This window comes from Colossoma macropomum, unplaced genomic scaffold, assembly GCF_904425465.1.
Source record: "Colossoma macropomum unplaced genomic scaffold, Colossoma_macropomum, whole genome shotgun sequence".
In the NCBI taxonomy this organism is placed as follows: domain Eukaryota; kingdom Metazoa; phylum Chordata; class Actinopteri; order Characiformes; family Serrasalmidae; genus Colossoma; species Colossoma macropomum.
The window spans coordinates 16,639,888-16,757,596 of NW_023494791.1; the positions used below are offsets into that span (position 1 = coordinate 16,639,888).

Here is a 117,709-nt window from a genome sequence, read left to right on the forward strand (position 1 = left end):
TCTCCTATTGAAAATATATGGCGTATCATGAAAGGGAGAATCAGACAATGACAACCACAGACTGTTGAGCAGCTGAAGTCTTGTATTAAGCAAGAATGGGCAAAAATTCCACTTGAAAAACTGTAACAATTATTATCCTCAATTCCCAAATGATTAAAAAGTGTAATTAAAAGGAAAAGTGATATAACACAGTGGAAAACATGCTTCTGTGCCAATTTTGTTTTAAACAAACAAACAAACAAACATTTCCTTGTATTTGGCATGTTCTAGGATTCCTTAGCGTACCAAAAGCAGTAAGGCAAGTTGAAGGCACACGTTTATTTTGACAGTCCCGATTCCATAGTCTTGGGTTCTGCATGTCTGGATCTGATCTGGAACTGTGTTGTGTAAAATCTGATCTGGCTCTGACCAGTACGGTCATGCAATAGAATCCAAAAACATTGATTTGTGTTTTGATGCTAAGCGCTTGAAGTTTGGATATATATGTATATACAGTTTGTTTTTATTGTCACAATCAATGTAATTTTACACTGTTTGCTAATTGTTTTACACTAGCACTATTGCTACACATCTACACATTGCTGAAAAAGGGCTGAGTGTAGTTCTTTTCTTAATGCTGACTAATGCGTAATACTTCAGCTGTTCATGTGAAAGTTTTATGCTCACAGGAGGCAGTAAATACATAAGAGGGGCACTAATTATTACACAATCATTACTTTTGTAAGATATTTTGTTAGTCTAATTAACCTCTAATGGGGTTCACCAGCCTGGTGGAATGAGCAACTCTGCCCCAAGGCATGTCACAGCTCTTAAAGACTTCAAGTAAGAGCATTTAAGGGTTCTTTGGCTTGTCTCTTATGGGAAATCTTTTCTTTTTTTCCATAGGCTTTGTTAAAGGGGCACTCCGGCCAAAATGAAACATATAACCATTGCTACGTCTCCTATATTGTTGTAAAAATAGTCCCAAGAGTGAGATTTTCCAGTTTAAAGACTAGGAAAACCCTCTTAATCTGATGTACCTTGAAGGTGGGAGGAACGTCTGAAAAACTACAAGCTTTTTGTAGCAGATACATGAGGGCGGGCTGACAATGTTTTGCAGAAGGAAGCTAGATAGCTGATGTCACTGCTATAAAGGCAAATATCACTGCTAAATTTAATACCATTTCCATTAATTGATTTATTTATCACTGTGGATGCATGATGGGTATTGTAGTCAAAATCTTGAATTGTGTCAAAACGATGAGAAATGCAGTGCTACACTACAAAATACTGCACAACACAACAATCAACCTATTAAATGCTAGTTTTGGCCTGAAATGCCCCTTTAACCCCTTTAAGAGCACCTTGTTCAATAACAAGAACACTAGAATCTCCACTGGAAAGGTATGAATGTTTGAATCTGTAGGTCACAATGTAATTGGTTCTATTTAATTTGGTGCATTTAAGCAAGGTTATTTTCTACTGTTCCACTATCTTTGCTGTGGTGTTTCTCATACCATTATTTAATAGACTGTTGTTCCAAACCAGCCTTATCTGTTCAACAAATCAGTTTTTAGCCCACAGGTAGTAGGCTGAAACCAAAACACATAAGCAACCAGTAGAATTTCTTTGTGTATTCATAGACAGGCTTTTGGAAAGGAAGCATTACAAAACAAAAACATGGACAGCCATGCTACAGAGGACCTGCCAGCAAGCCTTTCTGTTTTTTGTAGCTGTATCCAAGCACTGATACCAACACATTTCTGCTACAAGACCAGTCATTATGCCCTCAGGACTGGAGGACATTAGCAATGTCACAGCACTATAAACAGCTAAATTTATTAGGGGAAGCTCTCTTTACAGAGCAAGTCTTGCATGAGTTTCTTTTATTTGATGACAAATGTGGGGTATCCTATTACACACAGAGCAGTAAAGCACACAAAGTTTAGAGTAGAAGGCAGAGCCACAGAGATAATTCCTTTATTTCTTTATTCATTTATGTATACTTTTTCATGACAGCTTGATAATGCAGCTTTCGTTAATATTTTTTATGCAAGTGTAATATTCGTTTTTGGCAATAGACTTTGCTTTAAAATGAGAAAATGTATTATGTATATTAGGTATAAATAATGAAATATTAAATAATGTATTACAGATGGCAAACTGTAATCTGTAATGCAGCTTATGATAAAAGCATCCTCCCAGCTACACTCTCGTGCCACATTCTGGAATACAAATAAACCAGCTGTATCTCATCTCTCTGCAGTTCCGTCCCATGGGAGCTGGTCTGCGTGTGAACATCATCTTTCCCCTGAGCTGGGAGAAATTCCATAAGCCCCCTATCCTGCAGGCCCACGATCCTACCTAACCAAAGACTCCTCAAACATCCTAACAGCGATGACGTGCGCACTCTCCCCAGTGGATCCCAGCTCTCTTAGACACAAAATCCACATTTATCTGACTTGACTACACAGAGCGATATCTGAGCAGTGAGCAGTGGCTCAGATTGAGATATCTCATGCTACATTTAAGTCCAAGCACCAGGCAGTGTGAAATCGAGAGGAAAAAAAATGTGATTCATCATCTTTTGCTGAGAACAGCAGCAGAGCATGACACTGTCTCTTTCATCGTAAAATGATAAACTTATTTCCAATGAACGTTTGCAGCCAGGTGCAGTTCCAGCATGAGTGAGATTAATGACTTTGCTATTCAAGGACTAGAAAGAGCAAGAAAGCAAGAGGTTTTGACTCAGGGTTTATATAGGGCTTCACTGTTCATTCAAAAAAAAGAAAGAAAGAAAAAAGAAAAAGAGAGAGGGGGAGAGAGAGCAACTGGTTCAGAATGTTCCTAAACTGGTTAAACCAAAAAAAAAAAATAAATAAACAAAAAAAAAAGATTATTTCATTTCCTTTCCTATAGCTCACCTACAGGCCTAAGATAAAACAACATTAGGTTTCAAAGCTGATGTGTTTGTGTTGACAATAGCATGATCATACACATACTGTGAATCCGTAAACGGCCCTAAGATACAATACATGAGACGGCCCTATTTAACTTAGCTTGTTATGATCAGAATAAGCCCAAATGTTAAACTGAGGCACAATTCCTAACATGTGCCTGCCTGTTAATTTAATATCTCAAATAATTAACTACTTTTTGTGCTTACTACAGAATTAGCCAGTTAGTCAAAATGGCGATACCTAGTGTGGGTTAGCTAGCTAAACTTGTGCTCATGAGTGCAGTTCAACAAGAAACTGGCTCAGTTATCTGTCTAATGTATAATGCATACTTAACGAGGCGTTTTATAGTTGATATAGTTTACCTTGGTTCTTCATCCATGAACAGAGTAAACAGGTCCAAACATGACAATCTGAAGATGGAGAAGCTATGCACAGGCTATGCTGCACAGCACGCAAGATTGTGATGTGGATCCAAAGACATTTGTAGATAATGGTGCATACGAGTGCTCACTGGAAGGTCATACATACCAAATGGTTAACTAGTTCATACCACTTTGTTCAGGTGCTTGTTTAAAGATACGCCTACCACACGGACAAAGAAAGTGGAGATCCAGAGAAAACAGCCTGCTTTTTCTTTGCATACAGATTGCTTAAAATATTTTTTCACATTCAAGGCCAAATTTAGTGTAAACTTGTGTATCATCTAGAAGTTTGAGTTTCCTACTTGTAAATACGACTTCGTCAGATTTTTGAGTGCAATTTCTAAATGGGAAAATTGGTAGGCCTATGTCGCAGTTTCCGTCACCACTCGAATGTTGTTCGTTATGTGTTTGAGCAACACCAGATGAACTTTATTAACTGTTATCACTAATTTTAAATTAACTGATCAAGGTGCAGTGTGTAAGATGTTGTGCCATCTAGCGGTGAGGTTGCAGATTGCAGCTTCCTTTCCAAGCATGTAGCGGTATGACGGCTGTCAGGTGTGCATAAATGTAAAATTACAATCCTGGTAGCAATTAGAAATTTTTCAACATTGACATGGGGGAAAATATTACACGTGTTGGTATCTATGCCCATGGCCATGTTCTAGCTAAAGCTATAAAGCAACAAATTGCTTTGAGATATAGGCTGCACCAATGTTTATCCTTGTTTTCTGCCATCACCTGTCCCAATTTCATTCTGCTTCTTCATGTTTTTGCATCTTGCTTTTTTGTGCTAAATAGTTAGTATGATCCTGCATTTGTTCTTGAACTCCTCACAGCACAAAATAGTTAGTCAGTACCAGCAGCAACCACTGATTCTTCTTCTTTCTACATCTTCTAACTGGTGCTATAGCGCTGGTAGCTGCCACTTTAATGTAAAACGCGAAAGGCACTCTCTAGAGCCAGTGTTTGGTTTGTCTGTTATGGGCTACTGTAGAAACATGGCAGTGCAACATGACGGCCTCTGCTGGAAGAGGACCGCCCCCCTGTCTAGATATGAAGGGCTCATTCTAAGCTAATGAAAACACAGTGACTTGTAGTTACAGGTGATTATACACATGGTTTTGCATACTATATTCCAATTCTGCTAATAGAGCCCCCTAATCCTTTCACATTGCACCTTTAAGGATGATCATGTTTTTGTCCTAATAATCAGCATAATCTAATACATTTTTTTTTTAACAGTATTTGAGCAATATGAGTTACTTCATATGCAAGCAACCTAAACATCTCTGCAACAAATGAAAACAAATGAAAAAGTTTGAGAACAATTCAGCTGAAAGCAGCATGAGTGCAAAGACAGACTTGACAATAACAGACTGAGGGGCTAGTTGTCACATTTGCTAGGATGAACCAGGTGATGTTTGCAACCATAAAAATAAATGCGTCAAAATAAATGTGAAAAAGGCTGAATCAAACACTGGTAAACTCATTTTTGACTACATAATAGAACATCAAATAGCGTGAAAAAATTAGATTTGATTAACATGACATCTATAGCATGGTTTTTCATTAACATTAACTGTTTTAAATTACATAAGGGGGTGAAGCTATGGACTTCTTTCATTATTTATTTTAGGAGGCCTAGTTGTAACATAGCGTTACAATGAACCCCACTGTGTGAAAATTCACAGATTATGATATTATGGGAATATGAGATGATCAAACGCATGATCTACCTGAACCTTTTTAGCTATATTAAATATTCATATTATATTTTACCCTGTGTTAGTTTGTGCCCTGCTCTCCCCTACCGTTCATTTCTAGTTTTCATTTTCGCTGAACCAGTTGGAGCCCTGTGCATAACAAAGTTACCCTCAAAAATGTGGGTAAATTCTCCCCCTGGTGACTATGCACATTGCAGCTAAACAGAGCGTCACAAATGAAGCAAAATTGAATAGGTTGTCCCTGTCGATTGCACATTGCTGGGCATTATACTGTCTAAATGACTTTTGTGGTCACTAATGGATGCCATGTAAGATCCATAGGCAGATTTAACAGCATGTCCAGACTCACATTTGATATTAGAGTTCTGTAATGAATTGATGCCAGAGTTACCTATGTGTAATTTGAGCTCTATACACTATGAGTATTTCAGTAATACACAACTCCTGGATTTTTTGACCCCTCTCTAATTATTTTATACAATAAATTTGATAAATCAGTTACACAATGGACAGAGTAATTTTGTTTCATGGTAGAACTTTGTAAAAAGTGGAAAAGGGATCAAACCTCAATAAGTCAAGGTAGTACAGTCAGTAAGTCTATTAGAAAAACATGAGAAATGTTTAATGGGATAAGCTGAATCCCCACATTTCACTCCCACAACACTTTCCCTGCCCAGCCCCTCTTACAATGACTGAGAGAGTGTTAACTAAGTCAAGGGCAAAGTGTTCCATCATGTAGAGGTTGAGCCAAAAAAGCCAACCAGAGTGGAGAACAGCCAGTGACAGCCATGCAGACAGGGCTGTTTTTCCCAGGCAGACAACAGGGCAGGTGGGTTACACGCAGCTACTCCATCCACACACATTCCGCTCAGAGAGCGTGGGATCAGCGCAGTGAGAAAAAGCATTGGTTTCACCTTGAGGCTTTACATGCTCACTGCCTTCCTTCACTGCACAGTTAATCTAATATTAGCCAAAAGGCCTTCAGCCCTCGAGTGTTCTACAAATGGAGCTTGGTTATTTTCACTTCTGCCAGGGCACATCAGTCTGTCAGTTCTTTAATCGTGTTTGGACCTCGATGCTGCTGACCGATAAGGACTGCGATTCCATTTCATATTCAGTCCTTTATGAGTGAGTCAGTGTTGATTAAGGTGGTTTACCTACAACCTTACCCCTTATCCACTATCAACCCAGCATCCAAGATATGCTTGGTGTCTGAAACTTGCTTCTTTAGCTTTGCACTGGAGCAACCAGGCTAATGTAGCTAACAAGTAATAGAAGCTTACAACCACCAGGTTAGCACATGCACACTGCAGGCCTAAATAATCACAAACTTGCCTTAAACTGATCCAAGTTGGTAAATAATCTGAAATAGACTTGTGGTGGATGTGACATGTGGACATGTGGTTTCTGAATAGAGACAGATAGAGAGCACAGATACAGCAAATCATCTGAAAGACAGTACCTAGGGAAGAAGAAGATTAGAACAAGCAGCCACGTCCCCATAGCAGAGTATGTGGGTTATAAAGCAAGTCCACCATTTCTTTTAAAATTTAGTCATAATTCAATAGATGAGGTGTACACAAAGTCAAAACCACAGAATTGGCTTGATGTGAAATGGAGCATTGTTGAGAACCTTACCAATTCAGATGTCTTTACAGTGGTGGTGATAGGAACCAGACGTCACAATCACAATGCAAATGTTGCCATTTTATTTACTATCTAAATGACCAGTAAACATACATGTGTCTTTTCAGTTTTTACATATAAAGTTGATTATTGTACTTCTGAAAAACATGTTTTCTTTAGGGAATATTTTGCCTTACAACACTCTGCATGTACTTCTGCACCAAGAATGGATTAAAAAAGATCAGAAAATAATGTCTCAGGCATTAAGCAACACATTCATATTGTAATATGTAATAACTTCCTATGACATGGCTTTTAGAGGCATTAAATGCTTCAGAGGTCTGGTTCTGATTCACCACTACTGTGAACAATTCTGATTATAAGCTTCTCTAGAACGGAGCATTTCATATCAGCTCCCCTTTCAGTGTAGTGCTGTTGCTGGAGGCTGGAGTTTTCTTAAACATGAGCCTATGAGCACATCACAACACAGGGACAGACAATATGCCTGTGTGAGTGTGTAACTGTGTTTGTAGATGAATGGGTGGTTTCATTACTTTCTGGGGAGTTTTCAACTTGCTACTAAAAGTTTGGTCAGTGATGTGTGGATTTGCATTAGGGTTTAACATAATGCACTCTATAACCTAGATTAACCCACAATCTGTCCAAACACAGATAATTGTAGTGCATACAGAGAGTACTTTACAAGATATCTATAAAAGAGAGTGATGGGGAGGGTGCAACAAGGGCAGTTGGGTTTGCACTTGAAGCTAATTTCTCTTGTGCTGTATTCTCAGATGTCAGGACCTCTGCTGCAAATCCATTTTGTGATTATCACACTATTTAGCAAAGTGATGGCAGGCCTGAAGGGAGTCCTGGTGTTTCTACATGCTTTTGACGTTGGAAGTTAGGCGACGTTTTGGCCCCTGTTTTGTGTTGAGGTTGAGTCTGCAGTAGATAAGTGAGGCCGGGCGCCTAATGCAGTAGGGAGCCCACTCTGTCATTGCTTATTTAGACAAGACGGTCCTGGGAGCTCCTCTGCACTCAGTAGAAAACCAGACAATGGGATTCCTCAGGCCAGCAGCGCGGAGAACAGGGCATTCAGATCCGCCAAAAACGCCCCGGCCGGCACGGGCCTCCTCCTGGAGTGGAGCTACAGCGTCTGCTCTTAATGTACACACAGGGAGCAGGGCGCCATGCTGTCTCCCCTAAGCTGGCTCTCTGAGAGGGGCAGCAAGACGTGATCGAAAGCTTTGTCAAAGGGCAGACAGTTTTGCACCCATCAAATTCAGCAGAACCTTAGCATTCCTTACAGTTACTGTACAGCGCTGAAGTGGATGAGTTAAGAGGCTCATTGACAGTGATGTGTGGTGTTGAGTAGACATTTATAGAGACAGACCACTCCTTCACCTGCACACTGTAAACTCTGAGATATAGATTGTTATTAGTGAGTACTCTTGACAAATAGATTCACCTATAAATTAAATGGCGTATACAAACTTTACAAGCTCTAAGAGGGAGGATTCTCCATCTTGCCAGAAGTGGCCAAAATACATATACATACACACATGCATACACAAAAACAATACTCTAACTGAGTGCTGAAAATCCTCCTGCATGTCTCTCTATGGTTTTGGTCTGTTTCTGAATGACTATGTGAAGGAAACAGTACTGTATCTTCAAGGCCACTCAGACAGCTTTATTCGGAAAATAGGAACCAACAATGCATGCTCACCCGCACATGCATACACATTATACATGCACACAAATACACCACAAGTTACATTTCATTATTCATGTGAGAAAGACATTAAAGGGCCCATAACATGAAAAACTGAATTTTCCTCAATTTGCAAATTGCAAACCATAAAATGCAATTTTGGCTCATTTTTAAAGTCCCTCAGTTAAACTTTGCATTTTTTCCCTTCAGTAATGACGGTGGAATATTTTTGATAGAAATGTCTATGATTTACAAAACTGGAAGTGAAGTGGATTTTTGACTTTGTGGGTGAGGTCAACGTTTAATTGTGTTTTATTTTGCTTAATTTATAAATTTTTTATTGTAGCAGTTATATACAATTGTTTGATATGACGAAAGCTGCAGTTGGGCTGTTTGTTTGTTCTTGGCACAGCTGTCTTTGTCGAGAGGTGCCAACTAACGGCTCAACTGACAGCCAACTAGCAGCATACTATTGCCAACTCACTGCAAAAATGGTATCTTGATCTTAAATCTAGTCGATATATCATAATATTTTTCAATTTGAGTTGACTGTAAGCTTATTACTAATTGAAGCGGCAGAAGGAGCCTCCTATTAGCTCTGGCATAATAGGGAGGACGCTAGCTGGAAGCCTGGGAAAGAGGGGCAGTGACCTGGCCAACACTGCTGACCGGCCAAGTGGAGAGTTTTATGGTTAAGGTTGAAGGTCTCTGAGGAGGTTGTGCATCACCTGATGACCTCTCCTCCTGGTCAAGGCCACATCTATTAGAAATCGGTGCATAAAGGCATCTTTAATGTAAAGCCTGAATTACAAGACTATTTAGCCTATTTCTATACCTTTTTTTACTTGTAAGTGATTTTATTATGTCAAAGTATCTCACTATGGCAACTATTGGCAAACAATTTTGCTTGAAACAAGCCAAATTAGTAGCAATATATAAGTAGAAGACTGTTCTAGTTGATCTAATAACTGATTTATGGGGAAAGAATATTTTATTTGATTATATTCATCAAACATATCAAAGTCAAGAAAGAGGTAGTATGTAGTAGTATGTAAACACTGTTAATGTTGAAACATACCGTTCACTCCTTATACATTTCGTATAAACCATATATGGAAATGAAGCTACAAAAACAGCTCATTTTAAATTTGTTTTTGTGATTTCACAGAAAACAACATATTTACATTTATCCACAGACTACAGTAGTTTAACCCTGTTAAATTGAAGTTATAAGGAGTGTTTCAGCCAGACTGCTTATAGCAGCCCAATCTCTCACAACAGAGCTCATTTACACAAATCACTCTTAAAGGGACAGTAACAAAAGCAGCATGTTTATTAATAACAGAAGATAAATGCACACAATATTATAAGTTGGTCTCCAGGAAAAAATAAAGTGCAAGAAAAATGTAGGATATAAACCCTTTGATTTTGAACTATTTATTATATAAATAGGATAATACTAATTTAAAAAATTCTGCATTGTGGGGATAGATTACTTTAAGGCATCCATCTCAGAGAAAATGAAAGAAAAGAGTTTGTGAGAGGTGTTCTTCAGAACAGAGAGGTGTATTTAGGAGAAGAGATAAGCTAGGAGAGGTGTCAGCTGCTGGGAATGAAAACAAACGGAGGCGTGTGTGTCAAAGCAGATCCGCACTAGAGTCCTGGGTAAACACAAGGCCTTCCTTCCAGCCTGCAGGCCTGCCTGTCAAAAACAACGGCCAGCTCCTCTGATTATTCGACACTCTCACGAGACGCCGTTATTAAAAAAAATAATAATTATCATTTTTGCTACTAAATCAAACACAATTAAATATAAGAAATGCAAAACATAACAAATCCAAATCAGTAGTCTTTTTAATATCCAGCATTTCCCATAATTCTGCTAACCATGATACAGTTATCCTTTCTGCACAAGAAGCCTCCTGTAGAGTGCCTGCAATTTCTGATTGCACTGGTTCAGACTCATAATGCATTACGCTGCTTAGAAAGGCTCCAGTCCACCAAGCTCAGCCAGCTCTTTGCTACAGCAATGGGGCTGAGAGGATTCCCCAACTAGACTAAATAGTTTAGATTAGCAGAGGCTGTGTGCATTTACTAAGAGAGCGAGAGTGGCTCACCATAGCCCCCTACCTCAAAGTTCACAGTCAAGTGGTCTCCATGTCACAACTAGGGACATTAGGAGGTCAGAGATCAGCACAGGAACAAACACAAGCATTAGCAGCACAGAATCAGAGTGGAGAGCCCATCTCTAAAGACCTTCGGACCAGAAGAATGGAGCTAAGCTCTCGGCGAAAAAGTGAGCCGAAGACTTCCGTTCTAGAACTCACCAGAAATGTCAGTAGGGTATTGTGTTCACTACTAGAGTTGTAACAGTACATTGTGACACAATATACTGCAATGCAAAAATGTGGCAAGGTACATTGAGGAGATGGCCGATGTCTTCTATTAATTATGGCATCTAATGCAAGTGCATTGTTCAAACACCGAAAACCATTTGCCTCAAATTAGTATTTTGTTTAATGACATGGATACAGTCATCATTTTGTACCAATAGAATATCAAATCATGGACTGAATTTATACATAATATATATATATATATATATATATACATATATATATATATATATGACTGTTATAGCGAAAAGAGTGAATAAACAATTTCATACACTATGTTTATTTAGATTTGTTAATCACTCAAGAGCAGTCATACTGAGATGTATATGGAGTACTGTGCCTCTGCTGTGAGACATTTTTCAACACCCCGAAAGTTCAGCCTTTCTGCTTTTTTTCTGCTTCTCACAAAAAATCTCAAACACACTCAATGATGTTGAGGTCTGGACTCTGGGGTGGTCAGTTCATTGTTCTGAGAACACCAGCAGCTTCTTTGTTTGATTTGTTCCTTTTTCAGTAGGGGCATATTGACAGCTACACAGTCGTCTTCTCACAGTGGAAGGATGGACAGAAACACCTTGATTTTTTTTACATCTAGAAGAGTGAAGCTTGAGTGGAGATTTCATCTCTGAAAGATGAAGGCTTTAAGTACTGTTTATCTCTTGCTGACAGTTTTGGTGGTCTATTAGGTCTTTTTCTCTTTTAATGTTTTAATAATTTTTGAACTCCAGTTTTGGGAACTCCATTCTAATGCAAGTGGATTACCATATATCCAATCTCCTCAGGAGAATCTCCTGTAAAATATACTTAATGGCCATTTTGACTGGAAATTAAATAAATCAAGGGTGGTCTCTGACTTTTGCACAGTACTGTATAAAACAGGGCATTATGGGAATTTCATGTCTGTTATACCATGTCCTGTACGACCTGTTGTGGTGCACTGGAGGATTGTAAGAGTGCACTGGATATTCAGTGTGGTCTGTCCTAAAGTTCACACTTGCAGTTTTGTGTACTAGTGTGCATGTTCATGTGCTTTCTGCTAAGTGTCCAAGCATATTTCTCAAATATGCACACTAAAAGCATGATGTCAAAACATTATTGGAACAAATGTATATCTGACAGTCTAACTCGTTGATGACATTCTAGCATGCTGTTTCAAAAATATCAGGGAAGAACGTTAACATTGTGAGAATGTTGGCAGCTGCCTGTCCCTCAAAGATATCCGCACACTCACGGTCTTAAAGATTGCTTACCTTCTTTTATAAAATTGGTAAAATGTCACATCGGAGTGGGGAATTCCACCAATTTTTCAAACTTCCTGAGTAATTTAACCCTCGAGATTGAATGGAAAAAAGTTTGAGGTGCACTGTAGAAAACTATACCGACTCAGATATCGTTACAGTGGTGGTGATAGGAACCAGTGGTCACAATGTCTATCATGCAAATATAGCCATTTTATTTACCATCCAAAACAACCAGAGAACCTACACGTCCTTCAGGTTTAATATGTAATGTTGATAAAATATTGGTAAATCATAAAAAAAAAACAAAAAAAAAACACCTTCTTTGAGGACTATTTGCCATATAACACCCTGCCATTAATGCAGAAGATGTATTAGGCTAAGACCACCACTACCATAAAACAGTCTTAGACTTGTCAGATTTTGTCAGCTTTTAGAGTTCAGTCATCTGGTTCCTATCTCCACCACTGTGAACCATTCTAAATCAGAACAGCGCATTCCACATTAAATCACTCTGCATTACTTCATTTACATTTTAACAACTGAATTATGCATTCATTTTGAAAAATCAGTGGAACTCTCTTTTAAAGAAAACCAAAAACCACAATTGTGGAACTTGGGACTGTATGTTTTCACACACCACTAGAAAAAGGAAACACTAGTTCCCAAAACAGCACACTACAAAGTGAATAGGGCATAGTTTTGGACAGTTTGTGTTTTGGACTGTAGGCCAAAGCAAGCAGCTGTCAGTTCAGGTCGGTATGTCAGTTGTTATCTACAGTAGTAGATTTGGCGCTGGCGGGCACTATCTGGCAGATTCAGCCTAGATGACAATCCACTTTCAGCCTTCAAATCTTAAAATGTCAAATATTTGGATAAGTCAAATGTTCTCATAATCAAGAACAATCTATATCTATATTCACTGAGACAGTGATAGGGAACCAAACGAGCAGGCTCACTGAGAGACTCATCCTCTTAAACAATAAGGGCCCTTTCTTAAAGTGCGAAGAAAAAGCAAACAGTAGGCCGTCTGTCAGCAGCTCTGTGATTAAAGCAACACGCACATACAAACACACACTTACACTTTCCATCCCTCTTACGGAACTTCACCAAATCTCTACGTGACTCAGTTGATCAAACATCAACCCAGACACAACTTCTGGAGAAAAAACAACATCGCCTAATTCTCCACTAATATCTTACTTTCCCCTCACTGGCTCCTCGTAAAGCCCTGCGAGAGGCCAGACACTCTAGCTCAGGAACTATAAACACCTCTACATAATCCTCTGCAGCCTCTTGTAAGGAAGCTCATCAGCGTGCATTGTGGGCAAGCTCGTGCTGGCCACCCGTGCCACGGATGGGAGGTCGGAGATAAACGAACAGCGGGGCGGGGCGAAACACACCGTCACACACTCAGACACACAAAGACTGCTCATTAACACTCCCTGTTTGAACAGGTGTCTGGCTGACATGCATATGTGTGTGTGTGTGTGTGTGTGTGTGAATGTTGGATGGGTGGCAAAATATCATCTTGTGCCTAAAGGAGAGTTTGAAAAGACACTAGCTGCAAAGCCTGCTAGACATTTAGTCCTGGATGACCACACTGTCTGCTCTATGTTTACATTGTTCATGGGAAAAAAAGTGGCTACTATATTCAAACAATATTATACAGATGTGATTTACAGTTAAAAAGCAAGTGTTAAGCAGTGCTCGTTCACAACAGAAAACAAGAGTGAAAAGAAAGGAAGAACAAACATAACACTTTCTGGGTGAGCAGTCCTAGGGCCCCTGAGCTGATCTTATTTGTTTAGAGGAACCTCAGGTGACAGACAAAAAACACACTGCAGAGCTTGTGCTGGACTTGTGTGTCTAATGTAGCATTAAAGGATCTGAAGGGTAAAGCCCTGTCCTGATTTCCATGTTAAAATAGTATTCAAATCATCTAAGTGTTTGGAAATGAGCGTCTGATAACCAACACCTTGTCATTCAGTCTACTCAGGTTATGGCTTGTTTCTCAGACCTAAGAAAATCACACGACTGAATGAAAAGGTGAAGCAAAATCTCCAGATAAATGGTCTGTGGACCAAAACTACTCAAGGTTGATGTTTGATATGCAGATGCACTCTATTATTACTTAAGTTTCTTCATCACTGACGAGGACAACCACCTTGTAGAATATTGCTTCAGTGTAAGAAAAGTCCTTAATCTCCTCTGTCAGCATGTTTCTTCTCCCACCTGGGCAGATCAGCAGGCCCCCCAGACGTGGCAGTCAAGTTCACGTTCGGCTGGGCTGAGCCTCGGGCTCAAGGGAGCAACCATTCCTCATCTGTCGTCTCCTTTCTCTCCTAGCTTTAACCTTCACCTTCCGTGGGCGACTCTCCAACAAGATTGAGGAAGCAGGTAAAGCGAAAGCGCCGATCTGCACACACCCTTGCCTCCAGTTAGGACACATACGGTCAAAGGCCATGCGTGCACCTGTGATTTAGACCAAACATTGGACATACCACCAACAGAGCTCCCTTTCAACTCTAACAACTCAGAGCTGTCGCTGCCACAGCTGAGCTACACATACCGGGAACATGAGAGGAGCAGCAGCAAGCACTGCAGAGGAAATGAAACCATTAAGCACTCCAATCTGAAATGGACAGTAATTACATATTTGTTTTTTAGATAGTTAGAAACTACTGAAAAGTGTTGGGGTTATATATAAAATCAATAATAGGTTTTTAGGACAAAAAAAAAGCCAGAACAACTCCAGCTGATGCAGGCAGTGGTCACTGCACTGCTATTTTATTTAAAGCTGAGAAATATGGGTACAAGGTAGATAGATGCCAGTAGGACTGATTCCATAAATTACCAAAATTCAGGTGTAGTCAAGCCAAGCAACAGGGGGGCCATTTTGACATATTTGAGCCAAGAACCAACTCTGATATTTGAGAGACTATTAAATATTTCTTCCCATTACCATCCTGACTCCAGTAACGGTACGTCAGCTGCACTTACATCTCTTGAATGGCCACCAGTGTGAACAGTGCAAAGAGGAAAAGTTTGAGAAATAATATTTAGAACAGTAATCTGATTGCTAAAACATTGTAATTGGTTTGAACCTGGCTTACTCGCAGATGTTGTAGTAATGAAGATCAGAAAGGAAAGGGGTTTCTTTTAGCTGCTTTTGTCCTCATCTTTGAACTCTACAGTGCCTAGGGGATTTCAGTACTGATGACAGCTATTAGTAGATCCTGAAACTCTGACAGAGCAGCCTTTGGATCAAAAACAGTGACTTAACTCATCTGAAGTAAAGAAAACATCTCCAACAAATTCTACAAAAATATATCTAACATATATCCTTTCTATCTTTGATCGTTCATTCAAAGCTTACTTTCAAAAATGCTTTAATTTTGGTTAAAACCTCAGCTTCAGTTATTCTGAATTCTCAAAAATATATATGGCAATAGAAGAAAACATCTTTTCTGTGTGGTTTAGTGTAGCTTTTGAAATGCCAGGCTGTGAAGGCTAAATTCCCCAGCTTAGGAGTTCTATACTACAGCCAGAATTAAAAAGACCTCCCTCTCATTAGCATCTTTCTACTTAAAGAAGAGGCTTCTGATGCCCTCTGGTGGCACCAGAAGTAATCACATTTGGGTTGCTTGATGAGTAAGTACACCTTCCAGACTACACTGCTCTTGACCAGACTGCAGCATAGTGTATCACTTGTGTCTTCTTTCTGAATCAGACATGGAGCCCTAAGTTGTATTAAATTGCTCTTATAGGAGGTAAACACAAACGAGTGAGAGGATTCTCTATGTGCGTATCATTATTTCATCTTTTGTCCAGCCGGTCAGTCCCTCTGCAGCGTGAATCTGGTTGGTGGTGCAGTGAGCTGGAGAATGTAGGAGAGAGAGAGCGCAAGAGAGAGAGAGAGAGACAGACAGACAGAGTGAGTGAGTGAGGCAAGGCCAGGGCAGCTGCTGAGAGAGAGAAGGCTGAGTGGACTGGCGTGCAAGCGGCTACTTCTCTCCATCCTTCTGGCTCCTCCGCCGCTCATGCTGGTGCTTGGTGATGACATACTTGAAGAACTCGTAGACGGACCAGCTGATGGCGGTGGAGGGCATCTGGTAGATGACCCGCGCTTGCACGCCTTTGAAATAAGCTGGCAGGCCGCCCAGCCTGTACACTGTCCTGAAGGCATGGGCCAAGCCTGAGATGTGTCCTCCGCTCTGGCTGACTGAGTGTAGGGCCAGAGACTCCTGGGTGTTCAGCAGTGTCTTGCAAACGTCCAGTGGGGTGGTGGCAGCAGCAGCGATGGCGCCGGCCAGGGCTCCGGACACCATGTGCGAGGAGGGGTTGTAGTGTCTGTGGGGGTTGAGCAGCTCTTGCAGGTATTCGTAGGTGATGAAATGCAGTGCTTGAAACGGCACATTCATGGTGAGCTGCGTGGTGTAGCTGCGATAGAATGCCCCTGCACCCTCCCGCTGCCAAACACAGCGCACACAGTCCAACACGCCGCGGTAGGGCGAGTTATACATCTGCATCCTCTGCTTCACCACTGGAGGGGGCCAGACACACAAGCATGCCAAGGGTCAGCCACAGCCAGCACAACGGAAATATGGAGAGAGAGAGAGAGAGAGAGAAAGAGGGGAGGGTCATTAAGCAAGTGATAGAAACATCCAGTCAAAACAGAGGTCACAGCTGAAATACAGTAAGGCCATCAAAGGAGAAATGTTTGGACTCATTAGGGACAGTGTAGCATGTTCCATCCGGACATGACCGGATAAACTAAAACGCCTTTTCAGCACAAAAGTCCAGGCAGTCTACGGGGAACTGAAGAGCCAAAGCTGCACACATGATTCAAGGCAGCCAAGCAGGTGTCTACAGTGGCCCTCAGACTGCCACCTGCACATGTAAGCCTGGACTGGAGCAATGCCAAAACACTATCTTAACAACAAACGATTGAGGCTGTTGCCAGCCTCAGGTCACTTCCAGGCTTTTTAAAGGGGAGCAGTATCTGAGCGCAGCGCAGCTGTTAGTTACAGCAAGGTTAATCTTCTCCCACAGGACTGTCTTTTATGAGTCTATACTTTAGACAGCTCTTTGTTGCCACCTATTGGTGTGGAGTGCAGACTAATCTCACCTTGAAATTAGACAAATGTTCTACAGACCAATTGTACTGCAAATGTCGATCATATGGTTAATCTGAGTGTTTGAGAATTTAGAGCAGTGAGTTATGTGTACCTTCAGCCGGGTTCATTACAGCGTCGTGAAGCAGAGTGGCCACACATCCTGCAGCTCCTGCAAAAATAAATCCTCAACAGTGAGTACCAAGAAATAGCTGGCAAACAGCGCAAAGACACAACACACAACCACATTAAGACTCGCTCAGATGGACGTGGACCAAGGCCCTTACAGTAATACACTCCGTGGTGACCACTGACAAAGCCAGCCACCAACAGCTTCAGCTGATCATGAGAGAGATTAAGGATTTGCTGAGTGTGTTGTATGGAATGTGAATGGAGCATTGGACAGAAAGAATCTTTTGTTTTCGTTCATTCTCATTTAGTCACCGGGTGACCACAACAGAGACTTCCCAGCAAGTTGCTTCATTTTCTCTATCAAATGACGCAAGCGACACCGCTTTATTCTAAATCACATGAAGAGTAAACTTTGAGTAACATTCTCCAAGTCAAAATACACTCAGAACCTACAAATCTAGAAGAGGTTTTACCAAAGAAATAGGGCAATAAGGGGGGAATAAAGGAAGGGGGAAGAAGCACTAAATAATGCTCTCTTTGAAATGATCAATGACGTCCCCTACAACGCTGCAAGAAAACTAGCTGAAGAGCATTCCAGAGGGTACTTACCCGCTCTCCGCCTTACCTAGGTAGAAAGAGAGAGAAGAGAGAATAGGCAAAGCAACACCAACCATCAGTTCCACTGTGTTAACCACATTATGCAGCTCCCAGAGTTTAATGTGCCACTTGTTGTTTTCAATAGGAATAAGCAGAGGCACTTAAGGGTGAGCACATATGTATGTTTGTATGTATATATATCTATATATCTATATATATCTATATATATATCTATATATATATATATATATCTATATATATATATATATATATATATATATATATATATATATATATATATATATATATATATATAATGAGCTTAATGCGATGTTAGTTTTTAACAGAAGCCAATTATATAATGCTATTATACACTACCATATGCATACACACACACACACACACACACACACAATTTAGACATACAGCCCAACTCCACTAGGCCCATATTCTAAATCATTATGGTTAAGACATAAAGAGCACAATTTAGAAAACTAAACTGGTGTAAGTTTCCCCAAAAGCACTATAGTCCAAAAACTGTGAGCAGACAGCAGACAGAGTACTCCTTTAAATATGTTCAAGTTTAAAACAATCAAACACTGATGCAGCCTTGATCCTCTTCAAAGTCAGTGAAACTGTTCAAATGCAGCAATTTAAACAGGACTGTTTGCCACAGGTCTGACACAAACAAACCTGGAGCATCGTGTGTGGTGGGGAAGGTTACTTGAATTTATGTATTCATGAAATTAGCCTTATCATAATGATGAAATTGGATAAACAGTGGCTTCTCTCAAAGTGAATGCTTTAGATCGTGGAAACGACCACAAGGAAAAGAGTGACGCTTTGCAGTAATGACACTAATGGTATGTGTATTTTTAACAAAATCAAAAGATTTTCTCTTTGGAATTTGTTGAAATGGGATGGAATTGAAAATTGGGATTTACCCTAGTGTGAGAAAACACTGTGAAGAAATGTAATTACAACATCCCCAAAAAAAGAGAAAGAATCAATAGTTTGTGTTGCATTTGATGGTAAATATGGATAACAGGTCTTCATTTTTGTGAACAAAGACAGCCTAAACCTTTTAAATAAAAGGAACCATGGTGGATTTTTTCTCAGCTTTACAGACAGTGTCACGATTTAGGAGAGCGGCACTCTGGGTTATTCTAGGCTTTGGCCCCATCAGCAGAATTCTATTTCTATTGAATCACACTAAAGAGGTCAGCTGAGCCGCTAGCCGTGCTGCTGCTCACAGAGCTGGCATTCAGCCTGGCCAACAATCCACACTCAAATCCACACTCAAATCAGCCTCTAGCTATTAACTACTCAGGAATCCAGAGCAGTCACAAGCCTGCTGCTGCTCCATTTTGCTGCCATTGGCATGGAGATTTCCTGAAATACATATTTGTGCATGGTTATGTCAAACTATGCTGTTTATGCTGGTCATGTCAAACCACCAAGCTAGGGCTCTATGCCTTTTGGTCCAAGGTGGGTGAGGGGAGAGAGGTGTACCATTCGCCAAATGACTGTTGGCTCCTGGGTGTATGACATCGCTGAGGGTCTTTTTTAGCTTCTCATAGCAGGCGAAGTAGAGTGCGTGAGCTGGCCCTGCCCCGAGAGCCGTAGCATTCAGGCCTCTGATTGGCCTCCAGATACCCTCGGTTCTCACGATGCGCCACAGAGCGTCCATCACATTGCGGTAGCGAGCAGCTGGCTCAGGCTGCAAGCTCTGCATGCGGGTCTGCAAGACAACAACAGATATAAAGATCAAAATAAGATGTGAAAAGAACAAAGAAAATAAGTAGCAATATTGGTAATCTAGAGTTGGCCTGCATTTATAGTGAAGAAACATAGAGGTGCCGCAATCTTGATTACTTGCGAAGACAGAGAACATCTGCATCTAAGCTTTAAAACGTATCAATGAAAGAATTTTTTCATCATTGAAATTAACAAAACATCATAATACAGCCCATATTTTTAAATGGGACCACAGGCTTCAGACAAATCATGCATGAACCTTAAACCTTTATAGACATGAACTCATAAGCTACTACACACAGGATGTGGCGGGCAGATAACACACATCATCCAAAAATTTTAAATCATTGTTTTTAATGAAGGTGCGCACATCAAAACCTCCACCACCAACATTCAGCAACTTCCAGCCCTGTTCAGTGTCTCTGCACCACTCAGCATTTTGCTGTTACTGCAGAAACTAAACACAACTATGCATCATCCTAAATGATATGCAATGTTGTGCGGTGCTGCTCGTCCACAGTGTGGTAGTGTTGAGATACATTGCAGTTGCTTCCTAAATGTTTACTAGTCATTGAAGAGTCTTCTACAACCAAACCGCATCACTCGGTGAAATTACACTAGATACACATATCTATAGGGACATTTTAAATACTGACAACTTTTAGTTTAAACTAATATTTTAAAAGATTGGATTTAAGCTTTTTGCCTAACAAAGTGTTTATCTGTAATGCTTACAGAGCAGACAAGTTTGCATAGCTGCCACTTTTCTTATCCCTTTGGATTTACAGGGACATCCAACATTTGTAAACAAAACAAGCTAATAAATCATGACAAACCAGACGAAAGCTTTACTCAGAGATGAGACAATGTCCCACCGAAGCACAGACAAAAACTCTGGATGTCCATAATTGCCACACCCTCAGGATGTGACTACAGAAGCTGAGGTCATACAAATCGCCACAAAAACTGAAATTGGTCTTGCATTATGCAGCCTAGACCCAGTAGAGGAAGTTCGCAGGAGTGCACTCAGGGGAATTACCTAAACTCTTCCTAAGCTTCTTTTCCCATGAGCATTACACACACCATCAACACACACCCACACAGAGCAAGCTGTACGCAACTACAACACATATAGTGCTATAAATAAAACTATAACTATGAATACTAAAAATCATTAAAATAATACTAAAACAGGGATAAAATCTGACACAATATGAGCTCAACTAATTACTAGGTGGTGCTAAGGGGGGGTTGATTATTGTGCATGTTAGAACAAGTTAGGGTTTTTGCATGGTACATAATATGGCTGAGACCGTGTTTCACATAAATAATACTAAAACTACAATATTCACAAAGTGTTTTTATTGGGAATAGTAGAGGCAAAATATTTAACTTGGCTAACAAGTAAATAGTAGCATAAAACAAAGCGTCTTACTGGCAATATAGCTTTATGTTACATCATGACTCTGGTCAAGGCATACCTTTCAGGCCCTAGGTTACTGTGGAGAGACATCTATCCTGAACAATCACTGCAGAGATCAGGTCGGCCCTGCAGAGAGCACTTGTGTTGTCAGCCAGGGTATCCATACAACGCAGTTTAGCTGTGGAATGCACTGCCTGTAAGGACACAACCTCACTCTTTATGGCCTAAAGCCCAGGCATGATGCAACAGAATGCACTGTAATGACTAAGTTTCTGAGGGAAGTTCCACAAGACAGAAAAACGAGGAAATCAAAGCTAAAACAGGAAGAGACTTTTACCAGATTTTACCAGAATCTTTATAAAACAAAGAAATCTGCTAAGTGTATCTGCAAATATACCACTTTCATACTGAGATCTCAGTTTTTCTTCTAACCAATATTCCTCAACTCAGGACCACATTTTCATGCTCTCCCAGTTCAAACACCCCTGATCTTGCCAATGAAGAGCTTTTTTTAGCTAATGATATGAGTCAAGTCTTGTAAGAGATGGGAAATTACAAAACTGTGCAAAAAAGTCAGACTTCCAGGACTGCAGATGCGAAACATTATCTCAAACCAAAGAACCCAACAGATTAATGAAGGTAAGGAGTTTTAATACCATAAAGATCTTCAGAAAAGTTGAAACACACAACGTGCCTTCTGAAATAAGTGAGAGATACTCTGAATCCACTTAACAGTTCTTTCTACTTGTTCAGTATGAATACGTGCATTCCTACAGTTCCCAGTAGGACAACATGCAAAACTAACAAGGAAATGAGTGCTACAGTGCCTGCCTGGAGAACGCAGAGCACAGAATGATAACCTCTGATTGGACTGCAAACAAAACCGCCTTCCACATATGTTTGTCTTGTCCTCTCTCTGTAACTGTGGTGTCCCAACCACTGCTGATTATTCAAGATTTGCTGAGCACAGAGATCAAGTCTTCCAAAAATGGACATACCAGGCAGTGTCGCTCACCATAACTTCAGGGCTGATAAAGAGTGAATCTCCACTTGCCGGAATTAATCAGCCCAGTTTCAATGTATGATGCACACAGAGAACAGAGAACAGTACTTCTTTATATGCAGTTTCAAAGAGGTACATAATTGTAGCAGAGATTATAAAGCTATAAGCACTTATAACTTGTATATGGAGAGGGAAAAACACCACCATACTGATCAAGACTTAATTTGACATGGTTAGTGCTTGTGCAACTGATGTATGCACATTTATTATTAGACCAAGGAATGCCTTACTAAAAAGAGCACGATTTGCATTTTAATATTTGCATTTATATCTACATATTTGATAGAATTAGTGGGATCAGAGCTTTTATTGCCCATTTCAGTTACATTCAGGGTTGGTTGTGCCACCTGACTGTTCAGACTAATTTCAAATTAAACAGGCATCTACACAGACGTACAAACCTTTGTCCTTAAACCTGAGTTTATACTTACATTTCCTTCAAAAAAAAAAACAAACAAACAAAAAAACAAACATTATTATAATAATTACACATTTTCATGATTTTCATATTACCTGCCATGGTAAACTGAACCATTCTAACCATGACTCAATAATGATATTTTTTCCTAATTTTGGCATTGCACCCTGACATCTTTATAATATGATACCCTGGCCCCTTTTTTGTAAAAACATGTCAAATAAAGTCATTTGTTTTTGTTTGTGCCGCCTGACATTTGAGCATATATATATATATATATATATATATATATTTTCCCCTTTCCACATTTACCCAGTCTTTAGATGTTGAGAGAGAAACAAATTTAATTCTATTTAAATAAGTAACCAGTACTGGCTCACAAATCTACATTAAAAAAGTCTAATGAGGACTCCTCTCAAAGCTACACCTTGTCAAAGATGTGAGATCCACAGCTGGGAATGACATTAAATAAAAAGTGCTTTGTCCTGAAGGAACTCTTTAAGTCATTCTGACAAGACCAGCTGAACTGCTCCTCTCAGTTGGCCTCTTCTGCCCCTTCAGGAATAAGTTCAGTCCTCCACTGCTTATAGAAAGGTAGTAACAGATCTCAACAGGAATAGAACAATACGTCTTTCTGCGCATGTAGAAGACTTTGCGAAATTTGAGTGTTCAGTAACACCATTTCACAAACAGACTAATTATAATACTGGAAAGCACAACTAAACTTATTGACGACACTGCCATGAGTTTTGCATTGCATCAGTGTGTGATTTCCGCAGCGTCTGTGATGTAGGCCTACATGTGAGTTAAGCACAGTCTCTCTCTCAACCACTGATTCTTTGGCTATCTAGAACAAAAAGAATGAATACTCAGCGTTGTGATCATCAGCACACTTGAAGATCCCGCCTGCAGAACAGGCTCATGTGATTAGCTACAGCAAAGCCTGGTGGGTTGGGAAAAGTCTCTCACGTGTGACCTTGCGTGTTAGCTCGTATGGCGCGTAGCGGGTTGCTAACACGACCATCAAACTAGCACATGCAATTATGGTAACAATAATAATAATAATAATAATAATAATAATACTTTCAAGAGGCCATAGTAACGCTGTATAACTACCTACACGAGAGCAGATGAAGCTCTCTGTAAAGTTGTTAACTAGCTAACAGCGGGAAGGCTAGCACCACAGAGGGACGGCGGGGGGAGGCGTAGTTAATTCGTCTCTCCAAATTTAATGTCCAATGTTAATTAGATCAGCGACAGTGAGCAAATCTGATCACCAGAGACAACAAATAAAGTTAACCCAAAAAGAGGTGACGAATAAGTCAGTCAGAAGCACAGCACTGGGTGCGCGTCCATCAGATGCAACTTTGCAACTTTAACTTAGCTGTAGTTTAGGTTAATTGAACCGAACTTGGTTTGGGTGTTGTGGTGATTACCAGGTCAAACTAAACTTTATTTTCAAGTAAAAAGCAAGAATATCTGGTAATAAGAGAAAAATATTAAACACAGTACCAACTCGAGAACAGTTTTGATTAGCAAAGCTAGCTTGCTAGCCAGCTAGCTCACAGAGCAGATTCGACCTTGTCAGCTTGTCAACTCATAACTTGCTAAACCAGAGTGAAGAACTTACAGTCTGCAGTTTGAGCCTGCTGGCCTACCTGTTGGAGACAGCTTGCTAGCTAAGCTAAGACATGGCCTGTCTGCTGAACCTGGCCGTGAGAAACGGCGAAATGGTTTGAATGATCAGTGCTAACTTGTTAGCTTACCTTGACGCAGTCGATGGGGTACATGAGGCAGTGCTCCATGATGCCAGCCACGGCCCCGGCTAACATGTACGTACTGGTTGAAGCGCCCTGTGGCAGTCCTTCATAGTCCGGCTCGGCTATCTCTGACACTTCTAGGGGACCGTAGAGCTGCGCTGTGGTGACCTCAGCCTCTCCTCCAATCCGCGGTGACAGAGTACCAACGATACCCTCCGAAACACCCCAGAACCTGCTGCCGAGCCACCGGATCTCTGCTCCCGCGGAAGCGCCGGCCACAGCGGCCTCTCCACCCGGCGTCTCCGCGCTCATCCGCCGCCTCCGTACAAAACCGTCCGCTTCCATTAGCAACCAGACACACAGTCCTCTGGTCAGCGGAGCGTTTACTGGGGTATTTCTAACAGCATCCGAGGCCTTTCATTAGCTACCGCCCAGATGTTTACACCACACACACGTTCAGCCCGTCCCGGATGGCGTGGAGAAGCGCGCAGGGAGGGATGACAGGACATCCAGGCCGCGGGAGGAAGAGAACACGCCCACCAGCGCTCCGGCTCTCCGATTCGACAAGCGAGCTGTCAATCAAAACGTCAAGGACTGTTTTATAACGCCAGACAAGAGACCCTCCTGCGCCACACACGGGCAAAGCAAATGTGCAGACTGGGACACTCCGGAAATGAAAACTAAAGGAAAAGAGGAATTAGTTTAATTGAGTTTTATTGCAAGTAGTGTACATGAAAGATCAATAGCAATAGTGAAGGAAGCCTGTCAAAGAAGCACACGGGCAAGTTATAGTGCAACAGGCCTAGGCCCATAAAACAGCTTTTGTGCTGTTTAAAATAAGAGAAGACTTTGTAATATCAGCAATTATGTAATGAAATGAAATACTGCCCAGGGTATTGTTCAGGCCTGTGAGTATTAGCCAGGGCTGTTTGTGACAATTTGGGAGCCCTGAGCAACATCCTACTCAGGAAGCCCCACACCCACCCCAGTCATGTTATTGTGTTAGAAAACCTTGTTTTGTTGTTGTTGTTTTATTGTTTTCAAAGAGAGAAAGAGAGATACTCATTTAGCTCTGTGGTGGCTCTGGTGCCCTTCTTATACTGCTTTTGGCAATAAATGGCCTGCTGCCTACAAAACATTAGAGTCAAAGTTTATTTATACAGCACTTTTTACACCAGGCATTGTCACAAAGCAGTTTTACAGAAAAATCTGGGTCTGAGCCTCCATGAGCAAGCCAATGGCAACAGTGGCAAGGAAAAGGTCCCCAAGACCAAGAAGAAACCTAAAGAGGAACCAAGACTCAAAAGGGGAACCCATCCCCCTCTGGCCAACACTGGATAGCAAAACAATAACCCAAGAGCAAAATGAACAGAAAATACCATTTTACTTTTAGTATAAAATATTAAAAATAGAGCAAAATGACAGCACCAACATTTTCATGTACATGAACCCCCAGATCCTTTTATCTAACAGGAGAAACAAATTATCAAAGGCTTGACAACAAGTAGGTTTTAGCCTAGACTTAAAGACTGAGACTGTGTCTGAGTCCCAAACACTGACTGGAAGGTTATTCCAAACCTTGGGGGCTTTGAATGAAAAGGCTGTACCCCCTGATGTACCTTTATTAATTCTTGGTACTAATAGTAAGCCAGCATCTTGTGACCTAAGTAGGCATGATGGTTCATAATAAGAGACGACTTCACTCAGGTCCTGAAGGGTGAGGCCCTTTAGAGCTTTATATGTAAGTAAAAGAATTTTATATTCAATGAGAAATTTAACTGGCAATCAGTGCAGGGTTAATAAACCTGGGCTGATATGGTCAAACTTTCTAGTTCTTGTGAGGACTCTGGCTGCAATATTGTGGATTAACTGAAGCTTGTTAAAGCTTTTGCTGGAATATCCAGACAGCAGGGAATTATATTAATCCAACCTCGAGGTAATAAAGGCATGAACTTGCTTTTCTGCATCTTGCAGAGACAGTGCATTTCCCAGTTTGACAATATTGCAAAGATGAAGGAAAGCTATGCTAGTAATATTGCTTATATATGCATCAAAGGACAGATCAGGATAGATTGTGACACCAAGGTCTTTTACAGATGTACCTGATGCAACTGACAAGCTACTAAGTTTAAGCTTTAAATTAGACACTTTGTTTCTAGCAGTTTCTAAACCCAAAAGAAGAACTTCTGTTTTGTCTGTGTATGAGGAAGTTGCTCGACATCCAGTCTTTTATGTAATTTACACAGTCCTTAATCTTATTAAATTGAAGTGTATCATCTGGTTTGGTCAATATGTAAAATTTTGTGTCATTGGTGTCGCAGTGGAAATCGATGTCGTGTTTACTGAAAATGGTACCCAGTAGTAGCAAATATAATGTGAATAACAGAGGTCCTAAAACAGAGCCTTGTGGAACATCATACTTTACTTTTGCAAGAACAGATGATTCGCTGTTTATATTAACAAATGATTGAGTCAGGTAAGATCTGAACCAGGAAAGAACTATTCCTGTTACTCCTACAAGATTTTCTAGCCTGTCTAAAAGGATAGAGTGGTCTGTCGTGTGAAATACCACACTAGGATCAACCAGAACCAGCAAAGATACATTTCCTTGGTCAGAAAATAATAAGAGATTTTCACTAATGCTGTTTCTGTGCTATGATAAGGATTAAATCCAGACTGAATATTTGTCATGTATGTGATTCCTATGCAAATAAGAACTTAGTTGTGGTGCCACAGCTTTTTCCTAAATCTTTGATATAAAGGGAAGATTTGAGATAGGTCTATAATTTAAAAGCTCACAGAGATCAGGTTCAGGTTTCTTAATCAGATTCCTAATCATTCCAACCTCTCAGCAGTAGTTACACTATACTCAAGATCTGGATTGGCTTTGTATGGCAGCAGGTTTGTAGAGGTTAACTGTGCATTTTTAATTTATTGCCTGATTGTTTTAATTTTATTACTGAAGAAATTCATGAAATCATTGCTGCTGTAGGCTGATGGTATCTGGAGTTCAGTCTCTGTTTGTTTCTTAGTTAATTTAGAAATTGTGCTAAATAATAATCTAGTATAATTCTTGTTATTTTCAATCTGAGAGGAGAGATATATTAGCATGCTGCAGTAAGTACCCTTTTGTAGTCTAAGGCTATCCTTTCAGGCAGACTGGAATACTTCTTGTTTAGCCAGGCACCAAATTTTTGCTCTAATTGTCTGACAGTCTGTATTAAAGCTTGAGTATGATTATTGTACCATGGGGCAAGCTTTTTCTTTTTTTTAGTAGAGCCACATTATCTAAAGTATCTAAAGTATCCTTTAAGCTTTTGGTCATCATTTCTAATTTGGTGGATTCACACAGACAGCTGATAGAAGCTGATAGATCTGGGAGGTTTCTGATAAAGCTACTAGCTGTGGAGGAAGTTACAGTGTGCTTAACACAATAGCATGGTGATGAACATATATGAAAACTGAAGTGAATTTCACATAAGATTAGATCATGATCTGAGACTGCTGTGCTCTTGGGGAGAATGACTAAACAATTTACATTTACACCAAAGGTCAAAAATTAAGTCAAGAGTGTGGTTGCAACAGACTGCAACGGAGTCTAAAATAGATACAATGCATTACTTTTTGGATCCTGTGGTTTGTCAAAGTGGGTTAAAATCTCTGACAATTACTGCTTTATTCGAGAGTGTTGTTAAACTTGATAGAAAGTCAGCAAAGTCCTGTAAGAACTCAGAACAGGGCCCTGGTGGCCTATAGATTGTGATTAGTGAAAATGAATTTTTATTTTTATTTTTATAAGAAAGAATGCATTATGATTTGTTGTGATGACTGTAATACAGATTAAGAACATACAAGAGCAAATAAAACAGCAAAAATAATATGCTCACTGAAAGCAATAGTACTTCGACTAGGCTGTTGGGATTAGGGCTAGGGGCAGGAACGGTAAATAGGTTTTGGTTTTGAACAGAAAACACACATTTTTCACCATACCCGCTATAGTCATTTGTCTAACAAGCAAGTGAATTTGAATACATAACACTGACTATCTACATTTATTTATTATTTATTATGATTTAATTAAAATATAATAATATTACAATAAAGGTGTAATAACACATTTTGTTGGTAAGATCATTGTCTAATTGCAGATGGCCAGTAGCCTTATAATCATACTAAAGCTCCCTGATATTTAAGATCTCTCTTTCAGGTGGAAATGATCACTATTGAGTTGCTCAGTAGTGAGCTGTAGTAATCTTATTTCATGCAGGGCCATTTTCAGATAATGTGAGTTTTGTTTTACCCTCACTATTACAGCTGGAGTGGTAGGCTGTGGTGTTGAATTTCTGCCGACCAAGGGAATGAAGTGTTAATTTTTGCTTACAAGAACAAAATTTTCCAGACCTGATCAAATTAATGTTGATTGTGTGTTGTCCAGATGCGTTCCTTCAAGGAAAGCCAGGCTGGGACGCATGTAGAGTAATCCCTCTTCCTCGTTCCTAATTCCCTTACTATGTACGCTGATAGAGGTGTCGGGAAACCCTAGATGGTTAATTGAGGTCTACTTCATTTCTCTCCCCAGGAGCATCTGAATCAATACAAAATTTTGGAATTGTTTTTCACAGCATAAGCAAAACAAGTAGAAGTTAAAGGATATTGTATTCTGTTTCACAGCAGTTTTACATGATGTAGATTGAAGCCAAGCTTAATTCATTTACCGCTCTCCATTCCCAGCCACTTTTATTATTTTCTGTTACTTGAGAAAAATGTATCAAACCACTAACCCCTGCTTTAAATCGCTCCTGGACTGTTCCTCTAAAGGTTGTCTACTGTCCCATCAGCATGACTGTGATGTATGACCTCTTATCTCATTTAACGCAGATGTAGAACCACTTATGAACTCTTAGGGCAGGCCCTTCAGTCAAGATGATTTCCACTGGCAGAGAGGACCATCTCAAAGTACTCCTCTCTATTGAAAATCATTATGATTGTATCTCACCTGCCTCTAATGCAAAAAAAAAAAAAGATCATCATCTCTGTGATTAATTACAGAATCACTCAAAACAAAAACGGTCCATACAGAGTTTTAAGGTTAGGTCAGAGATATAAGATCATGAAGACTTGAATTAGTAAAATATCAGTCAAATCACTATATGTAAAGAAGCATTTTCATGTTCAGTTAAGGAAAATAGCTGAAACTGTTGTGAGGTGAGCTGATCCCACTGTCCACGCTAAGTGATTGGCTGATGAGCATGTTAATGGCATTCACAGTCTTCTACACAAATTCAAGTACAAATACCAATAGCAGCATCCCACAAAGTCCAAAAAATGCTGGATACAACTCTGTGATTGGAACTTCTGGAACAGAAAAAAGGTGGATTTGATGTATTGATCAGACGCTGTGCCAGCTCCACTCCACACTGTCATAAAAACAAAAGAGGGGCAATGCAAAGAAATTCTGAAATTCTACTGTTCACTCAGATTGTTCTATTGATAATATAATTTATAATGAAAAACATTGTGCAAAGTAGAATAATAAAAGAATGCAAAATAGAAATATTTTCACTAGTGGTCTCTTTTGGTCCCTACTGATAAGTCATGTAATTTCCATATACACTTACCGAGCCCTTTATTAGGAACACTATACTAATACTGGGTAAGGCCTCCCTTTGCTCTCAAAACAGCCTCAGTTCTATATGGCATGGATTCCACAAGATGTTTGAAGCACTTCAATGACATTCTGGTCCATGTTGACATAATTGCATCATGCAATTCCTGTGGATTTTTCAGGTGCGCTTCCATGCTGCAAATTTCACGTTGTACCTCATCCCAGAGGTATTCTATTGGATTTAGATCCAAAGAAGGCCACTAAAGAACACCGAAACCTCATGTTCATAAAACCAGTTTGAGATGACTTTTACCTTGTCACATGATGCATTATCATGCTGGAAGTAGCCATTAGAAAATGAGTAAATTGTAGCAAGTAAGGGATGCACATGATCAGCAACAAAGCTCAAATAGGCTGTGGCATTCAAGCGATGCCTGATTGGTAATGGGCTCAAAGTGTGCCAAGAAAACATTCTCTACACCATTACACCACCTCCACCAGCCTGGACTTCAACTGTCCAGTTTAGGTTAGCCTGTGCCGACCGCAGTCTCAGCTTTCTGTTCTTGGCTGACAGAAGTGGTCTTCTGCTGCTGTAGCCCATCTGGCTCATGGTTCAATGTATTGTGCATTCTGTGGTGCTTTTCTGTTCACCACAACTGTACAGAGTGGTTATTTGAGTAACAGTAGCCTTTTTGTCAGCTTGAAACAGTCTGGCCATTCTCCGTTGACCTCTCTCATCAACAAGGTGTTACCATCCGCAGAACTGCTGCTCACTGAATGTTTTTCTTCATTGCACCATTCTGAGTAAACTCCACAGACTGTTGTGTCAGCAGATCTGGCACCAACAATCATGCCACTGTCAAAATCTCTGAGATCACATTTTTTCAGCTTTCTGATGGTTGATGTGAACATGCTGTAACTGCTGGCCATGATTTTATGCACTGTACTTTTGCCTCACGATTGGCTAATTACATAATTTCGTGAATTTGTAGGTGTACAGGTGTTCCTAATAAAGTGCTCGGTGAGTGTACATAGCAAAGAGAAAAGTGCAGAGCTGCCTGTTAATTCGACCTAATGTCATTTCCAAATAAATACAATGCTAGGTGTCAAATCATGAATGCTCCTCAGCTCTTTTTTTCTTGTGCGACGTTCATAGAAGATATGGTGTTTTTATGCCACCTTCTGGATGGACAATAATACAGTCTAAAACTCAGGTTACCGCCAAATTGTATTGGTTCCTTATCCTGCCCTGCCTCTTAGTGGACACAGGAGGAATGACTCAATCTTCAACCAAACACATTGTATAGGAGATCATACTGAACAGCATTTCACAGATACTGTTTAGTGTTTTGTTTCTGTACACATAGAGGATCACTTTTGGTTTCATTACGTAAATGAATGTCGCTTTAATGCCATTGTTGCAGGCTTTCATATGTGAACCTAGTCTTCTCTTTCTTTAGTAGCCCTACAGTGACCCCAGAAAGTATCTGGACGTTTATGCCATACTTCAATATCTATCAAGTTCACTGTGTTAGGAGACAAAATGTCAAACCAAGTGACACTTATTTTACCAGACATTCCAAGACATTTTTTGGCAAATGTGGCTAATGTGTTTCAGGATGTTATCGTTTGAGCAGTTCCTTTACACACTTCTGCAGGTTTGCACCCAAAATGCCTTTGTACTCTTCAGAGTTCACGATCCCATCAACAAACACAAGCCACAAGTTAAGATTTTAGTAAATAACTCAAAGAAGTTCATCAAAGTCCTCTCTATGGAGATGACGCCACAGCTGACGCCACAGGGTCCTTCAACAGAGGCTATTTAGTGAAAAAGCGGTCTCGCCCCGTGAAGAAGAAGCATTATGGCTGCAGCGATGCGGTTTGCGTACTTTCGGACAGCGCTGGTCAGAGTTGGAGTAGGGTCAAGGACCTATCACAGCAGTGCGCCCAAATCCCAATACGACGCCGTTATCATTGGAGGAGGTAGGTTGAGCGCTGAACTTTTACACGGCTGCGACTCTGAACTTGCATGTAGCGGTATTTGCCTTAGCTGTGGCCTGGAGGAGGCCCGTTCTCTCGTTTCTCAGGTCTGTGCAGCTACTTTAGAAAACGTTGCACCGCGTGTCTCTTTTGTATAGACGCAACTGCATTGCATACAAATAAGCGGAACATCTCCTAAATAAAATGAATATAGTTTATTAGTCCGATCACTGAGCAGAAGACCCTTCGGAAGAAACAGCAGACTTTGACCTAATCTTCCTGTCTTTCTGATGATTTGCAACAGGAGGTAATTATTAATAGAATCTTCTTCAAAGAAACATGACTAACTTTAAAACTCCTTGTTTTTTACTTAGGACACAATGGACTCATCGCAGTAAGTACATGTTGCATTAAATGCAACTTGTAACCTAGTGCTACATTTTAGTTTTGTCTGCACTCTTTAGAAACGCAGATCTAATTTCTCCAGTCAGCCTATCTGCAGAAGGGAGGCCTGAAAACAGCTGTCCTAGAACGCAGACATGTGCTTGGAGGAGCTGCTGTGTCTGAAGAGATCATTCCAGGTACATGCCTGCACAATATTTCAGTACCACAAGGTCCCTAAACTAGAGCACGTGTACCACGAAGGTGAGCCACCCGTCCAGGGTTTATTAATGAATGGATGAAGAGCTATAGTAACAGCCAAAGTTTAGGCACATTTTTATTTTTCCCCCAATATCTGACAGTTCTAACAAAGGCAGTTTCTCAAATACAGCCTGTTAACTTGTCCATTCTCAGCAGGAAGTTATCTTACAGTTTCAGATCATCCTGAAGTGTGAACGACTGTCAGACTAGTTATAGTCCTGATGGAAAGGCATGTCTCTGAAACATGCTGTATGAACCTGTATGTCAAGCTACTAGAACCACACCAGCTGCAAGAGTGCTCTCAGTCACACCTGCTACAGCTCCAATCAGCCCCACCTGCCCAGAACTCTGAACACATCTGTTTCCAAATGACACAATCATTTAAACTATACATACAAAACCCCATCCGTCATTTCCAAAGGCTACATTTATTAAAGAAGATCATTGAGGGTAATAGGGTAATAATAATACAATTAAATAGAAGAATATAATGTCATTTTATAATTATATATACAGAATTTCTTACTGTCTTTGTCATGGCATATTACAATGAAACAAAATCATTAATGCATAAATTAACTGACAACTCAAATACATTTAAAAATCTAACATCTTAGTGCTTTAATTTGACTAATAACACAATTTTTGAAAATTGCAAAGACTTACAGACCTATAATAACCATCTTCTATGCTGTCTTTTTTAAATGATTGAATGTGCAATAAAGTGCTGATCATAAAAAAAAAGTAATGCTAGGACTAGAAATTATTTGACATAGCTGATACATTCTGTAAAACCTAGATGACAAATTGATGCAAGATTCTCCAGGGGTGCTTCTAATCCACATGTATATATGCATAGGTTTATGCATCATCGTCTTCAGCATGCTACATTCATGCACAGAAATGAACACTGTTCTTAAGAGGTGTGTCCCCCATTTCCCCATACTACTTAATCAAGGCAACTGAACCTGTTGTATGCTGTTTAAAATATTTCTCACACTTCCTTAAAGCTTATGGCCTAACAGGTGTATGACTAAGCCTCAGAGGTGTATTGGTATATAAGAGGAAGCATGCCGTTGGGGGCAACAGTGTATGCATTTTGGATAGACAAAACAAATAGTTCAAAAAAGCTGCAGCAACCATCACTGCAAGAGAGACTATGATACCACATATCACTGCTTACAATGTCATCATAACATCTATTAACATAACATAACACCCTTGTAATTTCTAATGAATTCGCACCTCCAGGTGCCAACAGTTGTCATGTGACCTTAACGAGCTTCATAGATGTGAGTCATGCACATACGTTTAAATGCCAGAGAATTTTCCACCACTCAGCTGAGCTGATGAAACTCAAGGATTACTGGTGGTATGTCTTCAAGACATTTCCTGTCATCTTGATGTATGACTATTGACAATGCCATAATAACAGTTTGTGCAACTTTGTGAACTGTTTCTGGTTTATGTTTCTTTTCCTTGACTGGCTGACTACATTTGGATGACAGAAAAATTGCCAAGAAGAACAAAAGCTGGTCTGAAGGCAAACTGTGTCCCTGCCCCTTATTACACATTTGATATTAGCATATTGTAATAATAAGTGTTTCTGTTATTTTATCTTCTTGTTGTTTTGGGGGAATTCTGTTGTGTAGCACAGTCTTCTAAATTAGTGGTACTGTGTTTTAGTAATGTGAAGATGCATAGTGGGGATTATTTTATACTGGGAATTGCCAATATCTTAAGAACTAGAAAAAACTAATATCGTTCTTCATGCATGTTCTCAATGCACAGGCTTTTGTTTTTCCCGTGCCTCCTATCTCCTCAGTTTACTCCGTCCTCACATTTATCAGGATCTGGAGCTAAAGGTACTGTAGTTTTTAATTCCTGTGCTCTGGTAGTTTCAAAATACCTTTTCAAATAATGATGTTTATGTGGATATCAGCACCTCAAAACTGGCATAAATGATTTATGATGCATGAAGATTTAGATTTTCTGCGTAGCTGCAGTGTGTAATTGAAACAACAGCAACAAGTTGTTCTGTTTAGGGAATGAACCACATAGTCCTGAAAATGCAGAATTTGTGTTCATGGTGAATGAATAAAGTGGCTGGTGCCGAAGTGATAATTGTAAATATACATACAAACTATATGCAGGATACCCTATGTAAAATGACTTTGTTAAGTAAAAAAAAAAAAAATTGATAACATCCTCTGCAGCGCTGGTGCTCAATGCAGGACCTGGAGGTCTACCACTCTGCAGAGTTTAGCTCCACCCCTAATCTAATACACATGACCCAGATAATAAAAGCCTTGAGGGGCATCTAAAGATTAGAGTCAGGTGTGTTGGATCTGAACTCTCCAGGGTGGTAGATCCTGCAGGACCAGGATTGGGTGCCCCTGCTCTTTAGCAAACAAACTTAAATATGGCATTTTTCTGCATATGTTAGGACACAGTTTCAATTTACTTGCTGAGTTCAACATATTGGAAAAAAAAAGACAAACTACAAAATGTACCATAACGTTTGCACAGCCCACAGTTTAGATTTTATTTTTTTCATCCAACATGTTAAATTCAGCAAGCTTCTGAAAGCAATAGCTCTATGAAATGACCAACTATATAGCCAGGTCTTGCTCAAACCTATACACTGATCAGCCAGAATATGAAAACCACCTCCTTGTTTCTACTCTAATTGTCTATTTTATCAGCTCCACTTCCCTTATAAGTGCATTTAGTTGGTGGATCATTCTCAGCACTGCAGTGACACTGATGTGGTGGTGGCGTGTTAGTGTGTGTTGTGCTGGTATGAGTGGATCAGACACAGCAGTGCTGCTGGAGTGTCCACTCACTGTCCACTCTATTAGACACTCCTACCTTGTCAGTCCACCTTGTAGATGTAAAGTCAGAGACGATAGCTCATCTGCTGCTGCACAGTTTGTGTTGGTCATCCTCTAGTCCTTCATCAGTGGACACAGGACACTGCCCACAGGACGCTGTTGGCTGAATGTTTTTGGTTGGTGGACTATTCTCAGTCCAGCAGTGACAGTGAAGTGTATACAAACAACAGCACTGCTGTTTCTGATCCACTCGCACCAGTGCAACACACACTTACACGCCACCACATCAGTTTCACTGCAGTGCTGAGATTGATCCACCACCTAAATAATACCTGCTCTTAGAGGTCCTGTGGGGGTCCTCACCACTGAAGAACAAATAAAAGGGGGCTAACAAGATATGCAAAGCAACAGCAAAGTTACAGTCTGTAACTGCAGAACTACAAAGTGCAGCTATACGGTAGGAGGAGCGTGACAATGAGTGTAAAAACAAGGAAGTGGCTTTGATGTTATGATTGGTGTGTCATATTTAATCAAGGAGTGAAGTAGTTTTGGCAATTGAAAGTAAAATTTGGTATGTAGACAATTTGCAATTCCAGTGATTTTGCAAATAAAGAGCATTTAAGGGGGAAAATACTTTACAGTGCTGTGTTTAAGGAGGCAGCATGAAGCATATTTTACAAGCATAATAAGTTAATACAGACATCAGGTCAGTTATGCAGAAGGAAGGTTGATGAGAGTGATGATGACAGATCTTTTCTCTACCTCTATCTCTGCAGAAACATGGCCTGAAGGTATACATGAGGGATCCCAATGCCTTCACCCCCTTGCTGGAGGAGGGGGTCGGGGGGCGGCCTCCTCGCTCTCTTTTGCTAGGAACAGATCTGGCAAAGAATCAGAAAGAGATTGGAAAATTCTCAGAGAAAGATGCGAAGGTTATATCAAATGACCTTTAATTTATAACACGTGCTGTGTGTAGACCTTGTGCTATAATTCCACACCAATCATTGTATCGGTAATAATGACTGAGTGCAAGTGAAGGCACTCTAGACATGAATAATAAACATGTCTTTTGCCAAAAGGTTTTTCCTGATTATGTGGCCCATTTGGAGAAACTGGCCTGTGCAATCCACCCACTTCTAGATGCGCCCCCTGTTGACGTCTTAGGAATAACCCAGGGACCTCTGAGAAAGAGACTAGCAGCAATGAAGAGTTTGAAACCATTGGTGAAATCTGGTACCAGTCTCTGATCTTTGAATGAGTCAAATTATATTAGGCATTTATAAACTTTACTTACATACATATAAACCATACTTATAACCATTCATGTAATCCATGTTACAATTTATGCTCTGAAATACCACCATCAAAATGTTCTAGCTGAATAATTTTAATAAATTTTCAGTCTTGAATCAATCTGTTTAATTTTTAGGGTTGAAATTGGGAACGAACATACCAGACTTCTATGAGCTTATAACAGCTCCAATTACGAAGGTAGGCTGAATATGTGATTTATTCGTTAAAAAGAAAATTCTTATTATACTTGATTGCATCTTTTCTTTGATCATCTACAGGTATTAAACCGCTGGTTCGAGTCTGAGCCACTGCGTGCAACGTTAGCCACCGACGCTTTGATAGGAGCTAATATAAGTCCCAGCAGTCCAGGCAGTGGGTAAGAGTATTAAAGGACTGTTCATCAAATCTGTAACTCCCTCTTTGTTGGTCTCCCTGTAAAGTGTACACAAAAGCTACAGTACATTCAGAACTCTGCAGCGAGAGTTCTCACCCATACTAAGCGTTCAGCTCACATCACTCCAATTCTCTCTCAGCTACACTGGCTACCGGTCCTGTCCCGTATAAAGTTTAAAATTTTACTACTCACTTTCAAAGCCCTGCATAACCTTGCTCCCCCCACCTCAGAGAACTCCTTATCTTTTACACCCCCTCTCGCTTTCTCATGTCTTCTTGTAATAACTTACTTGCTGTCCCACACAACAGACTTTCTGCTTTGGGAGGGAGGTCCTTCAGTGCCATGGACCCCAAACTCTGGAACTCTCTTCCTACCCACTCTGTGACTGCTATTCTTTCTCTACCTTCAAATCTGACTTGAAGACTTTTCTCTTTCATGAGCATTTTTCTTCCTCCTTCACTGCTTAGTCTTAATTTTATTCCCCTTGTTATGTGAAGTGACCTTGGGATTGTGAAAGGTGCTTTATAAATGTTACTTATTATTATTATTCATTATCAAATCTAATTTCAATTATTTTTTCCCCTACCCCAAGTATAGTTGATCAGCCAATACGTGTTTGATTTCCAAAGTTTCCTTCTTCAGTTTTGCACTGGAGCTACAGAGCTAATATACATTGATGTGCCAAAATATTACGACCAGATGAAGTGAATAATGTTGATTATCTTGTAATAACGGCACTTGTGAAAGCCTGGGATACATTAGATGGTAAGCAAACGGTCGGTTCTCATAGTTGATGTTTCATGTGTTAGATGCAGGGGTAATAGGCAGGTGTGAAAACTTGCTCTGGGTCAGAGCATCTCCAAAATGGCAAGGCTTGTGTGGTGCTCCCTCAGCAGTGATGAGTACCTACTGGCAGTGGTACCTACCGGTGACAAGGTTTTGAGCGCCCAAGGCTCATCAGTGCGCAAGGGCAACGAACAACATTCTGTCTGGTCCGAAAAGCTGCCGTGGCACAAGTTACAAACATTTTTAATGATAGTTATGAGAGGAATGTGTCACAACACAAAGTGGTGCATTGCACCCTGCTGCATACGGGGCTGTGTAGGCCAGTCCTGTCAGAGTGTCCATGCTAACCCCTTTCCACTGTAGAAAATGCCTACAATAGGCACGCAAGCATCAGAACTGGACCTGGGAGTTGCCTGAAGTTTGCCTGTTTTCTTTTACATCACGTGGACAGCTAGGTATATGTACACTGTTTACCTGAGGAAGTGATGGCACTAGGATCCACTGTGGGAAGAAGACAAGCTGGTGGAGGGAATGTGATGCCCTGGGCAATGTTCTGCTGGGAAACTCTGGGTTCTGGCATTCATGTGGATGTCAGCTTGACATGTGCCACCTACTTGAGCATTATTGCGGACCAGGTACACCCCTTCAAGGCGATGTATTTCCCAGTGTATTCCCCTCTTTCAGCAGGATAATGCATCCTGACATCCTGACTCCACACTTTGTTCAGGAATGGTTTTAGGAACATGACGAAGAGTTCATGGTCTTGACCTGGCCTCCAAATTTCCCACATCTCAAGCCGATTGAGCATCTGTGGGATGTAATAAAACACCAAGTCTAATCCATGATGACTCCACCCTGCCACTTACAGGACTTAAGAGATCTGCTGCTCATGTCTTGTTGAGATACCAAAGGGCAACTTCAGAGGTCATGTAGTCTGTAGAGTCCATGCTTCGGTGGGTCGGAGCTGTTTTGGTGGCATGCAGAGGACCAACAGCACATAATGTTTTAGCTTATTGGTGTAGCTAAGAAGTAATGGAAACATATACCCCACCAGTTAACACTCTACACACTGCATGTCTAAATCATTACACACTTGTCTCAAATTGTGTTATTGAGTCATTACAATTAGTTGTGCCTATGTGGTTTCTAATGTATGACATTGATTAAAATGGATAAAAGTATAAATAAATTTAAAGTTTCAACATGGTGGCTGCTATGGTATTTAGTTATACAGTACACTTTTGTCAATGTTCATAAATGGATAAACAGTGAAGCGGACAACATGAGCAAATATGGCTGATTGATTACATTTTGGTAAGGGGAAAAAATGTTGAAAATTTTGTACATTTTTCAACAAACTGTTCGTTTTACTGTCTCTGGTCAGGATGTGTTTTGAAGTTTGATTGCTTGTGAAAGAACCTTATGTTCTGCCTTAGGTACGTCCTCCTCCATCACGTGATGGGTGAGTTGGAAATGGAAAAAGGAGCCTGGGGCTATGTGGAAGGAGGCATGGGTGGTGTCTCCAAGTCCATTGCTAGCTCTGCACGCTCTCTTGGAGCAGAAATCTTCACTGAGCAGGTTAGTATTTCAGGTTTTGAAGCTTGGCTGAGGGTTGATTTGATACCTGAGCTATTCTGTTTGATTTCTTTTTAGGAAGTTGGGCAAGTTCTGATTGGCCCAGATGGCAGTGCCAAGGGTGTTGTAATGAAAGATGGTACTGAAGTTCACAGCAAGTTGGTTTTATCCAACGCTACTCCTCATGTAACTTTCAGGCAACTTACCCCACAGGTAGTATAAAATTTTAAAAATAAAAATAAGACATGACTGGAATTTGATTTTAAGACTAGTTTCTGTCTGGTTGTAGGATGCTCTTCCTCAGGAGTTTATTACTGCTGTAAATCAGATCGACTACACCTCCCCTGTCACCAAGATTAATGGTTTGATCGTTCTAGTTCTGTCTTATGGCACTCAGAATTCAAGTATTCACATTTACATGCTGATATTACATTTTTTCTAGCAAACTAGTAAATGATGGCTATTTTTTTTTTTTTTGTAAATTTATAGTGGCTGTTGACAAACTGCCAAATTTCTTGGCTGCACCTAACACTGCTGATGGGAAGCCAGGTCCTCATCATCAATGTTCTATTCACCTGAACTGTGAGAGTGTGGAGGTATTGGAAGCAGCTTATAGAGAGGGTCAGCAAGGACGTCCATCTTCAAGGTTGGCAAGCCAGAGTACAGTGGCAAAATGAGATTAAATTAATTGAAATAGAATTCAGTTAATTTTTGGTACAAGCTAAATAAAAAAACTGCAAAGCAATAAATAAACATAGATCTTATATTTTGTAAATACAACTATTACACATGATTAACTACACATTTAAGATATGCAACTATAACTTTTTTAATAACTAAGACATGCTACCAGACACTAGGGCCAAACTAGCTTTCAGATATTATATGCTTATATCTTACAATCTCAAGTTCTCTCACAATCTCATGTATTTGTCAGGAACAGTGAAAATTGTAGAATATTTTGTGTATTCTCTGTAGAATCTTTCATCATAGGAATGTCTCAATTTATTGATTAAACATGATCACTAAACTCATTTTTTTAAGTCTACCTACTCAATGAAATGGTAGAAAATAGTTGGCAATTAGTATGATGACAATACATATTTGACCCTGCTGGTCTCTCTTACAGTAAGAAACAGAACCTAATTTACATGTTCATTTACATGATATGGCCAAATGTTTGTGGACACCTGTCCTATTTGTTGAGTTTGGGTGTATCAGCTATGCCCATTGTTAACAGGGGTACACTGATCAGGCATAACATTATGACCACCTCCTTGTTTCTATACTCATTGTCCATTTTATCAGCTCCACTTACTATATAGGTGCACTTTGTAGTTCTACAATTACAGACTGTAGTCCATCTGTTTCCCTGCATACTTTGTTAGCCCCCTTTTACCCTGTTCTTCAGTGGTCAGGACCCCCATGGACCGTCACAGAGTAGGTACTATTTGGATGGTGGATCATTCTCAGCACTGCAGTAACACTGACATGGTGGTGGTGTGTGAGTGTGTGTTGTGCTGGTATGAGTGGATCAGACACAGCAGTGCTGCTGGAGTTTTTAAACAGTGTCCACTCACTGTCCACTCTATTAGACACTCCTACCTTGTCAGTCCACCTTGTAGATGTAAAGTCAGAGACAATAGCTCCTCTGCTGCTGCACAGTTTGTGTTGGTCATCCTCTAGTCCTTCATCAGTGGTCACAGGACGCTGTTGGCTGGATATTTTTGGTTGGTGGACTATTCTCAGTCCAGCAGTGACACTGAGGTGTTTAAAAACTCCAGCAGCACTGCTGTGTCTGATCCACTCAGACCAGCGCAACACACACTAACACACCACCACCACATCAGTGTTACTGCTGTATGAGTTATGACTGTGAAATGGAAGTGTCTAGGAGTAACAACAGCTCAGTCGTTAAGCGTTAGACCACGCAAACTCAAAGTGGGGCCGTTGAGTACTAAAGCATTTAGCACATAAAAATCACCTATTCTCTGTTGCATCAATGTCTACACAGACACAGTTCCAAACTACCTCATGAAGCAAGACCAGCACAAGAACTGTGTGTAGGGACCTTCATGAAATGTGTTTCCTTGGCGAGCTGCAAGCCAAAGAACACTATATACAATGCCAAGCTTTGGATGGAGTGGTGTAAAGCATGCTGACACTGGACTCTGGAGCAGTGAAAACATGTTCTCTGGAATGACAAACCATGCTTCACTGTAAGGCAGGGAACACCTTTATTAAGAGTTGGAATGTTGATTGCGAGCCAGGCCTTCTTGTTCAACATCAGTGCCTGACTTCGCAAATGTTACTTTGACCGAATAAGCACAAATTCCCACAAATACACTACAAAATCATATGGAAAACCTTCCCAGTCATAGCTGCAAAGGGAGGGGAGGCAACCCTGTATTAATGCCAATGTTTTTGAAATGAAATGTCCAGCAAGTTCATATAGGTGTGATGGTCAGGTGTCCACATGCTTTTGGCCATATAGTGTATATAAAAGCATTACTTATCATATTAATGTTATTTATATTTGTTGTAATATTAGTATTTTTCTGCGCAAATAATGCTTACTGAGCAGATAAACAGCTTTGTAAATCAAATTTTCCTCTGTTGCCTGAAACAATTGGACAGTACTGTATATACATTTTAATTACTGAATCTTACATAACGAATTAGTGATAAAACAAGGCTAGGTAACTAAAGTTTGACCATGTTTGTACTTTGTGTTTTTTATTTTCATATATATATTTTCATTTTGTTCGTTGAGACATGCATGGGATCCCACTGAAAATTACATCTCAGTAGGCGATTCCTGTGTGAATCAGTAGCGTGATAGAAACAAATGTCATATGCAAATAGGTCTGGCTGGGACAGCGGTTTAACTCTGTCTTTTCCTGCTAGGAACAGTCCACTGAACCTTATCTCACAATTTCATTTCCAAATCTTGCTCCTTTATTAAGTGATGATAATATTCTCTATTTAATATCTTTCCTCAGACCCATGCTTGAGATGGTCATACCATCTGTGCTTGACCCAACTCTAGCCCCACCTGGATGTCACGTGGTCTCTTTCTTTATACAGTTTACCCCTTACTGGCTGGAAGGGGGTCGTGCATGGACAGATGAGGACAGGGAGAAATTTGCAAACACAGGTCAGATGAAAATCAGCTCTTTGGCTAAATCTGGCACATTGGTATTATGACATAATGATACTGATTAGTGTGTATTGTCCCTATTAAATAAACAAAGTATCATGGTTATGAAATATAGAGGTATTTTATGTTTACTGGCAGAAACTGTTCTGAAAACGTAAAGTGTATGTAGAATATCACTACATGATGCACATTTAAATTTACCTGTCTTTGAAGACATCATTGACTTCATTGGCCATTTTTTTTCGACTTTTGTCTTTACAGTGTTTGACAGGGTTGACTGTTACGCACCTGGATTTAAAGACTCAATAATTGGCAAGGAAATCCTCACCCCTCCTGATCTGGAGAGGGAATTTGGTCTCACTGGAGGGGTATTTCCTCTTTACTATCATTAAACAGGCATGATGAGTATTGTTCTTGCAGTGACGTCAGTCAAATAAATAGCTGATGTGTATCTTCCGGCTTTGCGTGACACACCCTTTCAGCAGTGAAATCATGTGCATCATTAGGAGCGCTTTCAATATTTTTGAATAATGTTGCAACATTATGCGATTTAGTTCTAACTTGTTGTGCTGTGTAATATAGCTGCTTTTCATTTCTTTTTTCAACTACAGAATATATTCCATGGTGCAATGTCACTGGATCAGCTCTACTTGGCTAGACCTGTGCCCTCCATTGCAAACTACCGTTCACCAATCAAAGGGCTCTACATATGTGGCAGTGGTAGCCATCCAGGTCCGTAAATGAGTAAACAATTCAAAAAAAGCTTCAGTTTTCCACTGAGTTTTGATAGATGCTGTCAGTCAATCTGTGTTATGTTATTCAACCTAAGTCAACAAGAACTTAAAGTCATGAATATGACATTGCTAAAAGAATATGTCACTCATTTCATTGATAAGTTACCCTGACTCCTATTTACATGATGTCCTGTCTGCTCACCATTATATGCCATCTGTCTTGCACAGGTGGGGGTGTTATGGGCTCCGCTGGTTGGAATGCTGCCATGGCTGTCCTGGCTGACCTTAAACGGCAATAAATGTCTAATACAGGGTCCAGCAGCTGTGAAGTTCTACACAACTAAGGAGTTCTGGCTAACTAAAATGATTCATTGGATTCCAAAATGATTCATTGGATTCCAAATTAGATTAAAATAAATAATAATGATAAATATTTTCAGTCCATCCTGGACATTTGAGAGAGCAATGACCAGCCTCTCAGTGATAATGATGACTCTGTTTTGTCAGAACTTTCGACTGTCTCTGCTGATGTTGACATTGTGTGAGCTCTGTTGACCTGACCTGTGTTGTAACTGACCAAAATGTTTTTTGGTCAAAAGATTTTTTAATATCTGGTCAAAATGGCCATTAAGTGAAGGTTATTCATTTTTCAGTGTCAGGAAAAAAGAGAAGAAACATATATTTAACAGACAGCTACACAGAAGACTCAACAACTTAAAGAAGCACTATATAATTCTGGAGAACGATATTTGAATTCAACAACAAAACAAAACACCCCTCACTTCAGGGCTCCTTCAGAAGCTCCAACCCCCCCAAATTCATGGATGCACATTGTCAAGACCAGAATGCTTTTTTACACAAATTAGATATATTTGATATTATACTCAGTGTCGGAAGTGTTTGTGTAATTTTCTGTTAAATGTTAACTTCTCTTTCCTGACATTTAAAAAGAATAACACATTTTGACTGGGAATAAAATAAGCATAAGGGTGGTCTCTGACTTTTGCGCAGTGCTATATAACTTCGCACATACACCTACTCCTAAAACAGTATTGCTTAATGCCTTAAACATTTCCTCTGAAATACTGTGAAATCAAATCAAAATATTTTAGGTGCTGTTTTTTGTACTTGTTTCTTTCTTTTACCCCAGTGCTATGGTTTCAGGATAAACTTTAAGATGCTTTCTTATAAAGGATTATGGAAGAATAAACGTATGCATTTAATTCCACTGTTTACAGTTATAGCATTAATAACACTAACCAAACAAAATCTTTAAAAATCCCTGAAAAATGCATTCACAACATAACCTTCTCAACCCACTGTTTTGATTCCCTAATGTGTCCTTGACATAATACGGGATCTTACTGAAGTGGGCTGGTCTTACTGCACAGCTCCTTCTACACAGATGCTGGAAATATGCTAAACTGGGAAAGTTGCCTCTGAAATGTACAATGGGGTCAAATATGTCTCATAAAAAATAAAACTGGAATCTGTTGTCAAACTAAGCATCAACAAGAAGTCACTCTTAGTTTGTTTATGTATTTCAGACCTCTTCACGTGCATTTAAAAGATTCTTACATTTTGATGTATTTTGCAGGATTAGCCTTATTGTTTGCGTATACATAATGTTTTTCTACAAGTCCTGCTCAGTATAGTCAAACATATGCTGAGCATTTTAATAGTGTGTCTGGTGTCGTGAAATAGTTTGGCAAAAACTCCTCATGTAGCTTTTTGATGACACGACTACATGAAATGAACTGTTTAAGATGTCACTGGCAAGCCAAGATGCACTGCATGTAATATCTTCAGAGCAAATAAAATAACAGAGAGAGCTGTTTGAATGATTTGGCTGTGTAGACATTGTTTGCATTTGAACTGTTTACAAAAGATCACTGCCTTTAGCTTGTGCTTATTATGTACTTCCTGTACATCCAGACTTTTTCGATGCATCATGTGTCAGCAGGTGTGCACTCTGTATGGGACATTAAGAGAGAATTCCACTAATTTTCAAAATATCTACAAAATAAAGTGGTTGAGATGTAAACAAACTCCTGTAGAGTGGTCTGATGTGAAATGGTGCATTGTAGGGAAACTTCTTCAGATTTCTTTACAGTGGTGCTGATGGGAACCAGGGGTCACAAAAAAGTCATAGGCATCAGGCAGCATATTCATAACTATTTCATATGATAACGTTCTATGTAGCTTTTAGAGGCTTTCAGATGTCTGCTTCCTATCATCACCACTGTGAACAATAGCGACTCTAGCATTCATAATAAACCACTCTGAATAACTGCACACACTTAACAATGTAATTATGTGTAAAATATGACAAATTGGTGGAATTCCCCTTACAACATTTGTGTGGTTTTATATACCAAAATCAGTCATAATTCATTTTTACATTACCATTTCCTAACGTTATGCCTTTGAATTAAACAGGCTGGTTTTGGTACTTTAAGACTAATAAATGTGAATGATGTTCTGATTGGCATCTCTGTATTGTGTATGTATGTTAGGGCTTGTCCCAAAAGGCACCCTAAGTCCCTACTATGGTCAACAATGTGCAGACAGAGAGAGACAGCTCCCAGGCGCTGGGTTTAAAAGAATGCATTTGGTACAGACTCATGTATCTCACAGGCTTTAAATGAGCCTATTTGCTTATCTAAAGTGGCTCAATGCAGTGGTTGGTGAGTGACCCCTTTCAAAGCCAAAATGAGAAATGAGCCCCCCTACCACCTTGCGGGCATGTGCAATTAGGGACCTCAGGACTGAAAGTGTGTAAAATCGACAGTCCAGACTAAAACACTCGTTTCAACTTAAGCGTGAAAGGGTGTGCTGAAGTGCTGTGGACTGAACAGGTAATATGTAAATATGGTGTCTTTCTGACATCTTAAAAACAATGAAATCAAAATGGGACTTTTCTGCAGTTTCCATATATTTACTGGTATGTTTAAGACTTAAACAGTGTTTACATACTGTATAAAACTTAATTTCTTTGAAAACAGGAAAATTGGGTTTTTCCGTGATATGTGCCTTGTAATCACTTTCCTGCACTGGATGGCTCCTTTAAGACCAAGAAGAGGGAGGAGCTTGTGGCCGAGCCAAGTGTGCCGACGGTCGAGTCTCAGGAAGCGAAGCACCAACTACCTTTCTGAAAAGTTTAAACATGACGATGAATACCACGCTTTAAATTTTCTTCACCGTGGACTATGTATATATTTCTTACCTAGCAAGTTTCAAATGAATAATGCTGGATGGTTGCACTGATGAGGTTCACCAGGGATATATGCCGGTTACTGGGGCTAGGGAGTGGTAAGTCTCACGCCAAAGCAACTTTTAGCTCACTTCGTCAAACTTCTCCACGGTGTCTGCTGGGCTCGGCTGGCCTCGGATGCCTGTCTGAGCCGTTTCTCTCTCTTTTAGCCTCCTACTGCTTCACCTAACTGCCGTGTTGCCCAGTAAAACGTCCTGAGCACACTCGCTACGAACAAAAGTGGAGCAGCAACTTGTGGGAACTCCAGACATGCTCGCTGCAGTGCTGCGGTGAGCTGTGTTGTAACGTTACGGTCAAACAACATTTCCATTAGCTGGTGGCTACTATGGGTAACGTTAGCAACTGGTTGCCTGATTTTGCCGCGGTGCCGTGCTTAAGTTAACTAGCTAGCTTTTAACTCTGCTCAGTGAATTCCTCTGATGCACCTCGCACGCAAAAAAGCCCTAAATGGCTCTTTAAGTCTGGGCCACTTAACGCTTTCTTAAACGAGGTTTAAAATAGTCCAGGGCTAATATTAGGCCTGTAAATAACACCAAGTGATTATCCTTCAGTAAAAATGCATTTTAGTGTAACTGCGAAGCTGCGCCGGGAAAAGTGGCCCTATTTCGACTTCGACTGTTAAAGGTACTCACACAGCGGTTAGCTTACTGTTGAGCAAATGTAAGCTCTGCTGCCCGGTCTCCTCATATCTGTGTCCATATGGCTTATTAACAGGTTAACGGTAAATACCGTTGAATTGCTGCTGTCATTACATTTGATGTGGGTTTCGTATGATAGTACTTGAAAATATCTCCCTGTGATTCAGTTCTGCCTTGTGAGAAGTCAGATGGACATTGTGGATAGTATCCTGAGGAAAAACTCCTTTATTTATTCAGCCTGCTTTCTATTTGGAGAGGCCATGTGGTCAAGCAAGAGCAGGAGGCTTCCCTCAGAACCTGAGTCACTACTAAGTATAGATGAAGCTGGCTAAATCTGTGTGGTCCAGTGACTGTTGATATGTAACTGCAGGAAAACAACAGGATAAATCCATTGACAATCTCTGGTCATTATGCGAGTGAAATTTGAATTTATTGCTTGGCTTAGAGTGAATCTCAGTTTTAAAAGACTACGTATAACTTACCCTGACGTTGTCATCAGAGAATAGTAGGGGCCAAATCAGGGTTCTGGTTGCCAGAGGTTCAGATCACTGTTGATGCTATTCTTTACAACATCATTCTGATAAAGATAATGTAAAGAAAAACTCCAGCTGTGACCTGAACCTCTGGAAACCAGAACATTGATAATGTTGGAACAAGGTACATGGTGTTCGAGTTTTGGGAATGTACCTCAGTGCCTTCACCTTCACCAAACAGGGTTAAAGCCGATGAACGCACACATTGTGTGTTTGTGTGATGAGCCAATATTGTTTTGACTTCCTCTGAGGAAAGCCTTTTCAATGATTCTTTCCATATTGTGATTGTTTTGCTCACAGAATTTTACATTGTAACAGCTTTGGTGAATACATCATAGTTCATAACAGTTCATAAACTGTCTGTGAACTAAAGGGGTTTCCTGGATTAGGTATTCATGTTTATTCTGCTGCCACGTGATGATCAGAGTGATATGAAAGCTACTCTTACTGACCTTCCATTCACTGACTAAGAGGATACAGGCTGATATCTTACTAGATGCAAATGCATGATTGACAAAGCCTGTCATTTTCATTTAGCCTTTTCCCCCTTTCCCTTCAGAGCGGAATAACTCCATAACAGTGACTCAGGTTTTGTCTGGTTGGATAGTGTTTTGGTTCACTTTACATGACTGTGCTTTATTACTTCTTGACTTATCTAAAGAATTTTCAAAATCACTTTCACTTTTATTAATATTTCCTTCTTTTCGCTGAAGTCAAATTCAAATATGGACAAAATTGTGTTTGAAGTATTTTGTTTTGGTCTATGATATGCTAATTTCATATCAGCATGGTATGCTTATATGATATCAGACTGTGATATGCTAAACAATTCATATTAGCATATCATAGTCTGATATCAAGGTTCCCCAGATGGCTCTGTGCTTGGACCCTGCAGCTTTGTGCTTACCTAATTTCATTGTACATGTAAATTTATTGTATTCTGTAAAACTGTCATTAAATTAGAACATGCCAGTGGAAATATGTTTTTGAAGAAAGTTAACTTAAACAGGTCCCAGATGTTGAGTTCCAGTGCTAACATCTGGATCCAGAATAATGGTATTGTGGAATCAAACAAAGCCACTCTGGTTAGTTCTACCATGAAAGAAGGAAAACTTTTATTCATTCATTTATTCATTTTTATGTTCACCTCCTTTCTTGGCAGCCTGTGATAGCCTAGATTTACTTTATTAAGGAAAATTTAATACAGCAGAACTTAAGTTGAACCACTAGATTCCTGTATTTCTTTAAAATGGAAATAATGGAATAAGATTTGGGTGCATACCTTCTGAGATATCAGTTGCATGTGGTGGAATCAGAAAAAGGCATCCAGCATTTCAGGTTAACCAATTTTCGAATGAGATGTACTTGATAATTAACCAGTTTTTCACATTCCTGTGTATGGGAATGACCTGTCTGTACGATCTCTTCACCACATGTGCACATTCCTGATTTACCACTTCAGTTTTTTGATGTCCACACAGTTATTTGACTCTGTAGAGGGCATATAAATCTTGCATTTGAGTCAAAATCTGTCCTTCCTAAAATCTTCCATTGCTGGGGCTCTGTGGTTCTAGAGACCTTAAAGAATATAAAATACTTGGATGTGTCTCATACATTAAATCTATTTCAGAATTGAAGTCTTCTTTCTAGTTGACTTTTAAACATGTTTGTACGTTTACCATTATTCCTTTTTCTTGCTCAGTGATCTCCCTAATATTAGTCACTGGCAATTCCCACCTATTATCTGAATCTGCACTTTTGTACAGGACAGAGAAATCTGGGAGTGAGTGTAAAGGGAAGAATCTGCTTCTGCCAATACCCCAATCACCTCTTTTTTTAAGGTTTATAGGGCAACTAGACATGCTTTTAGAAGAGTATGTACCGCTCTATTTTGTATTTGTGCCAGCATATAGCTATGTTGGGTCAGCACTGTTATCAGTGGACATGAGAGAGGATCTAAACCATCCTCCTCAGTTGTGCTGTCTTGGGCTTCCTGCACTTGAGTCATATCATTGGCTAATCAAGTCCTTTTTGAGCTGAATCAGGTGTGTTGGAGTAGGGATAAACAACTGTGCTGTGCAGGTGGGCCTCCAGGACTGGAATTGCAAAACACTGCTCTAGCGTATGTTGAGTAATCTCTTCCAGTCTGCTGTGGTCTGCTGAAGGTTTGTGACTTTCTCATGTAACTGGCTACAAGACATGGAAGTGTTTCCTGTTGTTATAATGTTTGGCTTTTTGTGTGAAAAGCTCTGGAATGTCAGGAATGTGAATATGAGGAACTTCAGGGTTTGTGGCCGTATTATCTTCTCCCACATCAAAATTGTTTAAACACAGCGGAGGAAGAGCTTTTATATACCCTACCTAAATTTAACGTCTGACCTTTGAGCGCTTGATACACAGCAGGGCAATAACAATATATGCGAGACATCTTCGAAGTGACGGGGAGTGTATTAGAGAACGAAAGCACTCAGAGCTCAAGTTAAAGATTAGAAGGCTGTAGATTGTACTCTACATTCCTGATGAGTCACCTCATAGCCATTAGTGACAGTCATATTGTGGTGTTTGTCCTGTAAAAAAAGCTGCTTAGTGGTTGTTTTAATAATCTGGACTGTTTGTCATTTTGTGGTTACATTGCAGGTCAGTGCGGCATCAAGTTGTTTTGGCCCAGTTCTCGTGTTAGTGAGATGTAGTTGGATGAGAACATTTTCTGACTCACCTCTGCAGGGTCATTTGAGAAGCTGCTGGACAGCTGTACCTTACCCTTTTTACAGGTCAGAACAGACCCTCAAATTACATGGTTTGTCACTTGTCTAATCTTGTAGCATGATCCAGATCAAACATCGTTTCTCTTTTAGGTACGGTTTTATAGGGAGTGAAGGTAGTGTGTATACACATTTGCATGCTTATACAAATGTTATGTGACTGCTTGAGTAAATGAATGATAAATGGCATTCTTCATTCTGTGGTAAGCTATTTATTTGCATTAGTAAAGAGACTGGTGATGTGTATGAGTAATTGCCATGAAAGAGAAACACTCAGACGACTCTATTGTGAAATTCAAAGTCACGAGCCTCTGTACCGTGACATGGCAGGACTTTGTAGGACCTTGTTAGCTCAGAGCAAATATGATGGAAAGCTCATACCCCACACCCTTAGGCAAGGGAAGATAGATTTCTGTTTGTTTCTGTTGTCTGTGTTTGTGTAGTGGTCACATTGTTTAATCTTGTATAATCATCAAGCTTCTGGTATTATTAAATGAGGTAGCCTATACGTGTCTCATTAGAACATATTTGCTTAGGCGTAGGTTTCTTAAGAACTGGTGTGGAATTCTTTGTGTATGTGCCTACAAATGAAAATTTTAGAGTAGGTCTTTTGTTTAGGCTGTTTTTCATTTAATCAGAGTGTGTTCACAAAGCCATGAACGGAGCAGCCTGGAAAAATATGAACCAGCTCAATTTAGTCTTGATCATAGATTAATTGCAAGATAAGACTAATTAGCTAGATTACTTTAGATTGTTAATTGTAATTAAATTCTAGCTTTTGTTTGGCCCTCCTGATTACTGTGAGGCAAATTTGCTATTTCATCCAATAACTTATATAATGCTGCAAATCTAATAATATAATGCTCTTAGGTTTTTTTTACACAAAGGTGTCTTAAAGTTGTAGGAACCACACTGATTTAAGAAAGGGTTATTAGATGAAATTTCATGATGATATCAGCATATATTTGCTTAGATAGATAGAGAGAGCTTTTTGTCATTGTTGAAAATGATAAAACCATTTAACAGCTCTAGAATTGACAGTAAGTACACAAATAGAAAAAAGATAAGGTCAAAGACGTAAAGATAAAACACAATGAGATATACACTGAGTATATACAGACATACTAATGCAAAATGAAATGGTATATAGTGCAAGATGAAAAATATCTCAGGATGTTTACATTTAATGGATATTTCAAAAAAGATATTTGATGTGATATTTATTGTACTTCAGAGGAACAGAACATCTAGGTAATGCTGGGCTACTGTACTAAAATTTTGTGTTTTATACACTTTATTGCATTTGTGACCCTACAGAAATTGTCGGATCAAAACCTCCAAAATGTTAACTTTACAGGAGAAGGAAAAAACATACTTTACTTTTAATGTAAGTCAATGGAACCAGACTTTTTTCCGAGTCATTTTGGGCCATTTCATTTGGTCCATTCATCATGGAATTTACACACAGTGTAAAGGGCAGCAGGCATTCTCAAATTATGTCACAACCTAAAAAATGACAAAAATGGAGATACAAGGTTTTGTTTTGTTTCAGCGAAATGTTAACGTTTCCTTGTAATGCTAATCCAGGTATATCTAGTCCCACTTTCTACATTTTATAAATGTTTATGTATCTGCATCGGTATCGGCAGATACGTACATGGAAAAATGAAGTCATTGCTCCACGATTCTCATATGAGTATGTCTCTACTTTCAGAGGAGTTTACAATATCTCTGAAATAGACAGTAAAAGACAATATTCTTTGGACTGCATCAAGTGATTCACAGCAAACCCAAACAGCTTGGATCTCGCTTCTGCTTTTGTGAAAGTGGAGTTTCCCCTACCGTTCTCACATGACTTCATGTGAGAGTTACAGCTCAGTGTTCATAGCTGCAGAAGTCTTTTCTGAATTGTCTCCTCTTAGTTGATCTCTACAGGTCTGTCCCTATTGGCTAATGTTCTGACTTCTTTTGCATCACCCTAAAAGGCTCCAGTGACAAGGGAGCAGAGGACATGGAGACCGGTGCCACCTCAGACCACAATAAGGACACACTCTTGCAGGTATGCCCTTGTCTCTTTTTTTGGGCTTGTTAAGAATTCAGTTGTAATGTTCTCAGTGCATGAATAAAGTAAGTAACAGTGTGTGCATTGGGTGCTCAGGATGTGTTGAATGGAGAGGAGGGTCTTAGTGAAGAGGAGAAAGCCCGGAGGAGAGCAGAGAGACGAAGAGCTAAGAGGAAGGTTTGTTGGTTGAGTACACATGCATACAAATTCAACTAAACCAATTAAACACATTCAACATTCAAATAAATGTTTGTTTAAAAAATCACAAAAGATTGTGTGCTACAGCGAGGTTACCTCAAGTACAATGTACTGTTCTACAACTTACACTTAGTGCAATGGAAAAGTACATATAGGGGACATTCCAGCATGGTATGGTAAAGCGTGTTAAAGAGGCTACATGAGCTGTACTTGGTAGCTACTGTGTTCTTTTATTATAGCTGTTTAATTTCATTGCTATATAGTGTTTCATTGCAGGTCACATGGCTAAGAATTTCAGAATGATGGCATAATAAAGACATATCTGGCCCAAAGACTGTTTGCTCTGTGAGAATTTGGCCCCAGGTCAAATCTATTGATGACCTCTGGTCTTGGCTATGTACACCAAAGCAGCCTTATTAACTGTTCATCGTGGATAAAATAGAAAGAAATCTCACTAAAAGGGAATGGTTTAAAATTCCAAGTGAGTCAGGGAGATTTTTATTGTGGAAACATTGTTATTATGACCTAGTCATTACATTAGATAAAAAAGAATACTGATCTCATACAGTGTAGAGCTTGCGATAGTATTTTGAGTAATGACTGCAGGATGACTGGCACATCAATGCTTCAGCAACACATTAACAGCTACCCATTCCACATGACTGTGGAAAGAGTACTGAGAATCCCTGCTTACCTACTTAAGTAAAAGTACTGTTACTGTAGTAATACTTTACTTGAGCACAAGTAGAAGTATTAATAAAGAAAATTACTCAAATAAGAGTAAATAAGTAGTTTATTGGAAAACTACTTGAGTAATCGAGTTACTTTTCTGTATATCCACAGTCACAACCTGAAAATATTTCTGAGTTGACCAGGCTACATCATGGGAAATAATCTGTACAGAACTAAAGCAGAACATATTATGTGAGAAAACGTTTTGAATGCTGAGACTGATCTCAGTATGCTCTGCTGGTGCACATTTACTTCATACAGATTCAGAAATTTCTTTATTCATTACTTGACAGCCTCTCGGTTAAAGACACACACAGAGAGAGAGAGAGAGAGAGAATTAGACAGTGTTGTGATGTGATGAACTGAAAAGTTTCTGGTGATGTAATTTTATCTGTAAGGTGTGTTTGAGGAGTAAATATATTTTTATAAATGCATTTTAAGTAGGTGAAAGTCCAGGTGCAGTAACTTTGTTTTATCTGCAATCAAACCGAGCGATCATCTGAATATTACAGCACTCTTTAAACTCTTTTCCAGTGAAGCTGTGATTGATGTTAGGTGATCTCTGTTCTGTCCGTGTCCAGCATGTGTGCGACAACCACACTCCACACGCAGTCTAATCAAATCACTGTTCAGAACAGTAAGCATAAAAAGCACAAAATAAAGAACAAATCTGAGTTACTGTGCAGTGAGTTTACGGGGCACCTGAATGTAGTTCATTATTATTTTCTGTACTTTCAGTCAGGGTCGACTGTTGGTGCTCTTTTTTTATTACAAATTATCAAAAACTAAATTATAAGGTTTATTTGAAAACAATTAATGAGGTTTTACTACCAAGCATGAAGGATGAGTTTACAGCTTTGGCTTTCGTTTTCTTTTCAGCGTCAGCGAGAGCGGAAGAAACTTGAGAGGGTTAAAAAGGATGAGCGCACTGTGCAGGTACCCAGCTTTTTCTCTTTAGCCTCAGTAAGCAATTTCAAAGGACTCCACAGGGTTGACTGGTTCCCGTCCCTATTGTTCATGTTCCCCCACATAGGCGGAGGACGAGTGTGGCGGAGGGAGCGCGGTTGACTCTGAGCTGGAAGACAGTGATTCAGAGGCAGAAGAGGAGCAGGTGGAGGTGAAGGAGAAGGTGGAGGAGAAAGCAGAGGCTCTGTGTAAGGGCAATACAACAGCACCACTGGCCTCAGAGAACAAAGGCAACTGGCCGTCCTCAGCCCGGCCCAGCGAAGAGGTACTGCACACTCATCTCAAACACTGTTTGTTTTTCACAATGTCTCATGATCATCAAAGCTGTATAAGGCTGTTCAAGGCCAGAGGGTTGGAAGCACAAGAGTAGGATTTTGAAGTGGTTCAACAGGCCTTATTAAACTTGACACTCTGTTTCATTTTCTCTTGTTCAGGAGCCGGAATGGGATGTAAGCAGTGCCTTTGTTGCTAACGCTGTTAGTCACATCAGGCCTAAAGCCAAGAGCAAAGGAGGTCGCAAATCCAAAGAGAACAAAGAAAATGAGGCCAGAACCAGGGAGGTGAGTATGCTTCTGCAGCAATAAACTTAATAATAGACAGTGCCCTCCACAATTACTGACCCCCTTAGTAAAAATGACTCGGTTAACAGCTTGATCATACATGGGAAGAATGAGAAGAATCCACCATTTCTGTGAAGATACAAATGTAAAAAACACACACACACACACACACACACACACACACACATACATGTCAGAGGACTGGAATGGTCACTGCAAAAGCTTGATTCTGTGGTTAAGTGATTAGTGAACCATAATTATGTGGACCTTGAGGTATGCTTTGAATTATTCCCTTGCTGGGGGATCCAGTCATGACCCAATCTCTGCTTCCTGCATTCGTCTGCAAACGCAGCTCACGTTCTTGAGGAAAGATTTGCTCCCTAAACTGTCCCCCTCACAGTGGATAAAATACGTTTACATCCTCCTCTAGGAAAGCTTATCACAGCTCAATTTGTTTGAACCATCTTAATTATTGCAGTTATAGTAGAGATGACTATTTTTAGGTTGTGAAGCTATTTTTTAGCTATTAACTTATTTGTGAAGTCCAGCAACTATTTCTCCTTTGATTTGTGTGTTCTCTCATTTTGTCTGTGTTTATACATGACTGAAGGTATTCAGCCTCTTCATATTTCTATATCAGTGAAACAGGAAGTCATTGACCAGTTTGGCAAGTTACAGGTGTTCTTAAAGGCTTGTGTTCATGATGAATAGAGATATATACCTTTTTTTTTTCTTTTCTTTAACTGAAATTCTCTCGTATTAGTGTAAGATCACACTTTACCAAGGGTGTCAGTTATTTTGAGTTATTCAGGAACAGCTGTGTCAGCGCTATGAAGGACTGATCAGTATTGTGGGGGCTCATTCTTGACATAATGGGGAAATATTTTAAATAAGCATACTGCCTTAAATCTGAAAAATATTAATTAACGCCCAGCCAGAAATATTGGCTAATATTCATGTATTGTGGATTTATCAATATTGGCAAAATACTACAAATAAATACATGAGTATTTAAAGATTTGGTTTATATTGTAATGAACAGACACATGAGGAAACAATTCTCTTCTGACAATTCAGTGGCTTCTTGCTCATGTGAAAGTCTTTAAGGAGAGTACTAAGCTTTGTCACCACCTGTTCAGCTCTATTACAAGAAGACAGACTGAACTGCTGAATTTGAACACAAAACCCCATCGTGGTTAACATAAAGTTGTCAAAAGCATCCTAACCAAACTTTTATCATTGGGATAACCTGTTAAAGCACCAAATCTGTGAAGAGAGCTGTAAGAGCTGATTACCAAGTTAAATAAGAACTAATTAAAAGAAACAAAAAAAAAAAAACACTCAAAATTCTAATTGGCATTACTTGGGATTTCAGTTTATTATGCTATATATAGAGTTTAAAATATGTGACAATTGACAATATGGCAATTTGTAGTTGATGAATAGCAATCATATTTGTCAGTAAGCAATGTTTAACTCAAACTTTTGAGTATATTAATCATATCAGTATTATTTATTTTTTTAATACTCCTTCAAATCATTATTTTTTTTACTGGTAACAAAATTTCCATATTAGTCCATCTCCAATATTAATGTTGGAAACATGACATAATTAAAGGGACATAAACTAAACTTCAGTACTTTGTCTTGTTTATAATGTTTATTTGTAATTCTGAAAGCCAAACTGGCTCTCTTGATATTCAGACTGTAAAATCTCAATCTGAATATCAGGTGAGTCTGCAAAATTGTTCTCACTTAGCGGTGACCTAGTACAGCGAGAGTTGAAACGGAACGGTTCCAGACTGTTGGGACAGGAGGAAAATGTGCTGTCAGCTTTCTGGCACCCAGGCTGTGGTGCACTGGCTGTGACCTACTGATAAAAAACCACAGTGTGAAGGCTGTGCTTTAACAAGCTGCTTCCTCAAATCATGTTTGCTCACATACAGTCATCCAGTGATTCCTTCCTGATGCAGTGTCTATTGATTTTTGTCACAGGTCAGTGGATCTGAGTCTGTGACTAAAAGTGCCTCACTGACAGGTGTGCTTTACACACGCACGCACACACACACACACACACACACACTGTGCCAAATCCATTTTTTCTCTGATGACCAAGAGAGAGATGGGGGGGGGGGTTTATTTTCTTGCGTAATGGGTGTTCAGCTTATTTGTTTTCCTATATGGCTAATATATAAAACTAATTTAATGCTATTAGACCGTTTTTCTTTTTTTTCAAAATCAATAACAAACAACACAATCCTTAATTTCTAAATGTTATTTCTGTAAGTAAGTCCTTGAGGATTTTTTTCTCTCCACTGCAGAAAAAGGGATCAGACTGGTGCAGGAGGGGCAGTACTCTCAGGCTGTTAGTATGTTTACAGAAGCTATCAAATATGACCCAAAGGACTACAGGTACCGTCTAGCATAGACTTCCACAGTTAGTACATGTTTAGTTTTACTTCTCTGCTATATAATTATATGCAATATAATTTCTTTTGTCACTTTTGTTGTGGAAATTTCAGGTTTTTTGGGAATCGCTCATACTGTTACTACTGTCTGGAGCAGTACCCTCTGGCACTTGCTGATGCTGAAAAGTCTATACTGATGGCCCCAGAATGGCCTAAAGGCTACTACCGCAAGGGGAGCGCCCTGATGGGCCTTAAGGTAGGTCCTAAACTCAAGGCCTTTTTTTTTTTACAGATGTAAGCAGTTATGTATTCATGACAATTGTGATTGAGTACCTCACATTAAAGACCATAGTACTGATTTCACACTGATTTGTAAAAAGTTTACCAAAACAGATGCTAAGCAAAATCAGCCAGCATCTAAACCATGTACATACAGTGGCCCTTGAAAGTTTGTAATCCCTTTACAATTTTCTAGATTTCTGCATAAATTTGACCTGAAACTTACCAGATTTTCACACAAGTGCTAAAAGTAGAGAACCACATTAAACAAATAAGACAAAAGCATTAGACTTGGTCATTTATTTACAGAGGAAAATGATCCAGTATTACAGATCTGTGTGTGAACCTTTTGGGATTAGCAGATAATTTGAAGGTGAAATTAGGCTTGGTGTTTTCAGTCAGTGGGATGGCAATCAGGTGTGAGTGACCACGCTGTTTTATTTAAAGAACAGGGATCTGTCACAGTCTGATCTTCACAACATGTTTGTGGAAGTGAATTATGGCATCAACAAAGGAGATTTCTGAAGACCTCAGAAGAAGATGTGTTGATGTTCATCAGACTTGAAAAGGTTTCAAAACCATCTCTAAAGAGTTTGGACTGCAAACCAATTCACAGTCAGACAGATTGTGTCCAAACAGAGGAAAACCATTGTTGCACTTCCCAGGAGTGGTCTACTAACAAAGCTTACACAAGAGCAGGGTGTGTAATAGTCTGCGAGGTCACAAGGGAACCTAGGGTAACTTCTAAGCAACTAAAGGCCTAATGGTCTCACAGTGGCTAATGTAAAGTTCATGAGTCCACCATTGAACAGCAGTGGTGTGCACAACAGGGATGCAGAACATTGCTGCCTGTCTGCAGGTTGCTAAAGATCACATGGACAAGCCAGAAGAACAATGTTTTACGGACGGATGACACCAAAATAGATATTTTTGGTTTAAATAATAAGCGTTATGTTTGGAGAAAGGAAAACACTGCATTCCATCATAAAATCCTAATCCCATCTGTGAAACAAGGTGGTGGTCATATTATGGTTGGGCCTCTTTTGCTGCATCTGGGCCAGGACGGCTTGCCATCATTGATGGAACAATGAACTCTGAATTATATCAGCAAAATTCTGAAGGAAAATGTCTGTGAGCTGAAACTCTGGAGAACATGGCTCATGCAGCAAGACAATGTACTAAGCACACAAGTCGTTCTACCAAAGAATGGTAAGAATAAAGTTAATATTTTGGAATGGCCAAGTCAAAGTCCTGACCTTAATCCTATAGAAATGTTATGGAAGGACCTGAAGCAAGCAGTTCATGGGAGGAAACCCACCAACATAACAGAGTTGGAGCTGTTTTGTATGGAGGAATGGGCTAAAAATCCACCAAGCTGATGTGCAGGACTAATCAACAGTAACTGGAAACATTTAGTTGCAGTTATTGCTGCACAAGGGGGTCACATCAGATACTGAAATTAAAGGCTCACATACTTTTGATATGTAATAGGCATCATTTTTTGTCTCATTTGTTTAATTTGGTTCTTTTTATCTACTATAAAGACATAGTTGAAAATCACATTAAGTTTTAGGTCAAATTTATGCAGAAATATAGAAAATCTAAAGTGTTCACAAGCTTTCAAGCACCACTGTACGTGACAGAAAATGTCCCTTGAATGCAGTGTCAAGTTTGGTACATTGTGCAGTGACAGAAATATTTAGTGAAACATTCCTGATTAATAATCAATAAACTAAATGTTAGCTAACTTGAGCATTTGGAAATCTCCTGAAAAAAAGTAACATTGGGAAGCAGGCTATAGACTGCATGCATTTGTGATATCACCTCTAAAGGGGATAAACTCAATGAACTTTTAAACTCACAAAAAAAGAAACTACAAAGTGTAGCTACTAATTAGGGCTGAAAGGAAGGGAATTGTTGGATGACAGTATAAACTATAGCTGAGGTAAAAACTAATTAAAGGGGAATTTTGTTAGATGACAGTATAAATTATAGCTGAAGTAAACTCCTGAACTTGGGTGAAGAAGCTGTGTAAGATGACCTTGAGAGGATGAAACAACCAGGTCAGAATGGTTTTTAAAAAAATGGCAAAAAATGGGTTGCCAAAAAGGTGCAGGGTTTGGATATAATGGGGACTAGGATGGTATGGAATTGTGTAAAAAGGGGTGGGGTGATTACTTCACCACCCCAAAAAGGATATAAAAAAGGGATGCTTTGTGATGATATTTGCGTTGTGGTTGTCTGGGAACCATCTTGCCGCTTAAACCTTTCACAAGAACTCAGCGGCTGAAGTCTTTTTATTCTTTTTGTTCCTTTTTATCCTTTTTTACTTTTTGTTGATATTCCTTTTGTTCCTTTTAATTCTTTTAGAGAAGTTAGACTACAGATAGCTATTGGGGCAATAGTATAAGAACATATTAGAGATGCTCATATATCTAGACCCTGGGCAGAAGAGACAGCTCTTGGTCACGACAGCAGTCAGATGCAATAACTGCGTCGCTGGTCTTGTGGGTGTTTGAAATGACAGAATCCTTTAATGCAAGCCGTACCCTCATACAGGACGCTTTACTCCGAATTCAGGACACTTTAACATACATGCACAAGTTTCTGATCTTTTGAGATTATTAATTAGTTCAGTGATCAATATCTACATCAGATGACTGAGTAAATAAATAAATAAAATACTGTTGGACATATTTTTAAACAATGACAAGAAAAAAAATGAAAAAAAATGTTTAAATTGTGTCTAGTTATGATCTAAATAAAAGCATGAGTTTGGGGGGGATTAGGTGGGGTGGATTAGGTGGGATGGATTGGTTTGCGGCTTTTATTAAACCCTCTATATTTTGATTTGGTTTAAGTTGACTGGTATGGGGCATGCATGTATACATAGTAAATGCGAACAGCACTGAAGCAATAACGGTGTATCTTTATTTGCTAGAGGTACAGTGAGGCTGAGAAAGCTATGGAGCAAGTACTAAAGCTGGATAAGGACTGCGAGGAGGCAGCCAGTGACCTCTTTTACTGCAAAGTGCTACAGCTTATGGTAAGTGATTGGAGTCTGATGTTATCCGTCCAATATTAAGTAAATCATTACTGTTCAAAGCTTTTTTTCGGTCAGTGGCCTACATTCACAAAATCGCATATAATTGTGCACATACTTATTTTGAAACAGATGCATACTCTTGCATCAGCTTGTCAGGTAACTGTTACTTAATGATGTCAGCAGGGAAGACAGAATAAATAATTCAGTGATAAGAATAGTCTATTGAAGGCTGAAAAAGATCCAAAAGTTACATCTTTGTGCTTGCCTTTATTCACCAGGACCTTGGTTATGAAGAGGAGCAAAGTGTGCTACTGCTTGAGAAGTACAGCACAGTACAGGGTGTTCTAGCAGCCAGAGGTATGCTGGTGAATAAGAATGAATGAAGTAAAAGACAAAAGAAGTGCAGTTAGTCCTTTCAACCACTTGAGGGCAGTGTTGCAGTAGTATTATCTGGTCATAGCAGATTACAGTGAGTTAAAAGAAAATGGTTATTAGTGTATTATATTTGTTTATTAGATGACATTTTATTTTGTTTTAACAGCAGCCAACCATGACTCTGCTCTTCTACAGCCTGGGTAAGTTAAAACAGACCGTAGTGTTTCTTGTATTTTGCCTTATTGCATGCATATTGCATGTGTCTCTCATGGGTTTGCTCATTAACTCTGTCTCTCTCTCTCTCCATCTCAGAAGCCCTTGCCCTTCTCTCTGGGTGGGTAATGTAACCACAGAACTGACAGAGAAGCACCTGCGGGACCTTTTCAAAAAGTGAGACCAGAGCCCCGAGTCTCATTGGGCTTTGCTCTATTACACTCGCTGTTTATTTTTCCATCTTCTTGTTTTGGTCATATGCTGACTCAATTCTGCCTGTTGTTGTTGTTCCAGCTATGGAGAGATCGAAAGCATCCGAGTGCTACACGAGCGGTTTTGTGCCTTTGTAAATTTTAAGAATGCTAACATGGCCACACGTGCGATGGAAAAGCTGAATGTGAGTTCTCTCATCTTTCGAAGTTTAATATTTATGCTAATATCGCCACATCACACAGAATACAATACCACATAAATAAAAGACTATCTCAGTATCTTTCATTTTCATGATTTTACTGCTAGCTTTAGATTTGATGCATAGAATACTTAAGCAAATGATTTAAACCCATTAATCTGGGCAATAAGTGTGTTTGTGCCAGTGAAGCTACCATATAATATTAGAGTAAATGCAGTCAAACAGTAATGCAGCAAAACTTTTTTTTCTTCTTTTTTAAAGACATATTTGATATGTTGTGACCCAGTGCTGTTAGAGAAACAAAGTTTGTTTCCTGACTTCTCCTGAAAGCTTCATCCATCGCATGGATTTCTTAAATTCCATCACCACCACACCTAATTTATTGAAAAGGTATATTGATTAGCCAGACCAGGTATCGAATGATACCTAGAGTTAAAAGCGGGTTTCCTTGAGAAGTTAGGAAATAATTAAATGAACACATTGACAGACATAAACCTTGACTTATTGTATCAATGTTATTTGTGTTTTTTGTAATATTAATGTCTTTTCCTAAGCAAATAAATAATTATTTCCTACATAAATTCCTTTTTAAACCTAAAGTTCTCAAGTGCTTAAAACTTTTGCACCAAACTGTATGCAGTGCCTAAAATAGCCTGGGCAGCCCGCCTGGCCAAACACATGTGCCGCCTGGCTTGGATGTGAGGATGTTACTGGCAGGCATAGATGTGCTTCATGACGTTCGGTTTTATGTGGTATGCACTCATTTTTTGGCCAAAGTAAAGTTCTCTAACTATTAAATTTATCTATTTTTAAATGTAAAGATGCACTAAATTCAGATTCTAAGTCCAGCGCAGATCCAATAGTTGATATGACAGTGTGATATTGCATTGTGTGGCAGAGGTGAGCTTGCCAGAGGAGCTGTCTAGGAGGTGTCTAGTTCAGGTTATTCTTCTTGCCTGTAGTCACAGTTAGCTTTAATCACAGAATGTCTTGGTCCTTACAGAAATCAGGTTTGGGGTTGTTTTATTGAATGATTGAATTCCAACAAATGGTCATAAATGATGGGTAACTAAACCAGTTAGAGCTCCCCCTTATGGATGTTTCCAGACATAAGCAATCAACTTCTTGTAGCATTCTTCAAGTCCTAATAATCAAAAAACAGATCCATTTGGGCTTTTTTTTTAAGAATTCACAATATAAAAATTTAATGTTTGTTGAAGGAACTGTTACAACCATTCTTATAGTTCTATAGAAATAAATTTTAATTATTCTTTGGCCTAGTATGAAGTGTAAAGCGTTCTGTCACATGAAGTCTGATATAAATAACTGACTATAAATTAACTCCTAATTACACAATTTCGCTTCTTTAAAGTAAGCATTGAAAATATAAAACTTGTGTGTTCATGTTGTGTGCTGTATTCTGCAGATCTTCTAAAAATAAAGATATGCAGAACACAGCACACGTGCTGTACACGCCTGATGACACCACATTTATCCTTTTAAATAAAAAAAAACAGGGCTATGGAATAGAGAACACACGGTTAGTAGTCCGTTATCCAGACAGGCGTATCCAGAGACCTTTACCTGTTCCTACTGCACCTCAGGCTGCAGGAGCTTCTGGGTAAACAATTTTGCATTCATAAATCTTTAGAACTGCACTCTTTTGTTCATTTTAGCAAAATGTGCTGTATGTTACTTTGGTCGTTTAACCCTTTGGGTGTACGGATGTGTGTCTTTTCTCCAGACCGAGGCGCAAAGGTCCTGTCAATGGAGATGAGTGTTATTTCTGGAGGACCACTGGATGTCACTTTGGGGACAAGTGTCGCTATAAACACATTCCTGAACAGAGGGGCAAAGACAGGAAGCCCTGGCAGCCCTGAATCTCCAGTTTCTTTCTTTTGTCTCTTTCACTATGTCTGTCTTTTCTGTCTCCGTCTGTCTCTCTCACTCTCTATCTCTGTCTCTCTGACTAAACGGGACTGCATGAGTTCAGGGACTTGTTTTTGTTTTGGATATACGTAGGTTCTTTCAATGGGAAAAGAACCTGTATTGTCTTACTACAAATCTGGTTCAGATCAGAGATGACCTCAGTGCCTTTGGGCTTTGCTTCAACACTCTGACATCACTGCCAGCTTTTCATGCTTGAGCAAGTGAGTGAAGAGGAGAGCGCTCCTGGGAACAGTGTGCAGCCTCTCTGATGAGGTGAGGTTTGGGTGGTGCACAGAGCTGGGCGTTCGACCGAGCCACAGTCAATGTCTGCTGAGGTCTGTGGTCAGGCCTGGTCCATCGTATCATCTCCTCTCTTCTCTTTTCCTGTGCCAGCACCACCAAACCAAAGGAGAGCCACAGATCAGTTCTGACATTTCAGCTCATCCCGAGCAAATTTCTTTCAGACTGCTGAGGTGTGATGAGGCCTTAGCTCCATGTTCTGCACAGCCTTAAAAAGAGGAATCTTGCACAAAAACAGAAAATGCTACAGTTAAAACCTCCCACTAAAAGATGCGTGGATTTTTACCAAAGAACAACACCCTGTCCTCTGTGGGGTACAAATCAAGGTAAAAAAAATCCTTTGCAGAGAGGGGACACACCATTTTATATTTATGCATGATGATCATGTGGCTTTTTTGTTTTTTAAAGGTTAAGTTTAAATATACAAACACTCCAGGTTTAGTCAGCAGTGTGTTTGTGATCATATTTTGATCTATTTAACATCAAGGAGTGAAAAGGTTGAATGGGAGTAAGCTAATTAAGTTCTGTTCTCTTAGCAAAGAACCCTTGATGTATTCCTTTTTAATGGACACTAATATTAAAATGGGGTAAAGCCAGCATTTGCCAAAGACATTTGGAATGTTGGATCATCTCTCTTTGTTATTTTGGTTTCATGTATTATTGCACTTTATACATAAATACACACTGCTATTTGAAATTTCAAGTATTGACAGATTGGTAGACAGTGTATGTTTTAACAGAGATTTGGTTTCTCATAATAAGCGGAGATATTTCCCCAAAGTATTGACTACAATTCTTGTTAATTCTAAGCATTTTTTAATCTCTTTTCATGATGTTAAGTCGTATTTTCAACATACTATGTCACAGCTGTCAAATCCTTGAAGGGCTTTTGTTATTCATCCATCTTTACATGGTTTGGAACACAGTAATGGGGTGGTTGCCACTACAGGCACTCTCCACTAGCTGAAGATCATTGCTGCCAAAAAAATGTCCTGTAATGTGTATTGTGAGTGTGTGGACCTTGATGTTGGATCAGTCTTCTTACTTGTTTGGGAGAAAAAAATAGAGGACCTCATTGTGTAATGTTAAGGAAAGTGCTGTTTGCATTTTCTAGAACTGATGTACTGATGTTTAACAGAGGATTAACCAAAGAGACACTAATATTAACCCTGGGAGTGCTAGTTCTGGAGACCTACAGGTTAGTGTTCAGTCTGATCAGAAACACTTTTTGCAACTCTTAAAGGTTTAACAGTTGGTGAACAGTTGATGGAGCCAAGTTGGATTTGTTAGATGAAAGAAAACGCTAAACTATGTAGTCTTTTTGACTTTGAAGACTAGAGTCTCACACCCCTGAGTAGCACAATGCCACAACAGACTTTCTAACCACTACAGGCCATACTACCCAACAAAAATTCTCGAAAGGCTCTATCAGAGCTCCTTTTTCCATTGCTAAAATACAGTACATTCAATCTAAATGTAATCCAGCATTAACTAATGGTAACAGTGATAATGTTTCATATTTCACGTTTCTAGTTCTTCCGAGTGCCTTACTGAGACCATTTCCATTCACGCTAGTTATTTTAAACTTTTAAATTGTATGTTAATTTTGCTGTCTGTCTGTGTGAAGTGACTTTTTCCCACCAAATGCAGAAAAGGAAGAACTGAAATTGTAAGCACTTAATTTGTTGCCAACTAGTAGTATACCCGATCTATAGTTGAGTTAAACATCTTCATAAGTTTTGGACATTAAGGCCACTAATAAACCTCATGCCTTCCATTATTGTTTATGATGAGGCCACGAACTCCTTCAAAAATAGTTTTTCTCTGTTGGTAATCCATAACAGTTTTTACTCATTGTCTCCCTTGTGCAGCAGGGCAAAAATAAACAGAAAGAAAAATAATCTCAAATATTTATCCCTTCACAGTATCTTTAAGTCATAGAATAGAGGCAGAAGAATTGTCCCCAAGAGCCTTCACTTAGCGGCAAAGGAGGCAGCCAAAGAGGGCGCGCTAGCTCTGCGTTATAATAGATTAGCATAGTTTCTCTATGTTATTTCTCTTATTTTTTTGTTCGCTATTTCTCCCTTATGGTTTTTTTTTATGTTTTTGTGGCTTTTAATGTTTTCTTTCCTTTGCCAATGCCAGTTTGGAACCATTAGCTTTTTTTCCTCTGTAGATAATTGTGTTCCATCCTCAAGTGTTATGATATTCTGCACTGTATTGCCAAAGAATTAATTGTAATAAATGTATAAATGTACTGACTCCTGATTCTGCTGTTCATGTGAGTATTCAGTGTTCTCAGTGTGCTCATGTTACTAGTGTTGTGCATTCTGAGAGGCTTTTCTGCTCACCACAGTTGTACCGAGTGGTTATCTGAGATACTGTAGCCTTTCTGTCAGCTCAGTTCTTTGTTGACCTCTCTCAACAAGGCATTTCCGTCCGCAAAACCGTTGCTCACTGGATGTTTTTTCTTTATTGCACCATTGTGAGTAAACTCCCGAGACTGTTGTGCGTGAATATTGGAGGAGGTCAGCAGGTGTAGACATACTCAAACCAGCCCATCTGGGCTCTGGAGCAGTGGAAACGCATTCTGGCAGTCAAATGGAGGAGTCTGGGTTCGGCGAATGCCAGGAGAACGTTACCTGCCTGTCTGCATTGTGCCAAGTGTAAAGTTTGGCGGAGAGTTAATGCTATGGGTTTTTTTTTCAGAGGTTGGCCTAGCCCCCTTAGTTCCAGTCAAGGGAAATCTTAATGCATCAGCAGACCAAGACATCTTGCACAATTACATGCTTTCAACTTTGTGGGAACAGTTTGGGGAAGGCCCTTTTCTGTTCCAGCATGACTGCCCCAGTGTCCAAAGCAAGGTCCGTAAAGGCATGGTTGGGTGAGTTTTGTTTGGAAGAACTTGACTGACCTGCACAGAGCACTGACCTCAACCTCAGTGAACAACTTTGGGATGAACTAGAGCAGAGATTGCGAGCCAGGCCCTCTTGTCCAACATCAGTGTCTGACCTCACAAATGCTCATATGGATGAATGGGCAAAAATTCTCACAGACAAACTCTTGTAGAAAGTCTTGTAGAAAGTTTCCCAGAAGAGTGGAAGCTGTTATAGAGGCAAAGGAAGGACCAACTACATATTAATGCCTATGGATTTAGAATGGGATGTCATAAAAGCTCCTGTGGGTGTAATGTGTAGGTGTCCTGATACTTTTTTCCATATTATGTATGTATGTATGCATGTACACATGCCACATTTGTTGTATGTGGACTCCTTTATGTAATGCAAACTTTCATGCTTAGAATACATTTGTTAAAATGTAATACTGACCGTAACCTTTTTTCCCTGACAATTAATAATCCGCCTTAAAGAAAAAAACAGGAAGTGGTTAAATGCACCACGTTTCACATTTGTTCATTCTGCTACTCTTAGCTCAGAGTGTTCAAAAGATTAGAGAGATGGGGCAGTGGTCTTAGTCTGCCATCTTGTTGTAGTCAAATGCCAGAAGTCCTTTTTGTGGGAAGAAAAAACAACATTTTGATTTTGCTTCTTCAAGCATAGAATCCACAATTACATATTGGTTGTGTTTCATCCACAATACTTTGCAGAGTTTTTATACTTTCTATTCCCTCTTGCCACTTACAGACTCCATCTGTACAAGATGTTGCCATTCAAACTACTCGAATAGTATGTCGTTCACCCTTCAGTTCAGAGTAGAAGTGGGAAATGAACTTAAGAAGTTTCACTTTATGGCTGCTTTGAATGGACAAATTCATGGTGGTTTGTACCTGCCAATCACCAGGGGGAGTTGTTGCTCTTGTTAAAACTCATAGGTGAACCCTGATTCATTAAGAAACAAGCTCCTTTTTCCAATGAGATCACATTCAAACTTTAAAATTAATGTTGCATTCAGGCAAATTACGCTTCCAGAAGTCACTGTAATTTGGGTCTGAGTGAATTTCTGCTGCTCAGTTTGAGATGCTGATTGGCGATGTTCCTTCTAGTATGGGGAAGATCCTTCTCTGTCATCATCAACATATGAATGGGTGCTGCGGCCGCTGGAATGTGAAAAAGAGAAAGAGGGGCAAATCCAGCAAACGCGCAAGTGGAAGATGTATCTGTGGGAAAACTTGCATGAATGAAAGCCTAAGCTCTCACTGAGGAAAAGGCTGAAGCCACCTACAGTGTTTGTACATGTATATGTGGATGACCACCAGACTGCTATTATGGCTTGGAGCCAGTGGTTTGTGGCCTTGGCGTATTGTTTAAAAAAAGTCTATTGATGATAGCGTGGAGGATGTGAGGTAGGGCCGGACCAGAGTAAGTTCCACTGACGCTACTGCAGTTAAAACGTGTGAGGTCTGCAGTAAGCCATGGCTGAAGATACAATTACAGTAATACAATGAAGATGTGATTGTGTTATGTTTCTCTCAGCATAATTATCTAGACCAAGACAATAATGATAATCTTCATTCATGTCTATGGTGTCTGCTCAGAAGTGCGCTCTGATACTGAAGTGCACTATAGGCCTTATCCAAAAGTACGTCTGAAATCAAGGGTACCCATTTAAGCCCAATCTTTCCTGTGATTTTTGCTCATTGTTATGCTACCAGTAACACAACATTGATTCTTCCAAAGTCCATAAAGCCCCTTCATAAATTTGTATGTGTGAATCTTTAAAAGGCATGTGATACTTTTTCAAAATAAATAAATAATTAAATAAGGCTCAATTACCTCTAGCTCAGTGGGCTTAAGGGACTTTGTACCTCTGTTGTGATGTTGCTGTGAGGATCTGATTGCATTCAGCCACAGGAGCATTAGTGTGGTCACATACTGATGTTGCATGATTAGACCTGGGTCACAAACTCCACTCCAACTCATCCTCAAGTTTATTAATGGTGCTCCATCACTCCAAAAAACACAGTTCCGCAATCCACTGCTTTTGGGCATGGCAACCTAGGTTATGTGCAGCTAACCCAGAGTGTCCAATTCTATTATCGGGGCTTTTCTGTGGAGATTATACAAGCTGTTTTTGCACAATTGCTTTCCTGTGTACCTTAAAACCCTGTAAAGTAGCTGAATTCATTAAAGAAGGGGTGCCTGGGTACTTTTAGACATTTACTGTATGTAACATGAATGAGCATGCAGGATTGTGATGGTGAATTAAAAGCTTTTACATCTCTATACCATCCACGCCATTATACTCTGAAACATGGGTCACCAATCTTAGCCACAAAGGTCCGGTGTGGCTGCAGGTTTTCATTCCAATTAAGCAGAAGCACACCTGACACTACTTTTGGTGGTAGTCTTAAATGAACTAGTTAGATATATCAGGCGCTCATGCTTGGTTAAAATGAAAACCTGCAGCCACACTGGCCCTATGCGGATAAGACTAATGACCCTCACTCTAAAAGGAACCATTAAAATTGTAAGAAGCAGGGAACAGTATACACAATACTTTGAAAACAAAGTGACATTTCCGCACAAAAAAGTTACCAGGCTGCTTTAAAAAGTTTATTATAAGTACTTTAAACAGTAATTCAACATAATGTAAGACACAGATTCTTGCTTTGTTAACTCCAATTAAATCCAATTAACTAAAAAGTTTAAGACAGTTAAGTAACTAACTTTTTAAAGTGAAATCACTTTTTTTTTTGTACAGTGCAGATGATAGATGTCAACTGTGAATGTCTTGTCTATGGCACCTTAGCATGCATATGTTAAGATGATTATAGGCCAAGTAAGGAGGAGGTCCTATCTATCCATCCATCCATCCATCCATCCATCCATATATTTATATTTATTTAGGCCAAGTAAGGAGGAGGGTCCTATCTGTTGGTTATGATAAAATGTCATGAAAAATTTGACACACATGTAGTTTTATCTAATTTAATGAATTCATAAAAGTAGCACACCACGCTGTTTTTTTTTTCCCTGTGTCATATGCTTTGTATTGCTCTCATGCTACGCCTTTGGACTAGCTAGGATCCATTCTCTGAGTGGACAACAAAGCACTTTTGTAAGTTGCTCTGGATAAGAACTTCTGCTAAACAACATAATTGTCTATTTTCTTTCGTTTTATTTTACACAGAGCTTTTCTGCTTATCCTTGCACCTGAACATCTACCACATTGAAGTCGTTAGGGCCAATCTGAATCAAACACACCTAGTTCAGCTAGTCTGTATACTATAGCAAGCTTTATTAGATTAGCACTTGAACTACACAGTAGAACAGTAGATTCTACTGACATAATGCTGAATCAGCTAAAGCCAGTGCATATGATTCCATCTGTCCATATCAAAAATAATCATTATTACACTGTAATTACAAGAAATCTGAGACAAACACAAGTCTGACATGCAACAGTCCTTGTGTGATAGTATAGTCTTAACTGGCCCTTCAAAGAGACCTGCTCTATAAGTGCATTACGAAATTCTTCTCTTCTGCACAGAGAACGAGAGAGATCAGATGGTGGGGGTGAACAGGAGGAGGTGCTATAATTTAAAAAGGCAGTTGTTTATTGTTGGAGAGCGTGTATTTATTTCATGGCACCGCAAATTGTGGCTAAGGGCAGATCCAGGCTTCGGCGGGTAATTACAGAGGTGGAGGCAAGCAGTGCACCACAGCAGCGCCTCTTAAGAACTCAGTCTGTGGCTTCAGTTTACTCCGCCCACCCCTTACACACATAGACATACACACACACACATGCACACTGAATCAGCAGCGGCTGGCCTGTTAACATCCACGTAATGCACGTAGTGCAAACCGATGCACCGCATCATTAGCTTGCCGACTAGTCACTTATAACTTGCTGTAATGTCTACTGTGCTCTTCTGAAGAAAGTGCACATCCTATAATTGTCTCTATAGAAGATTTGTATAAGTGGAGCTATATACTGTATATAAGTATCGTGTTAATCTGAGGCCCCTGGCTGTTTATTTTCGGCTCTCACTCTCTCCCCGGTCATCCAGTAAGATTTCTCTTTGATTAGGGCTCTCTAATAGAAGCCCCGTCTTCCTGTCTTGGTTTACCCAAAAAGGGAGGGAAATGCAATCAAGCACTCAGTCACACAAATGTTGGCTCGCAAACAGCAAAATTGCTAGTTTTGGACTAACAGCATAAACAGGATCCACATTCACATTACAAATAATTAAATTGGCTGATTTTTTTTTAACACTTCTTCTGTGGTGTGTCTACCTGTGAGTTGAAACGCAGGATTTACAGTAATTGTTGTTGATCTTGCTACACCCACCTAGCATGATGGAATGTGATTGCTATGAATACACATGTCCTGCTAAATTAGTTCCTCTGAGGTTTGTTTTAAACCTCAAATACACTTCATCAGCAACAGCAGCGGTCCTCATCCAGCCACAAACTTTCCTCTTATACTGCTCAAGCTATTTGCAAAATGGAAGCGCAAATACCTTCCAAAACAACTGTTGCTAGAACAACTTCTGTCTTGTCCTTGACAGTAAATAACCTGGTAGCCACCCTCAGTAATGAACCTAACACACTGGACAATGTTGAACATTTATTAGCCACATAGTTGAGCAGTTATCAAGTACTGTTCTTTATGCATTGTCTGTGATAACGATCAAAAATCTTATAGGGAAAAGACAAGACAGCCTGGCTTTTCTCGTAAGGCTGGATTTGAATTGAGTGATGTAAGCTATTCAAGCCCTGAGTCTATTAAAAAGGGTGATAAAAGAGCAATTAAATCAACTAAATATTGACTGGATGTCATCTGAATGACATAATTTGCATTGTTTATTATTATATGGCAGAAATGCAGAAAGATCGACTTTGTCCAGCTACACAGTCACATAAGTGAATATTTATCTCTGCACAAGCTTCAACTTTCAGAAACGTCTATGAATGCGGAGCTGGACAATGACCTAAATAAACGTTTCTGTCATTTAATGATAAGGTACATGCCTTCACTGAAACAGATATATACATGAAAAATAATCCAAGTTGATAGTGAGGTTTTGAAGAAGTGATGTGATTGTTCATGTGTGTCTGCATATTTGCTTATTGTTGAACAAAACCTTGTATCTTAGTCATTTTTAATTTTTTCACATGACTGAAAACTTTTCCCTTTACATCATGTCAAACTTTCAAGATGAATGGACCAATACAGGTCCAAAATGACTTAGAATAATATTTTCTTCCATTTAATTCTATTGAAATTTAAGGATTTTTTTCTCCTGTAAAGTTACTTTTTTGGAGATATGAGGTTTTGTTCCAAAACAAAAATCTCCATTTTTGTTGTTTTTCAGTTTTTTACATAATTTGAAAATGCCTGTTCCCCTTTACATTGTGTGTAAATTTCATGATGAATGGACCAAAAGAAACAGCCTGAAATTGCTTGGAAAAAGGTCTGGTTCCATTGACTTACATTAAAAGTAAAGTAAGTTTTTCCCTTTTCCTGTAAAGTTAACATTTTGGAAATACAAGGTTTTGTTCCGACAGCAGCAATATTCTGTCTTTAAACTGAAAGCTAGGGAGTTCCATTGTTTTGACTTAATTCAGTTTTCAACCCACCTGAACTTTATATATTACTCAAATATTATTCAGCCCAGCTTTTTATGAGTCACGTAAAGCTCTCTCTCTCTCTCTCTCCCTCTCTCTCTCTCTCTCTCTCTCTCTTCCTTTCACTAATGTACAGTGAATGAGCTGGTGAAAGAGATGTGAGATGGAGAGAGGGACAGCTGTGGGAGGGATAAAAAGAGATGGGGGATGGAGAAGAGGAGGGAGGAAAGGAATAGCGTGAGTGAAGACCTCATCTCAGCGCTGCACTCTTTCCTTCATTCACTTTCCCCTCATCAGGGACTGATGTGACTCCAGGCAGCCAGGTGAGTCAACTTTTACCTCTAACTTTACCTCCGAGTGTCTGTTTCACTAAAGGACCCTTCAGTGCAGCAGTATGAGATTTTTTAAAGTGGGTTTGAGAGCAATTGTAAGTTTTATATTCTTCCATTTTTCCTGATATTTTGGCTACAATCCACAATCTGTTAAATCTTAGCCAGTTTATTTACAGACCCGGCACTTGCCTTCACTAGAGCCACTTATAGCACCTGCCTTTCCCTTCCTGGACTGATAAACATGTTTTTGCTTCTTGTGTTTTTGTCCATTTTGGGACATTTATGAGGAGAGATGTTTGTGTTACTAATTATATTGTCTCCACCTGGAATTTGTGAAATGCATGATGGTTTTGTGGTTTTCACCTTTATGGATGTTTGTGGGCTTTTTTTTCCTTTTTCTCCATGGGTATGATGTTTGCTTTTTTGGCTAGCAGTCTATAAACTCCTCTCTGAGATGTCAGCCTTTCTTGAATGAAAAAAGATAAAAGCCCAGCAGTTCTTCTCTGAACTTTCACTGACTTATGTTGATTACATTTCTCTCAGATCTATTTAAGCCAGAAATATGCATCCCGGCAGAATTTACAGATTTACTTAACAATATAAGAGGAATATCAAGAGAAATATCACAGGTAGGATAAAGGTAGGCAACTTCATCACTGTCCTTTTCAGAATTCTTTATTGGTAACCTACACTCTTCAAAAAAAAGTTCCTAAATGGTTCAGTATATAGGCTGTGTTTCTAGGAAGACCCTTAATTTTTGAAAACGTAATGTGAAAGTTTTTTAAACTTTTAAAAAAGTTCTTCACGCTCGCACATCTCATCTTCAGGGAGCCATCTATGGAAAGGTTCTTTAGAGAAAGAAAAGTGGTTCTTCTATGGCAGTGCTCACCAAGACTACTCTTGGAGATCTACTTTCCCCAAGACATTTGTCTCAACCTGCATCTAACATGATGCTGCCCCCGCTTACCTAACACTAATGCTGATGATTCAACCGATTAGGATCTTCTGAAGAAGTTAATTGGGGCTGGAGCAGGTGTAGTGGACTGTCGTTGGAACTAGACTCCCAGGACTGGTGACCACCGACTGCTCTTTTGGCGCTTTTATTTTGACGGGTGTAAGTGCACTTTCTCGGTACAAACCCAAACAGAAGGCTGTTTTTGGAGGAGAACGCAGTGAGTCGGTTAAGTCAGCGCGGTAATTAGTAGCTTTAATGTGTAATGAAAGGCATTTCCCCTCATTTCACTCTTCAGGAGCCTTACTGGAGCAGCCATGGCGCTGGGCCTCTCTCTCTATCTCTGTCTGACTTCTCTCCTCCTCCTGCGCGCTCACGCGCTCCCCCGCTCCGGCGGCAGATCAGCGCGCGCACCGGCCGCTAAAGTCCGTCTGGCGGGCATCGGACGCAGAGAAAATGAAGGACGCGTGGAAGTCCTGCACAACGGCACGTGGGGAACCGTGTGCGACGACGAAGTGGACATTAAACTGGCCACTGTAGTTTGCAGAGAACTGGGCTTTCAGAGTGCACTCACGTGGGCACACAGTGCGAAGTATGGAGAGGGAGAGGGTGAGTGTTGTACACACACTGTACACGTTGTTTTGTATGAAATGTTTTAATGTATATATACATATAATTATATATATATATATATATATATATATATATATATATATATATATATATATATATATATATATATATCAGGCATAACATTATGACCTTGTTCTACGCTCATTGTCCATTTTATCAGCTCCACTTACTATATAGGTGCACTTTGTAGTTCTACAATTACAGACTGTAGTCCATCTGTTTCTCTGCATACTTTGTTAGCCCCCTTTTACCCTGTTCTTCAGTGGTCAGGACACCCTTGGACCCTCACAGAGCAGGTACTATTTGGGTGGTGGATCCTTCTCAGCACTGCAGTAAGACTGACGTGGTGGTGGTGTGTTGTGCTGGTATGAGTGGATCAGACACAGCAGTGCTGCTGGAGTTTTAAAACACTATGTCCACTCACTGTCCACTCTATTAGACACTCCTACCTTGTCAGTCCACCTTGTAGATGTAAAGTCAGAGACAATAGCTCCTCTGCTGCTGCACAGTTTGTGTTGGTCATCCTCTAGTCCTTCATCAGTGGTCACAGGACGCTGCCCACAGGACGCTGTTGGCTGGATATTTTTGGTTGGTGGACTATTCTCAGTCCAGCAGTGACACTGAGGTGTTTAAAAACTCCAGCAGCACTGCTGTGTCTGATCCACACACAACACACACTAACACACCACCACCATGTCAGTGTTACTGCAGTGCTGAGAATGATCCACCACCCAAATAGTACCTGCTCTGTGTGCTTTGGTTTACTTGGTTTACACTAGCTGGCAAGATGGCACTGTCCATGTAGCAAATACTGTACATTCATTCAGTCGGCTTCATGACAACCCTGCTTGAATCCCTTAAATATCTCTTTTAAAGTCTTTAGACATGTCTTTGTTTTACTTTCTAGCATATGTCTATGATGACATCATTTGTTCAGACATATTATAATACACATTATGCTATTTTGCCATCAATTAGACAGCTATGGAGGTGTGAATGTTAATCCTTCATCTCATTTGCACATTCCTAACATATCACAGGTCCTATCTGGATGGATAATGTGCGCTGTGAAGGCACAGAGAAATCTCTGAAAGAGTGCAAGTCAAATGGATGGGGGGTTAATGACTGTAGGCACTCTGAAGACCTGGGGGTGGTGTGTAGTCCTGAGAGAAGGCTGGATCAAGTGCATCCCGGAGTCTCCAGACGAGGCCATGACATCGCCCTCAGAACTAATATTACAACCTCAAACCGGTGGCAAGACGTCTATTCCAGTCCAAGGTCTCCATCTCCTTGGCATAGCAACGCTCATCCACAAGACTTCTCAAGGCAGCAGTTTTCCAGACAACAGTTCCATTCTCCGGTAAGCAGTCAGGGACACAGTCGAGTCCCTGCAACTTTTCAGACCTCTGACACAAGCATGATCTTTAGTACAAGCCAGTGTTGGGATTAGGTCCATTCTAATCTTCACCTTCCACACATACTGAAGTATAAATGTTAATGAATGTGCTCAGACATCATTCACAGACATTCAGTCTCTGTCATTCCAGTGGATTTTGGGAGTCTGTTATCAAATGCCTCTCTAAAATACCGAGCACTGCATTTTCTTGAAATGTCAACACAGTTGTCAAATAGTTTAGTTATGATGTCACCAGATTCATGCCTTCATATTTTTGCCACCACAGCAGGCCTCTTTGTTAATTTTTTTTCTTTTTTTCTTTCTTCAGTCTGCCAGTAAAGTGAAGATTGAAGAAGTTCGTTTGCGGCCAGTTTTGATGGTTAACAAGAAGCGTGCAATGGTGACGGAGGGCGTGGTGGAAGTAAAGCATGCTGGGAGATGGAGGCAGGTGTGTGATAAAGGCTGGAGTCTGAACAGCAGCAGGGTGGTATGTGGCATGCTGGGATTCCCTGATGCAGCGCAACCCAACATGAACATTTACAAGTAGGTCCTCCTTTTTTTTACCAAACTGAACAAAGTACACAATGAACAGTGTATATGGCTTGTATATGGCAGTGTTATGTTTTTTCGCATTATTACACTATTCCTCATTTATAATATCAAATCATTGCCTTAAAGGGGAATTCATTAATTAAAGGGGAAATTACTGCGAGTCATTCAGTGTGGATTGATGTGAAATGCTCCATTCTAGAGAAACTTGACAACACAGATTTTGTTTACAGTGGTATTGATAGGAACCAGGGGTTGCAATGTCTACAAAGCAAATGTAGTAATTTTATTTACTATCCAAATAGATCAATGAACCTACACTGGTCTTCTTACTTTTCATTTTTTTTGGTACTGTTTTGTTTTTAATGTCTCTCCATTATGTAAAAAACACATTTTATGCTACAACCTTATCTCAAACCATTTAAAGAACAACATTTCAGGCATAAGGTAACATATTTGTAACCACTTCATGTAATAACTTTTTGTGAGGGAGCTTTTGGAGGCATTAAATTCTTTAGATTTCTGGTTCCTAACACCACCACTCAGTAAGTCACTACAGAATGCACCATTTCACGTCAAACCACTCTGAATGACTGTGTTAATTTGTTTTTTAAGTCTGCAGAAATTTTGAAAATTTGGTGGAATTCCCCTTTAACTTCCTAACTAAGCAGTTTTTATTATGATTATATCTAAATTATGTTTCCTAAATCAGTAAAATTGATATTTTGAGAAAGAGGGGTTTTTGTTACATCCAGTTGTGATTGTGAATTATTTCATCTCACGTACCAGTTAAACTGTACATTGATTCAGGTTGCTCACATCTTTATTATAACCCACCTTGAATCCCATGAGTATTTATTTATTTATTTCTACTTACTGATTAGAACAATTTTTGGCAAGTGAGGTTGTTTTAATTATTGCTTGGCGGTAAAAAAGGCATCCCTGGAATCATTTATTTATTATAACACAGAACAATATGACAGAGTACCAATGAAGGTTCTGTACTGGAAAGTCTGACAGTAGACAGTGTGCTCTTAAGTCACCTTCTCTATTTGCCGGAGCAAATCTTTTGTTTGGCTTATCTCCTCCCTCCGGGGCACCTTTTACAAGCCTGAGCTCTCAGGCAATGATTAAAAGATCTCTGCAAACTTACTGATGGTATCTACACCCCCAATTCTGGAGATGAAACGTCTGGCTTAAGCCTTTAGGTTTCTGTTAAAAGGTCTAATATCCCTGTTGATTGTTCTTGCAGAGCGGCATCAGTCTGAAACCACAAAAAGTCTTTTAGTGGTGACAGGACCGGTTTGTTGTACTAATGGTTTTATTGTAGGCCTCCCTCATGACTTTCCATCTCAGATTCATCCCCTGTACTGTATTTACCATTGTAAATTTGTGAAATTTTAAGAAGTTGTCAGTATATTGACCAAAATGAACTATGACTCATGTTAATGTACAGTAGGCCTAAAGCCGCAGTGATTAATTATTGAGTTTTCTATATGAAAGGGCTTGGATATTTGATGTACACCTTTTGAAATCAGATTTCTTGTTCAAAACAACATTGAAATGAATCATAAGTGGCATCTGTTTAGTATATTTAAACATCAATGTTGAATAATGTACTCTACAGATTTGAAAAATTCTTAGACAGCTACTCTCTCTTGCCTTTAGCCATCTTGAGTTCTTCAGGGACGTCTGGATCTGCAAAATAGTTCCATGTGGATTTGAGTAGAGTGGAACGATCAGGCTCTGTAGCAGAGATGACAGATAGCATTATGTAATATTCTCTCTGACTAACAGCATTAGTCACACAGTGTCAGTGGAATGAAAGTGATATGCCTTGTACTGAGCAGTCTCATCGCTTCAGGAAGGAATGGATAATGACAGCTTGTTGGTGCTGTGGTTCCAGGTGATACTGTCAGCAGGAAATCGATTTAGGCCTATTAGTTATAGTACATCATCACTGTCATGTCAAATCCTCATTATTTTTTACACTATTTGAAAGTGCCAAATTTACATTATGTGGACATTTCATGACAAATGAACCAACAGAAACTGTCCAAAATTACAGTCAGTATCTGAAGTTAGCAGTGGTGCTATATAAAATCTCACATTCATTTTGCTGTCGTATTTGTTAGGTTAATCAACATCATTAGTGCATCTTGCTTTAGTATAATACACTATGAGGAATACATTTTGCATCCTATTCAAGAGAATTTATTACCAAACATGAATTACATCATACATTTAAGTATTGCCTGTCCTTAAGTCTGTTATTTCTGAAAATCCTGAGTCACAATGAGAGTTTTGAGTAACGATGGAAGGATGGACCTTCTTGATTTGACACAATTCAAAATCAGACTCCCTAGAATCCCTAGAAGACATCTTTAGGCCCATCTCTGTGGGTTTCTGCTTTGGGGTCCTCCCAAATGGCTAATATATACACATGTGCATTTGTAAAAGTTTGAGCCAATCTGTGGGACTGTGGTGGCCCTAGAACCCTCTCAGAGCGCCAGCCACATGGACAGGAAATCTATTTTTAGTGCTTTACAATGATGCTTTTTCTAGAACATAACTATAGGATAGCAGTGCAGCTGAGGAGGCCTGTCCCCTCACTCTCTCACCAAGTGAAAGATCTCATCTCAGAGTGTCTTTGAAGATGATTTTAATAGCTTCTGATGCATTTGCCAAAAATGAAGTAGCTGTGGTGAACAATTTAGCACTTAATCAGCAATTCAGAAGATAGGCTTTGGGCTCTTGTCAGAATTTGAGTAAAGCTTCATTTCTTTAGGTTCTGCTTCTCTAGATATTTGGCTGAAACAATGTGCTGCTTTTCCTTCTAGCTATTTTCTGCCTTTTTTGGAGTCTGTGGCTCAACAACCTCGAAACTACACTTTTGCACGACACAAGTATTTCATTGTGCCATTTGAGTCTGCTATAATTTTGGCAGGCATTGCCTTTTCTTGTTATAAAACCATCACTTCTAATGTTATGTTTCTGTGGTTTCCACACTTTTTTAGCCACAGTATATAGTCAGGACTTGTTGCTTGGCTGGATATAAACTATTACAGACCACTTCTAGACAGTGTAGTTCTTTCCATTGTAGTTCTTTCCACTCTTTTGGCACTTTGTTTTTTGGCTTGGTTGTAGCTGTTGTGACTGAATTTGTGTTAACACTGGTTAAAGAACACATTATAAAAATATTTAAGATTTTTTGTGCCATAAGATTAAATTCATTTTTATGCTATTAGAGAAAATTGCCAGTTTTTTCTCTCTAAACTGATTAGCTGCCACAGAATTGGTAAGAATGGAAACCTATTGTAGGTAGTCTAAGTTTGATTTCTTCATGAAATCTTATGCTTGATGTCAAAAGAGCAACCTCTTGATGTCTCAGCAGTCATTTGGTAAGTCCCTCAGTGTGTTAGAAGAGGGAAAACACTAATCTCTGCAACTGTTGGACACCCTTGACTTAGACATAAGTTGCTAAATTTCTATGGGAGGGCAGTGTTGTGTCTAGAATTAGAGCTTATGGTGATTGCAGTGACTTCTAGGCAGTCTTAAATTGGCTCTCCAACCTAGACAGCAAACTCGTCCAGCACCTGACCTCAACATGTTGTACGTGCCTGCTTGGACACTCCACACAGTTCCAGACTGGACAGATTTTTCATTCGCCCACTCAGCGTTTCAGAAAGTCTGAGCAACTCCATCCCCCATCGCTGCTTCTGCTGGATGCTCATCTGAAGATGCTGTAATTATACGTTAAGGAGCCGAGGATTTCTAAGGTTCTTGTGTGAGGGGGGGAAAGGGTGCTCAATTATAGCTGCAGTCTGTGGACTGCTGTGTCAGCAGCAACCGCTGTGTGTCACCAGCGAGATTTGAAGGTTTAGGCCACAATTTGGCTTGATTATCCTCTTGCTTAACCTCTTTTAGAGTGAGGTATTATTTTAACTTTTTGGTGACCGATGTGTCTTCCAGTGTTTGCTGTTCTCTGCGGATGCTTGAATTAAATGTTCCTGTAATTTTGTTTTTTGATGAAGTGTCCTTCATCCATCCAAAAGAACTTTCAATCTCATCAGGGTTATAGGCCTGTGATTGATATCTGGATGCAAATCAGGTGCACATAGTAGAATTATTACTTTATTTTCTCTTATGTAGCCCTTTAAATATAGATAAGAACTTCACTTGGCAGATTTATGTTTTATCTTCCCCTGAGAAAGTTAGCACCATCTCAAATCAAATTACAATTTGGTTTTAAGCCTAGGAGTCTTCAGCTTAAATACAGTCTTGTGTGTTGTTTGTCAGGTGAAGTAAGTGTCACTTATGGAAGTTGAAGACTGCAATCAGCAAATTGTATAATGTTGAGCGAGTCGAGGCAACAATTACATAACTATAGGAGGCTTACCAAGGCTAGTCCTCTTGACGCAGTGAACCTGTGGTCTAGCCGTTGACGACAAAGACACTGCAGGTCTTTACATTATATTGTTACTATTATGACAAAGCCTCATATCTCCAAAGAGGAAGCTTTACAGGAGAAGGAAAATACATGTTCTAAACTTTTAAAACTTTAAAGCAAGTTAATGTAATGAAATATTATTCCAGATAGCATATTGCTCAATTTATTGTGACATGTTCACTCAATTATAAAGTGTTTTAGATGGTAAAATCATTACATTAAAAAAGGAATTATAGAAATTTGTTTCTTATTTACTTAAAGATACTTTGGACATTTCTTTTCAGAAAAGTAAAAAGCTCTGCCTGACAGCCAAATAAATTGCCTTCATAACAAAAGATTTCACTGTGGAACATATTCATACCCTTCCGGAATTGCTATGGAATTGTGATTTTTGCAAACTTTTTAAAAAATAAACGAATACATTTCTCTTGGTTCACCTTTCATACGCAAGAACAGAGGACACATTTTGCTCAGATCCAGTAAAGAAGAGAGAGTGTATGCATAGAATGATTCCTAAAACAGTAGCATGATTGTTGTGTCAAAACAGACCAGCCCTCCCTATCATTAAGCTTCGCTGGTTTAGTTGTAAACCGAGGGTGGAACTCTGAGACTAATTACACGAGCAGGTGGGTATTTCAGTGCTAGAGACTGTCAGAACAAATTAAAAAACAGACCACTGCTGTCTGAAGAGATTCTTGAGGGCCGTAGTAGGCCGTATGTTCAGATTTTCAAATTGTTTTCGAGCCACAAGTTTGTTGAGGTTTTAGTCTGCAAGTGAACAAAGAGGGTTTATTTTGCAATTATCACGCAATGAATTGCTGATTCATCTGGCTGGTTTTGCACACATTTAGTTAAAAAGATTTTGAAATTTGAAATGTAGGGAAGTTGAAATGTATCTGTGTCTGGATGCTGAAAACAACACGTAAGTGCAGAGCGCCACACAATGGAAACATCTAAAATATTTTATAGAGCTAATTAAACTGAAAACCCCACAGAGTAAGTACTTAACTCAGAATAACTTCTTCTTTGTCATCAACCACAAGGCCAGTAGTTCTGCTGGACCCTCTGGGCCTCTGTAGTGACTACAGCAATTCAGCCATTGAAGCTGCTGCTTTAACCAGCATCTCATTTATTTATTTGCACATTGGAGCTTCTCATCAAGAAAAGGTAAGGGTAGCATAGACTATACATGGAAAAATACAGAATATCATCTGAGTTTGGACATCAAACGTAATCACAGAGCACAGCTGACTGTGTGTTTAAACTATGTATAAAAGTCAGTGTTGAAGACGTTTATTTGGAGCAGATGATGATGCATACCTACTTGCATACCATGTGTCTGTGCGATGAGTGCAGAGGCTCTTTGAAGGACCTCTCTCTCTGGCGTACTGTTTTTGATCATAGCTATGATGCTGGTCAGCTGGAGCTCTGTGGTGGTCAGTTTGTTTTGTGGGCAGCCTCACCTCGCCCATTCCAGCATGCCGGCACTCGTGCTTCCGGAAACGTCTGTTTTTTGAATCAACATTTCTGAAAGCGTTCTCGGGCCGCTGGAGCAGTCAGAAGGAGTTAGGAGTAACACCCACATTTGCAACTGAATTTGATATGTTTATTAGTTCAGGTGAATGCAAATATTGATAAATTGTTTGATTTTTGCCTTTCAAAGCATTCCCATGTAACTTCAAAACTTCAACAGCCTTTTCTAATAACATGTTGTTTCCACTTGGAGAGTAACTTGAGAGTTTAACTGAAACTTGCCATCAGCATATGTTTCTAAGAATTGTCTGTGGTGCCACAGTCAGTCACTCTACATAGCCACAAATTTAATGTTTGTATTTGTGAACAACTTACACACTTGCACATCCATGCAAACACAGGACATTCCAAGAGTACCCAAAATATCCTGTATGAAAGTAACTGGAATTGACTTGGTTTAGAGGAGGGAACAATGAGTTTGTACTGTAACTCCCCATTTACCACAAAACCACATGTTCTCCTGGACTTGTTTTGCTTCTAAGATATTTATATCCGGCATATTTTTATTGGTGTACTCTCAGGAAACTTTTCTTCTTGGCTGGTTGAGCTTTTGACAAAATCAGGTTCTATTGTTTGGCTGATTGCGCACATCATTTTACTAATTTACATTTAATTTTTACTAATATACATTGTCTTTCTTCTTTTTCCAGAAAAATATGGGACGAAAAAATTAAGGACACTTCTACAAGGTATTAGTTGAAAACTTACGTCAATGTGATAAACTTAGCTAGTTTAATAAGCTGAAAGGAAATGTAAATGTAATGCCCTAATATGATATTTATTCACTTCCTGCTATTCCCTCTTTTTCCAAACAGGTTGAGTTTCATGGCCAGAAAGAAGAGTTCCTGGGTGGAGAAGATCCATTGCCTGGGTACAGAGTCCACTCTGACAGAGTGTCATGCCCAGCTGTCCATCCCTCGCAGCCCTATACCTTGTAGGAATGGCCGCCATGCAGTGGCCCGCTGCATACCAGGGCCCCAGTTCTCACGCATGTCCTCAGGCAGGCCTCAGGCTCCACACCCTACCAAGGTAAAGATACATTTTCTCTCCATTCAAACAGCAAAGAGAGAAGGTTTTTCCACATAGGACAGGATTATTTTCTGAATAATATATTGATGATAATTGATACAATTTGTGTTGACATTCACTAACAAAGTAACAGTCAAATATCAAAACCCCTGCTTAACCTGTGTCGTGCATTTCCCTTCTCATAGCCTGTGGTGCGTCTGAAAGCAGGACCTCGTCTGGGAGAGGGCAGGGTGGAGGTTCTGCGTGAAGGAAAGTGGGGAACCGTGGTTGACCACCTTTGGGATCGTACCTCTGCCAGTGTGGTGTGCAGAGAACTAGGCTTTGGTACTGCCAAAGAGGCTTTTACTGGAGCATACATGGGCCAAGGTGAGATACTGTGTTATTTTAAATGTAACTCATTTTTAATGGACTTTATTGCTCAGTATGGGGAAGGATACAACTAAGGGTGTGCAATATGGCAAAAATATAACCATGATAAGTGAAGACAGTTTCACAGTACATGTCACAACATTTTGTTGGAATAGATGCCTGTGGAACAGTGATGGAACATTCAATGCTGTCAAAATTTTTAGTAATATACAAAAGCACACTTAACGATCAGTTTATATCCAGTTAAGCAGAGCCAGTTATGGTCTCTTGGATTCCCAACATTGTTGAAACTGTAGCTTGTGAAAGGGTGAAATCTTAGCTTGCAACAGAATGAAATCTTACACAGCCAGGCCAGGTTAAAGCCCTGTTTGAATATCTTTTTAACGAAACATGCAGTTGTTTAATGTTCTGGAGGTACTGATGATATTTATGATATGCTCAGAAAAGCTTATGGTGACAGTTCATCATGATAACAACATTATGTTGCCCACCCCTAGATACTCATTACTATAAGCAAGGGCAGATTTGAAGGTTCAGTCTATTGCAGAATTAGTTCTATATGTAAAGGGTGGGTGAAACCTTTTCTGTAGAAAGAATCATGTATCTCCAAATTGGTAAGAAGACAAAAACATTCTTAACTTTCAATGTAAATTAATGTAAAGTGATTTTATTCCAAATAATTTTGGAGCATTTCTGCTGGTCCATACATTATGAAGTTTTCACAAAATGTAAAGAAAGGCTGCTGTGTTCAAATGACGTACAAGATAAAAGTGAAAAAAAATGAAGAGAATTTTTTTTTATCTTTCTGGACAGCGACAACATGTAAATGGTTTTATTAGACGATGGATGCTTCTATCAAGTGAGAAGTTGATCTCAGTACTCAAGCCAGTAGTGTCTGAAATAACTGACATGTAGTGGCCTTGAAGTGATTGCCTAAATAAATGCATGCCATATTTCTATCATAAAAAAACATTCACTCTCTGTTGCTAAGCACAGGCCTCGCTGGAACAGCTATGTTTGTGTTTCCGCTTTCCATAGTTTTAAGCCTAGCAGCTTTGCTAGAGGACTGGGGTCAAAAGCAATTTCCATTCTTCCATTTTACCATAGTACTCTTTAGACATTTTATAGCCATGTATAATTTTGTAAGTGCAGCTGAGGCCACAAAAACATACACTGAGTGAAAACCAGGCATAAATTAGGATTCAGATGATAGAACAAGACTATACTGTCTGAGACAGTTATAATCCAACAAGCTGAGATTCACAGACCAGGCTGTGGTCACCACAGAGAAAAGTGGGCTTTATTGATGGTGTGTAGGTTGTACTGAGTCTATGTTCATGTCTCTGCTTTACAGAGCAGAGATTTAAAAGGTCAGGAGTGAGAGTGTCTGTGCAGGCCTGTTGTCTGACGGGAACATACTTGAAAACTGCCAAATTCCTGACATGACTGCTATAGACTTTGTGTGAAGCATATCACACTGTTAATCCAATCTGATGTCTGTATGATTTGCACATGCCATGATGATCCTGTTTGTTATTGAGTGACACTGCACCAAAAAGCAGTAGTCTGTAGAAGGCTCCCCAAAAGCCAGAACTCCCAGCACGATGAAAGTGAGATTATTTGTGATAGTGTGTTTGGATGACTTGTTCTCATAGGAGATTTTTGCATCAGTGAGAACATATAGAGAATGGCCTCTCTGGCTTCATTTAGTCTTAAAAAGCATCATGTGTCTTGCATGCACCCATTCCACCTAGAAATGAGGGGTAAAAAAATTTACAAGTACATCCTGGCATTCAAATCTATATTCCTTATTATGTTGTCCAACCATATCCTTTTTTCTATAACTGTTTTACTTGGCAAAGAAAAAATGGTCTTATGTAGTAATTTAATGTGCTCCTAAAATGCTATAATAGACATCCCATCAAGGAAAAAACATCATCAATGTGGATTTATATGTTGTTTAATTTTAGAGAAAGAGAGAAAAAGGTCAATTTTTCTAAAACCACAATCTTGTGAAACTCATGCAGTTTAATGCACTTCAGTGCAGCATGTCACCAAAGCCACTCCCTTTCCATTTGCCATTTTAGTACTACTTAATCTATGGTTTGAGCTTGCTTCCACTTTGCCATTTTAAATACTATAACTCTATGACTTTTCTTTATCATTTTAAAGGTGATGATCAGATGTGATGAGAGGAAACTGAGGTTAAATTACATATCTGCTGCTTTTCTTGATCACATCATCAGTTGCCAAAATTACAGGGACAATGGATGAGTGTCTATTTCCTATTCTAACCAATGGTATATTTCTGTCCCTATATGTAATTTTCTCTATGAGGTATACATCCACATGAACCCTCAAGACTAAAACCAATCTCATGTGATTCCTTCAATGGTCAAATGGTTTCCCAGAACTCTGGCAAAACTGGGTGCTGGGCAGTTCTTCCTTTAGATAGTGTGGTTATCATGTTTGTCCCAGTAACTAAACAGTTGGTGAAGATTTCAGTGGCGAAGAGTTGAAAATGGCCTTTTGATGACTTGTAGAATTTAACAAAACACACTGCACTGCAATTTTACGCAACCACTTTTTGTCCGCAGCCACTCCCCCCCCCCAAACTTCAAACAGCTTTTCCTCAAAATTGCCTCAGCAACTCTGAAATATGCGCAGTGTTGGCTCTCTCACATTTGTGTTATGCATACTCATTCTGAGTGTGGTTGTAGCTCATTTTTCCCATGCAACTCCTGAGGTGCCTACTGGCCCCAGTCTTCTGAATAGGAGTCTGGCCACGTTTTGCTTGTAGAGAGTAAACAAAGTAGGAAATGAGGTGTGACCTCACTTAGAACCTTGTCAGCCTTATCTTCACAGAGCTGGCAGATAGACTGAGCTGATACCTGTTGTCTGTGACACGCAGCTGTGATGGAAGTCACGTTTTATGCAAACGACCAGATACATTCAAACTAATCTTTGTCTTGTTGGCTATACTGCTCTCACTTTGATATTCGATGAAAGGATGAAAGAACAAAGGAATTAAACTCCCTGGCTTTCTGTCTTCACCTGGTTGCAGAAAGAGCATACTTGGAGGCTGAATTACAAATTTTGCATCACCTTTTCTTAAGGAGCAGTGCATTGAAATAAAAACACAAGACAGACAAATATGCTGGAGCCTTTTCCTTATGATTCAGCCAGTTACTCATTGGATATGATTGTTTTATTAACCATAAAGGTGCATGTTGTTGCTATCACATCAAAACCTCCAAAAAAATCGCCAAAATAGTAAGAAGAAATTTTTAAAAATCTAATTTTGAATGGAAGTAAATGAATCAAGATTTTTTTCAAAGCATTTTTTGGAACATTTCTATTGCTTCATTCATCATGAAATTTTATGACAATATACTGGCAGCTGGCATTTTCAAATTCCATTAAAAAAATGGACAAAATGGATATTCAAGGTTTTGTTCCAACAGTGGTGATATAAAATTATTGTTAATAGAAGTAGTCAACTTTGAGCAAAAATGAAAGCTAATTATGTTTATGGCCTGATATTTTACAGGAACGGGTCCCATCCATATCAACTCAGTTCAGTGTACAGGAAGAGAGCGCTCTATCTTGGACTGCTTGTTTCAAGAAGTCCAGCCGTGGACATTCAAACATTCTCAAGATGCGTCTGTCAAATGTAATGTTCCCAAGACAGGAGTGGAGACCATGGTTAGTACATTTATTAAGAATTCTGACTAAAGAAAAACTTTAAAATGACTAATAAGCTTCAAAACATGTAAAAGATGCAGTTGCTATTAGAATTGCAAGAAATGTAAGGCAGTGCAGTATAGACCTTGACTGGGTATCAAAATGTGCTTCCACTGGTGCTCATTCAACCAAGCGATCAAAGTCTTTATCATAAGAACATGTAAATCCTACGCACTCAGCCAGAGTGTAGAAGTAAAAGCCCTTATTTACCAGAGTTTAGACATTAAATAAAAACCTTTGAATTCTACATCTTATGTTGTATTTATTTATGTATGTTTCAAACTGCTATTAGACAGTATTTGTATTTACAGAGCCACTGAAGAATGATTGGTCTGTCACATCCATAACTGCGTTTGTACTGTGATAACTGTTTGGTGTTAATCATTAGTGCTTATATTGTAGGTATGTGCCAGTAACTAATCTCTGCTTGTATCTCTATGTGTGTGGGTCAGGTGCGGTTAGCAGGGGGCAGGGAGGCAGGAGAAGGACGTGTGGAAGTGCTGATGGATGTGGGGGGTAGGAAGCGCTGGGGAGCGGTGTGCAGTGAAAATTGGGGCATTAATGAGGCCATGGTGGTCTGCAGACAGCTAGGCTTTGGCTTTGCTGCTCGAGCCCATCAGGTAAGACTGCACTTAGCACAGGGCACTGTTTAAGAATACAGCACTTTCCAGTATTCACTGAATGTGTCACTTGTTCTATTTTCTCTAAACACTGCCTCAATTAAGTCTATGTGCGGCGTGCGTTGTGTGCACACACACTGTGCATGTTTTGGAGGAAGGGTGCTTTTAAGCACGTAAGCTTTATACAGTAGTTGTTCTGTGATGGTGAATGGGTGGAACGGGAGCATATAGGTTGCTGGTAAATAGTGTATTTAAAGACGTAAAATGTATATTTGGGAAGGGTTTTGGAAATGTATACTATAGGAAAAGTGTCTGTCTGATGTACTGTAAGCATTTCTAGCCATGATAAACAACATACCTTTGAAGTTCAGTTCTCGTACTTTTAGAATCATTACAGCATATGCTTATTGCCTACGAAGAGTTGCTTGTGTAAAGAAATTACAAAAATGGAAAAGGATGCTTAAGACGACACTGGAAATTTGAATGCACATATTTATTTTAATGGACCTAAAGCTAGACTTTTCCTTCCAAATATAAACCTTCGCAATGACTTATTTAAAACTGCAAGGGTCATACATAACTTTATAACTTACATATTAGTTTCACAGCAGTTAATGAATAATTAGTGTATTTATTGAATAATAGTATTAAGGTTAATAACTTAGTAATTAACCTGCATTTTAAGAGGTTAAATGAAGAGCTTCTAAATCATAAAATACTTCCTAATATGATATGTTTCGTGGAATGTGTAGCAGTGAGCAAAAGAAATCATTGACAGTTTACTAGAATAGTACCTTCCTGTGCACAGGAGACATATTACTGGCAGGGAGACCCTAATGCTCAGGAGGTGCTGCTGAGTGGGGCACACTGTGTGGGCACTGAACTGTCCATCCAGCAATGCCGTCGCAACAACTACGTCCATTGTCCTCGTGGTGGAGGAACCAAAGCAGCTGGAGTCACCTGTTCTGAGAGTGAGTGTTCATCAGGCATTCTCATTCATATAATATAAACCTATTCAAAGAACTGAACAGAGTTGTGTGGTATCCTCGTATCATACCATCGTAATAGCTTAAAGTTATCAATATAGTTGTCGGAGAAGTTGTTAGAGAAGTTGTAATTTTTTATAAATGTATTAGTTTCAGATGCTGCTGAACCTTCATTTGATACATTTTATAAATTAAAATCTACTATTTCACTTTAACTTAAAATATTGGCACCAGTATCAACGCGCATGGTGGTCAAAATTGTCATATTGCTTTTACACTAATCTACTGCACTCTCTGCTCTAGCTGCCCCTGACCTGGTGGTGGATGCCCAGCTGGTGCAGGAGACGGCCTATCTGGAAGATCGTCCACTACACCTGCTCACCTGCGCCCATGAAGAGAACTGTCTGTCCTCCTCAGCCGCACGCATGAACTGGCCGTATGGTCACAGGCGCCTGCTACGTTTCTCCTCCCGCATCATGAACCTGGGCAGGGCCGACTTCCGGCCGCGTGCTTCACGAGAGTCCTGGACCTGGCACCAGTGCCACAGGTGAGTCACCGCAACTAGGACAAAAGACCCCTCATAAAATGGCTTTGTGCTGTTGTTTTCATTATGAGTTCATGTATGTTTAAGGTAATGAGATGGAACAAGGTTTTGATGTGTTTTTGATGGAGGGTTTGACATGATGTTGTGTTAGGCCCCTATATGTCATGAACAGTATTTTGATAGAAGCTGAACTGGTTAAACAAAGTTAGGTTCTGTTAATTAATCTTACCTCCTTACAAGTGGTTATTGTTGAGTGGCCGACTTATTCATTGAACCAAGTTAACTTGACAGACATCCTGTATGAAATGTCTTTTTAACTATTACAGCAATGAAACACTCCCCATTACCATAATGTATGTCTGCACATAAATGGCAATTTCCCTGTATTGTTTCAGTGACATGAGTTTTTCCTCATCTTTTACCATGACACAATATACAAAGTTGCAAGACATTTCTTAAATACATCATGGAAAACCAGACTTAAATGATTTTTTTGGCGAAATCTACACCCACCAAACCCACCCCCACCCCACCATGTTTTCTGAAAATAATTGCAACTCATTCTATATGAACAAGGCAAGCTGTTGTGGAGAATGTGGAGGCTTTGGATATTCCTCTGCTGTATGTTCTTCAGTAATCTCTTAAATCAACAACACCATGGTTTGCATTTCAAAGCAGGTCATTCAGACCTAAATAAACAGCATTGCAAACATGACCCTGCTGGGGCATCAACAGCTTTCAGTAAGGGCTATTACCGGGGCAGCCAACACCTTCATGCTGAAGCAGTGAGGTCATTCAGTACCATGCCATAATAGCTCACTGTTCTCTTCTCATTCACAACTCAGTTCTGCTAAAGTGCAAGCTAAGGTGTTTCCAAACATCCATTAACCGCTTCAAGGCCAAGCTTATTATTCAGTTATTAATCTTAACGTTTATTGTTCAGAAACTAATAGGAATTCATTAGTAATTGCTATGAATCTTATATGTAAGTCATGGAATCATGAGAAAGAAAAAAGAGATCTGGACCTGCCCACAGGTCCTGGGAGGTAAAGGGTTTCAATTAAACCAGTGGGAGAAGGCATTGATCAGTGATCACTAGTGTCAAAGATAGATTTGATTCTGTATTCACAGGCACTACCACAGCATTGAAGTGTTCACGCACTATGACCTCCTCACGCTGAATGGAACCAGAGTGGCAGAGGGACACAAAGCCAGCTTCTGTCTGGAGGACACTTACTGCCCTGATGGTAAAAAAAAAAAAAGGTTTAGAACTTGAGTAACAGAGAAAAAGTGATATTTAGCATTAGACACTTGATGGTCCTGATGCGCAAGTTAATTTTTTCTTTTTCTTTCTTACGTATTTAGGACTTCATAAACGCTATTCATGTTACAACTATGGAGATCAGGGAATTTCTGTGGGCTGCTGGGACACATATCGTCATGATATTGACTGCCAGTGGGTTGATGTCACGGATGTCAGGCCAGGGGATTATGTATTCCAGGTAGGTTTCCCATAATTTTATACTGAACTTCATATTTTCATGTTGTATTACTGTTAAATTTCTGCTACTGTTTGAAGTCAATGAGGCTTTTAATTTCCCAAAAACATAGTATTTAAGCTATTTCAAGAAAATAGGTGTTTTACAACACCAGAACTAAAAGTCAGTGATAATGGTACTGCTTGTAAAAAGTAGACCTCCCCTCATGGTGCTGTCAAGGCTGGAATTTTAAACACTTTCTCTCTGTCATTAAGTTACATGTTAATCATGCAAATCATTGTGGGCATCATCATCAAAGTCAGCACTTAGAAGCTTAGGTCTGTTTTCCCTGTAGTAGGCCTCACTCCATGCACTGTGAAATCCCAAAGAGCCACCTTGGGCACAGTGTTTTAGACATTCCAGCTGTAAAGGATGGGTTAATGGGGCGCTATGTTTTAATTACAGTGCACCTACATGCCTTGACTATTTTAAAGATTTATTTACTTTAAATGTCTCCAAGATAGAGCAAATATATTTTAGGCATGTTTTTCAGATGCTAATTACAAACCAGCATCATGCTGGAGCTATTTGTGGTGAAGCACGGTGTTGTGGTAATGCTAAAAGGTCAAGGAACCCATCTGGCCACATGAGTCTACATACGGGTCGATACCAACCAATCCAAACAAAGACACTGCGATCTCATCTGCTGTAGCTGCACACTGGTGGCTCAATGGAGCTTAGAGAGAGTGCTGATGATTCAAAATTCAATCTTTAGGAAAATCTGGTGGCTTTTTCCTCGAGCTATTTGCTTCAATTATATAGCTAAATACCAAAAATAAGCAAATTTAAACATTACCTCTAAGAAGAGCAGAAAGCACTCTATTAGACATGGTTAATTGGGCACCAAGGAATTTACTCTGCTTTTACAAGCCCATTTTTGCTCTGAAACACATTCCATTGCCAGAGAAGACCACAGTTCCACAGCCCAGATTGAAAGCCATACACTATAATTTCACTAAACGAAAAACTCAGGTTCAGGATCACCATACTGGACCTGGATGCAGCATGTATTTAAAATGGGTGTAGGTATCTTTATAGGAACTGTTAAGCAAAGGGCATAAAATGTTCCCAGTGTACAGTACTGCACAGAGGTCAGAGACCACCCTTCATTTCCAGTCCAAACAGCCATGAAGACTAATAAGTACCAGGTTTTTCAGTATTTTGTATGCCCACCTTTTGCCTTTACTATAGCTTTCTTTATTTTCAGGAGACTTGCTTTCACTTTTTCAAAGAAATCTGTAGGGATATTTTTCCACACCTCCAAAGTTCAGTCTTAGAAGTTGGTTGCAATTTTTACTTTCAATCCAAATAATCCTGAACATATTCAGTAATGTTGAGGTCTGGATTCTGGGGTGGTCAATCCATTGTTCTGAGAACAGTGGTAGCTTTTTTGTTTTATTTTTCAATTCTTTTGTGTTTTGTCTATTTCTTTTTCTCAGTAATGGCTTTTTGACAGCTACACATTCATTCATACCCATAGAGTTGAGTTGTATTCTCTCAGTGGAAGAATGGAGCAGAAACATTTGTGGATTTTTTCAGATCTGAAGCAAGAGCGAAGCTTGTGGAGCTTATCTAATGGTAATGGTTTGGGTGGTCTACCAAGTCTACTGTTGTTAGAAGTTTTTCTGTATCTTCGAATATGTTTTTCTCCAAAGCTCCTGTTGTCACTTACTTTCCTTTGACTGTTTCCTTCCTTATCCAAGTGGATTATCTTATATCTAAACTCCTCGGAAATATCTCTTGAAAAAGAAATAACTTGTACTTTTGACTGGAACTTAAATGAATGAAGGATGGTCTCTGATTTTTACAGAGTACTGTAAGCATTGTCTTTGTTAGTCTAGAGAATTACTATATGTTTAACTTATGTATATACATGTTTGCTGTGTGTATAGACATTAAAATACTCAAAATTCTCTCTGTCTGTGTTTCATTACAGGTGGAAGTAAACCCAACACTTGACATGGCTGAGTCAGATTTTCTTAATAATGTAATGCGCTGCAGGTGCAGATATGATGGCCACAGAGTCTTCATGTATGGCTGTCATACAGGTAGGAACAATGTTGTTTAACATATACACAAAAACAAAAAATATTAATTATCATACTTCTCACTTATGAATTTGCCTGGTTCGCCCTTGCATAGGAGATGCCTATAGTGCTGAGATTGAAGATTTGTTTGAGCACCAGCGCCAGATCACCAACAACTTCATCTGAGCTGAGCGAGGAGTGCTGATTGAGGGCAGCATGTGCTGGGGTGTCTGCTGGAAACATGGCCTTCTACAAAAATCTCCTATTTACTGACCACAAACATATCAACTGGACAACATCACTCAAAGGAGGAAGGAATTCACAAGAGTCAAGGGCCCATTTCCTTACTGTTTTCAACACGCCCTTGTTGACTTCCTTCATGATGAAGTGCGTATCACCTATCACAACACTGGACAGGGCAGGAAGTTACAATGGAAAGTGTATTTTCCTTAAGAACATATATGCCTTTTTTAGCAAGCAGAGGGCATTCATTTGGACCGATGTAGTGTTTTGCACACTAAATGTGCTTTGAATTAATGAAGCAAAATCCAACATTAGTTAAGTAATTTTAACTTAAGCTAGACATAAACATTTTTGGAGAAACATAAACTTGCTAACAAAGTATAGATGGAGTAACAGACTGCATAAAACCCAATAATGTTATATTTGTGTTATATTCTACCTATAAACATCAGATTTCAATGCATTTTGGGCAAATTCTGCCCCAGATAATTCTGCTACAGTGATAGTGACTCGATCCACCAGCTCTCCAAACGGTGATATAATGAATTCACTTGACCTGATGAAGTAATAGAACTGGCCTTGAGAGGGCGACAGGGGAAAAAAAAAGTGAGGGAAAATCAGTGAGGGCATGTTAAGAACAGCAATGAAAAAAGGCCAAGATCTACTAATGAGTGGACAGGCAGAAAATGTAGTAGCTGTATAGGTAGCACCTTACTGCCTGACTAAAAGTGTTAACGCCATTAGGCCACCTGTTTTGAGAAGACTTTTAAAAAGAGATTTATTTAAATTTACTGGGATTCTTTGCTAGGTTTTGTGACTGGTGGTTGAAACATTAAGAGTGCAAGTACTTGTAAATCTGCTTGATATGCGAATTTGTTTTTTGAACAAATTCAAATTCCATACAAAGGCTGATTTAGAGATTTTTACTAACCAAGCTAGGTTTATCTGTATATTATAAACCAAATGCATTTTCCAGTGAATTTTAACAATAGTTTGTAAAGTTATTTGAGTGATGCACTTTATTGATCATCAGTATTCTGGTAGAAATTACCCAATCACCACCGGATCAGTTTAAGGCTCTTTCCGTTCCTTGTTCTTCTTTTTTGTTCTGTTTTTTTTGTTTGTTTGTTTTCTTCAGTAGTCAGTATTTATCCCATTATATTTATTCCTTTCATTCTAGTTAGGTCTGCTAGTGAATTCCTGAAGTTCCTGAAGTGGTTATACCTTACAATATTCATTGTACAGTACATGCTACAGATTAATTTATTTAATACGTTGTTAAACTAATTTTATTTTTTAATGGAAAAAAGTTATTTTAATAGTAATCTTTGAATTCAACAAGCGTATGTAATAAATAGTTATTGTTTCAATTCTAAAACATCTTGACTATTTGTGGTGCCTCAACCCAGCAGGGAACTGAAGCTTTTTTTTTTCAGCTGGTAGAAAACAGACCTGGTTGTAAAAGTACCAGTTACAGCAACGTTAGAAACAGTATAAAACTTTATGGGATTTGCATATAACCATTCTGCCAGAAGCTCTGTATAAAAGACAAGAGGCCTGGATGGGGGACAACAAAATGTGTCTCCATTTCCTGAGGCTGAGGCTCACAACAGCTAAAATCAGACTCTGGCCTGTGACAAAGACCGCAAGATTTACTTGGAAGGGAAGACAACTTGTTTGGTGGAAGGGCAAAAATCTTTTAGAAATGTTGTTAGCAATAGCTTTATTCTTACTTTTTGATAGGGAAATTGCCTATTTTGAGGAGTACTGTATTCTTGTCTCATAACTATATATTGAATCAGTTTAGGTATTTTATTCACTGTACACCGTGGCTGTAACGACAGTTAATGTGTATTTTATGAGTTCTGCAATTTGTTCCTACTATGAATCCTTAGCTTATTTGTTCCAGAGATTTTTTTTTGTAGCCACTAATTATGGAAACCCTTCAGATTGCCTATAATTGTCCAACTCAAGAGCATTTTAAATTGGCCTTGTTGGCTATAAAGACTTAAGTCCAAATGATCTCTGCACCAGAAGGCTTTGCAGCAAATATATTTCACTTTATCCACCAGCTTGTTTCAATCAACAGCTGTGATAAAATACCTCTGTATTATGTCATGTGTCTACCCCCTTTCCTTAGTTCTAAAAGTCCATAATGAAAAAATGACCATGTGATACAATTACACATAGTACTAGCCACCATACATGGTAGTTACTATATTTTACAAGGTGCTTTCTGACTGGTTTGTGATACTGGAGACATCATTTTCTACATGTTAATACTTTTTATTATGTATTCTGTAAGTTAATATGACTTTTTATCCTACGGTTGATATTTATCAGACAAACTCTTGTCATACTCTATGTATTGAGGTTGTGTGAACTGGAATATTACTTGGTGCTAACTGTACACTTTCCTGAAACTCTTTAATCGGCTGAGAGTCTAAACTATTGCTCTTTTATCCCATATGTTGTGCTCTCAGGGATGAACTGTGTGTGTCCTCAGTTTTGTTCAATATCTTCAACAGGTTTGTGGTCAGAATGAAAGGATCTGAAGCATAGTGAAACAGTTAGCAGGCGATATCCAAAGCCATTTCAATATTTCAGATGCTGTAAGATCCTGACTTCTGACGTAACGGTTTTGGTCAGTTTGTCAGTCAATAAGGTGGCCACTCACCAGTCAGCAGTCTTTGCACTTATGATGGGTCAGTGCAAATACTGTGCTCTAATGTGAATGAATATAACTGATCAAATGTAAGCCACCAAATTAGTTTCACTTTCCTTGCTTTGTGTTGGGACAATATCAATAAATTATCATTAAACACAATGTGTCTCTGACCACGTTCCTGTGCACTGTAGTTGGAACGTCTGTTTCTGTCTGTGATTTTATCAAGTGAATCAATGTTTCTTCAAGCATAATTTGTATATGGGGGCATTGACATGATTGTGACAAGTCAATTTCTAAAATACAAATAAAAAAAAAAAATCATTTATTTGGCAGCTCATCAAACAATTAGATTGTCATGCCCAAATTTACTGTTGTGTGCAAATATTTGAGCACCCTTTGTCAAATTACATCTTTTTTGCTGATTTTCTAAGTGAAAATTAAACAAATAAAAAAAATAAATAAATGAATTTGGGCAGTGCAAAATGTATGGCACATTTTATATTTTCCAGTATGGTAAAATAAGTAAATAAACAGAAACTATACACTAAAATTTGTAGAAAATTGCCACATTTAAGTTCTTTTTGTCTGTAGACTTTCTGTAGATGATTTGTTGACTTATTGTCACTTGGAAACTCAAAAAAGAAAAAAAAAACAACATGTAACTTGACGGGGGTGTTCAAACTTATGACGACTCCAAAGGTATTTTTTTTATTTTATTTTTTTATTTCAGAGTCTTAAAACCTGCTAAATGTTTCCATGAGTGCTGTTGTATGACGTCAAGCCCGATCTTTGAACTGATTTCAATATAAAAGTCTCAAAATGGTCTTTTCTTGATGGTTACACCAGATGATATTTCATAAAATTAACAACTCTGGACAACTTCTATTAGAATATTATGATAGCACTATGAATGCATTGTTTTGCAATTTTACTCAGTAATATGGAGCACTTTTGAAATTATGCCAATACAGCAAAATAAACATGAAAAAAATGTGAAGTAATTTTAAACACGTTTTTCTAAGTTGCACTAATGGTCCGACAGTCACATGGTATACTGACTCTTTCAATAAGGGAAAAATAAAAAATAAAATGAAAAAGTGGGTACACATATGAGAGAGGAACTGTACGTAGGAGGCCTTTTTAGGCAATTAGTTTGTTTTTTTAGGGCAGAAAATTTTGCCAGGCCGAAAAGGTCTGCGTCATGTCATTCACCCACATACATACTTATAAGCCACATTAATTTTGAAATTTTCTTCATTTATATACAGCTATTATTTCTTCATTAAAGAAAAAAATGCTTCCCTTACTAATGTGGTTATTCTAGAGAAGGGAGTTTACTTAAAGGACACAGCTGAGAAAACTTGGGGGTGGATTTGAAAGAAAGCACCTTGGCCACTCACTGCATTGGAGCTTATCAGCCAGCATCAGAACGCAAGCCTGCTGGGTTTCTGCTCCATTTACAAACAGACTGCCACTATGTTTTCATTTTGCCCATGCAAACCCAAAGTACACCCTGTTAAAAAAAACACATGGTTTTATATGGAATGTCAAAGTCTCCCCACCCTGCTGAGAGATAAAGACTTACTACAAGGATTGAGTGTGCAGACACCATGTCCATAGACAACGCAAACACACAGATACACAGAAGTTCTCAAAACCATAACGTCACTGGCTAACAGGCTTTTCCTTCACAAGCCATATGCTAAAATTAGAGATGACGTGATACCACTTTCACTTTTCCTATACTGATACCAATAAACCTTGAGTGTTAGTCTACAGCGATCTGATATTTTTTTTTCTTTAAAAACTGCAAATAAATTAATAAAATTTAATTTATGCACCTAATCATAATTAAAATTTAAAAAATAAAAACCTTTGGTGAACTTTTGCCAGTGAATAGGGGATTAAAGGTTGTTAAGCCACTCAAAGCTGCTTAAATTCTGAGCTCATGCTGAACTGAACTATGTTGGCTTGTTGCAGTCTAATTCTGTAAATCGAAATGGTCCCCTAATCACTATACCCTATATTCAAAAGTATGGATCACTGTATAGAACACTATTATAGTAAACAGATTCTGTTACATAAACACTGTAGCTGGACTTGGTAATCATCCTTAAAAAAGCTGCATGTGAATCTTCAAACCAAAAAGTGCAGTGCATTATGGGTATACCCTTTCTGCTAGAGTTCATCGATTGTACACTTCTTATTGTGGTGCATTGTAAGATTGCTTGAGTGCATTAGGACACCACCACAAAATGGCAGAACCCCAAAATACTGCATTAAATAGTGAATAGGGCACAATTCAGACACTGCTTTAATAATTTTCCTACAGCTATGCACAGCTAGCTAGCTGCCACAGTCTCATTTATTCATGGCAATAAACACAACTGAGAACCTGCTAGCTAGCTAGCTACCTCACAATCTGGTGAAGAAAGAAATTTATTTGGACTGCACCTGAAATTAAACGTGACGTTTGTCACCTCAAATTCCGAGAGTCTTGCAATTTGTGCCAAATCTGCTTCTCCAGTTAGTCCAGTGTGGAGAGCTGGTAGCATGCAACTGGTAAGAAGCTATAGTATTTGGTATAAACAATGGATTTCCCCACAGATGTGGTATAACTGTTATTCAAATTTTAATTATCAAATGTTATCAACTACTTGTTGCAGCCTTAGCACCATCTCTAAATTGCATCTTAAGCAAAAAGCAGTCTTACCGTACCAATATGAACACCAAGTGTCCTACACATAATGTCTTTAGCCCCTTTACCTAATTTCTTGCTATTGCTGAGAACCCTAAAAAATCTTCTTTAATAGTATGGTAACCTCCAAATGAAGGACACTCTGCACATTCAATGTGTCATTCTATCCTAAAACATTGCACACTTACAAGGCAGCCCATTCTTTTATTGCATACATCTCTATTTTAAACATGGCACAGTTCGACTGACACACGCTATTTGTTCAGTGGAAGTGTAATATTTTACGGAGGCACTGACGGCTTTACAGGCTTTCCCCAATAATGGCCTCCTGTGAGCACTGAGCCGGCGCTACAGCATTTCTGTGGAAAGTGATGGAACAAGCAGAGCATGAGGCACACAAATAACATTGGCCTTACTCTGAAGTGTTACCCTTATTTAAACTTGTTTATGAAAAAAATGTTATTTTACAGGGCGTGACTGAGTCATGACTGCCACTAATCTGTAACGGAGTGAAATCTGACATTTTCATTGTTATGGGCAGTAGATCAGAAACAACTCATTGCTGAGATGATACATATTGTGCATACAGCATGTGGGACAGGGCGTAGCACTGCAAATTTATGCCTTTACTCTAGGGCAGGCCAGCATTACCAATGTAATTGAAAAAATAAATAAATAAAACACTCTATTTTGAGGGTGAATATGGCACTTATAAGTCCACCGCACTGATAGTCAGAGCAGAGGATAAAAGCAGTACAGGCTACAGAAGAAGAGTTTTTGCCTGAGTGTATGATAGAGTTCTTAGAGAGCTAATGGGAATACAGATTGGACTCTTCTGAGTGGTTCATGCCTCAGAATATATCTGCAAGTCCCATATTCACCCAAAAACAGGCTAACATTTCTTCTCTTGTTGAATATGATTTGTCATGTCTGCATTGAGTTCAGGCTAATGTACTTGCACTTTATGGCAAAGAATTTAACTCACATGTCCTTAATATGCACAGTCTGTAATGTTACATATTGCATGCGCTTGTATTTGCATATGTGTGTGTTTGGTATGTTTTCAAGAGAAAAATGATTTTTCAAGAGAAAAATGATTTGTAGGAAAACAGTGTCAGGACCAACAAATTGTTTTTTTTACTGAGTTTAAAGTTTTAGACTTAGGTTTAAAGTTAGGCTTAGTTAGAATTAGATACTAAAGTTATATCACTAATTGTGATTTAAAAAATATTTAGTTACTGCTGTCTTTGTAGTCTTAACATCTGCCATAAGTGCCTATAAATCCTGTAATGTGATGCTCAGCATGGCATGATTGATCAACAGTGCTACACAGTTGCGAGAAATAACATGATTATTCTCTTAAAGGGGAACTCCACCAATTTTGCAAAACTACATTATCATTCAATGGTTTAGATGTAAACAAAATCATTCCTGGTTGTTTGGTGTGAAATGCGCCTTTCTAGAGAAACTTATCGAGTCAGAATTTTTCACCATTATAGTACTAGGAACCAGACATCCGAAACGTTTAATGGCTCTAAAGCTACATCCTGCTACGTCATTACACAAAAGGGTTATGAATGCGTTGCTTGATACCTGAGACATTGTTTTGTGACAGTTTTGTTATAAAGTTTTGGCAAAAAACGTAATGTTGGTATAAATTATTACTCCAGGATCACTTTCGTGTTTCCTCTCAAAACCGCATCCTCAACTGAGATCAATGAGCGCAACCTAATACACTTCTGTTGTTACTAGTCTGCAGCTACAGCCGTTCAACACCGCTAACGCCAGCAGCAGCTTTTGTTTACAGTTTATTATGATTTTCTTACCTATTTTGGAAGATGGTGGAGTATGCAGAGGACTTTAAGGAGGCGTGTTTCGAAAATGTCGTAGAGCCAAATCAATTTGAACCAGAACACAAATGAGTTGCAGCAGCTTGAAGAAGAGTGAGAGAGAGACAGACAGACAGACAGACAGAGAGAGAGAGAGACTCAACCCGCCCGGCGCCGACACAGAACAACCCATTTTATTGCGTGGCCTACGTTAGACAGTCTGTTGTAAACTATTGGCTAAGCTAATGGCTAAAAACAACTAATTTATTTCACTCACAAATGTTTCTTTCCTTTATTCCAGTTTCTGTGGTGGAGAACACAACAGAGGGAACAGCAGTGTTCTTTAGCAGTCGGCATTTGAAGGAATTCGCTTTACGTGTTTTCACTGGTCTTGAGTAGTCTTCGTTGGTGAACGTTGTTCGACTCTGGTAGGTTATTTGTGTGTAGCTTCAAAACAATTAACCACAGTTCATGATTTCTGGTACTTGTAACGGCAACCGAAAAAAAAAACGCACCGTACTGTATTTTCTCCATGTTTTTATCCTGGTCCAGTGCAGTTCACCACCACTCTGAACAATTAACCAGCAAGGTGCAACTGTGATCTTTCGCAGCTTCTCTGATAAATAACGTTACATAAGATCTGAGGCGCAACGCCGCCAACCCATACAACACAAAACGCGTGCAGGGCGGAAAGGTAAATGCACGGAAAAAATAGTGCCCAAAGAAAACATATCTTTTCGAATTTAGCAATATTTTACCATTATCAGCGTGATATATAAAAACTTATAAGACACATTTAAGTTCATTGGTCATTTTGGATGGCAGATAAAATGGTGATTTTGTAGTGTAGACATAATGACGTATGGTTCCTTGTTCTACAATGGTGAACAATTTTGGTATTTAACTAGAAAGGCACATTTTGCACCAAACCACTCTGAATGATTTTGTTTGTAATACTATATGTAATATAGTAATGTTGCAAAATCGGCGGAGTTCCCCTTTGACTGTGTGACAGTATGTATAAAGAATTTGCTACTAGAATTGAGCTAGACAGATTTGTGCTGTTTATTCATAACTTAACATGATGTATTACATAATGTAGCAAATCTGAAGGCCCCCAGACAGCTATGCATATGTACATTTAGAGCACGTGTTTACATTAGAAATACAGAGATGTAGGGGAAAAAACTGTGCAAATACAGACATTAACTATTTTTAGAAATGCAGTATTGCATTTTTACAACATAGTATGAGTACTGTAAATATATAGTAAATAAACAGCAAATTATAGTAATTTTACACTAAACTTTTGAACAGTGTATGTAAGACCCCACATTCTGGAAAACTGCATGTGTGAGTAAAAGAGAGTGAGAAAAAGACAGAGGGAGCAAGACAGAGAGAGAGAGAGAGAGTGAGTGTGTGTGTCTAAGAGAGAGAGAGAGAGAGAGAGAGAGAGAGAGAGAGAGAGAGAGAGAGAAAGAGAGATTGAGAGTCTGACTCGCTCCTTATAGCATCACTCTGAAACTGTGTGCAAACAGCCCTTCCTGTACATATGCATTGCTCTGGGAGGACGTCCCAACAATTACTGCTATATATACTGAAGAAAATGAGAGCTGTTAAAAGCACTGATTATAGGGTGGAAAAGGGACCGAGCCAGTCCTCTGCCCGTGGCAAAGAGAAGGATTTAACAGGTCAGGAGGCTCCCACTCAGGGAAGCAAACAAAGCCTACAGTCTCACATTGAAAAGAAAAGCTTTGGGCTGCTGGCACAAGGTATCAGAGATGTTCAATAAATCTGACTGATTTAGCGTACTGGTGAAAGCAGTATAGCTAACAACCAGCTACAGCGATCAACACTGTCACTTTCTACAGTTTGATTTACTCTCTCCTATGGAGAGAAGGCTGGAAGCAGGAATGGAGCTTTTAACATGCTAACTTTGGTGAATAGTTAGCAAGATACAGACAAGCACACGTGGCTGTAAAATTACACTGACCTATTTTGTTAATTACTGAAGAGAGTAAAAGAAAAACACAGATCTGACCAGTGACGCTCATGTTGATCTAAAGCTGTATTGTAGTGCTCTTCTGTTTTTCCAAGCTGTGTTCTCACTAGCTTTTTTAGGCATGTCTGAAAGACCTGTATAATTGGCAACATTTTATAAACTGCAAATTATACAGTCTCCATTCAGCTATGTTGAAATGTGGTCCACTTCTTTAAATGGCCTACAAGGAAAATTGTACAGAAGATCATTATAAATGTGTCTCCATCTAGTGGTGATGTGTAACAATTAGCTGCGGAGGAACAAAGATTGTAACTAAAATTAATGAAGGTCTTAAACAACTATGAGCACTATCACACTACATACACAAAAAAAAACAACAAACACCAAAACAAACAAAGACAAACCCACAATCTCTCTCTGATTCAGTCTTATTGATATTCTCACTGAAACCATCTAGGCATATGGTGTTTGCTTGTTCTGGGATATGAGGTCAGAATTTGAATTTGGATGACGTTCATACTGCTGCATGCCAACACAACAACCCAAGTATTGAACACACAGCCACGACGCAACATTTAGCTCCTCACCATACCTCTCTCCATCTCCACACTCAGACGTGTCTTTGTGCTCCACGCAAAGTTAATGGAAACAGAAGCTGTGGAGAGATTTCCCCTTAACCACCTCTCATGTGTGAAACTGTTCCCTGTGGGTAAGAGCACTACGAACACATTAACTATTGGCTGGTCTTGCGCTTGAAAATGCCACACTTGGTCTCACTCCACTGGCTTGCATAATTGAAAGCGCCTTTGCATGAAGATATAGCCAAGATAGCATATCAATGGCAAATTATTTCAAGGGCATATTAAAAAAGTATGCTGCCCTTAACAGGTTGCATCAATAAAGTGTCATTGGTCTGGTGGTGAGCAGGACTTAAGATAAGTTCAGCCCTTTTTAGGGGATTACATGCCAAGATCTTTAAAATCATCAGATTGTGTAAAGTTGAGGAACTTCTTTAAAGGTAAACACTGTGGAAAGGTTCTCTTTGGCCTACATTTCCACATAGTCATCAGTCAGCCTATATAAATAGATTGTTATTACCTTGTAACTTCCAACAGTGATTTTACTATTGATGGTGCTAGGGTGACCTCTTTCCCACGTTTACTCATGAGACATGGTGATGATCCTCAAGGCACATCTAACTGTAATGGCTGCATAAGAGTGTGTACACACACACACACACACACACACACACACACACACTGCTTGCTGGAGCTCTGCCCTGATGGGAAACACACACCTCTCCTCCTCACAAATAAAATCGTGCCAGTGGCATTAAAAACCAGCATCCTTATCAACCCTTACACTTGAAACATTTTATTAGCAGAACTTAACGCCATTTCATGCCCTCACTTCCTTATGAAAGGAGGCCTTGTGATCTCTGTGCTTTCAAAGCAGCCTCCACACCACCAAACGGGTTCATGCTAGGACTGGGCGATAAAACGATAACAATAATTATCACAATATAACCTTCCTCGATATAAGTATAAGAAATGTTCGACAAATGTTCGAAATAATAGACCATTCTTAAACTTCCACATTATAGCAACAGCCCTGGTGGCATTTTCTACTGCAAGGGAAGCTTGGGAGTAATGCAGTGTGATCCATCATTGACATACTGAGCCAGCTAATATTTACTCGTTTACTGCGCACTAAGCTGATGTTGTTAAGAAACTGAACAGTTTAGCACTTGTAACCAGATAGCCTATCACTCGTCACCAGACAGCTAAAATGAATCTGTTTTCTTTTTAAATTATGAATATTATTATATGAATATAAAAATTGCAGCCATGCTGTGCTAGTTGGTAAAAACAGCTAACTTTCTCCCACTGTCCCATGACAGATTTGAGAAATGTTCTGCTGTTTGGCAAGTGTTTTTCATGTTCTGACCATAAAAGATAGTTTAAAATGACAATTAACCACTCAGGAGCAAAAACAGCCTTAGAACTTGAAAGAAATAACGATTTGATATTGTCATAATTATCAAGATTGACTGATATGAAATGTTTCATTATGATAACGGTTTTGGCCATATCGCCCAGCCCTAGTTCATGCTGATTCCCATCAGCAATTTAATGTTTGCAAAATCATAACAAGTTACGTAACAATCACAAAACGTTCCTTTCTTTGCCAAATTAAGAAAAACTCAGACAGAACTCCTCAAAACAAACCTGCCACAGCAGGGGCAGACTTAGTGATTCTGGGACCCTAGGCAAAGACAGGAATGCCCCCACGGATGCATGTTTTTAAATTAGTTGAGTTTCTGGGCTCCTGAGAGGTGCACCAGTCTACACTGCAAAAAAAAATAAATAAATAAAATAGAAAAGTATCTTGGAAAGTCAAATCATCTTAGGTGTCATCGGTATATTTAATATATGGAAAATTTAAATTATCTTACTATGCTGCCATATATTATATGGCTATATTATGCTTGTTTTAAGAAATAATGACTAATAACTGAAAATACTGAAAAAACAAAGTTTGTCACTACACTTTGGCAGTAAAAGCTACACTTTTTGCTTTCCTCTCTCTTTTTGTATTTTTCTGCTACACTTAATCATTATATTTGATTTTTTCCTCTCAGCGGCCAGAAAATCATGCTAAACAACTTCCTCTCCATAATGTAGATTATTATTATTTCTTATTTGCAATCATTTACACAGTTGTGTCATTACATAACAACATGGAACTAGGAAATATATATATGTACAAAATATCTAATTCATATTTTCATGGAGCCCTTGGCTCATGGGGTCCCTAGGCGGCTGCCTGCTTGTGCCTAGTGCAAAGACCTCCCCTATGCAATGGGAACAGTAGTGGTCTTAGATTAGTCAGAATTATTATGCTAAAAATGGTGGAAAGGTGTTACTGAGGAATATATGACATACACCTTGAAACGTGCTATATTGATGATTGTGCTGTTATTTCATTGGTGAAGTTGAAAGACTACACCCACAGCTGAATGTCAAAACTATTAAATGAACAAGCAGATTAATTCTGGTATAAGGCAAGTTAAACTTTATCTGGCCCACTGTACTTAAAAAAGTGTGTTAAAAAATCATTATCTGATCATAAATAACGTTACAGAAAAAATGTTAAGATCAGTTGGCTTAGAAGTTTTCTTTCATTAACTTAGCTGATGACAACTTGATAAATCAGTCAGATTAAACAAGGCTGTACAGTGCTCATATTTGTGATTAAAAACATTGTGTTTAAAGATAAATATTAATCATCATTACATTCTTTGAATTTTGTGTAAAACATACCAAGTCCTCAGCACTGACTAGCTCATCAGCACTTCTGACTAGCTCCCGTGTTACCTTTAGCATTAGCTCATCTGAAGGGGTGGCTTCCATCGCTAAAAGCTCCACCTTGTTAGACATCGAAACCTGCTGCTTTAACGTCAAATTACTGAAAGATTTCCCTTTGTAATTAATGTAAACAATGGGCCTCATTTGTCAAGAAAAGTTTTTTTCTTAAATTTATTCTTGAGAAAGGTCCTAAGAAGTCTACGTCAGATTCATGGCTCGTTTTTAAACTGCAGAATTGTTCACACCTTTGTGCTCTTGAGTGTGTGTAGATTCCTAAATAAGAAAGCGTTGATGAATGTCACAATTTCTTCTTAAGAACAGTTGGTAAGTGAGGCCCATAGTTTCCAGAATCCTCTTTTTTTGCTTTAAATTGGTCAACAATCATTTGGCCTAAACTGAGCAGCTACTGGAACTAGACTAAAGCATGCTGATTACATGCAACATTACTAATCGTCTAAATAAAAAAAAAAAGTCACTGAGGTTGCATTTTACAACCAGAATCTGTTAATTACACTCACACTTACTAACTTTTTATCATAGCTATATGTTAGCCTAGTCTGTGTGCTGCATACCTGAACATCTCAAGAAGTCAAAGTTGCTCTGGGTAGTGTTAGCATGGCGTCTCAAATGGAGATAAACACACCGGGCAGTTCAGTTTATGGCCAAACCACAGTTGTTCTGAGGTCGGTTGAGAACCAGTCACTGCTGATTGAGTAGTCTCATCACTGTTTGCACAATTAATTCCATAAAACCCTTCCGAAACTTCAGAGGGTCTCAGTGTCCTCATGCTAGTTATGAACATGACGAGAGCTAATAACTAACCAGCTTAAGGCAGTTGCTCATAGCAATGGTTGCTAAGCAGTGATTGGAGGGCTGAGTAATAAAATAAGGCAGCATGTGGTTTAGAGCATAAAGATTTGGTTGGCCATAACACAGAGAGAACGCTCACAGAAAACAAAACAAATGTCACTATCTTAAGAAATGTGGCTTAATAAATGTTCTTTCCCCACCTGGTTAGGTAGACCTAAAAGGGCTGTGCCCCTGAGTGGTTATCAGAATGGTGCTGTTTCCATTTAAAAAAAATTGAGATGAATTAAGATGAAAAGGCCTTCGTCTCCTAATAGCTAGTTACGGCCGTGTAATGATTTAGGGATGAACATCATCTTCATTGAAACTTGATTTGCACAAGCAAAAACTACACACAACCTACCAGTGTGACCTTTCACACGCATTCCTAACAAAGGAACGTACAGCACAAATAGGTCAGTTGTCCATTCATCAGGTGTTGACCCTCTTGGCTACTGTAGCGTTTGACAAGCCCTATATGGCAACTGTGGAGTTTTGAATGGCAGGAGTAATGGTATGGAGAAATGGTGCAAGGGTATGACTCACCCAATGAAAATCTTAGTTATTTTTGAGCTTTATATTGAAAATTTCAGAGTAGACAAAAAGTCTCAGTATCCATTCGAACATTACATACATAAAAGCGTGATTTTTGATGGGCTTGATTGGTAATGCAGTCTTACACACTGTTTAATCCAGATACTTCACCAGCCCTCATGTGTTTAGGAAAAGGTGAAACAATGACTATTCCCTTTAAATGTTGAACATCTGACTTACAAGGCATATTTCAAAATAAAAGCTTGTCAGAGGTGCCTGGGCCAAGTTGCAGTCACTAAGCTGTGACTGGATTATTTGTATTTAAAGGAACGATTTAACAACGGGTCATTTACCTTGATTACTCACAGAGAGCATAAGAGTATGTTGAGCACAATTTATGCTTATTCAGCATTCATTCAATTGTTCAACTGTTCATTCAAAGAGCATTATAAAGAATGCTGGAGTGAAAATGTAATCACATCATAAATGCTATCAAATGACCTCTGGACAAGAATCAATCCTGTGGTAGAAGGCAGGTCTAAGATTAATTGTACGTATGCATTAGTAAAAAATTAATGTTAGCATGCAGAATTTACCCTTTCTAAAAGAAGGCATCTTGCTCATGCTGCTCCTGCTCCACTTTTAATTAAGTGGTGTCCAAATTCTAGTTCAGCCCAGCAATTGTGGTGTAAGCAGTTGCTATAAAGGTTCAATAAAATGACTAAAATGAGGTTGCCTGTACCCACTCTGTGCGAGATGAGATGGTCTTTAAAATTCACAAGTAATTTTTTTTTAAATTGCTTTCCACTTTTTTTTATAAAAGGAATAGGGGGCTGGATAAAATGAACCTGATCTTAAAAGCTCTGGAAGCTGTTTTTAGACAGGCTCATCAGCATATCAAGATACACCAGCATAGTCCTGCGTCTCTATTCACCCTCAGTGTAGATAAGGCCTGAGCTGTATGCAAAGCTGAACAAAGTGACTCATCACTTGGTGTCGCTTGGTTTTACTGCATAACAAATAAATCCTGCCCACAACAAGGCTCTTACAAGTTCGCTCACCGTATAAAACCCATAGCTCTTCTGCACAAATTGCATTTTAGTCCAGTGGGAACTCTTTTGCAACTTCACATGACTAAACCCAGCTCCATTTTGGAAGTACTTTCTATTAAACTTACTATGAAGTCTAAGATTAGTTCATAGTATCAGCATCAGTCTTATTTTGTGATTCCTTTTAAAAGCAGACACAACCTATTGTGGAGTTCGATGTATAGTAGAGCAGTTTTTTTTAATATAACTCTCTTTGTAATCATGATCACTGATAGATTTTGTAATTATAAATTCCAGACACTTTTCAGGTTAATCAGATCTGACTTTCCGTCTTCCAAAGTGAAGTTAAACAAACAGAAATCATTGAAGTTTGAAAAAAGGGAATTTATGGGTGTTGTGGAGAAATCAATCAAGGTCAAGGGAATGTGTAATTAATATGGCGTTATGAAAGATTGCCCCAGGCTCTCTCTGTGGCGTGCCCCCTCCCTCCTGCTGCTTTGTTATTTATCTGCTCTGTCACACTGTTGTTGTGATTATGGATGTCATACAGCAATAAAGCGCTTAGAGATCAATATTCCCTAAATTAAAGCAAAAAGTGAATTTCCGCAGCTGGCCACACTCCTGGGCGGCGGGAGTTACCTTGTCGGATTATCATAAATTTCACCCGCAGATCAGAGGTAAGATCCACAAGAGCCTTTTGATCAGTGACTTTCAGCAGGAGAGGAAATGCTGAGGTCAGAGTGGGGAAGTGAGGTTAAATCATGTTTTGATTTGTCAACTGTTCTGTATAAAAAATGTCCCTTAGCTTTAACAGCTCAGTGAAGTTTATTAAAAAGTTTAATAACCACTGTTTACAATATTCGTCACATTAATCACATCCGCATATATATATATATATTGATCTCCGATCAAAAATTTGGAACCATATCATAATTTAATACATGAAAAATAATAATGTAAAACATGATGTTACTACTTATCAACTTTATAGATTTCAGCTAATTTGTAGAAAAATTGTAGATTTTTGGAAATTTTAGATGGTTCCAGTATGGTGTCCTTAAAGGGGAATTCTAATCATTTTTTCAAAACTTCTACATGGTTTAATGAGATGTAAACAAAGTCATTCAGAGTAGTTTGATGTAAAATGTTTCACTGTAGAGAAAATTACTGTCACATATTTCTGTGCAGAGGCCAGCGGTCAATGTCTACAACACACATATAGCCTTTTTATTTACTGTCCAAAATGAACAATCAATCTACAAATGTCTTCTGAGCTTTTAAATATAATGATGATGGTAAAATACTGGTCAGTTTTATTGTGGACTACTTTGCCATGAACGTATTTAAAAATGTTCTTAGGCACAAGCTCATCGCAAAACTGAAACAATATCAGGCTTTAGGCAACATATAACCATTTCATGTAATAACTTTCTCTAAGGAAGCTTTCAAAGGCATTGAATGCTTGGTGGTCTGGTTCCTATCACCACCACTGTGAACAATAATGACTACAGGATGGAGCACTTTACATCTAACCACTCTGAATGACATTTTAATGATTTAATTATGCTGTTCAATAATTGATGAAACTCCCCTTTAATGCCTCGTATTTAAAAAGTGGGGATCAAATCTTGAGGCAGATAACCTACACTCAGAAAAAAGATCATGTTCATCATGGTGGAAACAATGTAAATGTACCCTCAGAGGTAAAACAATGGTCTTAAAATCCAATTGTGGACCTTAAAAGAGTTTTAAAGTTACAGTTGTGTGGAAAAGTTTGAGCGCCCCTGGTCAAATTACATGTACAAGTGAAAACAAGTACACATAGTCACTGTTTATTGAATGAATTTAACATATTGGGAATGAACGAAGAATGAATGTGCAAAAATTATGGCACATATATTTCATATTATGTTTTTATGGTTAAAATTAGCATATAAATAGAAATTGTGCACTAAAACTTGCAGAAAAATATGACAGTTACCTGTAGAGGATGTGTTAACTTATTTTCACTTAGAAAATCAGCAAAATATGTTATTTGACCAGGAGTATTCAAACTTTTACATACAACTGCACACTACATTCACTTTCCCTGACAAAATATGCATATTTGCACTTTTTCATAACATTATAAAATAAAAGCTAAAAACAAACTATGAAGTCAAGACATGATGTATGAAGTCAATACAACTTATACAACTAACTGCAACAGAATATGGTACAGTTGTGTTTGCTCATTAAAGGTACTAAAGACTCCAGTGACAGTTTAGCACTTTTCTTTTTGAGAGTGCATTATGTACAAGGAATTACTGTAAACAGATAATTATAGTTAATTATTTATTATTTATTAAGTTTCTTGCTGTTCCCAAAAGACTTATAAAACATGTTCACAAAACATCTTAAATACCTCCTGGAGTCTAACTTATAGTATTTCAAGTTATAATTGAATAAAACAATAGCAATTATGACAGGTGATTCCAAACTTTGAAATGCTAATGTAATGCATTTTGTATGAACCTCTGAGGATACATAGAGCTTCTTGCAGAACTCATCTGACCTAATAATGCATTTTACAGGTCGAGTTAGTTGAGGTGCATAAAGCACTCTGCCCCACTGTGCTGAGGCTGAAGATCTGTCTGTGAGATCCTACTGGACCACTTCCCTCAGATCAATAGTCTATTAGTTTGGGTATAACATCAGCTTTATCTTTGTGTTAAGCTTCCATGTGAGACAGTCTTTCATCATGTGAGTCGCTGTGGCTTTACATTCAGTAAGAGGTCTAATGATGCATACGTCAGCATTTAAATGTCTTTAATGAACTTCAGTGGAGGCCTGGAAGCAGGCAAGCATGCTGATGTAACTGAGCTGATTTTGCTTGTGTTCAAATTGTTATGTAGACCAGATTCCTTGCAGGCAAAATAAAGACAACAATGCATATAATTATTTCTAGCGAGGAGAGCACATAAAAGCAGTGCTGAAGGAGGATGCAAGAGGATGCTTTTAACAAACTAAAGAAATCCTCCCCTGCCACCTGACTTCTGCCTTTACATGTCTTTCGGATTAATATTGTAATGTGAATTCTTAGGACAGTTAAAATCCTGACATCTGTATAATTACAAATAACTTATACTTCGCTCCAAACTAATAAGCATTCATTTTTTTTCTGTGCTAAAAAAAAAGGTAACACTTTATTTGGAGTGGTCCTTTGTAGATGATTAATAAACTCTTATAAAATTATTAGTAACACATAAACAACATATCAGTGAAGTAGCAGTAGTGAAGCATCTGAATACATTGAAGTAAATATTTTGTAGATGTACTGTTGACATTAAGTATATTTATTGTTAACATGTTACTTCCATTACGCAAAACCTAACCCTGGCCCTATTCCTAATCCTAACCTTAACCTCAACCCAAAACCTAATCCTAACTCTCATATGTTTTTGACATTTTATTTAGTCCGTTGAGTGTTTGTTTCATCTAAAACCCATATGTCAAACACAAGGCCTGCGGGCCAAGTCACGCCCATGACACAGTCCTTCTTGGAATTATTTATATACAGTCCCCAGTATGCACTGCAACATAGTGTGCATTCTGACCCCCTTCCCTTCCAACAACAACAACAATCTACGGGCCAGTGGTTCCACAAAAAGAAAAGATGCCTGGTGTCTAGTTCAAGTAAATAGGCAGTTAAAAAAACGACCTAAAATGTATTTTTGTTTAGAATTATTTCTGAATAGGTATTCAATGCCTATTTTGCTGATGTACTTTTGCCATATTTTGAAAAAACAATGGGCAGTTGGGGTCATGGCAAAATGTAAAGTAAAAAGGAAATAAAAACACAGCTGGCCCATGGATTTGCTGAGATTTTTTAATATGGCACTTTTAGTGGTTGAGTTTGATACCCCTGATCTAAAAGAACCACTCAAAATAGCGTCACACAAAAAACCTAAAAAGTGAGTACAGGACCACCACAGAGTAGGTATTATTTGGATGGTGGATCATTCTCAGCAATGCAGTGACACTGATGCGGTGGTGGCATGTTAGTGTGTTGTGCTGGTGCGAGTGGAGATGAGACAAATGAGCTACTCTCTCTGACTTTACAGCTACAATGTCGACTAACAGGGTAGGAGTGTCTAATAGAGTGGACAGTAAGTGGACACAGGGTTTAAAAACTCCAGCAGCACTGCTGTGTCTGATCCACTCAGACCGGCGCGTATATACCGACTAAGGTCATTGTTATAGCTGAAATCAGTGGAAAATCAAGGTAGTGATTTTAGTACAGAATTAATTTCTTTCAAGATGTTACCATTTATTTTTGGTCAAATATGAAAAATATGTTAAGATAATAGCAAATAAACATGTTTATGGATGAAAAGATATGTCAAAGTTATATCCGGTGGATGTGGTGCTTGCGAAGGGCCTGTGAACCTCCAAGTATTTGAATTCAGGTGAGAAACCTTGAAAGATTAATTGCAGTGAGGAACCACTTCCTTCAAAACTCATCCACGCCTGCATCCGGGCAGAAGCTTTGCCTGCCACCGCACTCCCCACGCCCATCACCGGAGATAGACAGATCTGTTCAGCTACCTTATATGAGTCCTCCAAATCGATCTGTAATTAATTTGAGCAGATCATGAGAAAGATGACAGAGGAGAGCTTTAAACCACCTCATGCTGACAGGCTGCTTTATCTCAGCCAAGCAACTTTTGTTTGTTTTAGCCAAAGGCGTAAACTGTCAATTTGAATCCTCAGCAGTAATTGCTTTGATTAATGTCTCCTTCTCCTCCTCAATGATGTCAGGCTGTGTAGTGGAAAAGGTTTTCAAGCATATTTCAAATTAACCCTGTATTATTTAGGCAAGGACTCTTTTCCAAGACACAAATATACCAGCTTCTGTTAAGTAACGTTCTTGTGAGCACGTTCCTGACTGGCTCTGTGACACTGATGTGTTAAGACATTTGAGACGTGTCCATTTGTCACCACTCTCCTCCAAAGCCTGTACAAGCTGGAACTGTTACGAATCAGCGTTTGATTTCTCTTATTGATTTGACAAATCCTGAGGACATGAAACCCCTGTGTCAAAAAGAGTGATGGAGAGCTGGCCTGACAGGTTGGATCCAGGCAAACAAAAATAAATAAACATATTTTGGCAATGCTGAAAATGACTAAATTAATAAAGATGCAAATAGACAAGTAAATAAACATTAAATATAACAGCTAATGTGTTACGATCCTGATCGTTGTCAAACTGCTGATTGGGCATTTACCATGACAAAATAGGCATGTTAATTGAACTGATATGTAGAAAGACTAGAGATTTCAGAAAGATTTGTGGAAGATTAGTAAATTAAATTAGTAAAGATTAATAATTAGTAAAATATATACTTTCAACTACACTCTAACCAAAAAGGGTTCTGTATAGTACCATAAAAGGTTCCATGACTTGTAACCCGTTTTGGTGCTATTTTAAGCCATTTTAAAAACATATACCACAGGTTCTCCATCCAACAAGACCCAACAAGACTCAATTAAGAATTCAAATATACAGTCATATTCAAAAGTTTGGGCCCCCCTGGTCAAATGATATATTTTGCAGGTACACATCCTCTACAGAGAAACACATTTTAACCTTTTCAACTCCTTGGGACCACCGGTGGTTCCAAAACGCACTTAGTCATATTCTTCATAACTTTCATATTTCATAAGCTACATTCAAAAGGTGGGTGTCATATGTGAGCTGTAACTGTCTTCTTTCCAGTCAAATAGATGGGTAATGTAATTTTAAACCCTTATCATTAAACCCTTTTAAACCATTTTTTCTACTGAAAGTTCACCCATTTTTCCACAAATCTGGGCTATAAACTATAAACAGATGGTGTCTATTCAGTGATATACTCTGTAAAAAAAAATTTTATAAAAAAATACAAAGAGCGTCTAAGATTTCTGGCTTTCAGCAGTAAATTGTAAGCATACAACAATATATATATATATGATCATAAAACATTTTCTGTTAATTTGAGGGAAACTTTTACAAAAAAACAAATAAATAAAATAAAAAATTATATTTATTTTGTGCAGTTACTGAATAATTTGCCTTACGATTTGGTCATGTAAATTCAGATGGAAAGACCAAAATATACCCTGGTGAATAAGATTAATGCACAATTACTGCGTATGTGCTGAAGGGGGAACAAAAAACATGTGGCCTGTGCAAAAGTTATGGTACATTTTATATGTACATTTTTTCCAATATGTTAAACTCAGGAAATAAATAAAAAATGTGCACTAAAATTTTAATGTTAACTTTTAATAGAGGATGTGATACATTTTCAGTTACACTCATAAACATAAAAACATAAAACTGGCTCTTGTACATGTTACGAAAAAACAAATTAAGTTCATATTAATTGAATTGACCCATTTTTAAATTGTAGTTAAAATAACGGTGTCAGAAGAACGTAATTCTTAAGTCAATGAAGTCAAATAAAAGAGATTGAATTGGATTTTTCTGCCTTTTCCATCATCTATCACAAGAGACATACTCAAATAAATTTAAATATAAATAAAATAAGATTATTGTTTGTATTCAGAGATTGTATTGGCTCCTGGCTCCATCAATTTAAATATTAGGCTTGTCTTTCCTCTTATTTTACTCACCATCTCTGTATTGTCTTTTCTCCTATACTACCTTCTATTGGGCGCATGCTTATATTTTGGTTAATTGCCTAGCCTTGTTAATGTGCTTTACCATATTCTCTATTGCTGAGTGCGGTGCTAAACTGACTGGGAGCTACCTGTTAAACCAACGCTAGGAATATAAGTTGGATCAACCTAAGTTAAATCAACAACAGTAAATCAAGTTCAGTGAACTTAGTTTATATAATTATGTTGTATCAACAAAATTACCTTATTTTAAAAGAAATCCATTTAATTGTGTGGAAATAAATTGAATAATTCAATTAAGTTCAGCTAAAGAATGATTTTTGTGTTAAAACTTTTGACCTTTGCGTATGACTGTATATAAAACCACTGCCCCTCCCTTTAAAGAGTGCACTAATTCCACAAACCATTCTGTACATTTTTCTGTCCATTCTGATTCTGATAGTGTTCCACACATGACCTTATCATATTTAATCTATATATAGTTAGACCTATTGCCACGCAGGAAAAAAAATTCGAAGGAACATGCCGCTCAGACCTCGAGCACTCTGATGGCCCCTGAGAAAGCTCATTCTAAACTATTTATTTCCTTTATTTCCTGAGATCAGCTATAAAGGACAAACACTATTAAGCTAGCCAATCAATAGAGGGAATGAGGGAACATCACTGCTGTTATCCCTCCCTCACACAAAACAGATTTATGTCTCTGCCACTGAGGCATAAATCATATATTCATACATTAAATTAAAGAGTGACGGATGGCGAGTGGACAAAGTCGGTATAAAAAAGTGTTAGAAAAACAAGTTAAATATTACTTTAAGAAGCAGGTACAAATACTGGAAAGGAAATATTTTTCACCTTAAGATATTTACATATTTGAAGGGCCTGTAGGGGTGCTTTATTTATTTGTTTGTTAACAGTGCACATGACTTCAACTAACTTCAACAGGATAGAATGATTGCCGCTTTTATGGAATGAGTATAGCAGACAGTTCAATTCTAAACATGTGGACACTAAGACAAACTAAAAGCCTTGCAAAAGAGCAAAGTTCTCAATAGATGCATATTGAATAGATACCACCTAAACACAAACAAACAATCAAACAAAGACAAAAAACAAATAAGATCTCACCCTAATGTTACCTAAACCTAGATCATTGACTTGAATATGCATGTGCAATGTCCGAACTCTCAGGTTCACCCGAATAGGGCTCATTCCCTGTACGTGAACTATCAGCGTCTATACAGGATTATGTCACGCATTATGAGGAGCAGTGATGATGGGTGCATTTGAGGCGTGTGGGAGAAATATGGCAGCATCCATCAGGAGGTAGGCAGGCAGGCACAAGGAGCAAGTGGAAGAGAGAATCTGCCAAGGACATTTTAGTGTGCTGTCAGGCTTAGATGATGTACGGGCCTGCTAATAAACCAACATCCAAGCATATGTGTTCTCCTTCACCGCTGGTTGAGGAAAGACCAGCAAAAATCCACTCTTCAAACAAATCATATTGTAGCACAGAAGCACAGGAAATCAAATGCAGTATAAATAAAACAACAAATTACTGTTGCATGACACAAAAGAAGACCCTCATGATAATATTTACAAGTTTAAACAAATTGCCTCGCAGCATGAGGGCTGAAACAGTGTTATTTATGATTGTGATATTAACATCATTTCCTATCCACATCAATCCTGGAGTGAGCCCATTAATTTTTTCCCCTGCATTTGCTGAGATAGAGGGCATTTTTAAATGTCTTGGCACACTCCACTCTTTAAAAGTTAAAATGTGATTTTCATCTCAGACTCAGACTGTCCTTGTCTCTCTGTATGGAGCACTTGCCAGGCAAGGTAATGATAATTGGCACATAAGGCTTAATTGACAGTAATTTGGTCTGACTAACACCAATGAGCTGGTATCTCTTGGATGCACATTTGAAGTGCTACATACAGCAATAACTGCCCTGTTTAAAGCAAAATGACACACCAGCTGATCTGTTCAAAAGCTCTTGATGTGAACATTAATGTTAATGTCTGGCATTTCCTCTGACCTCAATTTACATAACTCTGAGATTACAACATCAGGCAATCGCCGCAGGGAATCATAAAGATCATGTAAACAGCAAAAAGTAAATCATTTTGCTTTAGGGACAGAGTAAATGCCGTGACTCGGTCATTACATGTCATAGTATTGCCACAGGTATTTACAAAAATCTTGCTTCAGAATTGACTAAAGCTAACTTAATGACTGCTCACAGTGGCTGGAATAAGTTTTAATGAATACGTTTTTAATTTATAAACATGAACTCTATATGTACATATGTACACTTCATATTTTACACTGTTTGTAGTGGAGCTGTAAGTCTGGTCTAGGTCTTGGAGGTGTTATTAGACTGAGACAGATTGGCTATTAAAGGGCTATTAAACTATTTTTGCTGTCAAAGAACATATCATTGCTGTCATGACAAAACCTTCTATCTTCAAAACAGTAGTAACTTTTCAGGAGAATGAAAAACGCTGTTAACTTTGAATGAAAGTTAATTGGAAAAGATTTTTTTC

General features: G+C 38.9%; 4 protein-coding genes across 7 annotated transcripts; 3 read left to right on the forward strand and 1 right to left on the reverse strand.

Annotated features, from left to right (window-relative positions):
- Positions 1-14,818: 14,818 nt before the first annotated feature.
- slc25a28 (solute carrier family 25 member 28) lies at positions 14,819-24,834 on the reverse strand. 2 transcript variants are annotated; one of them, XM_036574125.1, is made up of 4 exons: positions 24,340-24,834; positions 19,424-19,652; positions 17,298-17,354; positions 14,819-16,611 (listed from the first exon to the last, which is right to left on the reverse strand). In XM_036574125.1, the coding sequence occupies exons 1-4, from the start codon at positions 24,676-24,678 to the stop codon at positions 16,073-16,075; spliced, it is 1,164 nt and encodes a 387-aa protein (XP_036430018.1). In that variant the 5' UTR covers positions 24,679-24,834; the 3' UTR covers positions 14,819-16,072. The 2 variants fall into 2 exon arrangements, with proteins under 2 accessions (XP_036430018.1, XP_036430019.1); XM_036574126.1 differs by lacking the exon at positions 24,340-24,834 and adding an exon at positions 21,151-21,423.
- A 6,922-nt stretch (positions 24,835-31,756) lies between these two features.
- pyroxd2 (pyridine nucleotide-disulphide oxidoreductase domain 2) lies at positions 31,757-44,848 on the forward strand. Of its 2 annotated transcripts, XM_036574127.1 has the most exons (16): positions 31,757-31,921; positions 32,293-32,312; positions 32,406-32,499; positions 34,352-34,425; positions 36,171-36,326; positions 36,474-36,627; positions 36,824-36,885; positions 36,966-37,063; positions 39,304-39,445; positions 39,521-39,655; positions 39,732-39,804; positions 39,932-40,088; positions 42,445-42,599; positions 42,864-42,970; positions 43,214-43,334; positions 43,565-44,848. In XM_036574127.1, exons 1-16 carry the CDS (start codon positions 31,801-31,803, stop codon positions 43,633-43,635), a joined length of 1,740 nt encoding a protein of 579 aa, XP_036430020.1. In that variant the 5' UTR covers positions 31,757-31,800; the 3' UTR covers positions 43,636-44,848. The 2 variants fall into 2 exon arrangements, with proteins under 2 accessions (XP_036430020.1, XP_036430021.1); XM_036574128.1 differs by lacking the exons at positions 31,757-31,921; positions 32,293-32,312 and adding an exon at positions 31,961-32,225 and having other exon boundaries at positions 32,383-32,499.
- Positions 44,849-46,413: 1,565 nt separating this feature from the next.
- On the forward strand, positions 46,414-66,291 carry zgc:123010 (uncharacterized protein LOC641500 homolog). 2 transcript variants are annotated; one of them, XM_036574130.1, is made up of 16 exons: positions 46,414-46,648; positions 52,529-52,602; positions 52,702-52,782; positions 54,415-54,471; positions 54,569-54,766; positions 54,936-55,061; positions 57,057-57,099; positions 57,383-57,473; positions 57,584-57,725; positions 60,690-60,794; positions 61,073-61,151; positions 61,336-61,369; positions 61,482-61,559; positions 61,677-61,779; positions 63,312-63,415; positions 63,539-66,291. In XM_036574130.1, exons 1-16 carry the CDS (start codon positions 46,591-46,593, stop codon positions 63,672-63,674), a joined length of 1,509 nt encoding a protein of 502 aa, XP_036430023.1. In that variant the 5' UTR covers positions 46,414-46,590; the 3' UTR covers positions 63,675-66,291. The 2 variants fall into 2 exon arrangements, with proteins under 2 accessions (XP_036430023.1, XP_036430024.1); XM_036574131.1 differs by lacking the exon at positions 46,414-46,648 and adding an exon at positions 50,022-50,552.
- A 6,437-nt stretch (positions 66,292-72,728) lies between these two features.
- Positions 72,729-94,134, forward strand: loxl4 (lysyl oxidase-like 4). The gene is made up of 15 exons (XM_036574132.1): positions 72,729-72,877; positions 74,137-74,447; positions 75,512-75,831; positions 76,196-76,410; positions 83,050-83,088; positions 83,215-83,428; positions 83,614-83,794; positions 87,348-87,502; positions 87,994-88,161; positions 88,970-89,132; positions 89,451-89,694; positions 90,823-90,938; positions 91,057-91,193; positions 93,166-93,277; positions 93,372-94,134. Exons 2-15 carry the CDS (start codon positions 74,156-74,158, stop codon positions 93,440-93,442), a joined length of 2,427 nt encoding a protein of 808 aa, XP_036430025.1. The 5' UTR covers positions 72,729-72,877; positions 74,137-74,155; the 3' UTR covers positions 93,443-94,134.
- The last annotated feature ends 23,575 nt before the right edge of the window (positions 94,135-117,709 follow it).

Bases quoted from the DNA above. Each gene is read 5' to 3' on its own strand.
- pyroxd2 (XM_036574127.1), top strand. From the start codon at position 31,801: ATGGCTGCAGCGATGCGGTTTGCGTACTTTCGGACAGCGCTGGTCAGA. The intron at 36,628-36,823 runs GTACCAGTCTCT...TTTAATTTTTAG, and splicing joins GAAACCATTGGTGAAATCTG to GGTTGAAATTGGGAACGAAC. The intron at 40,089-42,444 runs GTTGGCAAGCCA...ATCTTTCCTCAG, and splicing joins CAAGGACGTCCATCTTCAAG to ACCCATGCTTGAGATGGTCA.
- loxl4 (XM_036574132.1), top strand. From the start codon at position 74,156: ATGGCGCTGGGCCTCTCTCTCTATCTCTGTCTGACTTCTCTCCTCCTC. The intron at 83,089-83,214 runs GTATTAGTTGAA...TTTTCCAAACAG, and splicing joins ATTAAGGACACTTCTACAAG to GTTGAGTTTCATGGCCAGAA. The intron at 91,194-93,165 runs GTAGGTTTCCCA...GTTTCATTACAG, and splicing joins CAGGGGATTATGTATTCCAG to GTGGAAGTAAACCCAACACT.
- slc25a28 (XM_036574125.1), bottom strand. From the start codon at position 24,678: ATGGAAGCGGACGGTTTTGTACGGAGGCGGCGGATGAGCGCGGAGACG. The intron at 19,653-24,339 runs GTAAGCTAACAA...GTTGTCTTGCAG, and splicing joins ACCCCATCGACTGCGTCAAG to ACCCGCATGCAGAGCTTGCA. The intron at 16,612-17,297 runs GTACACATAACT...GGCCCCCTCCAG, and splicing joins TGTAATGAACCCGGCTGAAG to TGGTGAAGCAGAGGATGCAG.
- zgc:123010 (XM_036574130.1), top strand. From the start codon at position 46,591: ATGGTTGCACTGATGAGGTTCACCAGGGATATATGCCGGTTACTGGGG. The intron at 54,767-54,935 runs GTACTGCACACT...TCTCTTGTTCAG, and splicing joins CAGCCCGGCCCAGCGAAGAG to GAGCCGGAATGGGATGTAAG. The intron at 55,062-57,056 runs GTGAGTATGCTT...TTTTTGTCACAG, and splicing joins ATGAGGCCAGAACCAGGGAG to GTCAGTGGATCTGAGTCTGT.